Source organism: Crotalus tigris, unplaced genomic scaffold (genome assembly GCF_016545835.1).
Source record: "Crotalus tigris isolate CLP2741 ecotype Arizona unplaced genomic scaffold, ASM1654583v1 scf7180000024441.2113493, whole genome shotgun sequence".
Taxonomy (NCBI): Eukaryota; Metazoa; Chordata; class Lepidosauria; order Squamata; family Viperidae; genus Crotalus; species Crotalus tigris.
In genome coordinates, this window is record NW_024100610.1 from 1,089,056 (window position 1) to 1,233,234 (window position 144,179).

Sequence of the window (144,179 nt, forward strand, 5' to 3'; positions counted from 1 at the left end):
TAAATAAATAAATAAATAAATAAATAAATAAATAAATAAATAAATAAATAAATAAAGAAAGAAAGAAAGTAAGTATGTTTGCTTAATCCCATTTTTCCACAACTATTATATAGTGAGAAACTCTACTGACCTACTGAGATTCATTTCAGAGAAAATATAATCTTAACTTTAGAAACCTTTCCAATCTCTCTTTCTGCAACAGGAAAAAAAAATCCCCATAGCATTATTCCAGTCAGGTTGCTACTGCTACTTGCAACAAAACCGGGCAAAAATTGGCAGCTCTGTAACCTCATCTAGCTGGTGCCAGCTAGTGATAAATAACAACTGTGATGAAATCAGTGAAAATTGCAAGAGGAGCTGAAGGAAGGCTCTTGAGCTCTTTCCCCAATTCATTGCAATTTGAAATAACAAAATAAAGCATTTATTTATTCTCACCTTATCAATGAAGGAGGCAAACTTGTTGTTGAGTATCTTGATCTGTTCTCCTTCTTCTTTGCGGACTTTCTCTATGGTGGGGTCAATCTCCAGCTTGAGAGGCACCAACAGGTTAGGATTGACAGTTACTTTTTGGATTCCACCTGCTGGGCAAACTGGGAAGCAAGAGTCTCCTCTCCCACCACCAAAACCAGCTCCACCTAGCCCATAGCCTCCACCAATACCACCACCAACAGCATAGCCATTACAAACTCCACCACCGTACCCATAGCCTCCACCGATGCCACTGCCATAACTGCCTCCAACTGCAATCCTCTTGGATGCACCAAGATTGTAAAGGCTTTGGCTGCCAAAACCAGCCCCACCGGCCCGGCCCCAGCCAGCACGTCCAATGCCACAGTTTCCACCTCTGCCCACACTTTGTGAGCTCCAGTTGGTGCGACACAAGTTAGGTAGGATGGCAGATGAGTTACTGAAGCCTCTCCTCTGAATTCTGATGTTGGCTCGGTGAGACATTTTAGTTGGTGGAGAACAAAGATGCAGAAAGAGGTACAGAGAGAAAGATGCAGAGGCAGGTGTAGTTGTCAGCTCTAAGTTTTAAGGTTTCTTCTTTTATTTATATTGTCAAGGAAGTGGGATTGGTTGTGATTGCAGTTGATCATCTTTCTGATTAATGTTGCTGGGCATGCCCTAAGGCTTTTTTGAATGGTGACATCAGTCTGTCCTGCCATACACACCCCACATAAAAACTAAAGGGAAGTGCAACCAGCTAAGACATGCTTGCTTGTCATTTGAGAATAATAAATACTGTCCTCAAATTATGCACTAAATGATGGAAATGAGTCAGAGAAATGCATCCAAGGAACAACAAGAAAAAAACAAAACTGGTGGGAAATTTTGTTTCACATCAGTTACTCTAGCTTGTGAGGAAGATGGTCTGGGGTAGTTTTGGACTTTCAGCTCCTGCTTGCAGAGCATGTGGCCAGTAGGTCCATCTTCATCTGGTATACTAGATGCATCCATTCTTGGACTGGGAGGTCCTTGAGATAGTCACTCATGCCATAATCACCACACATGGGATTCCTACAATATACTCTGTATACCCTCGAAGATTTGGGAAGAAAAAATTGGTCCAAAATTCAGTGGTGCAGGTATTGTTGGACATGCTCATACAACTCCATTGTTCCACAAGTTGCATAAATTACTGAAGGGCTTCTGGTAAGCCAATTCATTTTTGTGCTCATTATTACCTGTAAAACCCTCCTTGGTAGAGAGTATCTGAGGACTGTCTATTTCAAGGGTGTCAAACTCTCAATGTCATGTGACGTGTCACGACATATTGCGACTTTTTTTCCATTGCTGGCAATGGGGTGGGCACGGTTTCGCCATGATGCTTCCAGCTCATGGGCCGGCAGTTTGACACCCCTGGTCTATTTCATACACTTTCCGCCTATCCAGTAAGATCAGACAGAGTTTTGCTTCAGGCCCCTTCTATCAATCAATGCCACCAACAGGAAAGCACACCTTCTCTTTCACAGTGTCTGAACGATATCATACCAGAAATTGTTATGGCTCCCACACAAGTGAGGTTCTGGAGATTTTTAATAACATGATTGTTCTCCAGGATTGGATGGGGTGTTTTGGGAGGCCTATTGGTGTTTTGTTGGCGGGATATTATTAACCAGTCACTCTAGTTCCTTTTTATTGTTTTTTTTTTAAATTTAAAATTGTAAGCTGCCCACAGTAATTCTGGAGTCCTCCACATAATCCACCAAATCAATCCATACCCAGAACAGAGATCAATAAAAAAATATTTTCAATAGAATTCTGTCAACTCTACATAAGGTTGCCACACATCCAGGCATTTATGAGATCATTTTTAAAAACCCACTCCACAGCAGAAATTGTGTGGCCTGATGCCATCACTCTATTGCAGCATGTGAAGCAATTCAACAACCACAAAATAAACACTGCAATCATCTCTGTGTTGACTGGGAGTTTCGGGAGTGGGGGCTTTAAGTCAATCCCAACACTTGGCATCTTTATGGAAAGCTCCATGTTGTTTCCTTGGCAACTCTACAGAAGTTGTTTGCTATTATTTTGGGGGATTTGTTTTTTTCTACTCCCCAGTCCAAAATTAAGAAACTGACTGGTGCAAAGCCCACTCCCCCACTGGCCTCTATGCCTAACTAGGCCTCCCTGCTCTCAGCCCATCATCTTAACCATTTATCACATTGGATCTCTTATTTGGGAATAGTTTTCATTTAGCACTTATTCCTGAGTAATTATGCAGTGGACTTCATGGTAAGGCTTCAAATAAATATGTTCCACTGAGTACATTCCACTGAATTCCATGGAGAACATGTTTATGTGTGTGAGTGTATGTGTTTGTGTGTGTGTCTGTCTTTCTGTTTGTGGACATGAAACTATCTGAAAAATATTTATATCTTGTATTTAGGGATGAAATTGTCTCCCCCTCCCCCATTTTCCTCAGTTAGTTTACATAGCCCAGGGGTCTTCAAACTCAGCCCTTTTATGACTCATGGACTTCAACTCCCAGAATTCCTCAGCCAGCATGCCTGGCTGAGGAATTCTGGGAGTAGAAGTCCATGAGTCATAAAAGGGCCAAGTTTGAAGACCCTTGACACAGGCTAACCCACCCACCTCCAGCTGTTTTAGGAAATTAATCAGTGGAGCAGCTTGCCTTCAGAAGTTGTAGGTGCTTCATTACTGGAGGTTTTTAAGAAAAGACTGGACAGCCACCTATCTGAAATGGTATATGGTCTCCTGCTTGAGCAGGGAGTTGGACCAGAAGACCTCCAAAGTCCCTTCCAAGTCTATTCTGATTGATTGTACAAAACACCCAATTCAGCTATATTCAATAAACCATAGTTCAATCATACCTTTGTATGACACATGAATCCAGCCAATATTTGATAGCACTAAGATTGGTCCTACAGTACTTAGTATTTGAATTAGAAGCTATTAGTAAATATCAGGGCTATGCGCTGATGTTGGATGTAGACATTTTTTTAAGCCTCTCAAAAGGCAAGGACAAGCTACTTCTTTACTGTTGCCAAGAATGTTACCTGGATGTGATCATGGGAACTGAACTTGGATCAAATACATTTTTTCTTCCTAACAGGTAGCAGCAGTCAGAATTTGACATTCTCAGTCACCTGACGTGTAAATCAAATCAGAGAAGTTTTATTTTTTCAGCCAAAAAGTACAATGCCTTGAGAGCTGTTTAAAAAAATAGCTTGCAGCAGGGGTGTTAAACTGCCGGCCCATGGGCTGGATGCATCATAGCAAAACCACACCCACCCCATTGCCAGCAATGGCAAAAAAGTCGCAATACGTCACGACACATCATGTGACGTTGCGAGTTTGACACCCATGGCTTACAGTAACTAATAACTTTGGTTCAATCTTGAACAAAGGTAAACTAGCTTGGACATCTGGTTAGTATATAGAGATATCAATGAAAACACCAAAAGTGAAAACTGAACTGGATGAAGGCTTTACTTTTATGCCAAAGCCTGTTCTGAAATTTATCTCGAATTTGATATAAATATCAAATTTGAACTTAAAAAAAAATGTTAAAGCTCTCAGAAATCTAAAGGTTGCAATTTCTTTCCATTTCAGTTCTGAACTGCATCGATCTGCAGAAACTATTCTGAGTGAAAAATTGAGTTTTGTCCCTTGTGTGTTGCTTCTTACTCAAGTAACACAGCTGGCTGGGATCACTCAAAGGATCAGCCATACTAAAAAGGAATCAATCTAGCCAGCACTCCAGAAGACAGGCTTAAGATACAGGAGGACCTGGACAGACTTGAACACTGGGCGCTATCTAACAAAATGAAATTCAATGGTGAAAAAAGTAAGGTTCTACATTTAGGCAAGAAAAACCAAATGTACAGGTATAGTATAGGGGGTACCTTGCTCAATAGTAGTAACTGTGAGAGGGATCTCGGAGTCCTAGTAGACAATCACTTAAATATGAGCCAGCAGTATGCTGCAGCTGCCAAAAAAGCCAACACAGTGCTGGGCTGCATTAACAGAGGGATAGAATCAAGATCACGTAAAGTATTAATACCACTTTACAATGCCTTGGTAAGGCCACACTTGGAATACTGCATCCAGTTTTGGTCACCACGATGTAAAAAAGATGCTGAGACTCTAAAAAGAGTACAGAGAAGAGCAACAAAGATGATTAGGGGACTGGAGGCTAAAACATATAAGGAACGGTTGTTGGAATTGGGTATGTCTAGTTTAATGAAGAGAAGGACGAGGGGGGACATGATAGCAGTGTTCCAATATCTCAGGGGCTGCCACAAAGAAGAGGGAGTCAGGCTATTTTCCAAGGCGCCTGAAGGCAGGACAAGAAGCAATGGATGGAAACTAATCAAGGAGAGAAGCAACCTAGAACTAAGGAGAAACTTCCTGACAGAACAATTAACTAATGGAACAACCTGCCTCCAGAAGTGGTGAATGCTCCAACACTGGAAGTTTTTAAGAAGAGACTGGTCAGCCATTTGTCTGAAATGGTGTAGGGTTCCTGCCTGAGCAGGGGGTTGGACTCGATGACCTCCAAGGTCCCTTCTAACATTATTATTATTATTATTATTATTATTATTATTATTATTATTATTATTATTATTACGATTTAATTAATTAAGCTGATGAAGAAACCTACATGGCAGCTCCAGTCCTTAGGCAGGGAATGAGCAGTTTTTTTTCAAGCAAATAGTGTAAAGTACAGACTTTTTGATGGGCACGTATGCCTTTATTCTTCTAAACATTAATCTGCTTAGAATTCTCTCCTTTACTTTCTCACCGCACAATTTGGAAATTGAAATTTGTAATAGGCAGATTTTCGAGAATATGTCTGGTATACGAGCAGAGTATGAGAGGAAAGAGGGAATCTTTATTTGTCTGAGCTGCAATATGCAGCTTTCCACATTATGCAAAGGTGACTGACTGATGATTGAACTGATTTATGCAAGCAGTCTCCCAGACACATACCACAAAGTGAACTCATAGTTCACTACTGGGTGTCTGCAGGTTGCAAGATTGGGATGGCACAACAGCTAAGATCTTGTTTTCTTCGTTTCCCATTCCTTGAAGATTTTGGCTAAACAGTCTAGAATCGATATACATTACAGCAATTATTCCTAACCATCCTGAGTTATCCTTTCCCTTTAATACTGAATCAGCTTGTAAACAATTCAAACCACAGATCAGATATATAGTGTCTAGTACAGTGATTCTGATGGTAAACCCCCTTAGACTTTCTAGGCAACTATATTAAATGAAAAAATAATCTACTAAATTGTCCAAAGACAGGCCCCTACATGGCTGCTGCCATGTGATTGCCATTTTGAATCCCTCCTTGTGCTGAAGAGCCAGGTGATTAGCCATTAAGGTCGTAGATTAACTAGTTTCACCCCACAGTTATAGGATCTTTGTCTAGCTATCATGATAATGGCAAAAGAGGTCTACTCCATCTTTACAACAAGCCTTAGCTCATGGATTACTGTTATTATATTGGGCTATGACCTTAACCCTAATAAATGGCATGAAGTTGCTGGTCACAGCAGAGGCTAATCATATCTCCTCTCCCCATCTTTTTATTTAGGAATGTAAAATGCATCCCCTGTTGGAGATCTGAATTCAGCAGGATCCCTTTTAAAATATGGATTTATGAAGATAAACAGAGTACTGTAAGAATACTAAGATGCTGAATGTCCCATTTAGAAATAGGGCTCATAAAATATTTGTCACAATGCAGAGTGAACGCTAATAGACATTCAATATACAGTATATGAAATAAACATTAGACTTATTAATATATCTGAATAGAAAATCTTCTATATCTTGATAAAAAGGAAACCTGGAGGAAATGGAAAGACAAAGAGTCAGACAGTTCCTTTTCTCTTTTAAAATTAGAAGAGTGTTTATTCAACCATAGGCCATTTGAGAAACAGATACAGGGAGAATGTCTGAAAACCTTTTCCTCAACTATCTCTGGATTTTGCCCTAGTGGTCAAAATAGGTTCATGGGTGCAAAGAAATTATGCAGTTTCCAACATCATTCTCCTGTGATACATCATCTCACTTTTGCTCTGTTTTAGTTGCTACATTCAAAACTCTTTTGAACATTCAATATTTCTGCAAAAATATAACCTAAAATACGATCGGTTCTCCATATAAGTCCTAAAACTAAATAAAAAGAAGCCATTTAAACAAACAAATCAAAGACATTTCTACTTGTTCACTTCTTTATTGAAGAAATGATCCAAAGCCAAATGTTGTGTGTGGTAAAAGTAACATAGGCTAGAAAAGAGATCACATTGGCAATCATGATTTACCTGTGAATAGGAGATGACTAAGGATCCCTATTTACAGAGAATTGTACTCCATCTGTGCACTACATCAACCATCCTCCATAGCCACTATAATTTTCCTTCAACTGAGTTCTTCTAATGTTTGGGCTCCCATAAGCCATTACTATTATTCATAGTGTCTGGAGCTGATGTGGGTCAAAACATGCAGTCATAACTCAAGGGCAGAACTCATGCATTGCATTTGCTCTCATAATTCTGTATTCCCATCTTGGATATATGCAAATAGGGGCAAACTACAAGCAAAGGAAAAAAAGAAGAAAAACATAATGGCTCCAGAAACATAATATCTACAAATGAACAAAGGAATTACCCTGATTGTACAGTTGTGCTCAGTGTGATATTTGATTAGCAGTTATCCATGGAGAACATTATATTTAAAACATTAGATCATTTTAATAACATAACCAAGAATTTAAGTGCCCAAATCTCCATTATTTGTTCTTTTAAAATAACTGAAACTCTTTAAATAATATGAGTTCAGCAATTTCTCACAGCAGGTGCTGTTAAAGTCCCTTTTTTCCAAAACACATACTTTGAGGTCTGCCATAGAGCATCCTGGGAGGTTGAAATGTTCTGGAATTACTTAGTCCTTGTTTTGGAGAAGGATAAAGGAATCGTCTGGATGCCAGAATTTGTGATCAAACTGGTTCACTGTACATTTTTCTTATTTCTTATCTTAGTGGTTCCGAACTACAAGCAGTTTTGTCCCTGAATATTATTTATTTCTTCATTTGTTTCCCATCAATTCTGTTTGCCCCATTATTTGTTGTTATCTTATTATTAGACTACCAATAGTCTTGAATTTTATTATAAGCTAGATTGAAAATTGAAATAAAATACTCAACCACAGACTGCCATTAAAGCATAATGTTCTTTGTTGAATTTTGGCTTTGCTTCTCATGGGCATCCATCCATTATAGTTTAACAATCATAGGCTATAGCATAATATATTGTCTGAACCTACCCTACTTCAGGGCGTTAGGAAAAACAAGTATAGATGAGATACCATATGTAATGCCAACAACTCTCTCCACCAAATGAAGTATGCAGATCATTAAGGATGGAGCAGACAGTTATTAATGAATGACAAGATTTCTGACATTGTGATGGATGCATTGTTGTGAAAATAAGGGTTGCATTTTCAAAGATACACTCTGTGTGCTTCTTCCATTCAGAGAATCATTACTAAACTAGTGGCTGCTCCTTTATATGTCAGTGACCTCTTTCTTGAAAGAGAAATGTACATAGCTTCCACAAGAAAAAGAAAAATTGTTGAAGACAGCTTTTAGGAACAAGGCTTTCGAAGGAAGGAAGGAAGGAAGGAAGGTTACTTTAATGTTTGACTTTTCCAAATTATTTAAAAAAGGAAAATGTCCTACTGAAGAGATAAGTCACTTTAGTAAGAGAAGTTCCTGTCCCAACAGGAAAGCCAGGCATGCCAAGGAAATGGCCCTTTTCTCCTCTAGTAATGAGGTCTGCAACTTCCCTTTTTGTACAAACTTTCTGCACTAGGGAAGAGAGCTGCAGGTTCAAGTCCTGCCCCTTTGACGTTTTACAGGCGTCAATCAATCTATAAGTCAAGATTGTCTTCCCCCTTTTGCTTTTTCTTTGATGTCAACTGAAATGGTCCTTCCTTCCTTCCTTCCTTCCTTCCTTCCTTCCTTCCTTCCTTCCTTCCTTCCTTCCTTCCTTCTCTTCCTCCCTCCCTCCCTCCCTCCCTTTCTTCTCAGGTACTAGTCTGATGACAAGGCTGGGGTAAGGAAGAATAATTAAAAAAAAACAAACCCTGACCATATAATGGCTTATTGACAGTGGCTAAACCCAATCCTTGCCTAAGCAGGAACCCTTTTCTAGCAATTATAAGGCTGTCCACTCCCAACTTATTTCTTTAGTGTATGGCAACTTCCAATGCAGAAGTGTGAGAAGAGGAATCTTATTTTCAGACGTTCAAAACATGAGGTGGGAAGGTGAGTAACCTAGATGAGGTAGGCTGTGTAGAAATGTGATGAATGAATGAATGAATGAATGAATGAATCAATGAAATCAAAGACAAACCTTTAAGGCCTAAATTTGCTGTTTGTTGCTATTTGTTGGAATTAGGAAATGGGAGGTGAAAGAAAGGTGAAATGGAGGAAATTGGCTGGATCATGCTAGGAGGCTGGACTCTTCATGCTGTAATATTTGGTAAAGTTGGGATTCAAAATATTTTGATAGAATTGAAAATAGCACAAATTAATTTTTAGAAAGTACTCATTGATCCACATTTAGGGAACTATTGCCATCTGGAAACTCTTGGAATATATTGATTGGTGAGTATATCAGAAAAAAATTGTAGGGTTTTGTGGCCTGTGAACAATACTTTCTGATATGATGTATCAGTCAGGATGTTTTGTTATAGGCATGCATGACTAGAAGTGCATTTTTCTTTGAGCTATTCTGTGCTAAGTTGTGACATGGGGGGATGGGTTGCTGGGTGCATAATAGTAACAAGGAGAATTTGAGAATTTGTTTGATTTATATTTAAAATGTAAAGCCAACTTTGTCCTTAACAGTTAATGGACAGATGGTCTGGTCTGATCTTATTAATCCAAAAGGAATAATGAAGAAAAAAACAAAAACAAAAAAAGGCAAAATAGGTACTAGTTGTATTTATAAGTCAAGGAGTGATTAATGATAAGAGCAGAATTACCACAGAGATTGTTTTAGAAACTATTTGTTTCCTAACACAGAACTGTTGGTTCCTTTCAACATGCTACACAGCTGAAGGAGAAAAGAAACCAAAGATCTACTGAGAAACTAACTGCCTCAGGGTGTCGCCTGGCGGCAGCCATTACACCATACTGTCTGTACTATTTTCATAAGAACTGCTATCTTAGTATGATTTCTTCCCCATCCCTTTTTCTTGTGTGCCAAGTCTTTGAGCTGATAAGCTTGAGATCATGAGCCGCCTCCCCACTGAAGTGGTTCATCCTAGGAAAGGTTTAATGGACCCAGATCTTTCCACTGTAAGCACCAAGGTATCTGTTGCATTGCTGAAACATGTCCATGGCTTTCCAAGACTTATTTAAAATAAAATAATTTAAAAATGCAGGCTTCTGGTTTTGTACAATAGTACAGCAGCCGAAGAATTGTGGTGCTCTGCACCCTATGGCTGATTTTTTTCTGATTAGGGAACCTAAATGGGCCTAAACTTGCCCCGGAGAGGTGACAAAGAAGGAGGAGTGCCCCGCCAACCGTGGAGAGATGGCAGTCAATCCTGTCATCCAGGGAAAGCCCTCCAGAAACCAGCAGAAGAAAGGCTAGCTTCACTTCAGAACAGTGGTGGGATTCAGCCAGTTTGCATCGGTTCAGCAGAACCGGTAACTAATTTTTTGTTGTCCAGGCCCAGAATGGACTTCTGGAAGTGACATCCACACAAAGAACTGGTTGTTCAGATATTTGAATCCCACCACTGCTTCAAAATCTAGCCCAAGCTATAAGCAGCTGAAGCCAAAAAGCACTAATTTAAGCTTGATAGTAAACAATGTGTTTGGAACTGGGTAAGAATACTGATTCTCTCTCTTCTATTTGATAACTGATTTCCTGGAAAAAAAACACAAAGCAAAAATCTTCCGAAAGTGAGAAGGAGGGGGACTTTTTCTCCACTCTCCAACAGACAGAAGCAGCAAATTAAACTTTTATGAGGGACAGAAGTACATTGAAATAAAATGAATATAAGACTTAAATCTGGATAAGTTTGAAATTGGTGGAATTAGTTAAGATTTTTTTTCAAAAGATTATTGATGAAAACAGAAGAAAGTAATTGCTTGTTTTGAAAACTCAAAAATGAACTGGTTCTGACTTCTAGTGGTGGATGAAAATATACAATTGTAGTTGCTCTGATATAGGAATTGGCAGAAAGCCCAGAAAAAGATAACCTGTTTTTGTGACCTTCAATGTTTTAACTAAACAGAGAACAGCTGCAACAAAGAAAAGAAAACATTTTGGGCTATCTACTAAGTGAACACTAGGGAAACACCTTAGGGGGAAAAAACCTGATCTTCCTGGATTATAAATACTTATTGAACTGTGACTCTAAAACTGTTTGCAGAGAAAGGAAAACTTGATTTTTGGCTATCATGGAACATCAGAGATCTACAGAAAGAACATATCAAGAAAAAACAAATACTTTCCAGGAGGAAATGTATGCTATGTTGCAACTAATACAAGTGACAATGACTTCCAACCATGAGGAAATTAAAAACAACTTTGAAACTATAAATGAATACATCTTCAATTTAACCTCACAACAAAAAAACTCAGAAAATAAAAAAGAGAGCGATCAAATAAAACAGACAACTGAACATAAACTAGAAAAAGGGATTTAAACACAGAACCCAACAATGGAAGGAATTATGAAATAACCCAGGCAGAGAAAAAATTGCAGGGAATAGCAGATATGGAAAAGATAACCTACACTTCAAGATTGCAAAATAAGTCTGAGGACAAGAAAAAAAGATTCGACAAAATGGATTATAGAGCTGTCAGGAGAACTTTGAGAACTTGAGAGACAAAAAATGATAAGAGAAATTAAGAGAAAAAGAAAGAAAAAGATTTTCAATGAATATGAAGGGGTGAAACATTCCTACAAAACATTTTATTTGACTTGTCTTTTGTACCTACAACAACATCTACAAGATTATGGGAAGACCTTCTGGTTCAGCGGAGCATATTGATTAGGAAAGATGTTTGGCAAAAAAAAAAAAAAAGAAGGCTAAAGTTAGGATTAAGAAATTAGATGATGGAATTTATCAGATGGAATATCTAAAGATTAAATACTTGTTTGAATATGGTTAAAGAAATTCTAGATATAAATGAATTTTAGTTTAAGAGGGATGGGCCCCTCAAGTAATATAGTATTTTTTATGATATGAGGAATATAAAAATGTTGGGTGGGTTATATGAGGGAAATGTTTTAGATGTTTAAGTGTATTTGATTTTGAGAAAATTTCAATTGATAAGAATGTTTTAAATTGATTTAATTGGTTAGATAATTGGATGTATTAGCTGGAATATTTAAAGATTAAACATTTGTTGGAATATGGTTAAAAAGAATAGAAAAATTTTGGATATAAATGTATTTTGGCTTCATAGGGACATGTTTCTCAAGTAGTATATTATTTCCTTCTTTTTTTCTTCTCTTTTTTGTTTTTGTTTTAAGATATTAGAAATGTAACATTGTTGGGATGGCTTATATGAGGAAAAAGATTTAAATACTTAAATGTAATTAACTCTCAGAAAATCTTAACTGGTAAGAATGTTTTGAACATTGCGGGGAATACAAACCTAAATAAGAACTTTGAAAACAAGTTTTATGGTAAGGTAATTAAGATGATCAATTAGAAAAGAAGCTTTATATTGATGTGGCTGTTATTTGTAGAAATAGTAGAAAAATGTTTATATTCAATTGTTATCTATCAAAATACTAAGAAATATACTAATTTAAAGTTGATAAAAGAATATTATTGGAAGAAGAGAAAATCAAGCAAAGCTATTATGAGGATTATGGAATTATAGAAATTAATTATTATTGACTGTTTTTAAATATAAACCCAGACAACATGCTGTTTACCAAAGATTAAGGTGATTATGTTAAAAAATTAATAAAATATATTTAAAAAAACAATTTAAAAACGCAAAAGGCAGAAATCACATGAGATGGTCAAATCTCAAGAAACTTCAGGAATTTTGCAGGAAAGTGGTGGAATATAGCAAGAGCAGTCATAAGATTTTATGGTTCTTGCATGAGATTGTGAGTTCTTGCAAAATGTGAATTTTTGAATGCAAAACCATATGATAACAGAACAGAATTTCAGAGAGTTCTGACTCCTGGACTAGAATTTGAAACATTGGAGAAATATGGTGGCTAAAGAGATATCTAAATGGACTAGTATACATAGGACAGCTTAATCCTGTAACCCTTCATTTACAGATTGCATTACATCCAGTTTCCTACTTCTGTAGTACTTGCTCCTTGTGTACTTTTTTCTTGTTTGTTTGTTTGTAATTTTGTATGGCTACCCATTTTAAAACACAACTCTAGGTGTTCTTACAGAAATAATAAAAGTGCAAACCATAAAATCATAAATACAAAACTAAAACCAAAATTAAGAAATAAAGCTGGCATCTTAGTCATCTCTTCCACATCATCCATAGACCTCCATCACTATACCACAGTGCCTGTGTGAACAGTCAAGTCTTAATGACCTTCTGAAAAGCTAAAAGTGTGGGAAGAAACCAATTTGGTGTAATGATTAAGGCATCAGGCTAGAAACCAGCAAACTGTGAGTTCTGGTTTCACCTCAGGCAGAAAACAATTGGGGACTTTGGGCCAGTCTCTCTCTCAGCCCTGGGAAGTCCAGGAAGCAGGCAAGGGCAAACCACTTCCAAAATCTTGCCAAGGAAACTGGAGGGACTTGTTCAGGCAGCCACCAGGAGTCAAGACTGACTTAAAGATACCTAAAAAGGGTGCATTTGTATGATGGAGGTCTTCTGGATCACTGGGGGAAGGGTGTTCCACAAGATAGAGACAGCTATGGAAAAGGTACCATTCCTAGGTCCCAATAGGTGGGAAATTTTCACCTACCCTATCCAATCTGCCTCAGAGAGAGGCAGTTCCACAAATAGCATCTGTTCTCCTCTACCAGCCAGCTTGATGCAAGAGATGGGAGTGGAGGAAAACTTCAAGGTAGAGGGTATTTTGATTTTCTGTATAGGAGACATAGATTTGATTTTAATTTAATTCATTGGGTGGGCTACTCAGACATCAAATGTTTTTGAGAGGTGACGGATGAACCACACACACTCTGTCTCTTTCGACAGTTATATTTGCACTACAGTGCCCCTAGAAACCAAAGTGGCTGAACAGGTTGAACAAAAAGGTATCTGCCCCTGCCAAATATTCTGACACTGAAGGGACGGGGGACTTGATTGTGGGAGGTAACAACTGCACGATTGCCAAGTAAACAAATTTTCATGATTGCCTCATGAAAATGAGGGCTGAAGTAGGGGTAGGGAGATTCTGAAATTCCCTCCCTTTCTGCTGCCCCAATTAAGAAGAGGAAGAGAGTTCTTTGATAGTGGGGGAGTTTTAGAGGAATAAGAAATGTGACAGAAGGAGAATCCTCTCTAACTGCACAAAAACAAGAGGAAGGATTGGGTGAAGCATCTAACACTTCTGGTGGCACAGTCGTTAAAGTGCAGTATTCCAGTATTCCAAACTCTGTCCAGGGCCTGGAGTTCGATCCTGGTGAGACTCAGGGTTAATTCAGCCTTCCATCCTTCCAAGGTCAGTAAAATGAGGACCCAGATTTTTGGGCATAATATACACATAATGCTTACATTGTAAATAGCTCAGAGAGTGCTGTAAAGCAGTAAAAGGTGGTATATAAGCCTAAATGCTATTGCTATTCTACAGTTAAAGGGGGAGTGAAGAGAGAGAATAAAGAGAGGGGTGTATGAACTGAGATACACAAGACAGAAACCAAAAGCTTTCAGGTCAGAGATGGCCATTAGGTAAACATGCAGCAATTCTCAGTTTTGAGGCCACCAAGATGTGCCACACATCTGTTAATTTTGAAGCATGGGAGGAAGAAGCTCTAAATGCATGAAAGTATAAATGCCACCTCCTATTGCACTGGCTGTGGGCAGTCACTTGTTTTGCATAGTTGTCTAAAATAAAGATTTTTGTCTAGCTAAGATTATCAGGCAGTTTTCCTCCTAGTCAAGTTGAGAAGCTGAGTTATGAAATGGTGGGAGAAGAATTTGTAACTTACTGCCAAGTAAGGTGGAGCAGCCTTATACTCCTAAAATTTTCAGCCAAAGATAAAGTTACCCCATTACCAGATACTCCTGAAGGTGTAATGCCATTGTCATGCTTGAGAGTTGCTAAAGGAAACACTAGTAACAAATTAAACGGCTAAGTATTTTGCATTGAAACAATGCATTGGCTCACCACTGCTCTGGATGAATTTAAATGGCTCCACTATAGAACAACAATCTACCATTCAGTCTTGCAGTCTTGCAGGTTAGATTCCTAAATATTTCTAAATATTCACAGGAGTATTTAGACTCTTTAGCCCAGCTCATATGCTCCCTTTTGATTTATCCATGTTGCAACTGTTGTTCATTTTTTGGAATGCTACTGTTCCAGACTGTTAGTGTATAACCTCTATGGTCAATGAGCTTTGCCAAAAAGAAGCTTTGTCTGAAAAGTAATCCTACCTAGCATAATTTTGAAAATCTGCTCTGAAATTTGAAAGAGATTCCTTATGGTAGTGGGTTAGAATCGAAAGTCCGGAGCCTTTATCCATCTCATCAATCTCCTGAAGCTAGTTTGTTTGATGTTGGACCTGCTAGACCAGGGGTGTCAAACTCAATTTCATTGAGGGCCGCATCAGCATTGTGGTTGCCCTCAGAGGGCTGGGTGGGCGTGTGGCCAGGAGAGGCGTGGCCTCCTGGGTGGTCGTGGCCAGCTCAACATCACTCGTGTCAGGGGTGCCTGGGCAGGACTGGGGAGGATCTGAGAGTCTCCGGCAGAGGAGGGTGGGACCAGGGTGAGCGCCAGTCCACTGGAGAAACCTCACCGTCCCTTTCAGGCTGTGTGGGGGGACCCCAGACAGTGGCATGGGCTGCCCAGAGCCTTGGGCATCCGGTCAAGTGCCCAGCCTTCAAGTTCAGGGACCCTGCAGCCCAGCCTAGCTTAGCCCCACTTCCCCAAGGGGCCCCAGGCTGTGCTTATCTCCTCCTCAAGGCTGCTGCTGCTGTGCTCGCTCTCCTTGGCCAAGTTGCTTATGGTGTGTGCGGGAGGGCAAAATGTGTGGGAGGCCCACTCCCTCTCCCTGTGAGGTGACCCAGTGATAGGATGGATGACCACCAGGAGAGGTCAGGAGGAGGGGACAAGGGATGGCAAAAGGGCAGCAGGGCTGGTTATGGCCAAGTGCTAAGGCAGGACTTCCCTCAGACCCTTCCTCCCTCTCATTATAATCTATCTACCTTCCTTCCTTCCTTTTTTCCCTCCCTCCCTTTCTCCCTCCCTCCCACATTCCCTTCTTTCCTTCCTCTGTTCCTTCCTTCCTCCCTCACATCCTCCCTTCCTCTGTTCCTTCCTTCCACTCTCCCTTTTTTTCTCCCTCCCATCCTCCGTTCCTCCCTCCCTCCATTCTTCCATTCCTTCCTCCCCCATCCCCCCTCCATTCCTTCATCCCTTCCCTCACCTTCTTATCTGTTTCCTTCCCCCACGGTCAGGAAGGGGTAATGGGAGGGAGAGAGATTGCGCCCGCCATTGCAGGGGCAGTCCCATTGAAAGGGATGCCTCGTGGCTGCAAGGCTGGAGGTGCTGGTGGGGGGGATGGCACTGATCTACAACCTGGTTGCATCCATCAAAGCCAGAACGCGCTCAGCCTTAGCCTTGGAACCAGCAAGGAGCTGCCTCACCACCTCTGACTTGCCCCCCAGATGTGAGCACAGGAGACAGCCAGCACTGGTGTCCTGGGTGAAGTCAGCCTGCAGGGCAAGACAGCTAGCAGGGATGCTGGACTCCGCTTGCGTGCACGCCCAGGAAACAAACAAAGGCTGCCCCATGGATCTAAAGCTGAGCGCATTCTGGCTTTGATGGATGCAACCAGGTTGTAGATCAGTGCCTGGTCAGCCTGGGCTGGGCCGAGGTGTGGCGGGCCGGTCCTTCACTGTTTCCAGAGCAGGTCCCCGGGCTGGATGGAACCACATATCGGGCCAGATCTGGCCTGTGGGCCTTGTGTTTGACATGTCTGGGCTAGACAAAAATAAGATAATGGACACTTGAGCATGTGAAGGCAAAAAAATAAAAAAGAATCTAAAAGATTGAACGGAGAAACAATAGCATCAGAAACTTAGAATAACCATCTGCTGATTTAGATTAGTTTTTTTCTAATGGAAAATGTACTCCTAGATAGTATTGAAATGTCTGCAAGCAAACATTCAAGTTCAAAGAGCATCAACAATAGATCATATAAAAAACATTTCCATGTCTTTATGCCTATAGCAGGTTTATAGCAACAATGTCCTTAAAAATCTTGAATCCTTTGATGTGGAGAGTATCAAGGAAGTTTTGTAATTAGGACTGCTCTGTGTGGGTGCTGAAGATCAGACATGAAATTTGGTAAAGGTGTGTCGCATACTCCATTTTTTTATATAATATTGTATTTCAAGGGAAATGGGGGTGGAGGCAAATACTTTCATTTCTTTTCAAAGAATCATTGTGTCTTAATAATAAGAGGCTCAGATGAATGTTCAAAGAATGTTTGTTGTTTTTTGTAATACAGAGGGTAGATTTTAATTTATTTGGCCATGAAAAGATTCCCGACTCCCTCAAAACAAAGAATGTCACAGAACGGTGTACCAAAACAATGTTTTTGAAAATATTTTAAATGATTGTGTTCTTCTTTCTTTCCTTCTTTCTTTCTTTCTTTCTTTCTTTCTTTCTTTCTTTCCTTCCTTCCTTCCTTCCTTCCTTCCTTCCTTCCTTCCTTCCTTCCTTCCTTCCTTCCTTTCTTTCTTTCTTTCTTTCTTTCTTTCTTTCTCTCCCTCTCTCTCTTTCTTCACTTTGCTTCTCTTTCCTTTTTGTTATTTAGCAGTGATACTTGCCTCAATATTTCTTCTAGCAATATTTTGAAGCCAAACCATATAATACTTAAACTCACTAAAAATTCAGAGCAAAGAGGGCCTCCCTGTGGAATTCCTTGGAAAGTGACATTTTTCAGCCATGCTTCTACAGTTTAGTAATCCTTGTTGCTGTTCTTTATACTTTTTTAAAGATCTCTGAGGACAGAATCAGACCTAAGTAAAGGCACAATATATACTCTATGTATGTCCAATGTACAACTATTTTTTACATTCTTTTTTATCACTGAGTTTGACAATAAAATATATTTTAAAATAGGCTTCCCTGTTAGCTCTTTGAGGTAGGCTAGGTGTCAAGTGCAAAAAATCAGGACCATACATTAATTGCAGTTAGGAAGATGTATTGCTCAAACATGTATACAAGAATCTTGTCAATTAACATTAAATACTAAATTGGCACCAGATAATGATCAACAGAATTTAAGAAGGGTTGGACATAGACCATTTGTGGAAACATAAGGACTCTACGCTAATAATTCGCTTAACTCTGCCACCCAGCTCTGCCTGCTCTTTTCTTACACCAGCTCAGGAAATAGATGCCACAAAAATACTAGATATTCTATTTTATTGATATAGGTCATTGATGGCAAACCTTTTGGACTTGGTACCAAAAATTAGAAAAATGCCTAATGAGATTGCTGGAGTATTACACACATGCTATCCCCCCAACAAAAGATTAACACTTTTCTAGATTTGTCTCCCTCCGCCTACACACACACAAACAATCTAGGCTATCCTGAACAGTGGCATTCAGCAGCAGTACTGAGGCTGAGACTAAAGTGGAGGTACAGGCCTCGACTTCAATCCTAACACCCCCACTGCCACTCAAAAAGGCCAGCTGACACCAGTCCCCAAGGCACCTGAGCCTTGGGGAATGGCATGATTACTTCCATGGCCCAGTGCTCCCCATGATCTGCCATGTGCCCTTACTTTCAGCCGCTATTCTCTTTTTGTTGATGGGCTCTATGGCCCACCTGAGCCTGCCGTGGGTTGTACAAGACCTTCCATGGTCTTCCACAGTTTCCAAAAATTGTGTGAGAACAGAGCATGATTTCGAGAACAGTTGTTGACAGGTGTTGATGAATGCTGGCGTGTCACCTAAAATGTCATGTGTGTCATAGGTTCGCCAATACTGATATATAATAACAGGATCTTGAAAGCCTGGTAGCGCTTATACTAAAGGGAATAGGTGAAAACTTTCAGTTTCTTTTTAACTCTTTCTTCCCTTCCCAGGCTTAATTCACGTTTTGCTAATGATCTATGCATAGTTTCTCCAAAGTCATCTTCTATCCTTCTCGTCCTAATTGGAAATGAGGTTGAGACTCCATTTTTTTTTTTACTTTCTTATGAGGAATTCACCATTTTTAACTTAGTACAATTTTATTTCTGTATTGGAAAAATTTCTAACAACAATTACTGAATTCATAACTCTAAATTTAATCATTACTAGCCTCTTTTCTTCTCCAAAATTTTATCCTACTAAGTGTTATTGTTATAGGCTATAATAGCCTTAATCAAACGTTCCTGATGAAGAGCCAAGATTTGAATGTAAAATATCTGTTTTATAGGACACTTTTACTACAGTGCTGGTTAGAGTATTACAGTATTATCTGCAAAGAACTTTAATTCATTTTATTGATATTTATTCCCACATGTCTCAGAATGAAAAGTAAGAGGCCATACAGAATCTCTTCCCTAAGGTAAACATTGTCTATTCAGTGGACTTCAATTCCCAGAAATCTTAGCGCTGGAAATGGAATTCTGAGAACCGAAGCACACACAGATGGAGATTTCTCAGCTAGTAAAGGCAGAATATTTTTGATTCAGTCTCTGGAATTTATGGGTAGGGCTGGAAAAGTTTCCGTTGAAAGCCTTGGGAGCAATACTGGATCTGCCAGAATTCCAGCCAAATGTAAAGAGGGCAGGGCTCCTGTGCCCACAAACTGTTCTTGCTAAAATTATCTCTTCTACAAATCTAATAAAAGACATAATAGTTTTGTTACTTTGCATCTCTTCACCTGATACCTCTACTGTAGCCACATCTCACCCTAGTAATTACTTTACAGGACTGAGTGTTGCAACTAGACAAACATTTCAGATCAAATATAAAAAGATATCCCATATTAATACCATATATGCATGTCTACAAAACACAAGGTTGATTATTGTCCAAAATAAAGGCAGGCCATGTACATTATACCATATAAATTAATCTTCACATTAATATTGTGTTTTTTCTAGGGTTTGACTTGCATGTTGGCAGGAGCTGCTGGTATTTAGATTGTACTCAGAACAAAAGGATGAAGGTATCAATGCATGATATGATGGCATATAGGTTGGTATATGTACATGCATGTGTATATACTGTATCTATTATCTGTCATCTTGTCACTAGGAGTGGCTGGCCAAAAATCACCCTGCTGGCTTCCATTCGTATGGAAGGAGTCTAAAACCTACATCTCCACTTCTAATATAGCACCTTAACTATTGTACCCCATTGCCTCTCATATCTTCATATCAGTGGAGATCTTAATACTGTTTCCTAGTTTTCACACAAGAAAAACCAAATCCTAATCCTATTCAATGGCCCTTCATACTGAAAATAGGACCTTAAGGAGGTATGCAGAAGGAGGCTAGAAAGGACTGTAAGTTAATCTATGTATACTGTAGCCCTGCATAACATCCTAGGTCTAGGATAATAAGAGTATGACAGTTAAACAAGGAAAAATGCAGCAAGTGTAATTTTGTAGAATAAACCTACAGTGACAGAATCTATATGTAATAATAGAAGCTATTAAAAGCACATCCCGTATTTTAAATAAAGAATTATTTAATTTTGCCATTGTCCTATTTAAGTACCCTTAAGTCATTCCCACAAATATAGTAACTCAAACACCTTCACAAGGACAGTAAAGATTGGGGCTGGGCATGTTTTGAAAACAATTTAGAAATTCTTCAGATCTCATAAAAGCACCGCAGCTCTCAATTAAATTAGCCTGACTTTTTTCAGCTTGACTTTGTTCCTAGTGGACAATCACTTAAATGTGAGCCAGCAGCGTATAGTACCCATCAAAATGCCAATGCAAGCCTAGGTTTCATTAACAGAGGGATAGATTTAAGATGATGTGAAGTATTAGTACCACTTTATAAAGCCTTAGTAAGACCACACTTAGTACGTGTGGCCTTAGTAAGACCACACTGATCACTGTATTATAAAGAAGATGTTGAGACTCTGGAAAGAGTGCAGAAAAGTGCATCAAAGATGATTAAGGGGGTTGGAGGCTAAAACATATGAAAAATGATTGCAGGAATTGCATGAGTCTAGCCTAGTGAAAAGAAGAACTAGGGGTGACATCATAGCATATTCCAATATTTGAGGGGCTGCCACAAAGAAGAGGGTGTCAACTTATTTTCCAGATAAGGCAAGATAAAAAAATAATGGATAGAAATTAATCAAGGAGAGAAGCAACCTAGAACTAAGGAGAAATTTCCTAACAGCGAAAACCAGGGCTTTTTTTCTCATAGAACACACAGAATGGAGTTCCAGCACCTTTTTTGGATGGAACCTTGTAGGGTAGGCAAGGCGGGTTATATGATGTGTGTGAGTTCCGGCACCTTTTTTTTTTTTTTTTTTTAGAATAAAAGCCCTGGCGAGAACAATTAATCAATGGAATGGTTTGCCTTCAGAAGTTGTGGGTGCTCCATCACTGGAGGCTTTTGAGACTGGACAGCCACTTGTCTGGAATGGAATAGGACCTCCTGCTTGAGCAGAAGGTTGGACTAGAATATCTCCAAGGTCCCTTTTAACTCTGTTATTCTTTTTTTTTTTTATTAAAAGTTTTTTAAGTTTTACAAAAAAAGGAAAAAACAAAACAATACAAAGACAAAAAACATATACAAAGAAAAAACTAAACATTACACAACAAACCCTCCCTCCCCCAACCTCCCCCAAACCCCCCCCTCTCCCCCCGAGCTTCCCAGAGCAGAATATAGGCTTAATTAAAAAACAATTAGAAAAATTATATTTTAAAATATATATGTATATATATAAGAATAAAAATTAAGAAAAAGCTATATAATATTTTTTAATATCCATTTTAAACTGTATAAATTTTATCCATTTATCCCAAACAGCAAGAAATTTCTCTTGTGTTTGTTGCTTTAAAAAAGCCGAAATCTTTGCCATTTACGCCAAATAGGACACTTTAAGAAACCATTCCTGCAGTGTAGGCAAAGATTCCTTCTTCCAATATTGTCCAACTAACAGCCTCGCGGCTGTAATCAAATTTAACATCAATATAACCTCCTTTGTATCACAATCAATAACTATATCCAACAAAAATAATTGCGGAGTAAATTTTACCCTCCTTTTAAAAATTCTCTGGATATTCCACCATATCTTAATCCAAAATGCTTTTATCTCTCTACACGACCACCAAATATGATAATAAGTAGCATCCATACACCCACATCTCCAACATTTAGGTTGTAGGTCAGGGTACATAAAAGACATTTTTTGTGGATCAAGGTGCCATCTGTAAAACATTTTATAGAAATTCTCCCTTAAATTCTGTGCTTGTGTAAATTTGACATTTCTCGTCCAGACAGTTTCCCAGGTGTCCAATGGAATTGGCTCACCAAAGTTCTGCGCCCATTTAATCATACAATCTTTAATTAGTTCCGTTTCTGAGTCCAATTCAACTAAAACCCCATAAATTCTCTTAATGTGGGTTTGTCTTTGATCCTTCACTTGCTTAATAAAATTTTCATCTTCTCTAAGAAAGCCCACCTTGCAATCCACCTTCCATCTATCAGCTAGTTGCCTGTATTGGAACCAAGAGTAAATAATATTTTCTTGTGCTAACTCTTCCCGTGATTTTAACTGCCAGTTTTGTCCATCCCACCTAAGTACCTGTCTATAAGACACCATGTCCATTTTAGCACCTCTTTTTATTCCTTCTATCGCATGCCAAGGTATAGCCCATAATGGTACTTTAAAATCACTTTTATAATATTTTCTCCAAGTCCTAAGTAAAGAAATTCTTAAAATATGAGATTTAAAAACCCAATCCATCTTTTTGTTGAGTATTAAATAGGCATGCCACCCGAAAAGTAAATCCCATCCCTCAAGATAAAGTATCTCCGGATTTGTCAAATTTACCCAGTCACTAATTAGTGTTAAAACCACCGCATCATAATATAGTTTCAAATTCGGTACCTTGAGTCCACCCCTCTCACGGAAGTCTTGCATAATTTTAAACTTAACCCTTGGCTTTTTCCCTGCCCAAATAAATTTATTAAGGCCTTTCTGCCATTCATTTAGATTAGTCTCATTCTTCAAAATCGGTAACATTTGAAACAAAAAGAGAAACTTGGGTAGAATATTCATTTTTATCACTGCAATTCTTCCCATGAGGGATAATTGCAACTTCTCCCAATTCTTCAAATCATTCTGTACCCTAACCCACAACCTTTCGTAGTTATTTTTAAATAGTTTTGCATTAGAAACAGATAGCATCACCCCCAAATATTTAACCTCTTAACTTATATTCTTTTTTGTTGACTTCTATTCCTTTAATTTCCTGCGACTCTCGAATTTTAATCAACAATATTTCCAATGTTAAAACAAACAACAGTGGTGATAATGGACACCCCTGCCTAGTACCTTTCTCTATTGTAAAAACCTCTGACAGACCTCCATTAACAATAAGTTGCGCCGTTTGTTTTTGATATATTACCGTAAGAGCTTGTAATATCTTTTCACCAAAATTCATCTCTTCCATTACTCTTAACATGAAATGCCAATTCAATTGATCGAATGCTTTCTTGGCATCCAAAAATATCAGCCCTGCAGAGACTTGGTTGTTCTTATCTAAATATTCTAATACATTAATGATTTGTCTAACATTATTTTTCATATACCTTCCAGTTATAAACCCAGATTGATCTTTATGCACAAGGTAAGGCACAACCCTCATAAACCTGTTTACCAAAATTTTAACAAATATCTTATAATCCACATTTAAAAGAGATATGGGCCTGTAATTCTTTGGTAAAGTAAGATCTTGATCCTCCTTTGGAATCAATGATATAAAGGCACTACGCCATGAAGGAGGGATCTCTGAACCCTGTAAAATACCATTAAAAAGATCACTTAATGGTTGAATCATCTCCTCCATTAAAGCTTTATAATAAACAGCTGTTAACCCATCCGTACCCGGTGCTTTCCCTAATTTCAATTGTTGGATTACTAACGCAATTTCCTCCTTAGTAATTATCCCATTAATTTCATGTTTCTGATCCTCTGTCAATCTAGGGAAATTAACCTCACTTAAATATTTATTTATATCTAAAATTTGCACATTAGTAGATTTATATAACTTTTGATAATAGTCCAAAAAGGATTTCTTGATCCATTCCTTCTGAGAAACTAATTTACCCTTATAGTTTATTTTCTCTATTATTCTCTGTCTCTGTTTCTTTCTTAATTGATAAGCCAACTATCTCCCTGGCTTATTAGCATTACAAAATGTATTTTGTTTCATAAACAACAAATTAGTTGCAGCTTGATCTGCTAACAACATATTAAATTGTGACCTTAGTAACTTTATAGATTCTTTAATACTTTCATCAGAAGGATTTAAAATCAAGGACTTTTCTTTTAATTTAATTTCATCTTCCAATTCTTTACGTTTCTGAGTCTGCTTTCGCTTATAACAATTATTCATTTTTATCAAAACACCGCGCATAAATGCTTTACCTGCATCCCATACCATTGAGATTAAAGTTCCCTTATACATATTCAAAACAAAATAATCCTTTAAACACTCCTTTAACTTTTGAACATTCTTCTCTTGTCTAAACAAATTTTCATTCACTCTCCAGGATCTTCTCTCCTCTTTTTCTTGAGTCAACTCCAGCCAAACTGGACTATGATCCATCAACGATCTAGGAAAAATCTTTACATTCTTTACTCTATTGTACAAGTCCATTGTAATAAAAAAAAAATCAATTCTTGAAAAGGATTGGTGTCTATCAGAAAAAAAAGTGAAATCTCTCTCCTCTTGGTTACATTCCCGCCAATAGTCCCTTAATTCCCAGTCCTCCTTCATATCAAAAAAGGCTTTAGGTAATTTTGCTTGTTTAAAAAAAGGAGAAGAACCTTTCTTGTCCCTTTGTATATCTAAGACACCATTCCAGTCACCCATTAATACCACAGATCTATAGTCCAGCAATGTTATTTTTTGATGTAACAACTTATAAAATTGTTCCTGTTGCTGATTTGGTGCATAAAGTCCCACTATAAGTACTTTCTTACCATATAAACCAAGTTCAATCATCACATATCTTCCCTGGGGATCTGATTCCACCAGACAAGCTGGTAGATTTTGTTTAACATAAATAACAACTCCCCCTTTTTTCCCAGGAGCAGAAGATACAAAATGAGATCCCAAACGAGCATTAACTAAATATTTCTGATCCTTAAGTAAAATATGAGTTTCCTGTAAGCAAATAACATCATTGTTATGTTGCTTCAAATAGTAAAAAAAAATTTTCCTTTTCTGAGGAGAATTCAATCCATTAACATTCCAGGTCAGAAACTTTGCCATCACTCTTGGTCCGCAGCCTGGAGAAGACACCTTCAAGATCTGCCATTGCTGCATGTGTTGCATAACTCTTGGGTCTTGCTCCTCCCACCGGCGATGATGCACTCTCAGAAGAAGTTTCTTTAGCCTCTTTCTTACGTTGCTCCTTCTCTTTACGTCTATAAGCTGCACGAGTCATTCTCTGCTCTTTAACCTCCGTTTGGCGTTGCCATTCAGCTTGCAGCATCCCAGCAGAAACCAAACCTAATGCCTCAGATTGCTGCTCCGCCTCTTTACCACTCAAAGATTTCTGAACAGGTAAAATTGAGCCTGCACCCAGGACCGTATTATAAAAATCTCTAGCTTTATCAACCGTATTCAATCTGTAACGTGTCCCCGCATGGCTCAAAACAATACCCATCGGGATTTCCCATCTAAATGGCATCAATCTAGCTTTAAGCTCATTAGCTAGGAAGGCAAAATCTTTCCTGCTTCTTAGAATTTTTGATGGGATTTCCTTTAAGATGATGACATCTTGGGCAGCAATCTGGAATCTTTTATTATAAAAAGCCTGTATAATCTCATTACGCAGAGACTTCTTTGTAAAATAAATCACCACATCTCTAGGCAAATTCTTCTGCTTAGCAATCCAAGAGTTAAGTCTATAGATTTTTTCCACTTCTCTGCGTAATTCTCCTTTATCCATATTCAAAACCACAACTAAATCAGTAAGGACCACCTCCATCAAATCTTGATTCGTATCTTCCTTGAGGCCTCTGATCCTCAAGGCATACTCCATCTGTCTGTACTGAAACATCAAAATATCTTCTTGTGAAGTCTCCACCTTCCTTTCCACATCTTGAATTTTATCATCAAAAGAATCAACTTTATCTTCAACTTCCTCGAGTCTTGCATCCAGCTTCACCACCACCGTAGCCAGGCCTTAGACTGCTGCAAGTATATCTTGTCGCAAAATGTTGTTATTATCTTCCATTTGATCCTTTATCCCACTTATCTCTTCTTTAAAGTCAGATTTAATGTCTGATTTAATCTGTATAGCAAATTGCTTCATTTCCTCTCTCATTTGAGCTACAGCATCTCCCATTATGCCTCTAGCCTCTTGTGCTGAAAATCCTGGCAAAGGAGGGGAGGGTGGTGGCTGAGCCGGTGGTGCATGTTTAGATTGCTGTTGTGGTTGTGCAGTAGAGGTTATAGGAGAAGAAACCACCTTGGATGTTGTAGAAGGCGGCTGTCTCTTTGAAGCCATTTTAAATAACCCAGTTCTCACTTCCCTTTCCCCCAAAAAGAAAAAAGGAGGGGGAGAGAGAGAAAAAAAAGTTTTTTTTTTCTTTTAAAAGAGACAGCAAAGGCACTATAATCCTTAGAAATCCAGAGAGAAAAACCAAAAAAGTCAAAAAAATCAAAAGAAGAAATTCAATACCAAAAGCAAAAGCAAAATAGTCCTTAAAGAAAAAAAAAATGAAACAAAAGACAAGGAAAAAAAACTCCGACACTTTCAAAGCGCCATCTTAATTCCTTTCTCCATACTAATAAAAAGAACAAAGGAGAAATAATCAAAACTAAATAAGAAGAAAATAAAAGCCTAAACTATATAAAAAAAATCCTTTAAACCACTCTGTCCGTTATAAAAACTACTCACCAATACACTATAAGCAAGGAGATAGAAGCGGCAGTTTCTTTTGCTTCCTAGAAAGCAAAAACAGCTGGGAGGCGGAGATCAGCAGGAGCTCCGAGGGAACACTCCATTCACCCCCTCTAGGAAAAAATCCAGAGGGAGTTCAGGGGTTCTACCTCTACTCCTGCGTTCTCTGTCCCTTCCCTTTGCCCGGGAAGGGAATTCCGAGCCGCGGGAACTCTGTTATTCTATTATTCAGACTTCCTTGGTATTTTGGAAAAAAAAAGGGTTGCACCTTTCATGAATCCATCACTTCAAGAATCATTATCTTTTGTGAGGTTTGTGCCCTGAGAAAAGGATGAGTTCCTAAAGGAATAATAGAGAGGTACTCTGATTGCCTGTTATCTGTAGCACTCCTTTCAAATCACATTTCACATGAGTGCATCCCCATTAAGGATTTTGAAAAAACAACAAAAATATTTTGAGTCAGAGATTTGGAAGGGGCAGAGATAATGAAGCTTACAGCACCATTCCAGAAGAAATTAAACTTTATTGCTTGCTATTTTTGGAATATAGGGTTGGCCCAAACCAGGTATCCTAAAAGGGGAATGCTTGAATATTTTTAAAGATAAATATGATATGGAAATACCTCTAGCAGATCAGGAACTATCGATTTTCACGGTAAAAGATGACAGAAAACAGCACATTCAAAAATTAAAATTGCTCTTTATTTGTCATGCAGACTTGCATAGGATCAAGCATTACAATTCATAAAATAGCTGCAGCAGAAACAATCACCTTTTCCAATATTGCTTTCACAATAAAGAAAGGAAGAAAAGAGGTCTTGTGACAAGGAGAGAAAGAATGAGAACGAGTACTATAATTGTGTGTGGAAACATAGCATTGCAAGGGAACAGATTATTTATGTCTCAAAGCTAATTTACTGTAGAAGAGTATATGGTTAAAATAGTTTGTAGCTTCATACTGATTCCATCTGAAAACCCAAAGAATATGCTCAAAAAGGAGAAGAGTTCAGAAATGTTGTTTGGAATGAGACAAGTCCATGAAGTTTGCCAGTCTAGAAACCCTCATTATATCTTTTTAATATCAATGCTAACACATTGTATCAAAGAAACTAAGAAGGTGTTTAAAATTATTGGTTTTCTCCATGTTTTCTTCTCTAAAATCAATTTATTTTGCACATGTCTGGGACTGCAATAACTGGCAACCTGGAATGCCTCTTGCACAAATTACAAATACTGACGTAGTTGAATATAGCTAGGTTGCAGAAACAGGTTTTGTTAGAGAAAGGTTTAGTGCAGAATTTGCCCCCATTAGATTTCTACTGTTCGTTGAATAGCTGATGCTCCAATTGTAGCAGTAATGTTCAAATGGTATACTATAGATGTTCACAACCCTCTCACTGATCTACCAAGAGACTCTCTTGATCTGAGCCCCTTCTTTAAATGATTGTACAAACGGCTCACTCAATGTGGTTGCATTTCCTTCTATAAGCCATGACAGATCAAGTCCCAATAGAGGAACAGATCAAGCGTGTTGGATTTGGATGCAAATATCCAGATTAATGTTAGAGCTAGACCTGTATGGAAAAGGTGAAAGTGTCAGAGAGGAAAAGCGCATTTTTCCCCCTTTGCATTATTTACACATCAGGCGTGATGAGCATGGTCATGCAAATTGTCATTCAGGAGGAGGCCCGACTTTAATAGGCACTTCTCCTGCTTGTACTGGTTTTTGATATGATTTTTACACTGGAACTTCCTCCTCCCCCTGAGGAATGGCGACCTCCTCCAATACTGTAACTGCTCCCACCTCTGCTGCTGAACCCTGAACCAAAGCCAGTTCCTCCATAGTTGCTGCCAGAGCTAATGGCATAGCCGCCGCCGCCGCCACCACCACCACCGATTCCAACTCCAAATCCTCCTCCGAGTCCGGCAGCACTTCCTCCGCCGAATCCTCCTCCCAACGCAAGGCCGCTTCCACTACCATATCCGGTGGTAGTAGTATTGCTGATTACAGCTGGAAAACAGGGAAGGTGGGAGGGAGAAAGTTAAGTTGCTTCTGTGATTTCTAAAGGGGAAACTCATGTCAGGGTCCTTTAAAAAAAAAAGCACACACAAAAGTATAAGTGGACGTATACTTACAATAGCTCACATTTCCAACGCCTTCTTGCAGCCTAAAAAGCAATATAATAATTGGAGTTAATGCTTCAACTTACAGTAAGATTACCACATTTTAATATAAAAAGGAGTATTGTGATGACAGAAATATGAACTCAACATGCGTCTACAGAGTTAGGAGCAAGTGATGAAGCATACATCATCATATCACAGCACAAATGTCACGATTGACAGACTGCTGTTACATATTGGGGCAGAAGCGTAGCAGGGTGGAATTTGCACTGTGAGGTTATCACATGTGTGGCTAGCCATGGATGCTATGAAACTTTTTATGCATTTCCCAAAGGTGCCTTTTCCAAAAGGCAACTGGACTTTCTTGGTGTTTCTCTTTGAAAATGTTTTGCTTCTCATCCGAGAGGCTTCTTCAGTTCTGAAGTGAACTGAATTGAACTGAAGAAGCTTCTTGGATGAGAAGCAAAATGTTTTCAAGGAGAAAAAACAAGAAAGTCCAGATGCCTTTTGGAAAAAGCACCGTGGAGACAACCATGACTATTTGGCTGTTTGGATATTGGATACCTAAAAAGGATGGGCTCAAAAATGTCACCAGATTTGTGCTTTGTGGGCCTTGCAAATCAAATGAAAAAAATGAACCACAGCAATGTGTCTTTCTTTTGAAGAGAAAAAAAAAAGATCTTAATCTTACAGAAACATGCAGTTCCATCATCTTCCAATCAGTGAGACAAATGTAGAAAAACAGCATTCAGGTCAGATCATTTAATCTTTCTATTTACAAACAAGATTTTTTTTTTAACAAAAAGAAAACTTTTTTTAACGTCACCAGGAACTTTTAAAAAGGGCTTTTCCGGTTTCATTTGAAGGTGTTCAGATGAAATAGCCATGGGAGTGATCTTTTTTATTTGAAGAAAGTGAAAAGGAAGGTTAATAAAAAGCAGTAGTTAAGCTATGGGTTTAGCAATTAGTTAACAGCATTATATTTAGTGCTGTGTTTCCCTCCCCCCACTGACCTGATTTCTTCTCCTTCTAGCAGCTTCCTGTAGGTGGCGATCTCAATGTCGAGGGCCAGCTTGACATTCATGAGGTCCTGATATTCCTTGAGCTGCCGGGCTAGTTCTTGTTTGGTTTTCTGTAAACATTCCTCCAATTCATTCAGCTTTTGCTTAGCATCTTTGAGGGCAAGTTCACCACGATCTTCAGCCTCCGCAATGGCTGCCTGAATGTTGGCACACTGGGAATGGGTATAACAATTATTATTGTTATTATTGGAGGCCATTCATGTGAAAACTGTTACAATGGATTCTCTTTGGATAATTCGGGAAGAATATCTCTTCCAGCCTGGAATCAGAGAAAACTTGAAAATCTCTTCTTAAAGACAAAACATATTTATGGGCAACAAAACAATTGTATACTACCAATATTAGTATATAAAATACATAGGTGCTGAGTACACATCTCCCTCTAAATCAAATGTTTTTGGTTCAATGAATCAAAACTGCAATAATATTTCCATAAATGGAGCTAAGTGACTCTATTAGCTCAGGTTTTCTCCAACAATGGAAACAAGCTATTTATAAGGTTTTGTGAGAGCCAGAGTTGGATTGTTCATTTTTGACTCAATGTATTTTGTAACCTAAAACCATTTTAGTTACAAATCTAAGTTTATGCCTTGCATAATGTGCACATTCAGACAATTATGGCTTAAAACCATAGTTAAACAATTATACCTAGAAGAATATACGAACCCAGCTGCTGTGACAGCAGATCTGTCCCATGCAATGGAACTGAGCAGAATTCTATAAAACTTCATTTGCAAATTAGTTAGCACTAATTCTCAACAACTGCATGATTATTTATATTTTTTTATAGACTAATGATAAGAGAACAAAAATATTTTAATAATAATAATATTTTAATAATCTGGAAAAGCTGGCTCACTATAGTTGCCTGGTTACCTTCCTTTAGAACATATTAGGGTGTGGAACAATTTACATAATAACCTGCCTGTCTGCCTGCTTGTCTATGCTGTAGTAAGACGAAGGTGATTCCTGGTTTAATTTGCAATGCCTAAGAGCTATTGCAAAGCAACTAACTGCAAATTGTTCAACTTGTGTGGATATCTTGCAACATTTGTACAATGAGAGATGTACTATCTGTGGATTTACTAGCAAGATCCCACAGAGTAAAAGAAACACTAAAATGTGATTATGATTAGAATAATGTAGTGTTTAAAAAGAAGAAATTTTGAGTGTGCTAGTCTTTGGTGTCTGAAAGATGCTCTTTCAAAAGGTAACTGGACTTGTTTTTTTTCCTTAAAAACACTTTGCTTCTCTTCCAAGAAGCTTCTTCTTGAACTGAAGAAACTTCCTGAATGAGAAGTGAAACATTTTCAAGGAATCTCCACAGACATAGTCTTTGGTGTGTATAATGGCACCTCACATGCTTTCTACTTATTTCTGATACTGCACAGTGTTTAACCACAGTCCATAATTTTTCTTTACCTATGTTATCTGAATGCTGAATAGCCATCATTTCTGGTTAGTGATAACTGGCATTCAAATCAATTAATTTCAGTTAATGGTAATGAGAAATGGTAACTGCTTGAATTTCAGATAATATATTTAACTGTTGCTAGTCTTAACAATTATCTCATTTTTCAATGTTTGCCTTCTCTCCCGTCTCCCTTACTTTGTACTTGCCCTCCCTCCCTTTTTTTTTTTTTTTGGAATATACTGCTTCAGGAGTGCTTCCTCATGAAAAACTCACTATGTATCTTGAAAAATAATTCAAAGTAGTTTTCTCCCTAGCGTATTTCTTTTCTGTATGCAAAGAATGTATTCAATTAGTTCTTGGAAGACTGTTGAGTCACCCCTTATAAACACATTTCAGTGGTACAAATCTGCTCTGGCAAAGCAAAGGACACCTATTCTTTAGTCCATTCTACAAGCTAAACAACAAGATCCATTAAAATATCACCTGTTTCTTGAAGGCATTGATTTCACTTCGCAGTCTCTGGATCACCCGATTAAGCTCAGCAATTTCTGTCTTTGTGTTGCGAAGGTCATCACTATGGCGCCCAGCAGACACTTGTAGTTCTTCATACTGACATTCAGAAATAAATAAAGGTATCATCAAAACAAAGGAGATGGAAAATGACACCCAGCACAGAAGCTGGGGAAGACATTTTATTATGTGGGGGCAAAAGTTCTATCAAGGAACTCTTTGTAGGTTGAGGAAATGAAGCTACTAGGGTCAGGATCACAGGCTGAGGCCTGAAGCTTGCAGTGCGGGGACACATGTCTTTGGCTAGCAGGGTCAAGAAGAGTCTTCTCTGTCATGGCCCCTGCCCTCTAGAACATCTTCCCACCAGAGGTGAGATCTGTCTTCATTCTTCTGGAAGGGCCTTAAAACCTGGCTCTGCCAGATGGCTTGAGGGCCCAATGGGGGCATACTATACTAGAGGTAGCTGACTGAATGAGAGACAAAAGAGCATGTCTGTACCATCCCTGCTCTTGGTTTTTAAACTTTTATTTAATTATTGCTAATTATTGCAGAAAAGGAGGCACACTAATGGTAGGATTTTGCTTTGCCATTCTTTATGTAGAGCAAGGGTATCAAGCAAAATTTCATTGAGGGCTGGATCAGCATTGTGGTTGCCCTTGTGGGGCCGGATGGGTGTGACCAGGGTGGGTGTCACCTAATGGGTGGGTGTGGATGGAGTGAGTGTGGCCTACTGGGTGGCATGGACAATTCTACATCACTCGCATCAAGGGTGCCTGTGGGGGCCTGGGTAGGAGTGGGACAGATCTGAGGGTCTCTGGCAGAAGGGGGTGGGACTGGGGGAAGCACCAAGGCATGGTCCATTTCTTTATTCCTCACAAAGGGTGACACTTCCCCAGCAAGCACCCAGGGGGTGAGGCCGACGCGGCAGGGACTGGTTCTTCGCTGTTTCTAGACGGCCTTGTGCAGCTAAGACTGAATGTGTTTCAGCATAGATGGCCACCACAAAATTGTACATTGGCTCCCGACCGGCCTTGGCCAGGGCCAAGGCAGCGGGGGCTGTTTCCTCACTCTTTCCAGATGGCTTTACAGGCCACATAAAACCACTTTGCGGGCCACATCCGGCCCCCGAGCCTTGTGTTTGACATGTCTGATGTAGTGTGTGTGTGTGTGTGTGTGTGTGTGTGTGTGTGTGTGTGTGTGTAAGAGAGAGAATATTAAACTTATGTCCAGTGTTAGCCTGATGGACAAGTCACAAAGATAGGATGAAGGAGGAGGGAGCACACTTCTCACTTTCCTGCTGCTTCATCATATATTTCTCCTTCATATCTGTGACAGGTAAGTTGTGCAACAGGTAGGGAAAAGCAGGGAGGCCAGGGGGAATGTCTCTCCCTGCTCTACTTTTGGGACCCATCCTCTGCATCCAGCTCATAAGTCCCAGGCCCAAAAGAGAGTTGGTGAAGAACATTGGAGCATTGGAGCAAACAGCTCTTTCCTATTTCATCCAGGTCTCTCCAAGCCTGCGACCTGTCAGTACAGTCATTTTTAGACAGAGTCTCCTCTCCTCTCCTTTCCCCTCCCCTTCCCCTCTCCTCCCCTCCCCTCTCCCCTCCCTTCCCTTCCCCTCTCCCCTTCCCTTCCCTCCCCCCTCCCCTTCCCTCCCCTCCCCTTTTCCTGCAGAAGGACTTGCAGAAAAAAGAAATGGCCTATCCCAACTCACATGTGTGTGCCTGTGACATGTTTCTGAAGCAATTTGAAAGGGAACTAAGCTCTTCATCTGAGGCACCTGCCTGTGCTCACCCAATCCTGAGCCACCACATGTTCTGGAGGGTGATTGATGGCTGCTTCTCCCACCAGTAGGAAACGCCCTGGGTGGGAAAATGCACCCAGAAGTGTGCATCAGTCTCTTTCCTTCTCATTCCCCATTAAACCTGGAAGGACAGCGCCACTTGTTGGCTCTGAGGCGGAACAAGGCTTGGCACAATTGATACTGGCATAATTTTGCCAAGCATGGGAAGACAACACATTTACAACCCACTGCCCCCTAGTGCAGGAAATTTTGGGAACTATAGTCCATCCAATCTGGAAGTGGCCTGATTATGAAAAGTTGCTCTGACCCTTTAATGATTTTTTTATTCTAGCTACTCACCTTGCTTTGATACCATGATTCGGCCTCAGTCCGGCTCCTGTTGGCAATATCTTCATACTGCGCCTTGACCTCAGCAATTATGCTGTTCAAATCCAGGCTTCTGTTGTTGTCCATGGACAATACGACAGAGGTATCTGATACCTGCTGCTGCATTTGAGATAATTCCTGCAAAAAAATTAAAACAAAAACTGGGTCACCTGGACACCGGGGCAAAGGTAGTTTGGCCATATTGAAGCAGTTATGGAAAAATGGATTAGTGCTAGAGAAATTTCAGAAATGCTAATTCAATTTTGTTTGAACCCTTTCAATTTATATTCCAATTGGTAGCAGCCCTTTAGTTTTCTTACTAATGCCTTTTATCAGAGTTAGAAATTTTAGTCAGAAAAGGTGTTATTCACAATATTCACAAGCTCAGCCAAAATATGTCCTATAACTCATAAATGTTTTCAAATCAAAGTGATTAATTTCACTTGGATTTATTTAAATATAGTTCTGTCTTGATCCAGTAATAGCTGGAGGAATTTGAGTCTATATTGCAAAAAAAATGTGATAATTGATGTCATTAAGTCTCTGCTTGCCTAAACATTTAGTCAGCTCTTCAAACACATAACCACCCAGGTGGAAACTGGTGAGGGAAGATCCCTTCAGAAATATATCCTCTCTGAAGGAAAAACTGATCTAATATTTTCTGCAGAGGAATGTTAGGAAACATACACAAGTTTCGACAAATCAGTCTGCTATAATCATCTTAGGGATTCCAATTCCTCATTCTTTTGGCACTGCTAAAAAATAGTACTATATGGTTTCCCCTCCTTATTTTTTTTCTTAATGACAAGATTTTGCTTTTTTACCCTGATTTTTCTGCTGCATTAGGTTGATGTGCTAATAAATATTTCACTGGGTACGTTGAGGTGGTCAGGGGAAGAAAATGTCGATAGTGAGAGATTTCAAATTGGAGAATTTAAAAAGTAAAATTTTTTAAACATCCAGTTTGGTCTAGTGGTTAAGGTATCAAGCTAGAAACCAAGCGTTCTAATCCCATTTTAGGCATAAAAAACGGCTGGATGACTTTGGGCCATTCACTGTCTCACAGCTGAACCCACTTCACAGGAATGTTGTTGTGAGGAAAATAGGAGAAGGAAGGGTTATTAGGTATGCGCGCCACCTTGAGTTTCTTATAAAAAGAATAAGGCAGGAATAAAAATATTTTAAAAAATATTATTTATGGGTACAGAAAGGGAGCAGGTATTTCTGTTAATAAAAGTAACGTGGGTTTGAATTTTGGAGAAAAATTTTTACAAGCTCTTGGTGCTATATATCAAAAACAAACGGCACAACTTATAGTTAATGGGGGTTTGTCAGAGGTTTTTACAATAGAAAAAGGGACAAGACAGGGATGTCCATTGTCACCACTACTGTTTGTTTTAACTTTGGAAATTTTGCTGATTAAAATTCGAGAATCGCAGGAAATAAAAGGAACAGAAGTTAATAAAAAAGAATATAAACTAAGAGCTTTTGCAGATGACTTGGTGGTTACCCTGTCTCAACCTACTTATTCTGTAGTAGAGTTATTACAATTGATTTACCAATATGGACAGGTTTCGGGTTTTAAAATTAATAACAATAAGACTAAAATATTACCCAAAAATATGACTAATTTGGATAAGCAGACTCTGGTTAACTTGACAGACTTTGAAGTTGTTGATAAGACAAAATACTTGGGGGTCACTTTATCTGTTTCCAATGTAAAATTGTATAAAAACAATTATGAAAGGTTGTGGGTCAGGGTACAAAGAGATTTGAAAAATTGGGAGAAGTTGCAATTATCTCTTATGGGAAGAATTGCGGTGATTAAAATGAATGTCCTGCCAAAGTTTCTCTTCTTATTTCAAATGATACCTATCTTAAAGAATGAGGTTAACTTGGCAGAATGGCAGAAAGGTATCAATAAATTTATCTGGGCAGGGAAAAAACCAAGAGTAAAGCTTAAAATTATGCAAGATATTCGTGAGAGAGGTGGACTCAAGGTACCGAATCTGAAATTGTATTATGATGCTGTGGCTTTAACATTAATTAGTGACTGGGTTAATTTAACAAATGTAGAAATACTCCACTTGGAGGGTTGGGATTTACTTTTTGGATGGCATGCCTATTTAATTTTTAATAAAAAAGTTGACCGGGTTTTTAAATCTCATATTATAAGGATTTCTTTACTTCGGGTTTGGAGGAAATATTATAAAAGTGATTTTAAAATACCATTATGGGCTATACCTTGGCATGCGATAGAGGGGATAAGGAGAGGAGTTAAGATGGATAGTGTTTCTTATGCACAATTACTCAGATGGGATGGTAAAAATTGGCAGTTAAAATCTTTGGAAGATTTAGCACATGAAAATATTACATATTCATGGTTTCAGTATAGATAGACAAATAGTGGATAGATGGAAGATAGATCGTAATATGGGCTTGCTTAGAGAAGATGAAAATCTTTTTAAACAAGTAAAAGACCAAAGGCGAATTCACATTAAGAGAATTTACGGGGTGCTAGTAGAACTGGATTCAGAACCAGAACTAATTAAAGAATGTATGATCAAATGGGCACAAAATTTTGGTGAACCAGTTCTACTAGATACCTGGGAAACCATCTGGGTGAGGAATGTTAAATTTACACAAGCCCAGAACTTAAGGGAGAATTTTTACAAAATGTTTTATAGATGGCACCTTGATCCACAAAAAATGTCTCGTATGTATCCTGACTTACAGCCTAAATGTTGGAGATGTGGTTGTTTGGATGCTACTTATTATCATATTTGGTGGTCGTGTAAAAATATAAAAGCTTTTTGGATTAAGATATGGTGGAATATTCAAAGAATTTTTAGAAGGAGGGTAAAATTTACCCCACAATTGTTTTTGTTAGGTATCGTTATTGATTGTGATGCTAAGGAGGTTATACTGATGTTAAATTTAATCACAGCCGCAAGGTTGTCAGTAGGGCAATATTGGAAGAAGGAATCTTTGCCTACCTTGCAAGAGTGGTTTTTAAAAGTTTCTTATTTGGCGGAAATGGCAAAGATTTCGGCTTTTTTAAAGGATCAATCGCAAGAGAAGTTTTTTGTGGTATGGGAAAAATGGATAGATTTTATACAACATAAATTGGATATAAAAAATATTACTTAGTCTTTCAATAACTTATATATAAATCTTAATATTTTATAGACTATCTTTTTTTTTCTTCTCTTTCCTTATATTTCTTATTTTTATTTTATTTTTATTTATATATATATATATCTTTTTTTCTTTCTTTTCTTTTTTATTCTTTTTCTTTTTAAGCATTTTTTTTAATATTTATGCTTTTTTATTATTATTTTTTAAACTTATAAGATAATTAACAATTATTTTATTATTGTTAATTATCTTATAAGTTTATGTAATGTATTTAGATATATTTATGGTTTATACCTTTTTAAACTTTTTTAAGAGTTTTAGAAATTTTAATTAAGCCTATATTCAGCTCTGGGAAGGATGGGGGGATGGAGTGGGAGGGTTGGGGTGGTTGGGTAGGGTTGTTTTTTGTTTTTTGTCTTTTTTTTCTCTATTTATAAAAAATTTAAAAATTTTCAATAAAAAAAAGGTAACGTGGGTTTTTTTGTTTTCAATAGCATTTCTAAATTCTTCTTTCAAAATATTTATAGCCTACTTAATGGCAATTAGAAATATAAGAGAATTAATTAAAGGGATGATAGATAATATAGCCCATGATCTCTGCCAGTACCAAAGTTCATGCCTTACACATATAAAATACCATATTCAAATGCTTCCAATTAATAGATCTTGGAAAGATTTTGTCTTGAGCTAGATTTAGATTTAATTTAGATTTAGATTTGGATTTACTTAGGCTTTTTCTTAGCTTTAAGCTTAGGTTTACATTAAGAACTAAATTCTCTAGGATTCTGACTGAATATAGATCTAGAGCTCATTTTAAGTTTAGATTTAGAATCTTTGATCATTAAGGAAACTTACCAGCTCAAATAGTGCTTTCAAGAACTCAATTTCATCATTCAGTGAGTCTAATTTGCTAATAATTTCAATCTTGTTCATGTAGGCACCATCCACATCCTGCACAAAACATAGGAAAAGTCCGCTATATTTTCAGCAGAAAACAAACTTGCTCAGTTTTATACATTCCAACATTCTTTCTCATTGAGAAACCAATACTGCAGACAAATCAATTACCTTCTTGAGCACCACAAATTCATTTTCTGCACTTGTTCGTTTGTTAATTTCATCTTCGTATCTATTAAACAAGATGAATGAATTATATTAGCAATATGCATAGGTTGCAATATGAGTACTGAGCATTACTTCAGACAGATTATGTGGGGGAATTTGCACGCGCAGCAAACTGCCATGCTTTCCCCCCCACAAACCTCATAACCTTTTGATACCCTTTGTCCCAAGGAAGCAGTCAAAAGATCACCCCCTCCTGATTTAATATCTTACCTACCTAAACAGATAATATGCTTAGTTCCTTCCCTTATCTCTTCCCATCTTTATCTCTTCCTGTCTTTCATCTACCTGTATTTGTCTTTACCTGATCTCTGACCATGTAATGTTACTAGAAAATAATTGCTTATATGAAGGAATTTTTCAATTACTTTATGTCAACAGCTAAAGGTTAAACTTCTAAATGTAAAATGTCAGCAGTTAATGGCAAAGCCTATGTATGTAAAAAGTATATAAGAAGGAATAAACTCAGAGTTTGTTAAGATGTATCCTGCAGCTTCAAACCTCTGCTTAAGACATGCCTGTGTCTTTTTCTTAGCATCCTACATCTGGCGCCCAACGTGGGGCAGCCCTCCCATGGAGCAACTGGGACAGCCCCCCCTTCCGAGGGAGCAACAGCCAACTTACTTACCAGCATCTGGAATAGACCCCTAAGTGCACTTTCGTCCTACGGGACCCCTCAGTGGTAAGTAAGGGTTGCAATCTATCTCAGCACCAGCAAAGGAACTCAGATTCCTGTTACACACATCAGGCATGAAAACGCCTGATGCAGACAAAAGGAAGCTGATGGGTGAGGTAGGGAAACATTCCCCTTGATATCCTAAGTGCTGGACGCTTAGGTTACAAGATTGGGAAAAAAATAGGGCATACTTTACATCTTGAATCTTGGGCTCTAGTACAGGTATTACATCAATGGCATCAATGCCATCAAGCAGTGGAAAAATTTGGCTCAGATGCTTCAGCAGGGTAACAATTAACTACAAGCCCCACACCTGATTAGGATCAAAGTAAAAACTGTGCCTCCGAAAGCATCTTTAATTGGATTGAAGAGGCTAATTCTTTTGCCTCCTTACAGCCACCATACACCCCCATAAGGAAAATATTAGAGGAAAAATCTTGAAGTAGAAAAAAATATATATGGGGAATAGTCAGAGGAATTTAAAGAAACAAATTAAATTAAAATGTACTCCTCTGCAATGTGTTTTGAACAATTGGGATGTTTTGAAACTTCAAGTAGCTGTTAAGTTTAACCCTGTCAGACAATGTCTGATGGTGCTTTGTGTTGATGTGTAGAAGTATAAATAATCTTTAACAAGACAACACTGAAAAATTTTGTAAACCTCCGGCTGGCTAGTTTATCTGATAACAACTAAAGCCACGGAAGAAAAAGAAAAGAAAATTCAAAGAACTGAAAGCAAGTTTTTTTTCTTTTTCCCCCTTTTAATCTGGCTCTATTCAATTCCCTTTTGTCAAGAGGTAAGGAGAGGAGGCTGCTACATTTCCCTCACCCTTCACACCTTCAATATTCCTCTTAGTTTTTCCCCAATGTCTTTTGAAATTGCTGGGATAAGTTGGAAGTAACCAAAAATGTTCTCCTCCTTTTTAATTAAAAGGGGAGGCCTGTTTTAGCCTCAAACCCCAAATTGATGTGTCTTTTGTTTATGTATATGTGTGTATATGTGTATATGTGTGTGTGGCCACCCAGAACATTATGCTTGGGCTTGGAATGGTGAGAAAAATAGGAGATGATTAAAAGGGCCCTATTTTTTTTAAAAAAAAACAAAAAACACATGTTTGGTTGGAATCATCTCATGATTTTTCTCGCTTTTTGCAGGACAAGCCATATGTCTAAATCAATGTTGTTTTATTGGTATTTGTATATATATGTTTGTCTGTGTTGTTCTGTGTTATTTCCAAGACTTTGAAGAGGGTCAAACCCTCTCTGATAACAACAATACAAAAAGGCCTTATTTAAAAATAAATAGTTTGCCTGGAGAAAGTATAAAATGAAATATTTGTATGTGGAATTGTTTATACAAGCGGTTAGAATGAAAATGAATTAATTAATTTGTTGATACCTGAGTGTGTGTGTTAGCCCTCAAACCCCACCCCCACCCACTCTCTCCCAGGCTGTAAAAGAAATAAAAAACTGCAGATTTTATTGTTGTAATTGAAAAGTAATAGTAAGTGTTTGCATGGAGAATGTGTGAGAGAATTTATGGAAAATGCATGTCAAGGAGAGAAAACTAATTTTTAGTGGTGAAAAGTTTGTAACAAAAAACTTTTCCTGTCTCTTTTGTTTTTCAACTGGCTGTGTTGCTTTAAGAGCAAGAGAGACAGAAAGAAGAGGGGGGGAAACTGTTCGTTTTAAACTTTTTTTCCTTCTCTGCTTAGAATTCCAGTATGCGAATGGAGATGAAATTTAATCCCCACTCTTGCAGTTTCAGCTAGCAAAACTTAAGTTTTGTAAATATTTAACCTACTTAATAGAAATTTGTTTCCATCTTTCATTAACTTGGAATTTAACTTATTGACCAAAGGAAAACAACCTGGAGATCTCAATTGTAGTTCCACTTGCAGCATTTACCACAGTTGAGCAAATTAAGTACTTGAGTACTCAATTTGTGGACAGAATTCCACATAGGAATTGTCACTTAACACTTTTGATATTTCTTACTAGTAAGATACTTACAGGAATATTAGCTGTGTTAGAAGCGCAAAAAGTATATTGTATTGAATGGCTTTACTTATCCCATCCCAAAATGTTTTATCTTTTATCCAGGCTGTTGCTGAAATAACCTCAGGACACAATCAAGCTTGTCCTTGAAATGGGACTGATTTAATTAATATTGTTATTCCTATCCCAAAATTTGATTTTCAATTTTATTTTCAGAATAACTTATCTCTTCTGCTGCTATTTTAGCTTTCAACACCTTTTCTCAACAGACTTTTAACTTAATCTCTTATTCTCATTATGTGTGCCAACTTATTTTTAATCTTACAGGTGCTTACATCATGCCCAGGATCGACCCCAATCTTATGGCTTTGTTTTTAACTTTACAGCAACTATCCTTTGTTTCTCACATATGTATCGATCCTTTAAGGACTGCCTTCATAAACAAATAAAAAAGGAGGGATCAAGGGTACCTAATTTGGCATGGATAAATAATCAAGTCGATAAACTCCTAATAACTTTAAATCAGCTAAATATTTCTTTTCAAAAAACTACTGCCTACCAGCGTCACTTTCAGCAGAAAGCTGTGCTTCCTAATCCATTGGTATGTTATCGGCAATTGTCTGATAAAACCTGGTTAGATCCAATTCCCTTACTAACTTGGGGGCGAGGCTATGCTCTGTGCTTGCTCCTACAGGCCCTCTCTGGATTCCAGCCCAGTGTGTGCAACCAGCCAAAGATGTCATGGCATCAAGTCCAGAACCCAATACTGAAAATGAAGCAGGTGACTCTTCAGACATCACAACATCCCTTTCGCTCTTGCCATTGCAGTTGACCAACAATCTGGGGCGATGTGAAAAAACCTAATCTCCAAAGCACAGATGGTTCTGTGGCAACAGGGAAAAGAACTTACACCAGATAATTTATGCACTGCCATATTTGTGGTTTTGACTGCAAATTCCTTAGTCATTCTTTGCCTCTCTTTCCTTCTTAATTGCTGTGTGGGGGCTCAAGCCCTCCCACCTCATCCTTTAGAATCACGGATGAAATATAATATTTGGGTGCAATTAGCTAATGTAACACAAGTGACAGACTTTTGTATTTCTGAATTATATGATATGGAAAATCTACTCTCTACCTGTCTTATACCTGTGTGTGTTCCAGCTTCAATTTAAAAAAAAAAATTATGCTGGTTTAAGCAATTTTTTATCAGACAATGAATTTCATTATGCAACTATGTCAAGCTAGGGTCATGCCTCTTACATGTTAACCCTTGATGCTATTGTTTTACATACACCAATTGTAGCTGTTCCTACAAATCTTACTTATGCAAAAATTGTCAATTGTACTACTTCATCTAAAAAACCTCATTGTATACACGTCAGTCAAAGAATTTTAAATTGTACCTCCTTTCAAGAGATATCTTTTAATTATGCACATATATGGTTATTCAATGTCTTTTTTTCCTCTACTTTCAATTTTTCACACTAAACTACCATTAACTTACCTCAGGAACAAGTTATGCTTTGCATAAACAAGTGCAAAGTTATATGTCCCCTGACTAAGACCCACTAACTACTCCAGCTTAGAATAATGTCCTCATTAATAAAATAGAGAAAAGTGAGATGTGGGGGAATTTGCACGCGCAGCAAACTGCCATGCTTTCCCCCCCACAAACCTCATAACCTTTTGATACCCTTTGTCCCAAGGAAGCAGTCAAAAGATCACCCCCTCCTGATTTAATATCTTACCTACCTAAACAGATAATATGCTTAGTTCCTTCCCTTATCTCTTCCCATCTTTATCTCTTCCTGTCTTTCATCTACCTGTATTTGTCTTTACCTGATCTCTGACCATGTAATATGTTACTAGAAAATAATTGCTTATATGAAGGAATTTTTCAATTACTTTATATCAACAGCTAAAGGTTAAACTTCTAAATGTAAAATGTCAGCAGTTAATGGCAAAGCCTATGTATGTAAAAAGTATATAAGAAGGAATAAACTCAGAGTTTGTTAAGATGTATCCTGCAGCTTCAAACCTCTGCTCAAGACATGCCTGTGTCTTTTTCTTAGCATCCTACAAGATTATATATGAGACAGCTAAATTCACATCTTATAAGTGGATTCTAGAAATCTTCATAGTCTATGGCAACTGGCAACTGAATTATTCCCTTGAAAGGGAACCCATTTTCTTCTGGGAAGATCAATCCTTGGAATTCATCCAGCTGCTTCATGTATGATATAGTTTCAGAAGCATAATTTTCATAGGCAATCACAAAGAATTTCAGATATATCTTTTTTCCCCCATTATAGTTAGTGAGAGAAGTGTGTACTTCAAAAAGCACATCACTGTGACCCATTAATTAGGCACAGTCTTTAATTTTGATGTGGTTTTAAAAAACACAAGTGTAATTTTAAAACACAGTCTTTGACTTGAAATTGAATACCACATTTTAAGGTCAGGTCTTCATTGCAGCTTTTAATTGTTTTAACATTCCTTCTTCCAATGGGAACCCTGAAATGTAATTTGGTGGACAGATTTGGCAAAATATCAATATGCAACCTACACCAGAGGTCCCCAATCTTTTGAGCACCAGAGACCGGTTCTATGGAAAGAAGTTTTTCCACGGATTGGAGGGTGCGTGGTTTTGTGTGCTGCCTGCATCCTGCAGATGGGGCTTTGCTTCTTTGTGTGGCCAGTTGCTGGCATGCCATGGCCTGGTACTGGTCCACGGACCGGGGGTTGGAGACCTTTGACCTACACTATCATTCCTAGCATTTTATAAATAGAATCATAATTACTATGGCTACTATACAATTGAGACACAGTGGTAGTGTAGTTTGCCCTTAAGCATTCAATTGCTTGCCCCAATTTTGATGCTTATATGGCTTGGCTCAGTAATTTCGGTGGTTAGAAGCAATATGTTGCAAATGCTTTTCTGACAGTATACTTCATGTAGGTTCATATACTTGGGGTATATATATCTAACATTGACTTAATTTCAAAAAAAATTAAGTTTGTAGAACGAAGGCCCCTAAAGGCCATAAAAGAGACTGTTATAAAGACATAACAGTTATGCAAAAGTGTAAATGAAGAATCTAATTCGTAGTGGTGCATACTTTAATTTGCAATTCTTTTGTGAGGGTTTGACAGGATAAGCGTGTTCATTGCAGGCATCCCTCTGTGAAGCCTAATAACATAAGGCCAAATCAAACTATGCAGGGGGAAAGGTGGGACTGGAATGAACAAAAGAAGGATGGGAGGGTTTTGCTATTAGCAGATTAATTCTGAATGGTTTGGTAACAGTCTATAGCCCTAATCTGTTTTGCCTCTGAGCATGTGAGCTTCCAAGGCTAAATTGATTTGAACTACACAGAAAAGAAGGCTGGGTGATTAAATGGGTGTATGGAGAAATTAAGGTTTGTTATAGGATTGCAAACTACTGAGCAGAATCTATTTTGTCATTTTTCTACTTCTGTTTGCTGTTTAGAAAGCTAATGCATTCTTGTGAAGTAGTTAGTGTTTTTTGATCTCATTCTGACATAATGTTCACTAATGTTCACACCCAAAATTTAGTCCCCCAGAGCTTTTCTAGATTTTTAAGAACATAAAAAATTTGGTTAGGGGTGAAGTTCATGGATAAGATTCACAGTTCCATGTAAGCATTTATCAATCTGAATAAATATGTTAATAATGTGGATTGGGAAAGCACCTGCCTTGGTACATGTATTTGGTTCAAATCAAGCAGGTGAAACAAAATTCTCAAATCTTTTAGAAAAGGAAAGGAGGAACGTTGTCTGCCATCTGGCTATCTGAGTCCATTTCAGTTCATTATTTCATTAAAAAAAGATTGTATTGCCGTACATCTTAAACCCAAACTCCAGGTTTTGTGAGAGGAATGCAGTGCAAATGCATGCACAGGATTCTTCCCACTAGAATAAGTTCATACTGCTCATTGGATGGTTTGAGGTGAACAAAGTATGCTTATTATTCTATGCAGTTAGATAATTAGTGTTGGAATATTCATGAGCAGGAAGAGTTATGTGGTAACTCAGTCAGCCAATGTGAAGAAAGTGCTACTGAGTCTGTGCAAAAAGGTATTGAGTTAGGAGCTGGATTTCCAGTTTCAGGATTGTCTCTGTATCTCTCTGTAAGAAGTCTTCAATTGAGCTATGTTGCTGTAAAGAAGAATGTATGGTATTGTAAATATTTTTATATGAACATAAAGAAGTTATTTTGAATCAGCTAAATGCAGTCAACTGTGAGAGCTTCTGATTTATTTTTTCACCAATAGAGAAATTAAAATTCTCTAACAGGTTATGGGCCCAGAGCTTACTAAGGACTGCATTGTAATTTAAAGCTGGAAGAAATTGCCTGTGTTTAGAAAGTATAAGAACAAGGCAGAATTAGCAGAACGGCTGCAATGGAATTTAAGGAAAGCTCTGTGCCTCGTTTGGGCCAGAATAATTACATTATATGGGCTGCAAAAATGGAATGTTTGCTGAAAGCTAAAGAGCTGTGGTATATTGTAGAAAATCCACCACAAGTATTTGTAGCTGCTGATCAGAAGAGTCATGATCAAGCAATGGCTTATCTCATCTTGAATTTAGATGATGAACAATTTCTAAATGTTGCAAATTTAAAGACTGCAAAGGAGATTTGGTTGAAGTTGAGAGCTGTGCATGTGAATATTTCTGCATGCAATATAGTGCAATTGTCAAGAAAACTTTACAGGGCCTGTTTGCACCCAGGTGAATCTGTGGAACAGCATTTAAATAAAATGCAAAGTTTATTTTTGGATTTAGAACAATGTGGGATTAAATTCCCTGAGTTCCAAAAGGTTTTATTGGTGTTGAACAGTTTAGATAAATCTTGGGACACAGTTTCTGCCATATTTGAGTGTAAAGAAGAGCAAGACTTAAATTTTGAGGCTTTAAAGGCATGTTTGCTTAATGAAGAAATAAAGTGCCATTTTAGAAGCAGCCACGAGGAGGTGAAATTCCTGAGGAGGGGGTCTAGACTGCAAAAGTCTCAGAAGAAGAAACATTGTGGAGGCAGAGAGCTAAGCAAGAAAAGAATTGCTACATTTGTGGAGCAAACAACCATCTGACAAGGAACTGTTTGCAAAGAAACAATTTGCAGCAAAGGACATTTGTGCAACCAAAAAGGACAGATTTGCAAAAGGAACATTTTGGTGTTGCAAAAGTTTGCAATAGCAACAACAGAGACAAGTGGCTAATAGATAGTGGGGCAAGTGAAACAATTGTTAATGACTCTGAATTATTTTGCAGGTTTGTTCCAGTAGCACAAGAAGCTGTGGCTTTGGCAAATGGCCAGAAAGCAAAAGTCATTGGAAGAGGTGATGTAAAAGTTCCATATTTGGAATCAAAGTTTATCAATGTGCTTTGTGTACCTGAGATGGAACATAATTTGTTAAGTGTGTCTAATTTAGACAAACAAGGTTTTGAGATCATTTTTGTAAATGGGAAGTGTCTCATCAAAAGGAATGGGAATATTTGTGCAGAAGGCATAAAGGAAGGTAATCTATATGTATTGCAGGGACAAAAGGTTCAATGTTCCCATATATTTAAGAATGTTGCAGAGCATGATTCATGTGTTCATCTTCTACATAGAAGACTTGGCTATGCAAGCTTTCAAGTTTTGCAGCAAATGCAAGATTTTGCAGAATGGCTAAATTTGAAGGGATGCAAAACATATTTGGACTGTGCAGTATGCAAAGCATCGTAGTCAAAGGCATTTCCAGTTAGTAAATATAGCACAAGACAAACAAAAAGAGTTCTAGGTCCATGCAGATTTGGTGGGACCTATGCAAGCCAGTTTGGGAGGAGCAAAATATGCACTGGTAATTGTTGATGATTATAGCAGGTATAATTTTTGCTACTTGCTTAGAGCAAAGACAGAGGTGCTACAACAATTCAAACAGTGGGTAAGTTTTGTAGAGAGAAGGTACAGACAACAAGTGTGTCAGTTGCAAACTGACAGAGGTACTGAATTTATGTCAACTAAATTCCAACAATGGTTGGGGCAGTTGGGGATAAGACACAGACGTACAAATCCTTACACAGCAGCAGAGAACGATGTAGCTGAAAGAAGGAATGGTGTTTTGCAAACAATGAAAGATTCATTATTGGAGGATTCTGGTATGAGCAGGTCATATTGGGGAGAAGCCATATTGACTGCCAATTATATAGTTAACAGGCTGTGGAGTTCCTCCATTAATAATACTCCATATGCCATTTTATATGGGAGAAAGCCATCACTGGCATATTTGAGAATTTTTGGAAGTACTGCATGGATACATATTCCAAAAGCAATCAGAAGAAAGGGACAGCAAAAGGCAAGAAAGCTCAAGTTTGTGGGCTATGAGCCAGGGTCAAAAGGATATCGCTTTAGCGATGGAAGTAAAAGAATTGTTAATTTCAAGGTCTGCTAATTTTGCAGAACAAAATTGGGACAGAATTAATGCAAATTCTGGGTATGTCCCACTTAATGACGGTGATCTATTTAATGACAATAACTCATCTAATGATAAAAAATGATTATTGAAGATGTCAATGTTCAGGGAGGAGAGGTTGAACAAGACATGAAACCAGAAAGAATTGAGACACAGGAGCAGTTAATGCCATGTAGGTCAGAGCGATGTAACAAAGGAATTCCACCTGACAGGTATTCTACCAGCAAGGTAAAGGTTTGCAATGTGTGGTATGAGCCAAGAAGTTATAAAGAAGTGTTGGCATTACCAAAAGCTGAACAAGAAAGATAGAAGGAGGCCATGGATAAAGAGATGAAATCCATGGGAGACCATGAAGTATTTAAATCAGTGACTTTGCCACAGGGAACCAAAGCTGTGGGTTGTAAGTGGGTATATAAGAAAAAGGTATTGCCAAATAATGATGTACAGTTGTTGCAAGATTTAAATATTAATATAAAAGAATCTGTAAAGGTATTTGAAGACAATGCTGCTTGTATAAAAATGGCAACTGGTGACAGGGTGAAGAACAGAAGTAAACATGTAGACATTAAGTATTGTAATGTCAGGGAAGCTGTAAAAGAAAAATTGATTAGTTTACATCATTGTTCTTCTGAGGATAATTTAGCAGACATGATGACTAAACCATTGGGTAGTGTTCACTATGAAGAATGTGTAAAGTCAATAGGTCTGATGTCTCTTCCTGTCATGAAGGAAGGAGTGTTGGAATATTCATGAGCAGGAAGAGTCATGTGGTAACTCAGTCAGCCAATGTGAAGAAAGTGCTACTGAGTCTGTGCAAAAAGGTATTGAGTTAGGAGCTGGATTTCCAGTCTCAGGATTGTCTCTGTATCTCTCTGTAAGAAGTCTTCAATTGAGCTATGTTGCTGTAAAGAAGAATGTATGGTATTGTAAATATTTTTATATGAATATAAAGAAGTTATTTTGAATCAGCTAAAGGCAGTCAACTGTGAGAGCTTCTGATTTATTTTTTCACCAATAGAGAAATTAAAATTCTCTAACAATTAGTATCAGATCTAAGCAATTTTCTTTGCATTTATTGTATCTGGCGGCAAGTTCTTTTGGAATGAATTGCATGGGATATTCAACAAGAAATATCAACCTTTTATGTACACGTAAGCTAAAACTTCACACCAGGTATTGCAATAAGTCTTGGACCTCCAGACAATCAGGAATTTTGCTTACAGTGGAAACTTTGCAAATATGCTACGTAAACTGCTTTACGTAGAAATCAGGCAGAACATAGAAATCAAAATCTGCTTTAGACCTGTTGTTTTTGTCCTGCTTTTTTGAGTCAATGGACTTTTGGTCATTGTTTCCCAGGCCTTGAGAAATGAAGATTCTGCTCAGTGATAACATAAGGATTCAGTCTAGTCTAAACAGCTCTGGTCCCCACCTTGCCAGTTTCAGCCCTTTCAATATGTTAGACTGAATGGAATAGAATGGGAAGCTACTTACTTGTTCTTAAAGTCCTCCACCATGTCTTGCATATTCCTCAGTTCCAAGTCCAGTCTTCCCCGTTCATTTACTAGATAGTCAAGCCGTTTCCGGAGGTTGGCAATATAGTTCTCAAAAAGAAGCTCAAGGTTGCGTTGCTGAACCTGAGTCCCCTGCCGCTGTAAGAGCTCCCATTTGGTCTCAAGGACTTTGTTTTGCTGCTCCAAGAATCGGACCTGCAAGACGGAACAGACAAGGGGATGAAAATGAGGCATGTAAGCAAAGTAATACTTCAGTGGGGAAAAATCCTCCAGAAAAGAAATGAATGAATACATCCTCCATTTGTTCCTGAAAGTCTTTTGGTTGACACTTTGGCCCTTGCTCCAGTTAAAACCAAACCCGAATGGCTTCTCCGTCCTCTTTATTCTCTCTTGTCCATTCTCACTGGATAGGTTGGAAGCACCTTGGAGCAGAAAACCATTACATCTCTTATATGGTGTCAAGCATGTACAGAACAAATCAAACAAGGGAACAAATCAAAGACAGCAACTCAGGAGAGACAAAGAATGGCTGAAAAAGAGAAAGAAAAAAATGGGGGTCAAAGAGGGGACTGTGAAAGCTAGCAAGGAACAGAGCCGCTGTTCCAAGAGACATGAAAAATATGTGTAAAAATATATACTTTTCAGAATGATCATTTAGCAATTATATTTTCATTCTCCATAACCTAATCTCCAGAGTCTACAGCTTCAGTGTGCAGAGAGGCCCCAAAATGTCAAAGAGATTGCAACATCCAAAGCAATAATAGAATGTTACATGTTGTCATGCTCCTCTTCTAAACAATGCCACTGGATTAATAATAGTATTATAATTGGGGTATGAATTACTTGTGTTATCTGCAGTGAATATATGAAGCATCCTTTCTTGCCCTCAGTGCTTACCATATCTGTGTCACCTATTTTTAAAAGAATTTTTTTATAAATTGGCCTTAGTCAGGGTTAGTATTTGTGGATTCCATAAAGGATACAAACTAAGTACACAAATCCAGAAAAACAGAGGAAATAACTGCTTTATTCTCACAACTGTAATATTTAAGAATGGCATTATTGACTTTGAAACTAAGATGTTTAAATTGTCTATAACTGGGGCCTTACTTTTTCAGCAGATCTTGGGCTAGAACCCATTCAGTTATTTTACATGACCATTCATCCTCAGAATAAAAAAGTTAACCGAACAATATAATGGTTGCAACGACTTTGGACAATATTAGAAATATTTGTCTATTGTTTGCTCATTTGCTTATATCAGATATGATCTTATAACAGAACACCTAAAGATAGCTGATAAACAGCCATTGGATTGGTGACTTGAGTTTAAGAAGGATTGCTTCAAATTTAGAGGTCCCAAAGGTGAAGTAAAATCACCCCCTCTTACCTTGTCAATAAAGGAGGCAAATTTGTTGTTGAGTGTCTTGATCTGTTCTCGTTCTTGAGAACGGACTCGCTGAATCTCTGGGTCAATCTCAAGGTTGAGAGGTTGCAAGAGGTGCTGGTTGATGGTCACTTCTTGGATGCCACCAGGGGGGCAAACTGGAAAACCTGGACCACCTCTTACAAAACCTGGTCCACCTACCAGAAAGCCCCCAGGACCTCCACCCATGCCATAGCCAGCTCCACCTGCACCCATACCATAACCAAAATCAGCTCCTCCACCACCAATGCCATATCCTCCACCATAACCACCAGATCTTAGACCTCCAGAAATGGTACTATAGGCAATTTGTTTGCTTCCACCCATGTTGTGCAGGCTTCGGCTGCCAAATCCACCAAGTCCATAGCTGCTACCCCCTCCACCTCTTGCTCCTCCAATTCGAGAGACAGAGTAGGAGCTGAAACCAGTTCTCCCACCGCCACCACCACCAACAATTGCAGAGCCAGAGGTAAAGCCTCTGTTAGCTCCTCCAGAAGATGATCGATAGGAAACACGACTCATGATGGTTTGCTTGGAGAGAGAAGATGAAGAAAGTTTTGGATGATAAGCAGCACTGCAGAGAAAGCAGAGAAAGAAGAAGGCAGAACCTCTCTGATATAAAGGAGCAGGAAACCTCCCCTTTTATCTGTTTGGGAAAGAACCTGGCACAGAATTTGAGACAATTGGATACTCAAATGTTTGATGTGCCTTGCAGCAGCTTGTCTTCTGTGACACGCCTACTCCAGTCAACACAACCCTTCAGTACTGGTGTAAAAGCTTGTGGGTGAGAGAGAAAGATCGTGAAGGGATTGACATTTTTCCCTTTTTTATTTTTAGGCAACTGTTTCATTAGCAAAAAAGCAAATAAAAGGAGAGCATAATAATCACAAGTCTGCATATTTACACTCTGGCTACTCAGTTGTCTGAGTCAGATGTAAGGAAAGCAGCTCTAATTCTGATCATTACAAAAATATGTCATATATGTATATTTCTTTTCAATCTGTCTGGAGCTGTCTAGAGTCTTCAGTGTGTTGGGCATTGTGGGCAAACCTGTGAGGTGGACCAGACAGCCTACAGTAAATTAACTTTACTTGCATCCATATGTGGGTCCTTTGTGAGCTGCACCAGGTCCCTGGAGCTAAAGTCTTTGTTGTGCACATTCAACGGATTGGACCACAGATAATCTGCGTATAGTGCGTATGTTTTGACACTGAGGGTGGTCAATAATAAGGAATTTCATAGTTAAGCAAGCCACAACTCAGTTCTTTATTCCTTGAAGCCCCATTTACTAGATTCCTTTTACAGGGATTTTTTTTTGGGGGGGTGGGGGGTGTCAGTCTTGTATTTAATGGTATTACTCCCTGTGTGCTTTTTCGGGACTACAGTCTTAAAGCCCATATCTGTTCCTCTAATAGCAGAGATACTTTAGGCATATCGCTAATGACTTTTGCACAATACTTCATGCATATCCTTTTTTGGTGGCCCTAGATGCCTGAGCTCCATGGTAAAGATCTTCTGAACCCAGTAGAACAAGCAAGTCCGGAAGTTTAGTTTTGTTTGGGAATGCCGCAGTTTAGGGTAAGAAGGGCCTTTAGATCAGCTTGTGGTCTGCATACGCTGCAGATTAAAATATTCCATAAAGGCTACAAATGGTACACATATCTGTTACGATTTAGCCAAAAGTTTTGAGATTTTCCAAAAGACAATTGCTATTGGACTATGGGTTTGGCTGCTTTGGGGAATTAAGAGCTCTCTTTAGTGGAAAGTACTTAAGCAGAAGCTGCGCAACTAACTCTCCGGGAAACTCTAATTGCAATGCTGAGCAACTCAGATGGACAAGATTATGTCTACCGGCTATGAAATTCTACTCTTTTATCTGTGATCTTCCACTCCTGTGAAAAGGAGGAGAAAAAGATTCTGCTGCGCCGTCCTCACATATTCAATTGGTTTAAATATGAAGGGTTCAAAAAAAAGAAAGGTAACTTAAAAAATTGATTTTTAAAAAAAGCTTTAGGCCACTCACGTCAGCATTTTCTCATTTTGGCTCATGCAGTTGGCTTTTTATTTAAATGAAGAAATATATTTTATTAGAAAAAAATTCTTATACTGATCACAATAATTTGAATGAAAAAAAAAACTGATATTGAATCAACCCCCTCCAACACCACTATCCACAAATCTTTAGGGGGCAATTATCTATTAAATAAATGTAGCATTTATTATTAATATATTTAGTTTTGGCAAGACAACGCCTGTTTTATTTTTATAATAATTAAAGGAATATTCCCAGAGCTGATTTCTAGTCTGTATATATCATCCTTTGTCTCTCTCTCTGTTCATTCATGCAGGTACATGCACCTTAAAATTTTTAAATCATTTATTCTGAAATAGTCTCAGTGGCATTACTCCAGAATCAAAGACTAGAAAATTAAAAGGAAGTCATGAAGAGCCAATTTTGACAGTGAGAGGTAATTTTTTGTTTTCCTTTCCCATAACGAATTGTGGCCTTAAGAGAACCATTTTTTTTAGGAAAAATTGTATGCACAAGAACTCTTCTTTTGAAGATTCTAGTAACTGGTCAGTTCAAAATCTGAAATCTGTTGAGGCTAGATACTTCTTTTTGACTGTGCAAATGGATCACACATCATGGCTTCTTGACTCTAAAGAAGTCTGAAGGCCGTGTGAGGCTCAATGAGTCTTATCTGGATCCAAAACCACCAGGAAGCCTTAAAGAAGCCACTTGGTACTACCCCAGTAGCTGACATATGCAATTTTGTTGTATTTACATACAGAGAAGACAGCGATGTGGTAAGACTAGTAGAATGGGCAGATCCATCCCAGAAGAATAAGAATTTGCATAATACCTGTGAGATGCAAGCCTATCCAAACCTGAATGGCTGCAGGGCATCTGCATTGTCCCATCATTTTGAAGTCTTTCCAAGATTTGGGTGATGATATGAATTGTTACTGGTTCTTTTCACCCTCCTCGGTCTATTGAGAAGCTTGACAGAACCTAAATCGAAGTGCCAATTGCTTTCCTCATAGCATTCTGAGTAGTGTTTTGCTTCATTTCCAAGCATTCCTGTCGTTATGCGTTGCCAGTATTTTGAGTCGTTCACACCGGAGGCACATCTAAGTATCTTTGATTGTACATGAGGATTATTTGGAAGGAAACCTCAACCGCAATGGAAACTTATGCTGTAGCAAGGGGTGCTGTCACCTTGGAAGTAAGTGAGGCCTTAATTCTTGTGTGATTTGTATAAACGTTTATCCCTCCCAGCTATTCCTTGGTCCCTTAGGCAGAAATCAATTCAAAAGTTGAAATGAAAAAGCATTTGGGGTGGAATTTAGGGCTGAAAAATCAATGCATGCGCACACTGTACATTTCAATGTGCTTTTTTTACATTAAGAACCTATATACTATAATGCATGCTCTGTATTGATCAAAGCCAATCACAAATGTGAATATTTCAACTAAACAAAAAGTTGAGGTGGAATAGCTATGGCACCAATCAAGAGACCAAAAGTTAGATTGCTGGTTGTATCGAATGATTTCCTTTAATCAAATGAACTTCTTATCACTGCTGTAAGTTCTGTGTTTCGTAAGCTTTGATTCAGATAAAGAGCCTTACAAAGATTGATCTGAATACCCAAGATCCAGAAGGTACCTGTGATTTTCCCAATTTGATTTGCAATGGAAAGTTGCAATGCTATACTGTTGCACTGGAAAAAAAAACGGTGGAAGAAGAAGCACTTGAGGTTACATGTAGATCATCTGTTCTCTGCAATCTTTGTAACAGATTACTGAAACTTGGAACACGAAAAAGAATGAGAAAAAATTGGGGTACTTTGAAGCCTCTGCTCATCAGACAACAGACTCCCCAACTTAATTGTTTTTCAGAAGAGACAAGTAGACGCATGAACTTGTCTATTCTCTAAACTACATTAAAAAAAAAAAACTGGAAAGGGATGAGGAAACCCTGAGTACTTATTCAGAGTTTCACACAGTACTTGCATCAGACACCAGCTAGATTGTTTTTCACAAAAGGTATGCAGATAGTCTCTATTGGCTCCCTTTATTAATCTGAGAAAAATTGGGCTTTTTTTCATCCTCTGTTCCTCTATTACTTTAGAGCAGAGGTGTAAAACTGGCAGCCCATGGGCCAGATGCGTCATGCGTAGGCCATGCCTACCCCGGCTCTGCAAAGGCAAAAAACGTTGCAATACATCACATGACGTGATCAAGTTTGACACCCATGCTCTAGGGCAGGGGTCTTCAAACTTGGCCCTTTTATGACTTGTGGACTTCAACTCCCAGAATTCCTCAAGCATTTTACTGTTTCAAAGTGTAATTTGTATTTCTTTTTAAAAAATGTATTATGGGGAGACCTCGACTTGCAATCATTCATTTAGTGACCATTTGAAGTAAATATGTGACTTACAATAGGTCCTTCATCTTACAACCATTGCAGCATCCCCTCAGCCAAGTGATCACAATTCAAATGCTTGGTAATCGTTATGTATTTATGACAGTTGCTGCATGCCAGCATCATGGGATTGCCATTTGCAACCTTTTCAGCTGGCTTACAATAAACAAAGTCAAGGGGGGGGGAAGCTGGATTCACTTAACAACCATGTGATTCACTTAACAACCATTGCAAAGATAGTTGTAAAATTTGACACAAGTCTCTCTCTATATTACTAAACTTTAAAATAATTTCTGATGAATAAAGAATCTGCAAGTTACTGTGATGTAAATAAAAAATATTTTCTATCGGGGTACTTATACCTTCTTCTAGAATCATCCAAGTATCATTGTGCCAAGATACAGTAATGCTGACAGGCTTTGCATCACCACAGTAAAGGTTGAATGGTCTAACTCATTGGTGAGGAAATGAACAAGGATCCTTATCTTCCATTCCCAAATTCCAATATTTGCATCAGGCTTAGTCCTTTTACAGTGTTTTAAAAATAATTTAGTGTAATTACATTCTTTCCCCCTATGGAAGAAAACACACCTGCTAAATAAGGTTTAAAAGGTTTTTTTTTAGTGCTGCATCATATTCCTAACAAAGAGCAATGAAAATCAGGGCAGTACGGTTACATTTTCAACAAAGCTGTGAAAATGGTATCTGTTGAGTCCTTGGCGAAAAGCAGACGCGAGAAGCAGTTGTAGTTCTCAGGTTTTCTTTTATTCTGTGTTCAGCTTACAGGTGAAGGCTTCAGCAACGCCCAAAACCTCCCAGCCTCTTATATAGGCAATTCCCAGGTCAATGTGTTACTTTTCCCGCGCCAGCACCCGCGCATGCGCACAGGCGCTGGCAACAGCCTGTCTGGTCCCGGGCAGCTTGCACCTGCCCGGGACTGCCTGCAAACGCCCCGAGCCCGTTTGCAAGGCTTGGGACATAACACCCCTTTCCCCTGGGCTAAGACTACTACCAACATACAATTATTTCTTGATGCAGTGTTCTACTCCCCAGTGCTCCTACTGTTTACTGGCTTTTGTTTAGCCAGCAATGTTATGTAATCCTCTAAGTACGTAGGAGATTTCCTTGCTCTCTGTGACCTTCTCAGCTCTGGGTTTCTGACAGGTGTATCCTGACTGAAGGGAGACATGAACCTGTTCTCCTTATCTTGCCTTGGTGCCTTCCAAGGACTATGCCCCAATGCCTGGCCTGCTTGCTCGCCCACCGGGCTCGTCAGGCCAAGGCTTCTGTCACTTTGTGACCTGGTTGACCTGCCTAGCTGTAGGCCCTCGGGCCCCTTGAAGTGATAGCCACTGCTGGGTGTCTCTGTAGAACCTCCTAGGTCCGTCCAAGACCTGTCAGGAGGCTGTCCAATCCCTAAACCCTGTTCTGTGTCCGGGCTCGTGTGGGTTTCTGTGCCTTCCCAAAACTCAGTTACTCCCTGATTTGGGCTAGAGGTGTTGCAGTCGGGACTTGGTTCCTCGACCACCTCCCTGTATGTTTGACCCCCTGTAGGACTTGGGGTAAGGTCAGGCCAACTCTGGGGATTATGTGCCAGCTCTCTTGTGGGGTATGATTTATTGGGATGCTCCTGGGTATCCTCCCTGACTGGAGTACTGTGCTGTGCAGGTGAATAGTGATTGTACCCCCGGGATGACTCCCTGGCTGGAGTAGGCGTGAATGCCTGGTAGTTGGATAGGCTCTTAGAATTCCTGTTTGGGGCACTCGCGGAATCCTGGAATGGGCCGTTTGTGGCTCCATCGTTGGAGGTGGGCAGCAGCTTGTGCCCCTCCCTTTGCTCTAAAGGGTCCCCCTCCCCCCCTGGAAAAGACTCAGGAGTCTCATCTGAAAGATCCCGCCTAGGGCGGAGTTGGTCGATGTGCCGACGCAGGACACGACCGTTGTCCAGGGCTACCTCGTAGGATAGAGGACCTGTGACCCTGGAAATAGAAGCGGGGACCCATGTATGACCAGGCCCGTAATTGCGAGTCCAAACCGGGGCACCCACAAGTAGTTGTCCAGGTGCCCTAGGATGTGAGGTAGATGAAGGCGGTCTGTCCGGGTGCAACCGGTCAAGCTTCGTAGTCAGTTTGCGCCCCCAGTGAAGTTCAGCTGGGCTTCTCCCTGTAGAAGTGGACGGTGTGGTGCGGTAAGAAAGGAGAAAGTCAGCCAACCTGTGATGCCAGTCCCCATAGGTGAGTCTTTTCAATGCGTCCTTTGTGATGCGGACCATGCGTTCAGCCATACCGTTGGTGGACGGGTGGAAGGGTGCAGACGTGGCATCACGAATCATGTTAGCCTGTAAGAAAGCTTGGAATTCGGAGGAAGTAAATTGAGGGCCGTTGTCAGACACGATGACATCTGGGAGCCCGTGTGCAGCAAACATCCCCCTCAGTACCTGAATAGTCTTTGCAGTGGTGGTGGATGAGACAGGTACAACCTCAAGCCATTTTGAATGACTGTCAATGAGGACCAAGAAGAACTGGCCCTGAAAGGGCCCAGCGTAGTCAATGTGCACCCTAGACCATGGGGACTGTGTATCCTCCCATCTATGCACAGGAGCTTGGGAATCTCTGGGCGAGAGCGCTGGCACAGGTGGCATGCATGCACCTTAGCCTCAATGTCCTTATCTAAGCCAGGCCACCACAAGTGGCTGCGCGCTAGGGCCTTCATGCGAACAATGCCAGGATGACCCTCGTGGAGGGACTCTAAGATCCTAGTCCTCATTGAGGTGGGAATGACAACTCTGTTTCCACAAAGCAGACAACCCTGAGAAGTGGACAACTCGTTCCTTTTGGACCAGAAACTCTGAAACTCAGGACTAGGGCAGTGCTCAGGCCATCCAGACAAAACCCAAGAAAGGACACGTGAAAGTGTGTGATCTGTGCCTGTTTCAGCGGCAACATCCCTGGCATTCAGAGCGGACTCGGGCAAGGCTTGGATGGATAGAATGTTGACAGCTGGCGCAGGGTCAGCTTCTACTACTGGCAGGGGCAATCTACTGAGGCCATCAGCATGGCCCATTTCTTTCCCAGGCTTGTGGAGTAAGGAAAAATCCTATGCAGACAGAAAAATAGACCACCTAAGCATTCTAGGGGAAATGATTTGGGGAGTTTGTTTACGTGTGGTAAACAGTCCCAGCAGAGGCTTATGGTCAGTGAAGACCGTGAAATGCCTGCCATACAAGAAATCATGGAATTTTTTAATTCCAGCAACAACAGCCAGAACCTCCCTGTCTATCTGAGCGTAGTTGCGCTCAGCAGAAGACAGTGTTCTGGAGTAATATGCAACAGGAACCTGAGTTCCATCAGACCTGAGGTGGCTCAGGACGGCTCCTACACCGTAAGGGGAAGCATCACAAGCGATGCACACAGGAAGGGACTCATTGAAGTGTGCAAGTACACTGTTAGAAGTGAGTAAAGCCTTGACCTCATTGAAACTAGCCTCATGTGTTTGTGACCATTGCCACACTGCTTGTTTGTCTAATAGCCTGTGAAGAGGCTCAGCTACACTAGCTTTATGTGGAAGAAAGGAATTGTAGAAATTCAGGAGGCCCAGAAAGGCCTGAAGTTCGGCCTTAGAATTTGGCCTAGGTGCTTCTAAAATGGCAGTTAGTTTGGATTCAGCAGGGTGAATCCCAGCAGCATCAATTTTGAATCCCAGAAATTCAGTAGAAGGCACCCCAATTGTGCATTTGTCTCTTTTGAGCTTGAGGCCTGTTTTCCTGAATCTTAACAGAACAGCCCTTAGCCTTTCAGCTAGAATGTGTGTGGAGTCTCCTGCAATTAAGACATCATCAAAGTAGGGGCAAACCCCCGATATGCCCCGTAGTGTGTTTTCCATTACGCGTTGGAAAATCCCAGGAGCGACATTCACTCCAAACTGTAGCCTTTTTACCTTAAAGGCTCCCCTGTGGGTCACAATGGTCTGAGCTATGGCAGCATCATCATCAACAGGCAGCTGTTGATATGCTTGAGCTAGGTCAAGCTTTGCAAAAACGCGCCCCCCCCTTGAGGGAGGCCAGAATATGACTGACCACAGGAACAGGATAGGCATGTTGCTGCAATGCCTTATTTAGAGTGCATTTGTAATCAGCACAGATGTGAATGTCCCCATTTGCCTTTAGAGGCGTGACAATGGGGGTCTCCCAAGGGCTGGAATCAACAGGTTCTAGGATTCCCTGTTGGATCAGCTTGTCTAACTCAGTGTCAATTTTACTCTTTAAAGCAAAAGGGACCCTTCTTGCTTTAATTCTAATGGGCGTGACAGTGGGGTCTAGTTTTAAGGACACAGGAGGTCCCTTGAATGTGCCCAGCTGGGGGCTGAAGACATCTGCAAATTCTTTGCAGACTTCCTGTAGGTCGAGTGTTTATAAGCTGTTGAGCCCCGTGACGTGTATCCCCAAGGCTTCAAACCAATCGAGTCCTATGAGACTCGTTCGTTCACCCCCTACGACTAATATGTCTAGTGGACCTTCAAAATTCTTATACTGTACGTTAAGGGTGGCCTCCCCCTTAACACACACTCTCGAATTTTGAAAGTCTGTTAACACCATGTCAGAAGGCCTTAATTTAGCCTGAGTTCCACTGCCGGAACAAATCTTCCTAAATGTATGTAAGGATATGATTGAAAGGGCAGACCCCGTGTCTAGTTCCATAGTTAAGGGAACCCCTTGTAGCTTCACCTTGAGTGACAGCTTTTTCTTGATGGGCTTGTGTGTGCCTGTCCTGAAGATGCTTCTTCGCGAAGCGCAAAACCCTACCCTATTCTGGCTGGGGACCCTGGTACCTTTCAGGCGCAGTTCTTCCTGAGGTTGTACCTTTCGTCGGCCCAGACACACAGCTGCAATATGTCCTTGTTTCCCGCACGCCCGGCAGATAGCGGAGCGGAACTTGCCGTCGGTTCTCCTGTGGCGACCTCCACAGCCGATGCACTTGAGGGGACCTGCAGAGCTTCCTTTCTGATTTCCTTCCTTCATGGGGTGGAGACGGTCGACTTCCTCGTCCGGATCCTCCTCGGAGTTCCCTTGGACGTCCTCTTGGTGCACGGATGCAACATCTGGACTGTTCCTGATCGGCCACATGTTCTTGACGGCGCCGCCTGCTGCTTCTTCTGCGGTGACCTCTCTTAAGGCATCTTGGAAGGACAAGACTTCTTTGGCGAAAAGCCTCTGTTGTAAATCTCGATGCCTTAAGCCGCACACGAATCGGTCCCTCAGTCGTTCTTCGAGGTCCTTGAACTCGCAGTGCTTGGCGGCCTTCCTCAATGCGGCGATGTATTCTTTGGCCGACTCTCCGGATCGTTGATCCCTCTGCTCGAAGGTGTGGCGCCATGCGATGACGGACATCTTGGGCTGGAAGTGCTCCTTCAATAGCTTCTTTAGATCTGCGTAGCTGACAGACTCTAATGGAAACAGGTGCTGCAAGGTTCTCTGCGATTTCGAAGGCGTCTTGACCGCAGACACAAAGCAGGGTGGCAGCCTTCAAGCTATCTTCCCTCACTTGGTTCACCTTGAGGTAATTTTCCACCCTGGCTACGTAGGACTCCCACCGCTCTGGATGTGAGACATCGAACTCCGAAAGCCTTCCAACCTTTGCCATTTTCAGGAGACGGGTCTATCAGCCAGCCTACCCCCGAATGCGCACTGGATTGGCGGGTAGCTGCCGAGTCAACGCCGTTCCGCCGCTCAGGACTCACTTGGGTAAGCTTACACCTCTTCCTTTCCAGGCGATGTAAGGCATCCCACCTTCGTCGCCAGTGTTGAGTCCTTGGCGAAAAGCAGACGCGAGAAGCAGTTGTAGTTCTCAGGTTTTCTTTTATTCTGTGTTCAGCTTACAGGTGAAGGCTTCAGCAACGCCCAAAAGCTCCCAGCCTCTTATATAGGCAATTCCCGGGTCAATGTGTTACTTTTCCCGCGCCAGCACCCGCGCATGCGCACAGGCGCTGGCGACAGCCTGTCTGGTCCCGGGCAGCTTGCACCTGCCCAGGACTGCCTGCAAACGCCCCGAGCCCGTTTGCAAGGCTCGGGACATAACAGTATCCATTGTAGATAATAATAATAATAATAATAATAATAATAATAATAATAATAATAATAATAATAATAATAATAAACCTTAACCAATAGACCCTTTGAATCAAAGTATTGCTCTGTTGCATATTAGGACACAGTATTGTGATAATTACACATTTTTTATATGAGGTTCATAGTTTTCCCAATTTCTATTTGTATCCTTTGCATCATCAGCTTAAGGTATTTGGTAATTGTCTTGCATTGCTTTCATGCAAATCCTCATCATGCTTACCTGCAATGGCTTGGAACTTTTCAAATTGCATAAACAGAGTGGAAAGGTCACAAATGCACAGGGCTGATCAGCAAATCGTATTTGTGAGCTGGCTTATGCATTATACCATACCTACCGATATAGTAGGACTGGAAATGGAGACATTAATTGCACACTATGTTATGCCTTTTTTAAAAATTTGCTTTTCCTCCTAGTATCTATTTCTTCAAGACCTAAAGGCATAGATTGAACAAAACAAAATATTGTTAAGTAAGACTGAAGCAAGGTTGGCAATTATGGTGACAGTCATTTCTAATGCGTAAGGCGACAGTCTTCTCTAATCTGCAATCACAAAGTATTTTTAATAATGAGTGAGAACTAATTGGTGATCAGCTGAATATTTTGAAGGCCACATACCACAACTGGTTCAAAACGCAGCACTCCTGCTGTGAAAAGGGATTGTATATTTGGAGGCTATGAGTATTGTGATAGAACAGAGGAGGTAAACACTATTTGTTATCCCGTCACTTAAACTCATACATATAATCTGCCCTCGTGGTGTCCTAGAGACTGGGAAAGAGTGGGGAGGAAACTACATAAGATTTTGCATATGCACAGAGTTTCTCATGGGGATGAAAGTTGAAGTAGCAGGAAGTTAATAGAGATGGAGTTGGGCTCTGAGCAAAGTGAGCAAATGAATGGAATTGGGTTGTCAAGGTCTGCTGAAGAAATGCGAGTTCTAGACTGATTCTCAATCAGTGGGGAGGCAGAATAAGAGAATGTTTTAGTATGGGTTGGATGAACTCTGCAGATATCCAGAGGGAAAAAGATTCCAAAGACACAAGAAAGATGATCTTGATTTTGTTAACCAGCAATAGCACTTATATACCACTTCATAATGTCTTACAGCCCTCTCAAAGTGGTTTACAGAGTCAGCATATTGCCCCCAACAATCTGGGTCCCCATTTTACCGACCTCAGAAGGATGGAAGGCTGAGTCAACCTTGAGTCGGTCAGGATCAAACTTCTAGTAGTGGGCAGAGTTAGCCTACAATACTGCATTTTAACCTTTTAACTGTTGTGCCATCACAGAGGTTGCCAGATACATTGTACTGAGATCTGATATTAATGTTTGAAGAATATAGTAGCAGCTAGTTTTTGGATAGGCATAACAGCATTTTAGTAGAAAGAATACACTGCTGGTAGAAAGACAGCTAATGTCTGAAGCATAAAGCAGTTAGAACCTAAGGAATGTAGTCTTCTTAGGCCAGCGGTGTCAAACTCAATTTCATTGAGGGCTGCATCAGCATTGTGGTTGCCCTCAGGGGGCTGGGTGGGTGTAGCCTACTGGGTGGGTGTGAATGGAGTGGGTGTGGCCTACTGGGTGGGCATGGCCAGCTCTATATTGTTCGCATCAAGGGGGCCTGTGGAGGCCTGGGCAGGAGTGGGACAAATCTGAGGGTCTCTGGCAGAAGGAGGTGGACCAGGGCAAGTGCCAAGGCATGGTCCACTGGAGGAGCCTCACTGTTCCTCTCAGGCTATGCCGAAGGGGGGGGGGCTCGATGGTGGTGCGGGCTGCCCGGAACTCCGGGCAGCAGAGGTCAAATGCTCAGCCTGGCCCTCGAGCACCTGTAGCACCAAGCCCAGCCCCACTTCCCCAAGGGGTTGCCCAGCTGCACTTACCTCCTCCTCAAGGCTGCTGCTGCTGTGCTTGCTCTCCTTAGCCAGGTTGCTCATGATGGATACAAGGGCAAAGTCAGAGGGAGGCCCACTCCCTCTCCATGGGAAGAGATCCCACTTTGTATCCAAAGCTTCCTTAGCAATAGGATGGTAGACCCCAGGATAGGCCAGGAGGAGGGGGCAAAGGGATGGTGAAAAGGCAGCAGGGCAGGACTAAGGCAGGTCTTCCCTCAGACCCTCCCTCTCCTTCCTTCCTTCCTTCCTTCCTTCCTTCCTTCCTTCCTTCCTTCCTTCCTTCCTTCCTTCCTTACTTAGTACAGAGTGATGGGAAAATATTTGAGATGAGGGAGGCAAGAAATGCAGCTGGGAAGGTGTCACCCTTCGTGAGGAATGAAGAAATGGATCATTGCCAGCTTTGCAACTTGCTGCCTGCTGAAAGGGGGCAGGCTGGGGGCTAGGCAGCATTGCACTTCTCATCAGATTCGTGCTATCTGGCTCAGCTCTTGGCGCTGTGAGGAGAGCGCCCCGCTGCCTACCGAAACCGGGCAGGCTGGGGGCTAGGTGCCATCGCACTTCTTTTTGGATTCATGCTGCCTGGCTCAGCCCCTTGGCACTGTGAGGAGAGCAGCCCACTGCCTGCTGAAACCCCTCCCCCGGAGCCCACCAAGCCGGATATGTGAAATAGGTGAGGGCCATTTGATGGCCACTTCCAAGCGATGGTGCATGTCTTCATTCCTCACAAAGGGTGAAACCTCCCCAGCATGCACCCAGGGGGTGGGCCTCATGTGGCAAGGGCTGGTTCCTTGCTGTTTCCAGATAGCCTTGTGGAGCTAAGACTGAATGCGTTCCAGCATAGGTGGCCACCACAAAATTGTACATTGGCTCCCGGCCAGCCTGGGCCAGGGCCAAGGCAGCAGGGGCCGTTCCCTCACTGTTTCCAGAATGGCTTTGGAGGTCACATGAACCCACTCTGCAGGCCGCATCTGGCCCCGGGCCTTGTGTTTGACATGTCTGTCTTAGGCTAAAAAAAAAAAAATCAGTAGGGATCACAAAAAAGACCTTGTATGGTGCACTTTGTTTGATTGACCTAGAATTCACAACAAGCACACTTGGAGAAACAAGAGAAAAATCACCCTTGACTATGCTAGTAGGACCTGTTGTGAGTTTAGATCACAATATCCGGAAGACTACGCTCTCTTTTAGGATTTTGGGGAGTTGCTACTTTGCAAAATTAATGCTATAATATTTCAAATGAAACCATAGGAGATGACCAAACAGCCTGAGAAAGGGATCAAATATCTCACCACTATATCTCACCCTTCATGCCCACAATAAACCTATATATTCATTTGAACTGCCTAGACTCTTGATTTTCTGCACTTGACAGAAATGTCTCTATGGGCACATCACTGTTTTTTTTTCCGTGTTCCTCCAAAGTCATATGAAATCACCCTGCAATCATCTTGCCAAATTGAACATATTGAGGAGATAAAGAAATCGCTTTGAGTTGATCAGGGCCTTCCTCCAATTACTATCAGAAAAAACAAAGACTATTGTTCAATCTATTCTTTGTCTCCTCAGCTACCATAGATCTGGAGTAATAGAAAATCCTCTCAAATGTTTATGATAGAAAGTCAGTCATTGTGTGCGTAGCCAGAAAAATAGTATTATTTTCTATCATCTTTTTTATTTTGTCTCAGCTCAGCTCAGCCAGCAGCAACAGCAGCGGCAGAGCAGCCCAGCAGCAGCCTTCAGTAAATTTCCTCTAAATAAGCCATTGTTTGTCTGGCTGAAGACAGTTTTCTGCTTGGATGGCTTAACAGGGCAGCCAAACATTGATTTATGATGTGTAAAAGAGGCTCTGTTCACATCTGAGAGGGCCAGAGAATACTTTTTACTGTCTCTTGGAAAGCCAGAATTAGAGAAAGGACAAATCCTAAATCTTGGCTGTTTGGCTTGGCCCAGCCCTCACGCAGCTGAGCTGGCCCGGGACGGCGTTGGGTGCACGTGCGATGATGCTGTAGGAGCAGGCACTGTTGGAGGAGAAGGGTGCCCTGGAGGCGGAGCCGGCGGAGGAGGAGGGCAGTGGCAATGGCCGGATAGAGGAGCGGTGTCTCGGTTCCTAAGACCATTGGAAATATGTGTTTTCTGATGGTCTTAGGTGACCCCTCTGAAAGCATCGTTCGACCCCCAAAAGGGTCATGACCCACAGGTTGAGAACCGCTGTCTTAGGAGGTAAAAACCTGATCTTCCTGGATTATAAATACTTATTGAACTGTGACTCTAAAATTGTTTGCAGAGAAAGGAAAACTTGATTTTTGGCTATCATGGAACATCAGAAATCTACAGAAAGAACATATCAAGAAAAAACAAATACTTTCCAAGAGGAAATGTATGCTATGTTGCAACTAATACAAGTGACAATGACTTCAAAACATGAGGAAATTAAAAACAACTTTGAAACTATAAATGAATACATCTTCAATTTAACCTCACAACAAAAAAACTCTCAGAAAATAAAAAAAGAGAGTGATAACAGAACAGAATTTCAGAGAGTTCTGACTCCTGGACTAGAATTTGAAACATTGGGGAAATATGGTGGCTAAAGAGATATCTAAATGGACTAGTATACATAGGACAGGTTAATCCTGTAACCCTTCATTTACAGATTGCATTACATCCAGTTTCCTACTTCTGTAGTACCTGCTCCTTGTGCACTTTTTTCTTGTTTGTTTGTTTGTAATTTTGTATGGCTACCCATTTTAAAACACAACTCTAGGTGTTCTTACAGAAATAATAAAAGTGCAAACCATAAAATCATAAATACAAAACTAAAACCAAAATTAAGAAATAAAGCTGGCATCTTAGTCATCTCTTCCACATCATCCATAGACCTCCATCACTATACCACAGTGCCTGTGTGAACAGTCAAGTCTTAATGACCTTCTGAAAAGCTAAAAGTGTGGGAAGAAACCAATTTGGTGTAATGATTAAGGCATCAGGCTAGAAACCAGCAAACTGTGAGTTCTGGTTTCACCTCAGGCAGAAAACAATTGGCGACTTTGGGCCAGTCTCTCTCTCAGCCCTGGGAAGTCCAGGAAGCAGGCAAGGGCAAACCACTTCCAAAATCTTGCCAAGGAAACTGGAGGGACTTGTTCAGGCAGCCACCAAGAGTCAAGACTGACTTAAAGATACCTAAAAAGGGTGCATTTGTATGATGGAGGTCTTCTGGATCACTGGGGGAAGGGTGTTCCACAAGAAAGAGAAAGCTATGGAAAGCTAGGTTCCTGGGTCCCAATAGGTGGGAAATTTTCACCTACCCTATCCAATCTGCCTCAGAGAGAGGCAGTTCCACAAATAGCATCTGTTCTCCTCTACCAACCAGCTTGGTGCAAGAGATGGGAGTGGAGGAAGACTTCAAGGTAGAGGGTATTTTGATTTTCTGTATAGGAGATGCAGATTTGATTTTAATTTAATTCATTGGGTGGGCTACTCAGACATCAAATGTTTTTGAGAGGTGACGGTTGAACCACAACACACTGCCTCTTTCGACAGTTATATTTGCACTACAGTGCCCCTAGAAACCAAAGTGGCTGAACAGGTTGAACAAAAAGGTATCTGCCCCTGCAAGATATTCTGACACTGAAGGGACGGGGGACTTGATTGTGGGAGGTAACAACTGCACGATTGCCAAGTAAATAAATTTTCATGATTGCCTCATGAAAATGAGGGCTGAAGTAGGGGTAGGGAGATTCTGAAATTCCCTCCCTTTCTGCTGCCCCAATTAAGAAGAGGAAGAGAGTTCTTTGAGGGTGGGGGAGTTTTAGAGGAATAAGAAATAGCGACAGAAGGAGAAAGAGAATCCTCTCTTATTGTACAAAAACAAGAGGAAGGATTGGGTGAAGCATCTAATACTTCTGGTGTGGGGAAAAAAGCACGTGCAGCAAACTGCCATGCTTCCCCCCCCCCACAAACCTCATAACCTTTTGATACCCTTTGTCCCAAGGAAGCACCCAAAAGATCACTTCCTTTTGACTTAATACCTTACCTACCTAAATAAATAATATGCTTTAAGTTCCCCCTTATCTCTTCCTGTCTTTATCTCTTCCTGTCTTTGTCAGTTCTTTCTCCTACCTATATTTGTTTTTACCTGCTCTCTGAACAGGTAATATGTTACTAGAAAATAATTGCTTATATGAAGGAATTTTTCAATTACTTTATGTCAACAGCTAAAGGTTAAACTTATGAATGTAAAATGTCAACAGTTAATGGTAAAGCCTATGTATGTAAAAAGTATATAAGAAGCAATAAACTCAGAGTTTGTCAAGCTGTGTCCTGCAGCTTCAAACCTCTTCTCATGAAATGCCTGAGTCTTTTTCTTAGCATCATTACAACTGGCGCCCATGGACAGGGACATCCCCTCCCAAGTGAAAGCAGCAACCAACATATTTACAGTCGTCTGGAACAGACCCCTTGGTGCACTTTCTCGTCTTCTCGTCCTGCGAGATTTCTCAAACTGTAAGTATGGGCTGCGATATATCTCACCATCAGCAAAAGCATGTAAGAGAGTTAAAGTTTCTCTTACAAAAATCAGGAATGACAATGCCTGAAAGAGAGCTTAGGAAGCTAGTGAGTGAGGAAGGAAAAAATGTCCTTGGTATCCTGAAAGGGGGACACTCCAACTTAAGGTAACACCCTTCATCAGGAACCCCGAGCCTCAGTGGATGTTTTGCATTGTTGGCATCAATGTCGCCATGCAGTGGCGGCTGATGCAGTACAATTAAGTTCTACTCCCTCTCCAGGTTTTAATCATGAAAAGGTTTCAGTTCCATCAGCTCCTATATCTTCCATGATGGATGTGACACTTCAGAGCAAAAGAATTCTAGATCTTATGTTTCCATTCGCCATGTATTAGAAAATCAAATGGCAAAAGGAGAGGGAGATATGCAGGAAATAGCAGATATGCTCTCAGTTTGTCCTGTACATTTGACTGGGCAGGTAGATGTAAATGGAGCCCCTGTAGTTGAATATCGACCACTTTCTTATGCAATCTTAACAGAATTGCATAAGGGTATAAGAGATATTGGGTTAGGTAGTTCATATGTGCAAGGTATGTTAGAAGCAACAATGAGGAATCATGTTTTGGTACCAGAAGATTGGAAAACAACAATTCATATGTTATTAACACCAGCTCAGTATGTGGTATGGGATAATGAGTTTAGACATCAATGTTCATTAAGAGCTGCAACTTCTGGAGGTGCTTACCTCCCAGAGCAGTTATATGGCTCTGGTGATTACACTCCAGTGGATGCACAGATTGTTTTGCCTATAGCTACTCTTCAAATATCCTCTGAATGTGCTTACAAAGCTTTTGGAAAGGTTCCTATAACTGGGAAACCATCTCAAGCATTTTCAAATATTCGTCAAAAGGCAAATGAACCATATGCAGATTTTATTAACCGTCTGCAAGATGCCTTGAGACAACAAATTGATAATCCTGATGCCCAAGCTGAATTGCTTATGAAATTGGCTAAAGAAAATGCCACCACTGAATGTAAACGGGCCATTATTAATTGGGAGCAAAACCAGATTTAGCAGAAATGATAAAAGCATGTCAGGATATAGGGACTGTTTCTTTTCAAACTAATCTCTTAGCTGCAGCTCTTACAAAACCTCAGGGGAAATGTTATAATTGTGGTAAAATTGGACACTTTAAACAGGATTGCAGAAATCCTGGGGGAGGAAAGTATGCCTCCCGACCATTTAAAAATAATGCTGGGAGACGTCCAAAAACGAAATGCCCTAAGTGTAATAAGGGATTTCATTGGGCTGATAAATGTCGGTCGGGAAACTTCAAAGCGGGCCGGTCTCTGGCCCGGTCCAAACAGAGACCCTTCAGTAATTCCATCAACAATTAATAATACCCCTGCAGCCACTAGAGGGAGTGCTGGGATAGATTTAACTATCCAACAAGAAGTGTGTTTCAAATTTCCAGGAGAAGTACAAGTAGTTCCTTCACAACTTTCTGGACCTCTCCCTTCGGGATATGTTGGATTAATTTTGCCTCGATCTAGCATGGGAAAAAAGGGAATTTTTGTAATACCTGGAGTAATTGATTCTGACTATACAGGTGTCATCTTTATTCAATTATGGACTAACATGCCACAGACTTTGCCAAGCAATACTAGTCCTGCACAATTACTCCATTTGCCCTATTTTGCCCCTGCAGGGGGTCTTGATAGGGATCAAGGGGACAGTGGGTTTGGTTCCACAGATCCTGTTGTAATTGCATTAACCACCCCAATCACCACCCAGCGACCCCGTCAGACAGTCTTTTTTCAGGGTAAGCCTTTTGAGGGCATAATTGATACAGGTGCTGATGTTTCAGTAATTTCAGCTAAAGACTGGTCTGCATCTTGGCCCACTGAACCCTAGTGTCTGGGTTGTAGGAGGGTGACAAGGTGCACGACAAACTACACAATTTTCCTTCTGCCAGTCTTCCTAATTCTACTGTAACTGTTCAAATTCGTCCTTTCATTTTTGACATTCATGTCAACGTTTGGGGACGAGACTTGCTTAGTAAATGGGGGGCTACTGTCACTTTCGATGAATAAAATGTTTGCCTTACCCTTAACTTGGTTAACTACTACCCCTGTTTGGGTGGAACAATGGCCTCTTCCTCTGTACAAATTACAGGCCTTAAAAATTCTTGTTCAAGAACAATTACAAGCCAAACACATTGCCCCTTCCACTAATCCATGGAACACTCCAGTTTTTGTTATCAAAAAGAAGTAGTGAGAAGTTGGAACAAAAAATTTTCCTGTCTCTTTTGTTTTTCAACTGGCTGTGTTGCTTTAAGAGCAAGAGAGACCAAAAGAAAGAAGGGGGGGAACTGTTCATTTTTTAAAAAAAATTCCTCTTTGCTTAGAATTCCAGTTTGAGAATGGAGATGAAATTTAATCCCCGCTCTTGCAGTTTCAGGTGGCAAAATCTTTATCTATCAACCAAAAGAAATGACTCTGAATTGTTTTACTTAAGTTTTGTAAATATTTAACCTATTTAATAGAAATTTGTTTCCATCTTTGATTAACTTGGAATTTAACTTATTGACCAAAGGAAAACAACCTGGAGATCTCATTTGTAGTTCCAGCATTTACCACAGTTGAGCAAATTAAGTACTTGAGTACTCAATTTGTGGACAGAATTCCATATAAAAATTGTCACTTAATACTTGATATTTCTTACTAGTAAGCTACTTACAGGAGTATTAGCTGTGTTAGAAGTGCAAAAAGTATATTGTATTGAATGGCTTTACTTATCCCATCCCAAAATGTTTTATCTTTTATCCAGGCTGTTGCTGAAATAACCTTAGGACACAATCGAGCTTGTCCTTGAAATGGGACTAATTTAATTAATATTGTTCTTATCCCAAAATTTGTTTTTCAATTTTATTTTCAGAATAACTTATCTCTTCTGCTGTTATTTTAGCTTTCCACACCTTTTCTCAACAGACTTTTAACTTAATCTCTGATTATCATTTGTGCCAACTTATTTTTAATCTTACAGGTGCTTACATCACACCCAGGCTTTGTTTTTAACTTTACAGCAGCTATTCTTTGTTTCTCACATATGTATCAGTCCTTTAAGGACTGCCTTCATAAACAATTTAAAAAGGAGGGATCAAGGGTACCTAATTTGGCATGGATAATTTGCGTCAAATCAATAAAGTCTTAATAACTTTAAACCAGCTAAATATTTCTTTTCAAAACACTACTGCCTACCAGGGTCACTTTCAGCAGAAAGCTGTGCTTCCTAATCCATTGGTATATTATCGGCAATTGCCTGATAAAACCTGGTTAGATCCAATTCCCTTACTAACTTGGGGGCGAGGCTATGCTCTGTGTTTGCTCCTACAGGCCCTCTCTGGATTCCAGCCCAGTGTGTGCAACCAGCCAAAGATGTCATGGCATCAAGTCCAGAACCCACTACTGGAAATGAAGCAGGTGACTCTTCAGACAGCACAACGTCCCTTTTGCTCTTGCCATCGCAGTCGGCCAACAACCTGGGGCGATGTGAAAAACCTAACCTCCAAAGCATAGATGCAACAGGGAAAAGAACTTACACCAGAGAATTTATGCGCTGCCATATTTGCAGTTTTGACTGCAAATTCCTTAGTCATTCTTTGCCTCTCTTTCCTTCTTAATTGCTGTGTGGGGGCTCAAGCCCTCCCACCTCATCCTTTAGAATCACGGATGAAATATAATATTTGGGTGCAATTAGCTAATGTAACACAAGTGACAGACTTTTGTATTTCTGAATTATATGATATGGAAAATCTACTCTCTACCTGTCTTATACCTGTGTGTGTCCCAGCTTCAATTTTATGTGTTGTTTCAATCTTTCTGATCAATCTGGCGTTATTCAAAAGCAAATTAATGTTTTACATAACTTGACTTTTGATTTAAAAATTGACACCTTAGGAAATTGGTGGAGTGCTCTATGGTCATGGTTTCCCATTGGCCTTCTTGGAAAGATAGTTCAATATCTCATTATAATAGTTGCTATCCTTATCAGCTGTTGTTCTTTATTTCAATGTCTTTTTTCTTTACTTAATAAGATGTCTTGCAATCTTCCATACTAAACTAAGACCCACTAACTACTCCCGCTTAGGATGTCTTCACTAATAAAATAAAGAATAATGAGATGTGGGGAAAAAAACATGCGCAGCAAACGGCCATGCTTCCCCCCCCCACAAACCTCATAAACTTTTGATATCCTTTGTCCCAAGGAAGCAGCCAAAAGATCACCCCCTTTTGACTTAATACCTACCTAAATAAATAATATGCTTTAAGTTCCCCCTTATCTCTTCCTGTCTTTGTCAGTTCTTTCTCCTACCTGTATTTGTTTTTACCTGCTCTCTGAACAGGTAATATGTTACTAGAAAAAAATTGCTTATATGAAGGAATTTTTCAATTACTTTATGTCAACAGCTAAAGGTTAAACTTATGAATGTAAAATGTCAGCAGTTAATGGTAAAGCCTATGTATGTAAAAAGTATATAAGAAGCAATAAACTCAGAGTTTGTCAAGCTGTGTCCTGCAGCTTCAAACCTCTGCTCAAGAAATGCCTGAATCTTTTTCTTAGCATTGTTACATCTGGTGGCACAGTTGTTAAAGTGCAGTATTCCAGTATTCCAAACTCTGTCCAGGGCCTGGAGTTCGATCCTGGTGAGACTCAAGGTTAATTCAGCCTTCCGTCCTTCCAAGGTCAGTAAAATGAAGACCCAGATTTTTGGGGACAATATACACAAAATGCTTACATTGTAAATAGCTCAGAGAGTGCTGTAAAGCAGTAAAGGGTGGTATATAAGCCTAAATGGTATTGCTATTCTACAGTTAAAGGGGGAATGAAGAGGGAGAATAAAGAGAGGGGTGTATGAATTGAGATAGACAAGGCAGAAACCAAAAGCTCTCGGGTCAGATATGGCCATTAGGTAAACATGCAGCAATTGCTCAGTTTTGAGGCCACCAAGATGTGTCACACATCTGTTAATTTTGAAGAATGGGAGGAAGAAGCTCTAAATGCATGAAGGTATAAATGCCACCTCCTATTGGCACTGGCTGTGGACAGTCACTTGTTTTGCATGGCTTTATACTTGTCTAAAATAAAGATTTTTGTCTAGCTAAGATTATCAGGCAGTTTTCCTCCTAGTCAAGCTGAGAAACTGAGTTATGAAATGATGGGAGAAGATATTTGTAACTTACTGCCAAGTAAGGTGGAACAGCCTTATACTCCTAAAATTTTCAGCCAGAGATAAAGTTACCTCATTACCAGATACTCCTGAAGGTGTAATGCCATTGTCATGCTTGAGAGTTGTTAAAGGCAACACTAGTAACAAATTAAATGGCTAAGTATTTTGCATTGAAACAATGCATTGGCTCACCACTGCTCTGGATGAATTTAAATGGCTCCACTATAGAAGTGTATCATCAACAATCTACCATTCAGTCTTTCAGGTTAGATTCCTAAATATTTCTAAATATTCACAGGAATATTTAGACTTTTTAGCCTAGCTCATATGCTCCCTTTTGATTTATCCATGTTGCAACTGTTGTTGATTTTTTGGAATGCTACTGTTCTGGACTGTTAGTATATAACCTCTATGGTCAATGAGCTTTGCCAAAAAGAAGCTTTGTCTGAAAAGTAATCCTACCTAGCATAATTTTGAAAATCTGCTCTAAAATTTGAAATAGATTCCTTATGGTAGTGGGTTAGAATCTAAAGTCTGGAGCCTTTATCCATCTCATCAATCTCCTGAAGCTAGTTTGCTTGATGTTGGACCTGCTAGACCAGGGGTGTCAAACTCAATTTCATTGAGGGCTGCATTAGCATTGTGGTTGCCCTTAGAGGGCTGGGGGTGTGTGTGCCCAGGAGGGGTGTGGCCTCCTGGGTGGGTGTGGCCAGCTCAACATCACTCACATCAGGGGTGCCTGGGTAGGACTGGGGCGGATCTGAGGGTCTCCGGCAGAGGAGGGTGGGACCAGGGTGAGCGCTGGTCCACTGGAGGAGCCTCACCATCCCTTTCAGGCTGTGCGGGGGGACCCCAGAGGGTGGCATGGGCTGCCCAGAGCCGTGGGCAACAGAGGTCAAGTGCCCAGCCTTCAAGTTCAGGGACCCTGCAGCCCAGTCTAGCCTAGCCCCACTTCCCCAAGGGGCCCCAGGCTGCGCTTACCTCCTCCTCAAGGCTGCTGCTGCTGTGCTCGCTCTCCTTGGCCAAGTTGCTTATAGTGTGTGCGGGAGGGCAAAATGTGTGGGAGGCCCACTCCTTCTCCCTGTGAGGAGACCCAGTGATAGGATGGATGACCACCAGGAGAGGTCAGAAGGAGGGGACAAGGGATGGCAAAAGGACAGCAGGGCTGGTTATGGCCAAGTGCTAAGGCAGGACTTCCCTCAGACCCTTCCTCCCTCTCATTATAATCTATCTACCTTCCTTCCTTCCTTTTTTCCCTCCCTCCCTTTCTCCCTCCCTCCCACATTCCCTTCTTTCCTTCCTCTGTTCCTTCCTTCCTCCCTCACATCCTCCCTTCCTCTGTTCCTTCCTTCCACTCTCCCTTTTTTTCTCCCTCCCATCCTCCGTTCCTCCCTCCCTCCATTCTTCCATTCCTTCCTCCCCCCTCCATTCCTTCATCCCTCCCTCCGTTCCTTCTCTCACCTTCTTATCTGTTTCCTTCCCCCGCGGTCAGGAAGGGGTGATGGGAGGGAGAGAGATTGCGCCCGCCATTGCAGGGGCAGTCCCATTGAAAGGGATGCCTCGTGGCTGCAAGGCTGGAGGTGCTGGTGGGGGGGGGGTGGCACTGATCTACAACCTGGTTTCATCCATCAAAGCCAGAATGCAATCAGCCTTAGCCCTGGAACCAGGAAGGAGCTGCCTCACCACCTCTGACTTGCCCCCCAGGTGTGTGCACAGGAGACGGTCAGCACCGGCATCCTGGATGAAATCAGCCTGCAGGGCAAGACAGCCAGCCAGACTCCACTTGTGCGCACACTCAGGGGACAGGGTGGGGCTGCCCCATGGATTTAAGGATGAGTGCATTCTGGCTTTGATGGACGCAACCAGGTTGTAGATCAGTGCCACCCCTCTCCTACTGTTGTGATTCCGTGCAAGCCTGTGCTCCCACCAGCTGAGTCGGAGGAATCTGAGGAGGAGGTGGAGGAGGCATTTGAAGGGCCATCAGAGCCAGAGGGAGGCTCTGAAGTACAGGACTCACAGTTGGGTGCAGTGTTTCTGATGAAGCTCAGCTGTGTGAGGAGCATGAGTCAGACCTGGAAGAATCACAACAGATGGACTTGCTAATTGACGCAGGAGACGCCATCAATTAGCAAGAGTAAGTCAACAGAGGTCAATGAGGCACCTCCAAAGTAAGAAGAAATGACAAAGAGAGGCACCGCCTTAGGACTGCTAAATAAAGGGAGGAGGTGTGGGTGGTGCTGGTTGCTGAAGGCAACTGTTTGAAAACTGCGTCTTGGAATCTTAATCTGTGACTTCTCTTGTGATTTCTTGTTTGTTTTTCATCGTGGTCTTTTGGACTTGAGTTTGCTGTATTTGACAGGTTTGTCTACAATATTAAAAGGGGTTTTTGTTTTTGTTTGCAAGTCTCCAGCCTATTGCAGCGGCAGGGGTTTTGTCCTTGTGAAGTTAACAAGGACAGCAATAGGCTGGAACAGAACACCTACTGGTATCTCCAGCCTTGCAGCCACGAGGCTTTCCTTTCACCAGGACAGCCTCTGCCCATGCGGGATAGCAAGACTGGCGGCAACATGGCAGCACTGGCAATCTCTCCCCCTCCCATCACCCCTTCTTGAGTGTGGAGGAAGGAAAGTGATGAGAAGGAGAGAAGGAAGGAAGAAAGTATAGCTGAGAGGGGAGTTGGGGGGATAGGCACTGGCTGGGATCGGTGCTGGCTGGGAGCTTTGCTGGAGCTCTGTGGATTTGGCAGAGAGATGTGAGCTCCAGCGTCCTCCGCAGGGGCTGGTGGCAGGACGGGGCTCTTGGGGAGGGATTTTTAAAGGGGAAGAGGAGATTGACTTGGGGAAGAAGATTTTATTTTCTCTTTTCTGGAGAGGCAAGCCAAGAGGAGGGAGAGCGAGGTAGGAAGTTGGTGAAAAGGCTTTATTATCAGCCAGTGCCGATCCCAGTTGGTGCTGATCCCCCTCCAATTCCTCTCTCTGCTACAAAAGGAATGAAGGAAGGAAGGTTCCATGGGACAGCCCTGGAATCAGCAAGGAGCTGCTCCGCTGCCTCTGCCCCGCCCCCTGGGATGTGCACAGGAGACAGCCAGCACTGGCATCCTGAGTGAAGTCAGCCTGCAGGGCAAGACAGCCAGCAGGGATGCTGGACTCCGCTTGCATGCACGCCCAGGAAACAAACAAAGGCTGCCCTGTGGATCTAAAGCTGAGTGCATTCTGGCTTTGATGGACGCAATCAGGTTGTAGATCAGTGCCTGGTCGGCCTGGGCTGGGCCAAGGTGCGGCAGGCCGGTCCTTCACTGTTTCCAGAGCAGGTCCCCAGGCTGGACGGAACCACATATTGGGCCAGATATGGCCTGTGGGCTTGTGTTTGACATGAATGTACTAGACAAAAATAAGATATTGGACACTTGAGCATGTGAAGGCAAAAAAATAAAAAAAGAATCTAAAAGATTGAACGGAGAAACAATAGCATCAGAAACTTAGAATAACCATCTGCTGATTTAGTACCCATTTTTCTAATGGAAAATGTAGTCCTAGATAGCATTGATATTCTGGAACGTATAGCTCCATGGACCATATAGCCTTATGTAACCCTAACTAGAGAGCATGCATCAGCGTGTAGGAGTGTCTGGCAGTTATTGGGTTAAATCCTAGGTATGTTGATGGGTCAGAGGGAGGAGTCTAAAAGGTCATTGGGAGACTTCCTGGATACAAGCCACATGGGAATCTCTTTGTCTGTAAGAAGCATGGGCGATGGAAGACACAATAAGCTTGAGCCATTATAAAGATGGTATGGAAGAGCATCATACTTTTACCTAAAGAGATAGTCTAAAGAAATGGACAAAGGATGTATTTTCCAGGAGTATCAACCACAGCACGAATGCAAGTAATCTTTCTCATTAAAATATATTTTTTGTTTATTATGAGATTGTTTCTTTTGAGTTGTCTATCTGACTTGATTTAAAAGAAGGTGTTTTTACATCACAGCCAGAATAGTAAAAGTATGCTCATAATTCATGCCAGCTTTGTAAGGGCAGAATAGTAAATTGATAGAGATTAATTCTCCTCTCAGAGCTGCAACAGTAATCTCTGGGATCAGTCTCCCAATAAAGCCTACAAGCAAAGCCAGTGTGTTTGTGCAAAGGACAGCCTTCAAGGTGTGATTCGGATGCATTGTTTTGCTAATTTGCTGTTAACGCTACAAAGTTTACCTGCATACTGAGAAGCCTCTGCTGGCAAAGATTCATTACCAGTTGCTGTCCCACTGAACCACACCCTTGATGACAACAGAATGGGACTACCAGCAACGGCAACAACTACACAGCGGGGAGCGCCACAAGATCTTTCCACCATTATTACCCCACAGAATCCGCCGAACCATACCACTAATGGCAATCGGACAGATATACCTGTAGCGCCAACGGCCCTACAGTAGAACCAGCTGTCGCTCAGGGAAGAGATTGAAAGAGTTTGAGCCACACTAGAGTCACTAGAGTCCCTGCTGTGCCAGCAGGAGGCAGTGTCCCAAGGAACTGCCACCAGTCCTGACTACAGAGGACAGCCTCAAGCATCAGCTGTGCCAGCCTACCAGGGAGCTAGCTACACTCTGCCAGAAACACAGATCCTCCAACACGTAAGCAAGCAGGAGCCTGGGCTCCCTCAGCTCAATGCCAGAGCAGAGGAGTTCAGACCAAGCCAACAAGGTCCCTTGCACGTGACATGGCAAAATACCCTCAGTCGACAATACGCCAAAGGAAGTTACCAGCCAGCCATGGTGCACGCCCCCCACTCCCGGAAGAGATGCAAAACCTCCACCAAACTACAGTCCACACATGGGATCGATGCATTCCCCAATGTACATTGAAAGAAGGTTAGACTTGGCAGCCATAGGGGTACAGAAATTCTCCAACAAACCTGGAAGAGACTACTTGTTGTGGAAACACATCTTCAAGTGCGCCATTAACGAAGAAAGGGCTGGGCCAGACAAAGAACTTGTCCAGCTGACAGCATGGCTAGGCCCAGAATCTGTAAACACTGTGAACAACATCTTCGCATCCCATTTGGGTGACCCCAACATCGGCCTTGCAGAAGCTTGGGCCGCACTTGACGAGGACTACGGTGATCCCTCAGTGAGGGAGTCCTCGCTTCTGGACCACGTTCTCAATTTTCCCGACATAAGAATCAACGACCACCAACAGCTGAAGACTTTCTCGTCACTCATCACTCAACTACCGGGTGAAGCAGTCACAGCCCTGATGTAACCAAGGGATCTGTCCAAGCTATGGACAGAACCACCCCTTCAGTGTATAAAACAGACATCACGCCTCCCCCAAAGAAGGCTCCAGATGAACGAATACCGAGAAGCATTCTTTCGAATCCGCATCCAACTACAAAAGGCCTGACTTGCCAATGCACAAGTCTTCTCACTCTCTAAATGATTGCAGAGAATTTAGGAAAATATCCCTAGATGACCGAAAGACCCTACTCAAAGAGAATAGGATATGTTTCAAATGCTGTGACTCTATGGATCACACGGCCAAAGACTGCACAGCTAAGGTGAAATGCCACCTGTGTGACAGTGACAAGCATCCAGCAGCCTTACACTTAGAACCTAAGATGCTGTCTAAGGAGTCATGACAAGCAACTAGCTCTACACCAGACTAATCACCGACCTAGCCCTGTTGCTAAAGAAGACCGACTTGGAAAATTGAACTTCTTCAGTTCCAGCTGTTCCTGAGTTTCCAGATGTTCTGATCCTGATCCTTCAGCCCCAGCTGTTCCTATGTTTCCAGATCCAGCTGTTCATGTTTTTCCAGGTTCTTCAGTTCCTGAGTATCCTGTGAATCCAGTTCCCTTTGTTCCTGAGAAATTTTCAGTTACAGGTTTTCTGTTCCAGATTTGGTTCCAGTTTCCTTCACAGGAAGAAGACCTTGTCTCACTGGGCGACAAGACTGCATACCAGAACTATTGGCCCATGGGACTTACGTACCGGGCCCACCCACTTGATGAACTAGTTTACCCAGCTGAGGTCCAGATTGTGAAGCCATGTGAGTCAGGTCGTGACTCAAAGACACTTGTACAAGGCTGATTATCGATTTGTTCCCATTGCTGATGAAGACTGAACCAGAAGATTAAACCTCAAATTATGTATTGTCTTATACATTGTTTGATGTAACACTTGCCTTTTTTGCATAATTGTGCATGTTTTATATTTACCAATAGTTATGCATGTTTCACACCTAGTTTTTACCTATTTAGTCACGTTAGTTAACAATGAATATTGCATGCCTTGATGCTATGTTTTTGCTATTTCAGTTAGTTAGTAGTGAAAATATAAATTTCCAAGTGGGGAGTATTCTGGAACATATAGCTCCATGGACTGTATAGCCTTATGTAACCCTAACTAGACAGCATGTATCAGCGTGTAGGAGTGTCTGGCAGTTATTGGGTTAAATGCTAGATATGTTGATGGGTCAGTGGGAGGAGTCTAAACGGTCATTGGGAGACTTCCTGGACACAAGCCACATGGGAATCTTTTTGTCTGTAAGAAGCATGAGTGATGGAAGACACAATAAGCCTGAGCCGTTATAAAGATGGTATGGAAGAGCATCATACTTTTACCTAAAGAGATAGTCTAAAGAAATGGACAAAGGATGTATTTTCCAGGAGTATCAACCACAGCGTGAATGCAAGTAATCTTTCTCATTAAAATATATTTTTTGTTTATTATGAGATTGTTTCTTTTGAGTTGTCTATCTGACTTGATTTAAAAGAAGGTGTTTTTACATCACAGTCAGAATAATTGAAATGTCTGCAAGCAAACATTCAAGCTCAAAGAGCATCAACAATAGATCATATAAAAAACATTTCCATGTCTTTATGCCTATAGCAGGTTTATAGCAACAATGTCCTTAAAAATCTTGAATCCTTTGATGTGGAGAGTATCAAGGAAGTTTTGTAATTAGGACTGCTCTGTGTGGGTGCTGAAGATCGACATGAAACTTGGTAAAGGTGTGTCCCATACTCCATTTTTTTTTTGATAATATTGTATTTCAAGGGAAATGGGGGTGGAGGCAAATACTTTCGTTTCTTTTCAAAGAATCATTGTGTCTTGATAATAAGAGGCTCGGATGAATGTTCAAAGAATGTTTGTTGTTTTTTGTAATACAGAGGGTAGGTTTTAATTTATTTGGCCATGAAAAGATTCCCGACTCCCTCAAAACAAAGAATGTCACAGAACTGTGTACCAAAACAATGTTTTTGAAAATATTTTAAATGATTGTGTTTTCTTTCTTTCTTTCTTTCTTTCTTTCTTTCTTTCTTTCTTTCTTTCTTTCTTTCTTTCTTTCTTTCTTTCTTTCTTTCTTTCTTTCTTTCTTTCTCTCCCCCTCTCTCTTTCTTCACTTTGCTTCTCTTTCCTTTTTGTTATTTAGCAGTGATACTTGCCTCAATATTTCTTCTAGCAATATTTTGAAGTCAAACCAAATAATACTTAAACTCACTAAAAATTCAGAGCAAAGAGGGCCTCCCTGTAGAATTCCTTGGAAAGTGACATTTTTCAGCCATGCTTCTACAGTTTAGTAATCCTTGTTGCTGTTCTTTATACTTTTTAAAAGATCTCTGAGGACAGAATCAGACCTAAGTAAAGGCACAACATATACTTTATGTATATGCAATGTACAAGTGTTTTATACATTCTTTTTTTATCACTGAGTTTGACAATAAAATATATTTTAAAATAGGCTTCCCTGTTAGCTCTTTGAGGTAAGCTAGGTGTCAAGTGCAAAAAATCAGGACCATACATTAATTGCAGTTAGAAAGATTTATTGCTCAAACATGTATACAAGAATCTTGTCAATTAACATTAAATACTAAATTGGCACCAGATAATGATCAACAGAATTTAAGGGTTGGACTTAGACCATTTGTGGAAACATAATAATTCGCTAATAATTCGCTTAACTCTGCCACCCAGCTCTTCCTGCTCTTTTCTTACACAAGCTCAGGAAATAGATGCCACAAAAATACTAGATATTCTATTTTATTGATATAGGTCACTGATGGCAAACCTTTTGGACTTGGTACCAAAAATTAGAAAAATGCCTAATGAGATTGCTGGAGTATCACTAAGGTGACCAACTTTTTTACAACAAAAAGGAGGACACGAATAAATTGAAGAAAAAAATATTGTAAATAAAAGAAACATTGTATTTATTGCAACAATAATACAGAATACACTATAATATGATCAATGCATAATAAAAACATTTGTAACAATAACATTTTATATTGTAATTATGCTTACATGCCTATTAATTATTTAAATGAGTACTTTTCCATTGAATGAATATTTTTTGTCAATGTATCATCTTCTAACAATATATTGGAAATATCTGAACAAGAAATATCCTTCATATTGAATTTTACGGCAAGTGCTGCAGCTAGAGTATCAACATTCAATCTTGATTTCTCACTTGTCTAAAAATCTACATGGCTGTTCTGCGCGGGGGTGGGCGGCAGAGGCAGGTGTTGTGAGCCAGGCACTCTAGGATGGCCACGTAGATGCGCAGGGTGAGGTGGTGGCAGTGCAGGTCAGCACTGCATAGACCACCAGCTGGCATGGCCCATGGAAGGTCAACTGCCCGCCGCATCCCCGCCCACAGCTGCCCCACCAGCACTGCTGCCCTGCCATGGAGAGCCAGCCCCTTGGCTCGCAAAGCACCAGCCGAGCCAGCTCTGGCCCTGAGCTGCCCCCCAGCACCACCGCCCACCCTGCGCATCCATGTAGAGCTGGCCCCATGGCTCGCAAAGGCAAAGCACCAGCTGTGCCAGCTCTGGCCCTGCAGCCGCTCCCCCAGATGCCCCTCAGCACCACTGCCCACCCTGCGCATCCCCGTAGAGCCGGCCCCGCGGCTCGCAAAGCACAAGCCATGCTGGCTCCGGCCCTGCAGCCACCCCCCAACACTACCACCTACCCTGTGCATCCCCATGTAGAACCGAATAGGGAAGATCAAGAGAAACTTATTGCTCCAGTCTCCTCCAGCTAGCTGCGGAACTAAGTAAGAGATAGTGTAGTTGGGTAGCAGTAAAGGGTGCAAAGTTCTTGCAACTTGCATGTGCAAAGTTTGCTGCCTGGGTGTTTTGGCACTCTCAGCAGCAATTCCTATTGGCTTTCGAAAGCCAACAGGGGGAGTAGCACAGCTCAGGCAAAAGTTGAAAAAAACCATCAAAAAAAGGTCCCGGAACGCCTTCTGGGCATTCTAGGAGAAAAAAAAAGCCCTGCAGATAAGTCTTCAAATATAGAAAAAGAGGACATTTAGGAGGACATTTTCGAGGGAGGACAGAACTCACAAAAGGAGGACTGTCCTCCCAAAAGGAGGATGGTATATGGAAAAGGAGGACATTTAGGAGGACACTTTTTGAGGGAGGACAGAACTCAAAAAAGGAGGACTGTCCTCCCAAAAGGAGGACGGTTGGTCACCTTAGTATCACACACACGCTATCCCCCCAACAAAAGATTAACACTTTTCTAGATTTGTCTCCCTCCGCCCACACACACACAAACAATCTAGGCTATCCTGAACAGTGGCATTCAGCAGCAGTACTGAGGCTGAGACTAAAGTGGAGGTACAGGCCTCGACTTCAATCCTAACACCCCCCACTGCCACTCAAAAAGGCCAGCTCACACCAGTCCCCAAGGCACCTGAGCCTTGGGGAATGGCATGATTACTTCCATGGCCCAGTGCTCCCCATGATCTGCCATGTGCCCTTACCTTCAGCCACTATTCTCTTTTTGTTGATGGGCCCTACGGCCTACCTGAGCCTGCCGTGGGTTGCACAAGACCTTCATTCTTGAACCAGCTCTTCCATGGTCTTCCACAGTTTCCAAAAATTGTGGGAGAACAGAGCATGATTTCAAGAACAGTTGTTGACAGGTGTTGATGAATGGTGGCATGTCACCTAAAATGTCATGTGTGTCTTAGGTTCGCCAATACTGATATATAATAACAGGATCTTGAAAGCCTGGCAGCGCTTATACTAAAGGGAATAGGTGAAAACTTTCAGTTTCTTTTTAACTCCTTCTTCCCTTCCCAGGCTTAATTCACGTTTTGCTAATGATCTATGCATAGTTTCTCCAAAGTCATCTTCTATCCTTCTCCTCCTAATTAGAAGTGAGGTTGAGACTCCATTTTATTATTTTCTTATGAGGAATTCACCATTTTTAACTTAGTACAATTTTATTTCTGTATTGGAAACATTTCTAACAACAATTACTGAATTCATAACTCTAAATTTAATCATTACTAGCCTCTTTTCTTTTTTTATTATTAAAAGTTTTTTATTTTTTTTCCATATAAACATTAAAAAAAATACAATACAATTTTGAAATAAGATAAATTCATAACCATTGGTACGACCTGCCCACTCCCCCCCAGGCCGCGTCCACCCTCTCTTAAAACATTCCCTACTTCCCTCCTCTTTCTCACCTCCCATCCTACTCTCTTCCCCTCCCCCTCTCCTCTCACTGCCCTACTTCCTCTCTACACTTTCTCACCTCTCATCCCTATCGCACCCATGAACGCAGCATAAGGAGAGTGCCCAGGCCGCACCCCTATAAGCAACCATTATCTATATTACACTTACCCCCCCACATTCCTCCCTCCCACCCCCAACCCCCCTCCCTTCACTTCCCAGAGCAGAATACAGGGTTAATAATAAGAAAATTTATAATAATAAGAAAAAAGAAAAGAAAAAGAAAAAAAGAAAAAAGAAAAGAAAAAAAATATCATACTTAACCTTTAACTCCAATAACCTATAAGAAAATTCTCTATAATATTTACTATAATATTCATTCATAAAATAAATGAAACTTTTTAGTTCCATACTTTTTCTGAATATAATCTATCCATCTTCTCCATACAGTAATATATCTTTCTTGTGTATGATCCTTTAAATAAGCAGAAATTTTTGCCATTTCTGCAAAACTAGATACTTTAAATACTCATTCTTCTAAAGTAGGCAAAGAATCTTTCTTCCAGTGTTGTTGTTGTTAATTGCGAAGTCGTGTCCGACCCGTCGCGACCCCATGGACAATATTCCTCCAGGTCTTCCTGTCCTCTACCATCTTCTGGAGTCCATTTAAATTCACACCTACTGCTTCAGTGACTCCATCCAGCCATCTCATTCTCTGTCGTCCCCTTCTTCTATTGCCCTCAATCTTTCCCAGCATTAGGCTCTTCTCCAGTGAATCCTTCCTTCTCATTAGGTGGCCAAAGTACTTGAGTTTCAACTTCAGGATCTGGCCTTCTAAAGAGCAGTCGGGGTTGATCTCTTCTAGGACTGACCGGTTTGAACGCCTTGCAGTCCAAGGGACTCGCAGGAGTCTTCTCCAGCACCATAGTTCAAAGGCCTCAATTCTTTGGCGCTCAGCCTTTCTTATGGTCCAACTTTCACAGCCATACATTGCAACTGGGAAAACCATGGCCTGGACTATACGCACTTTTGTTGGCAGGGTGATGTCTCTGCTTTTTAGAATGCTGTCTAGATTTGCCATAGCTTTCCTCCCCAGGAGCAAGCGTCTTTTAATTTCTTGGCTGCAGTCCCCATCTGAGGTGATCTTGGAGCCCAGAAAAATAAAATCTGTCACTACCTCCATTTCTTCCCCATCTATTTGCCAGGAATTGAGAGGGCCGGATGCCATGATTTTGGTTTTCTTAATGTTGAGTTTCAAGCCAACTTTTGCACTCTCCTTCTTCACCCGCATCAAGAGGCTCTTTAGTTCCTCTTCACTTTCTGCCATTAGAGTGGTATCATCTGCATATCTTAGGTTGTTGATATTTCTCCCGGCAATCTTAATTCCAACTTTTGATTCATCTAGCCCTGCCTTTCTCATGATGTGCTCTGCATATAAGTTAAATAGGCAGGGCGACAGTATACAGCCTTGCCGGACTCCTTTTCCAATTTTGAACCAATCAGTGGTTCCGTGTTCGGTTCTCACTGTTGCTTCTTGACCCGCATATAGGTTTCTCAGGAGACAAATGAGATGGTCTGGTACTCCCATCTCTTTAAGAACTTGCCACAATTTGTTGTGATCCACACAATCAAAGGCTTTTGCATAGTCAATGAAGCAGAAGTAGATGTTTTTCTGGAACTCCCTAGCTTTCTCCATGATCCAGCGTATGTTGGCAATTTGATCTCTAGTTCCTCTGCCTCTTCGAAATCCTGCCTGTACTTCTGGTAGTTCTCGATCCACATACTGCTGGAGTCTAGCTTGTAGGATTTTAAGCATAACTTTACTAGCATGTGAAATGAGTGCAATGGTGCGATAGTTTGAACATTCTTTGGCATTGCCTTTCTTTGGAATTGGAATGTAAACTGACCTTTTCCAATCCTGTGGCCACTGTTGAGTTTTCCAAATTTGCTGGCAAATTGAGTGTAGCACTTTTACTGCATCGTCTTTTAAGATTTTGAATAGCTCAGCTGGAATACTGTCACCTCCACTAGCTTTGTTGTTGCTCAGATTTTCTAAGGCCCATTTCACTTCACATTCTAGGATGTCTGGTTCGAGGTCAGTGACCATCTCATTGTGGTTATCTGGGATGTTAAGCTCATTCTTGTATAGTTCTTCTGTGTAGTTTTGCCATCTCTTCTTAATCTCTTCTGCCTCTGTTAGGTCTCTGCCATTTTGGTCCTTTATCATGCCCATCTTTGCATGAAACGTTCCCTTCATATCTCCAATTTTCTTGAAGAGATCTCTGGTCCTCCCTATTCTGTTGTTTTCTTCTATTTCTTTGCACTGTTCATTTAAGAAGGCTATTCTCTGGAATTCTGCATTCAATTGGGTGTATCTTTCTCTTTCTCCTTTGCCTTTCGCTTCCCTTCTTTCCTCAGCTATTTGCAAAGCTTCCTCAGACAGCCAGCTGCAAAGTCATCTTGCATTTCTTTTTCTTTGGGATGGTTTTAGTTGCTACCTCTTGTACAATGTTGCGAACTTCCATCCATAGTTCTTCAGGCACTCTGTCTATCAGATCCAGTTCCTTAAATCTATTTGTCACCTCTACTGTATATTCATCAGGAATATGATTTAGTTCATACCTGAGTGGCCTAGTGCTTTTCCCTACTTTTTTCAATTTAAGCCTAAATTTTGCAACGAGAAGCTCATGATCTGAGCCACAGTCAGCTCCTGGTCTTGTTTTTACTGACTGTATAGAGCTTCTCCATCTTTGGCTGCAGAGCACATAGTCAATCTGATTTCTATGTTGACCGTCTGGTGATGTCCATGTGTAGAGCCGTCTCTTGGGTTGTTGGAAAAGAGTGTTTGTTATGACCATCGTATTCTCTTGACAAAATTCTATTAGCCTGTGCCCTGCTTCATTTTGTACTCCAAGGCCAAACTTGCCTGTTATTCCGGTTATCTTTTGGCTTCCTACCTTAGCATTCCAATCCCCCATGATGATAAGGACATCATTTTTTGGTGTTAATTCTATAAGGTGCTGTAGGGCTTCATAGAACCGGTCAATTTCATCCTCTTCAGCACCAGTGGTTGGGGCATAGATTTGGACTACTGTGATATTGAATGGTTTGCCTTGGATTCGAATTGAGATCATTCTGTCATTTTGGGGATTGTATCCCAGTATTGCTTTTCCTATTCTTTTATTGACTATGAAGGCTACTCCATTTCTTCTGAGGGATTCTTGCCCACAGTAGTATACCTGATGGTCATCTGAGTTAAATTCACCCATTCCTGTCCATTTTAGTTCGCTGATTCCTAAGATGTCGATGTTCAGTCTTGTCATCTCTTTTTTGACTACGTCTAGCTTGCCTTGATTCATGGATCTTACATTCCAGGTTCCTATGGAGAAAAAATCTTTACAGCATCGGACTTTCCTTTCACCACCAGATATATCCACAGCTGAGCGTCCTTTCGGCTTTGGCCCAGTCGCTTCATTCTTTCTGGCGCTACTAGTACTAGCCCTCTGCTCTTCCCCAGTAGCATATTGGACACCTTCCGACCTGAGGGGCTCATCTTCCAGCGTCATATCTTTTTTCCTTTTAGTACTGTCCATGGGGTTTTCATGGCAAAGATACTGGAGTGGTTTGCCATTTCCTTCTCCAGTGGATCACATTTTGTCAGAACTCTCTGCTATAACCTGTCCGTCTTGGGTGGCCCTGCACGGCATAGCTTATAGCTTCATTGAGTTACACAAGCCCCTTCGCCATGACAAGGCAGTAATCCATAAAGGGGCTTTCTTCCAGTATAAACCTATTAATAACCTTGCAGCAGTTAATAAATTCAACATCAAAATAGTTTCTTTATCATTTAAGTCCACAAAAATACTCAATAAAAATAGTTGAGGAGTGAACTTTATCTTCCTTCTAAAAATCTTTTGAATGTTCCACCAAATCATAATCCAAAAAGCCTTTACCTTTTTACAATTCCACCAAATATGAAAATATGTCGCATCTTTATTGTCACATCTCCAACATTTGTGCTGTATATTAGGATACATACAAGACAATTTTTTAGGATCTAAATGCCATCTATAAAACATTTTATAAAAATTTTCTCTCAAATTTTGAGCTTGTGTAAATTTAACGTTTCTAGTCCAAATTGTCTCCCATAAATCCAATGAAATCGGTTCTTGTATATTTTGAGCCCATTTAATCATACAGTCTTTAACCAATTCTGTTTCCGAGTCTAACTCTAGTAAAACATTATAAATTCTTTTTATATGAGCCTGACTCTGATTTTTAATCTGAATAACCAATTGTTTGTCTTCTAATGTTATTCCCTCTTTTTTGTCTACAGTCCATCTATCCACTATTTGTAAATATTGAAACCATGACTGTAGGATATTTTCCTGCCTTAATACATCTAGGGATTTCAAATGCCAATTCGAACCAGACCAAATTAACAATTCTTTATACGGGATTTTATCAACATTTGTCCCCTTAGAAGTTCCTTTACTAGCCTCTTTTCTTCTCCAAAATTTTATCCTACTAAATGTTATTGTTATAGGTTATAATAGCCTTAATCAAACATTCCTGATGAAGAGCCAAGATTTGAATGTAAAATATCTGTTTTATAGGACACTTTTACTACAATGCTGGTTACAGTATTACAGTATTATCTGCAAAGAACTTTAATTCATTTTATTGATATTTATTCCCACATGTTTCAGAATGGAAAGTAAGGGGCCATACAGAATCTCTTCCCTAAGGTAAACATTGTCTGTTCAGTGGACTTCAATTCCCAGAAATCTTAGCGATGGTAATGGAATTCTGAGAACTGAAGTCCACACAGATGGAGATTTCTCAGCTAGTAAAGGCAGAATATTTTTGATTCAGTCTCTGGAATTTATGGGTAGGGCTTGAAAAGTTTCCGTTGAAAGCCTTGGGAGCAATACTGGATCTGCCAGAATTCCAGCCAAATGTAAAGAGGGCAGGGCTCCTGTGCCCACAAACTGTTCTTGCTAAAATTATCTCTTCTACAAATCTAATAAAAGACATAATAGTTTTGTCTACTTTGCATCTCTTCACCTGATACCTCTACTGTAGCCACATCTCACCCTAGTAATTACTTTACAGGACTGAGTGTTGCAACTAGACAAAGTGTTGAGTCCTCAGCTAATGGCAATAAGTCACAAAGCATTTCGTAGTTTCAGGAGCCTCTTTATTGTTGTTCTGTAGCCCCGTTACAACTCTGAGGCACGCAAACCTCGCAGCCTCTCTAAATAACAATCCCCGGGCCAAAAGGCAACATTTAGGCGCGCTGTATATCTCGTGCATGCGCGCGAGCACCGGCGCCAGCCAGTCTGGTCCCGGGCAGCTTGCAACTGCTCGGGACTGTTGCAACGTCCCGAGCCTGCCTTTGCAGGCTCAGGACACAACACCCCTTCCCCCCCGGCTAAGACTACAACTACATGAATAATTACACGCGACTTCAACACGAGCATGGTGTGCCAACCCCTGCTCCAATGATACCGGGCTATTGTTCTGGAGATTAATTCCCCAGTGCCCATATTCCCAATTTTTCCACAAAAACACCCTCTCACTGGTTCTGCTTGGCCAGCAGAGTTACAAAATCTTCAAGGTACTTAGGAGATCTCTTAGCTCTCTGTGATCTCTTTAGGCCCTGATAATCTCCAATTACATTTTGTCCAGGGGATGATATAGGTTCGCCCTCTTTCTCGGACCCTGGTGGTCACCATGGACCGTGCCCCGTTGCCTGATCTGCTTGTTTGCCCACCGGGCTCGTCAGACCAGGACTTTGTTCTCTCCATAACCTGGTTGACCTGCCTAGTTGCAGGCTCTCTGGCCCCTCTAGAAGACTGCCACTGTTGGGCAACTCTGTAGAGCCTCCCAGGCCTGTACTGGACCTATCGTGAGACTGCCTTCCTCCACTTCCCAGTTCCATAGTAGGATTGTCTGGGTTTTCAGTACTACCCCAAAACTCAGTTGCCCCCTCAACTATGCCAGAGATGTCAGAATTGGGATTTGCCCCTCCGACCACCTCCCTGTGTGAATGCCCCCTTCTGGGAACAGTAGCAGTGTTGGGCCAACTAGACTGATTGTGTGCCAGCTCTCTTGCAATATTTGAGTTATTAAGATGCTCCCGGTTATTCTCCCTGACTGGAGTGCTGAATGGTGTTAGTGGATGGTGATTATGCCCCCTGGGTGACTCCCTGGCTGGAGTAGGCACTGGTGCCTGTGTGCTAGCTAGTTCCCACGAATTCCTGTTCGGAACACTCGCGGAATCTTGTGATAGGCCGTCTGTGGCCTTTCTGTTGATGCCTGGCTGCTGCCAACATCCATTCCTTTGCTCATAGAGGTCCCCCTCCCCCCTGGAAAAGAACCAGGAGTCTCTGAAGATAAGTCCAGTCTCGTAAGCAGCTGGTCGATATGCCGTCGCAGGATATGACCGTCATCCAACGAGACCTCGTATGACAAGGGACCTGTAACCTTGCATACTACAGCAGGAACCCACAAGTGACCTGGCTTGTAGTTACAGGTCCATACCGGGGCACCCACTTGCAATTGCCTTGGTGCCCTGGGTTGTGTAACCTTAGGAGGCAGTCTGTCCAGGTGCAACCAGTCAAGTTTAGTAATCAGTTTGCACCCCCAGCGAAGTTCAGCTGGGCTTCTCCCCGTAGAAGTTGAAGGTGTGGTGTGGTACGCAAGAAGAAAATCAGCCAACCTGTGGTGCCAGTCCCCATAGGTCAGTTTCTTTAAAGCATCCTTGGTGATGCGGACCATCCGTTCAGCCTTACCATTGGTGGAAGGGTGGAAAGGCACAGAGGTGGCATGACGAATCATGTTGGCCTGTAAGAAAGCTTGGAATTCAGAAGAAGTGAATTGAGGGCCATTGTCAGACACCAAAACATCCGGAAGCCCATGTGCAGCAAAAATCCCCCTCAGTACTTCAATGGTCTTTGCAGTGGTGGTGGAAGAGACAGGTACAACCTCAAGCCATTTTGAATAGCTATCAACCAGGACCAAGAAGAATTGACCCTGAAAGGGCCCAGCGTAATCGACGAGCACCCTAGACCATGGTGACTGTGTTTCCTCCCATCTATGCACAGGAGCCTGGGGCATTTCTGGGCATGAGCGCTGACAAAGGTGGCATGCATGCACCTTAGCCTCAATTTCCTTGTCTAGCCCAGGCCACCACAAATGGCTGCGCGCAAGCGCCTTCATTCATACAATGCCAGGATGACCCTCGTGAAGGGAACCTAAGACTCTAGACCTCAGTGAGGTAGGAATGACAACTCTGCTGCCCCACAGCAGACAACCTTGAAAAGTGGATAACTCATGTCTCTTAAGCCAGAAATTCTGAAACTCAGTGCCTGGACAACTCTCTGGCCACCTAGACAAAATCCAGGATAAAACACGGGAGAGTGTGAGATCTCTGGCTGATTCAGCAGCCACATCCCTGGCATTTAAAGGTGACTCGGGCAGCGCCTGAATGGAAAGGATGTTGATGGCAGGGGCAGGATCAGCCTCCACTACTTGTAAGGGTAATCTACTGAGGCCATCAGCATGGCTCATTTCTTTGCCAGGTTTGTGAATTAAAGAAAAACCATAGGCTGACAGAAAGATTGACCATCTCAGCATCCTGGGGGAGATGATATGGGGAGTTTGTTTGTTTGTAGTAAACAACCCCAACAGAGGCTTATGGTCAGTGTAGACCGTGAAATGTCTGCCATATAAAAAAATCATGGGATTTTTTAATTCCAGCAACAACAGCTAAGGCCTCCCTGTCTATCTGGGCGTAGTTTCGCTCAGCAGAAGACAAGGTTCTGGAGTAATATGCAACAGGAACCTGAGTTCCATCCGGCCTAAGGTGGCTAAGTACTGCTCCCACCCCATAAGGGGAGGCATCACAAGCGATGCACACAGGGAGAGTTTCATTGAAATGAACAAGCACATTATTGGAAGTGAGTAAGGCCTTAACCTCATTGAAGCTTGCTTCATGTGTTTGTGACCACTGCCACACTGCCTGTTTGTCCAGAAGCCTATGAAATGGTTCAGCTACATTAGCCTTGTTAGGAATGAATGAATTATAGAAATTCAAGAGGCCCAGGAAAGCGTGTAGTTCAGCTTTGGACCTAGGCCTGGGAGCTTGCATGATAGTTTTTAATTTGGACTCAGCAGGATGAATCCCACTGACATCAATTTTGAATCCCAGAAAATCTGTAGAAGGCACCCCAATTTTACATTTGTCCTTTTTAAGCTTGAGGCCTGTTTTCCGGAACCGCAGCAGGACAGCCCTCAATCTCTCAGCTAAATTTTGAGTGGAATCTCCAGCAATTAAGACATCATCAAAATAGGGGCAAACCCCTGGTATACCCCTCAATGTATTTCCCATTACGCTTTGTAAAATTCCAGGAGCCACATTTACTCCAAGTTGTAGCCTTTTGACTTTGAATGCCCCCCTGTGTGTTACAATGGTTTGTGCTACAGCAGCAGCTTCATCAACAGGTAATTGTTGATAAGTCTGTGCTAAGTCAAGCTTTGCAAAAACAGGCCCCCCCTTGGGGGAAGCCAGAATATGGCTGACTACAGGTACAGGATAGACATGTTGTTGCAATGCCTTATTTACAGTGCATTTGTAATCTGCACAGATGCGAATGTCCCCATTAGCCTTAAGAGGCGTGACTATGGGAGTTTCCCAAGGACTGGAGTCAACAGGTTCTAAGACTCCTTGCTGAATCAATTTGTCCAATTCAGCATCAATTTTCCCTTTTAAAACAAAAGGTACTCTCCTTGCTTTTATTCTGATAGGAGTGACAGTGGGGTCCAATTTTAAGGAAACTAGGGGCCCTTTGTATGTACCCAGCTGTGGGCTGAAGACATCTGCAAATTCTTTGCAGACTTCTTGTAGACCTACTGTTTGCAAGCTATTGAGCCCTGTAACTTATATTCCCAAGGCCTCAAACCAATCGAGTCCTATGAGACTCGTTCGCTCACCCCCCACTATCAATATATCTAATGGACCTTCAAAATCCTTATGTTGTACGTTAAGGGTGGCCTCCCCCTTAACACACACTTTGGAGTTTTGAAAGTCTGTTAGAACTATATTAGAAGGCCTAAGCTTGGCCTGGAAACCACTACCAGAACAAATCTTTCTGAATGTGTGAATGGAAATAATTGAAAGTGCAGATCCAGTGTCTAGTTCCATGACCAATGGAACTCCTTGCAACTTCACTTTAAGTGACAGTTTCTTTTTGAGTGGCTTATGTGTGCCTGTCCTATAAATGCACAGAAACCCACCCTGTTTTGGCTGGTGACCTGGTACCTTTCAGGCGCAATTCTTCTTGGGGTTGTACCTTCTGACAGCCCATTCACACAGCTGCTATGTGGCCTTGCTTTCCACATGCTCTACAGATTACAGAACGGAACCTGCAGTCGGTCCTCTTGTGGCGACCTCCACACCCGAAGCACTTGGGTACAGCTGAAGACCTTTCTTTGCCTTCCTTCTGTTTCCTTTCTTTGGTTGGGTAGAGATGGTCCACCTCTTCATCAGGGTCCTCTCCCGAGCTCTCCTGGACTCCCTCATGGTGCACGGAAACAGCTTCTGGAGTATTTCTGATAGGCCTCATATTCTTGATTGCCCCACCTGCTGCCTCTTCTGCAGTAACCTTTCTCAAGGCATCTTGGAACGATATGTCTTATTTAGCAAAAAGTCTCTGCTGCAAGTCTCTGTTTCTCAGTCCACATACAAATCTGTCTCTCAGCCTTTCTTCTAAGTCTTTAAACTCACAAGGCTTAGCTGCTCTTCTCAACGCAGCAATGTACTCTTTAGCTGATTCACTAGCCCGTTGATCCTTCTGTTCAAAAGTATGTCTCCACGCAATAACAGACAACTTGGGCTGAAAATGTTCTTTTAGTAATTTCTTTAAATCTATGTAGGTAACAGATTCAAGAGGTGCAGGGGCTGCTAAATTTTCAGCAATTTCAAATACATCTTGACCACAAACACACAGCAGGGGGGCGGCCTTTAAGCCATCTTCTCTCACTTGATTTACTCTGAAATAAGTTTCTACTCTTATAAGACTCCCATCTTTCTGGATGCGTAACATCAAACTCAGAAAGTCTTCCTATCTTTGCCATCTTTGCAGTAGTACGGAAAAGGTCGATCAGCCAGCTTACCTCCAACGACGCTGTATTGGCAGGCAGTTGCTGAGTTTAACACCATCTTCCTAGCTGCTTCAGGACTCCAGGGTAAGCTTACAATTTCTTCAGTTAATTGTAAGGCATCCCATCCTCGTCGCCAGGGTTGAGTCCTCAGATAATGGCAATAAGTCACAAAGCATTTCGTAGTTGCAGGAGCCTCTTTATTGTTATTCTGTAGCCCCGTTACAACTCTGAGGCACGCAAACCTCACAGCCTTTTTTAATAACAATCCCCGGGCCAAAAGGCAACATTTAGGTGTGCTGCACGGCTCATGCATGTGCGCGAGCGCCGGCGCCAGCCAGTCTGGTCCCAGGCAGCTTGCAACTGCCCGGGACCGTTGCAACGTCCCGAGCCTGCCTTTGCAGGCTCAGGACACAACACAAAGCATTTCAAATCAAATATAAAAAGATATCCCATATTAATACTATATATGCATGTCTACAAAACAGAAGGTTGATTATTGTCCAAACTAAAGGCAGGCCATCTACATTATACCATATAAATTAATCTTCACATTTTTTTTATTTTTTTATTTTTTTTTGCTCACAGTAGGAAAATTGGGGTAGGACCCCAAACTGGTGACTGCGGCTGAGACGGGCCGGGGATCCTCTCCCGTGCCACCTGCTATGCGGGAGAATCCTTGGCTGCGGTCTGCCCGGAAGACCTCCCCTAGCCGGCCGGCCTGTGGCTTGGGGGGCGGGGGAGAAAGCTCCATGTGGTTCTGGGAGGGACCTGATCACAGCACAGGACAGGCATAACTTCCTTTGGGTTGCTGTGAAATAAAATAGGTCGACTGTGTGACCACCTGGGCAGGTCAGGCTACAGCCATCTGGAGAAGCCCACCATCGGGGCCAATAATGCCTGAGGATGGAGATGGAGGTCATCCAGCATCAACCTCTGGGGAGAGTCCCCGTCTGCCCAACCTTCAGGTGCAGGAGCTTGGCCAAGAATTCTGCCACATAGCAAAGCATGTAGCACGGGAGAGGACCCCCAACCCGCCTCAGCCACAGCCACCCACAGCCTGCCACCTCATTTTTTTTTATTAAAAAGTTTTTATTTTCCATTTATTCATACAAAATGCAATTAAATTCCTAACCATTGGTACCGCCTGCCCATTCCTCCCAGGCTGCGTCCACCCTCTCTAATCCTTCCCCACTTCCCTCCTCTTTCTCTCCTCCCCTCCTACTCTCTTCCCCTCCCCTTCTCCTCTAACTATCCTACTTCCTCCCTACTCCTTCCTCCCCTCTCATCCCTCTCACACACATGAACGCAGCATAGGGGAAATGCCCAAGCATTTACCATGACTATATTATCATTACCCACCCACTCACCCACCCACCCACCCTCAACCTTCCCCCCCCTCGCTTCCCAGAGCAGAATACAGGGTTATTATTAAGAAAGTTAACAATAATTAAAAAAAAAGAGAGAAAAAAAACATCATACTTAACCTTTAACTCCCCTTAAATTAAGTCATATAAACAAATCTCTACAACAGTTACTATAAAATTTACTCATAAAATAAATGAAACTTTATAGTTTCATATTTTTTCTGAATATAATCTATCCATCTTCTCCATACAATAATATATCTTTCTTGTGTATGATCCTTCAAATAAGCAGAAATTTTTGCCATTTCTGCAAAGTTAGAAACTTTAAATATCCATTCTTCTAAAGAAGGCAACGAGTCCTTCTTCCAATACGAGTCTACTAATAACCTTGCTGCAGTTAATAAATTCAACATTAAAGTAGTTTCTTTGTCATTTAAATCCACAAAGATACCCAATAAGAATAATTGAGGGGTGAACTTTATCTTCCCTTTAAAAATCTTTTGAATGTTCCACCAAATCATAATCCAAAAAGCCTTTACCTTTTTACAATTCCACCAAACATGAAAATATGTCACATCCATATTACTACATCTCCAACATTTGGGTTGTAAATTTGGATACATACAAGATAATTTTTTAGGATCTAAATGCCATCTGTAAAACATTTTATAAAAATTTTCCCTCAAATTTTGAGCTTGTGTAAATCTAACATTTCTAATCCAAATTGTCTCCATAAGTCCAATGGGATTGGATCCTGGATATTCTGAGCCCATTTAATCATACAGTCTTTAATCAATTCTGTTTCAGAGTCTAATTCTATTAAAGCATTGTAAATTCTTTTTATATGGGCCTGACTCCAATCTTTAATCTGAATAACCAGATTTCCATCTTCTAGTGTTATTCCTTGTTTTTTATCTACAGTCCACCTGTCCACTATTTGTAAATATTGAAACCATGACTGTAGAATATTTTCTTGCCTTAATACATCTAGAGATTTTAAATGCCAATCCGAACCTGACCAAGTTAATAATTCTTTATACGAAATTTTATCAAAATTCATCCCCTTAGAAATCCCCTCAGTTGCATGTCTAGGAATCCCCCAGATAGGTATTTTATAGTTTAACCTATAATAATACTTTTTCCAAACTCGAAGTAAGGCACTCCTCAAAATATGTGATTTGAAAGCCCGGTCCACTTTCTTATTAAAAATTAAATATGCATGCCAACCATACATTAAATCCCACCCTTCAAGAACAAGAATATCCTTATTTGTTAAGTTAAGCCAATCACTTATCCAAGTTAAGGCAGCTGCATCATAGTATAATTTCAAGTTAGATGCTTTAAGTCCTCCTCTTTCTCAGGCATCTTGCAAAATCTTAAACTTAACCCTTGGTTTTTTCCCAGCCCAAATGAATTTATTGATACCCTTCTGCCATTCCTCCAAATTTACATCTTTTTTTAAAATAGGTATCATCTGAAACAAGAAAAGAAACTTTGGTAGAACATTCATTTTTACAGCTGAAATTCTCCCCAACAATGACAATTGCAGTTTTTTCCAGTCATTTAAATCCTTTTGCACTTTTGCCCATAGTAATTCATAATTATTTTTATACAATTTTCCATTTGAGGCAGTTAAATATACTCCCAGATATTTAACCTTTTTCACCATCTGAAAACCTGTGGCTTTAACCAAACTTTCCTTGTCATTGGCTAACATATTCTTAGATAATATCTTAGTCTTATGGTTATTGACTTTAAAACCAGAAACTTTTCCATACTGTGTTATAAGTTCTAATAAACAATCAACTGCTTTAATCGGTTGTTCCAAAATCAAAACCAAATCATCCGCAAAAACCCGTAATTTATACTCATTTTTTCTTATCTTTATACCCTTGATTACCATTGATTCTCGAATCTGGATCAACAAAATCTCCAATGTCAAAACAAATAACAATAACATTTCAGATCAAATATAAAAAGATATCCCATATTAATACTATATATGCATGTCTACAAAGCAGAAGGTTGATTATTGTCAAAATAAAGGCAGGCCATCTACATTATACCATATAAATTAATCTTCACATTAATATTGTGTTTTTTCTAGGGTTTGACTTGCATGTTGGCAGGAGCTGCTGGTATTTAGATTGTACTCAGAACAAAAGAATGAAGGTATCAATGCATGATATGATGGTATATAGGTTGGTATATGTATATGCATGTGTATATACCGTATCTATTAGTCATCTTGTCACTAGGAGTGGCTGGCCAAAAATCACCCTGCTGGCTTCCATTCGTATGGAAGAGTCTAGAACCTACATCTCCACTTCTAATATAGCACCTTAACTATTGTACCCCATTGCCTCTCATATCTTCATATCAGTGGAGATCTTAATACTGTTTCCTAGTTTTCACACAAGAAAAACCAAATCCTAATCCTATTCAATGGCCCTTCATACTGAAAATAGGACCTTAAGGAGGTATGCAGAAGGAGGCTAGAAAGGACTGTAAGTTAATCTATGTATACTGTAGCCCTGCATAACATCCTAGGTCTAGGATAATAAGAGTATGACAGTTAAACAAGGAAAAATGCAGCAAGTGTAATTTTGTAGAATAAACCTACAGTGACAGAATCTATATGTAATAATAGAAGCTATTAAAAGCACATCCCGTATTTTAAATAAAGAATTACTTAATTTTGCCATTGTCCTATTTAAGTACCCTTAAGTCATTCCCACAAATATAGTAACTCAAACACCTTCACAAGGACAGTAAAGATTGGGGCTGGGCATGTTTTGAAAACAATTTAGAAATTCTTCAGATCTCATATAAGCACCGCAGCTTTCAATTAAATTAGCCTGACTTTTTTCAGCTTGACTTTGTTCCTAGTGGACAATCACTTAAATATGAGCCAGCAGCGTATAGTACCCATCAAAATGCCAATGCAAGCCTAGGTTTCATTAATAGAGGGATAGATTTAAGATGATGTGAAGTATTAGTACCACTTTATAAAGCCTTAGTAAGACCACACTTAGTACGTGTGGCCTTAGTAAGACCACACTGATCACTGTATTATAAAGAAGATGTTGAGACTCTGGAAAGATTGCAGAAAAGTGCATCAAAGATGATTAAGGGGGTTGGAGGCTAAAACATATGAAAAATGATTGCAGGAATTGCATGAGTCTAGCCTAGTGAAAAGAAGAACTAGGGGTGACATCATAGCATATTCCAATATTTGAGGGGCTGCCACAAAGAAGAGGGTGTCAACCTATTTTCCAGATAAGGCAAGATAAAAAATAATGGATAGAAATTAATCAAGGAGAGAAGCAACCTAGAACTAAGGAGAAATTTCCTAACAGCAAGAACCAGGGCTTTTTTTCTCATAGAACGCCCAGAACGGAGTTACAGCACCTTTTTTGGATGGAGCCTTGTAGGGTAGGCAAGGCGGGTTATATGACATGTGTGAGTTCCGACACCTTTTTTTTTTTTTAGAATAAAAGCACTGGCGAGAACAATTAATCAATGGAACGGTTTGCCTTCAGAAGTTGTGGGTGCTCCATCACTGGAGGCTTTTGAGACTGGACAGCCACTTGTCTGGAATGGAATAGGCCCTCCTGCTTGAGCAGAAGGTTGGACTAGAATATCTCCAAGGTCCCTTTTAACTCTATTATTCTATTATTCAGACTTCCTTGGTATTTTGGAAAAAAAAGGGTTGCACCTTTCATGAATCCATCACTTCAAGAATCATTATCTTTTGTGAGGTTTGTGCCCTGAGAAAAGGATGAGTTCCTAAAGGAATAATAGAGAGGTACTCTGATTGCCTGATATTTGTAGTACTCCTTTCAAATCACATTTCACATGAGTGCATCCCCATTAAGGATTTTGAAAAAACAACAAAAATATTTTGAGTCAGAGATTTGGAAGGGGCAGAGATAATGAAGCTTACAGCACCATTCCAGAAGAAATTAAACTTTATTGCTTGCTATTTTTGGAATATAGGGTTGGCCCAAACCAGGTATCCTAAAAGGGGAATGCTTGAATATTTTTAAAGATAAATATGATATGGAAATACCTCTAGCAGATCAGGAACTATCGATTTTCACGGTAAAAGATGACAGAAAACAGCACATTCAAAAATTAAAATTGCTCTTTATTTGTCATGCAGACTTGCATAGGATCAAGCATTACAATTCATAAAATAGCTGCAGCAGAAACAATCACCTTTTCCAATATTGCTTTCACAATAAAGAAAGGAAGAAAAGAGGTCTTGTGACAAAGAGAGAAAGAATGAGAACGAGTACTATAATTGTGTGTGGAAACATAACATTGCAAGGGAACAGATTATTTATGTCTCAAAGCTAATTTACTGTAGAAGAGTATATGGTTAAAATAGTTTGTAGCTTCATACTGACTCCATCTGAAAACCCAAAGAATATGCTCAAAAAGGAGAAGGATTCAGAAATGTTGTTTGGAATGAGACAAGTCCATGAAGTTTGCCAGTCTAGAAACCCTCATTATATCTTTTTAATATCAGTGCTAACACATTGTATCAAAGAAACTAAGAAGGTGTTTAAAATTATTGGTTTTCTCCATGTTTTCTTCTCTAAAATCAATTTATTTTGCACATGTCTGGGACTGCAATAATTGGCAACCTGGAATGCCTCTTGCACAAATTACAAATACTGACGCAGTTGAATATAGCTAGGTTGCAGAAACAGGTTTTGTTAGAGAAAGGTTTAGTGCAGGATTTGCCCCCATTAGATTTCTACTGTTCGTTGAATAGCTGATGCTCCAATTGTAGCAGTAATGTTCAAATGGTATACTATAGATGTTCACAACCCTCTCACTGATCTACCAAGAGACTCTCTTGATCTGAGCCCCTTCTTTAAATGATTGTACAAACGGCTCACTCAATGTGGTTGCATTTCCTTCTATAAGCCATGACAGATCAAGTCCCAATAGAGGAACAGATCAAGCGTGTTGGATTTGGATGCAAATATCCAGATTAATGTTAGAGCTAGACCTGTATGGAAAAGGTGAAAGTGTCAGAGAGGAAAAGCGCATTTTTTCCCCTTTGCATTATTTACACATCAGGCGTGATGAGCATGGTCATGCAAATTGTCATTCAGGAGGAGGCCCGACTTTAATAGGCACTTCTCCTGCTTGTACTGGTTTTTGATATGATTTTTACACTGGAACTTCCTCCTCCCCCTGAGGAATGGCGACCTCCTCCAGTACTGTAACTGCTCCCACCTCCGCTGCTGAACCCTGAACCAAAGCCAGTTCCTCCATAGTTGCTGCCAGAGCTAATGGCATAGCCGCCGCCGCCGCCACCACCACCGATTCCAACTCCAAATCCTCCTCCGAGTCCGGCAGCACTTCCTCCGCCGAATCCTCCTCCCAACGCAAGGCCGCTTCCACTACCATATCCGGTGGTAGTAGTATTGCTGATTACAGCTGGAAAACAGGGAGGGTGGGAGGGAGAAAGTTAAGTTGCTTCTGTGATTTCTAAAGGGGAAACTCATGTCAGGGTCCTTTAAAGAAAAAAGCACACACAAATGTATAAGTGGACGTATACTTACAATAGCTCACATTTCCAACGCCTTCTTGCAGCCTAAAAAGCAATATAATAATTGGAGTTAATGCTTCAACTTACAGTAAGATTACCACATTTTAATATAAAAAGGAGTATTGTGATGACAGAAATATGAACTCAACATGCGTCTACAGAGTTAGGAGCAAGTGATGAAGCATACATCATCATATCACAGCACAAATGTCACGATTGACAGACTGCTGTTACATATTGGGGCAGAAGCGTAGCAGGGTGGAATTTGCACTGTGAGGTTATCACATGTGTGGCTAGCCATGGATGCTATGAAACTTTTTATGCATTTCCCAAAGGTGCCTTTTCCAAAAGGCAACTGGACTTTCTTGGTGTTTCTCTTTGAAAATGTTTTGCTTCTCATCCGAGAGGCTTCTTCAGTTCTGAAGTGAACTGAATTGAACTGAAGAAGCTTCTTGGATGAGAAGCAAAATGTTTTCAAGGAGAAAAAACAAGAAAGTCCAGTTGCCTTTTGGAAAAAGCACCTTTGAGACAACCATGACTATTTGGCTGTTTGGATATTGGATACCTAAAAAGGATGGGCTCAAAAATGTCACCAGATTTGTGCTTTGTGGGCCTTGCAAATCAAATGAAAAAAATGAACCACAGCAATGTGTCTTTCTTTTGAAGAGAAAAAAAAAAGATCTTAATCTTACAGAAACATGCAGTTCCATCATCTTCCAATCAGTGAGACAAATGTAGAAAAACAGCATTCAGGTCAGATCATTTAATCTTTCTATTTACAAACAAGATTTTTTTTTTAACAAAAAGAAAACTTTTTTTAACGTCACCAGGAACTTTTAAAAAGGGCTTTTCCGGTTTCATTTGAAGGTGTTCAGATGAAATAGCCATGGGAGTGATCTTTTTTATTTGAAGAAAGTGAAAAGGAAGGTTAATAAAAAGCAGTAGTTAAGCTATGGGTTTAGCAATTAGTTAACAGCATTATATTTAGTGCTGTGTTTCCCTCCCCCCACTGACCTGATTTCTTCTCCTTCTAGCAGCTTCCTGTAGGTGGCGATCTCAATGTCGAGGGCCAGCTTGACATTCATGAGGTCCTGATATTCCTTGAGCTGCCGGGCTAGTTCTTGTTTGGTTTTCTGTAAACATTCCTCCAATTCATTCAGCTTTTGCTTAGCATCTTTGAGGGCAAGTTCACCACGATCTTCAGCCTCCGCAATGGCTGCCTGAATGTTGGCACACTGGGAATGGGTATAACAATTATTATTGTTATTATTGGAGGCCATTCATGTGAAAACTGTTACAATGGATTCTCTTTGGATAATTCGGGAAGAATATCTCTTCCAGCTTGGAATCAGAGAAAACTTGAAAATCTCTTCTTAAAGACAAAACATATTTATGGGCAACAAAACAATTGTATACCACCAATATTAGTATAAAAAATACATAGGTGCTGAGTACACATCTCCCTCTAAATCAAATGTTTTTGGTTCAATGAATCAAAACTGCAATAATATTTCCATAAATGGAGCTAAGTGACTCCATTAGCTCAAGTTTTCTCCAACAATGGAAACAAGCTATTTATAAGGTTTTGTGAGAGCCAGAGTTGGATTGTTCATTTTTGACTCAATGTATTTTGTAACCTAAAACCATTTTAGTTACAAATCTAAGTTTATGCCTTGCATAATGTGCACATTCAGACAATTATGGCTTAAAACCATAGTTAAACAATTATACCTAGAAGAATATACGAACCCAGCTGCTGTGACAGCAGATCTGTCCCATGCAATGGAACTGAGCAGAATTCTATAAAACTACACTTGCAAATTAGTTAGCACTAATTCTCAACAACTGCAGGATTATTTACATATTTATTTACAAAACTTCTGCAATTTATCAGGCTCTGAGCAAAGATATTTAACTCCTCCAGATAGACATAAATGGAATAATACCAAAAGAAACTGCTGATCTGTCATTGATTTTTTTTATAGACTAATGATAAGAGAACAAAAATATTTTAATAATCTGGAAAAGCTGGCTCACTATAGTTGCCTGGTTACCTTCCTTTAGAACATATTAGGGTGTGGAACAATTTACATAATAACCTGCCTGTCTGCCTGCTTGTCTATGCTGTAGTAAGACGAAGGAGGTGATTCCTGGTTTAATTTGCAATGCCTAAGAACTATTGCAAAGCAACTGACTGCAAATTGTTCAACTTGTGTGGATATCTTGCAACATTTGTACAATGAGAGATGTACTATCTGTGGATTTACTAGCAAGATCCCACAGAGTAGAATCAACACTAAAATATGGTTATGATTAGAATAATGTAGTGTTTAAAAAGAAGAAATTTTGAGTGTGCTAGTCTTTGGTGTCCCAAAGGTGCTCTTTCAAAAGGTAACTGGACTTGTTTTTTTTCCTTAAAAACATTTTGCTTCTCTTCCAAGAAGCTTCTTCTTGAACTGAAGAAGCTTTTTGGATGAAAAGTGAAACGTTTTCAAGGAATCTCCACAGACATAGTCTTTGGTGTGTATAATGGCACCTCACATGCTTTCTACTTATTTCTGATACTGCACAGTGTTTATCCACAGTCCATAATTTTTCTTTACCTATGTTATCTGAATGCTGAATAGCCATCATTTCTGGTTAGTGATAACTGGCATTCAAATCAATTAATTTCAGTTAATGGTAATGAGAAATGGTAACTGCTTGAATTTCAGATAATATATTTAACTGTTGCTAGTCTTAACAATTATCTCATTTTTCAATGTTTGCCTTCTCTCCCATCTCCCATACTTTGTACTTGCCCTCCCTCCCTTTTATTTTTTTTTTTGGGGGGGAATATACTGCTTCAGGAGTGCTTCCTCATGAAAAACTCACTATGTATCTTGAAAAATAATTCAAAGTAGTTTTCTCCCTAGTGTATTTCTTTTCTGTATGCAAAGAATGTATTCAATTAGTTCTTGGAAGACTGTTGAGTCACCCCTTATAAACACATTTCAGTGGTACAAATCTGTTCTGGCAAAGCAAAGGACACCTATTCTTTAGTCCATTCTACAAGCTAAACAACAAGATCCATTAAAATATCACCTGTTTCTTGAAGGCATCAATTTCACTTCGCAGTCTCTGGATCACCCGATTAAGCTCAGCAATTTCTGTCTTTGTGTTGCGAAGGTCATCACCATGGCGCCCAGCAGACACTTGTAGTTCTTCATACTGACATTCAGAAATAAATAAAGGTATCATCAAAACAAAGGAGATGGAAAATGACACCCAGCACAGAAGCTGGGGAAGACATTTTATTATGTGGGGGCAAAAATTCTATCAAGGAACTCTTTGTAGGTTGAGGAAATGAAGCTACTAGGGTCAGAATCACAGGCTGAGGCCTGAAGCTTGCAGTGCGGGGACACATGTCTTGGCTTTCCTCAGACCCCCTCAGCCACGTTTGGCTAGCAGGGTCAAGGAGAAGAATCTTCTCTGTCATGGCCCCTGCCCTCTAGAAAATCTTCCCACCAGAGGTGAGATCTGTCTTCATTCTTCTGGAAGGGCCTTAAAACCTGGCTCTGCCAGATGGCTTGAGGGCCCAATGGGGGCATACTATGCTGGAGGTAGCTGACTGAGAGACAAAAGAGCATGTCTGTACCATTCCTGCTCTTGGTTTTTAACCTTTTATTTAATTATTGCTAATTATTGCATAAAAGGAGGCACACTAATGGTAGGATTTTGCTTTGCCATTCTTTATGTAGAGCAGGGGTATCAAGCTCAATTTCATTGAAGGCTGCATCAGCATTGTGGTTGCCCTTGTGGGGCCGGGTGGGTGTGACCAGGGTGGGTATGGCCTAATGGGTGGGTGTGGATGGAGTGAGTGTGGCCTACTGGGTGGCATGGACAATTCTACATCACTTGCATCAAGGGTGCCTGTGGGGGCCTGGGCAGGAGTGGGACAGATCTGAGGGTCTCTGGCAGAAGGGGGTGGGACCGGGGGAAGCACCAAGGCATGGTCCATTTCTTTATTCCTCACAAAGGGTGACACTTCCCCAGCAGGCACCCAGGGGGTGGAGCCGACGTGGCAGGGGCTGGTTCTTCGCTATTTCTAGACGGCCTTGTGCAGCTAAGACTGAATGCATTTCAGCATAGATGGCCACCACAAAATTGTACATTGGCTCCTGACCGGCCTGGGCCAGGGCCAAGGCAGTGGGGGCCGTTTCCTCACTCTTTCCAGATGGCTTTACAGGCCACATAAAACCACTTTGCGGGCCGCATCCGGCCCCCGAGCCTTGTGTTTGACATGTCTGATGTAGTGTGTGTGTGTGTAAGAGAGAGAATATTAAACTTATGTCCAGTGTTAGCCTGATGGACAAGTCACAAAGATAGGATGAAGGAGGAGGGAGCACACTTCTCACTTTCCTGCTGCTTCATCATATATTTCTCCTTCATATCTATGACAGGTAAGTTGTGCAACAGGTGGGGAAAAGCAGGGAGGCCAGGGGGAGTGTCTCTCCCTGTTCTACTTTTGGGACCCATCCTCTGCATCCAGCTCATAAGTCCCAGGCCCAAAAGAGAGTTGGTGAAGAACATTGGAGCATTGGAGCAAACAGCTCTTTCCTATTTCACCCAGGTCTCTCCAAGCCTGCGACCTGTCAGTACAGTCATTTTTAGACAGAGTCTCCTCTCCTCTCCTCTCCTCTCCTCTCCCTTCCCCTCCCCTCTCCCCTCTCCCCTCTCCTCTCTCCCCTCTCCTTTCCCCTCCCCCTCCCCTCCCCTCTCCTCTCCTCCCCTCTCCCCTCCCTTCCCTTCCCCTCCCCTCTCCCCTCCCCTTCCCTCTTCCCTCCCCTCCCCTCCCCTTTTCCTGCAGAAGGACATGCGGGGGGGGGGAAAGAAATGGCCTATCCCAACTCACGTGTGTGCCTGTGACATGTTTCTGAAGCAATTTGAAAGGGAACTAAGCTCTTCAACTGAGGCACCTGCCTGTGCTCACCCAATCCTGAGCCACCGCATGTTCTGGAGGGTGATTGATTGCTACTTCTCCCACCAGTAGGAAACGTCCTGGGTGGGGAAATGCACCCAGGAGAGTGTATCAGTCTCTTTCCTTCTCATTCCCCATTAAACCTGGAAGGACAGCGCCACTTGTTGGCTCTGAGGCGGAACAGGGCTTGGCACAATTGATACTGGCATAATTTTGTCAAGCATGGGAAGACAACACATTTACAACCCACTGCCCCCTAGTGCAGGAAATTTTGGGAACTATAGTCCATCCAATCTGGAAGTTGCCTGATTATGAAAAGTTGCTCTGAGCCTTTAATGACTTTTTTATTCTAGCTACTCACCTTGCTTTGATACCATGATTCGGCCTCAGTCCGGCTCCTGTTGGCAATATCTTCATACTGCGCCTTGACCTCAGCAATTATGCTGTTCAAATCCAGGCTTCTGTTGTTGTCCATGGACAATACGACAGAGGTATCTGATACCTGCTGCTGCATTTGAGATAATTCCTGCAAAAAAATTAAAACAAAAACTGGGTCACCTGGACACCGGGGCAAAGGTAGTTTGGCCATATTGAAGCAGTTATTCAAAAATGGATTAGTGCTAGAGAAATTTCAGAAATTCTAATTCAATTTTGTTTAAACCCTTTCAATTTATATTCCAATTGGTAGCAGCCCTTTAGTTTTCTTACTAATGCCTTTTGTCAGAGTTAGAAATTTTAGTGAAAGAAGGTGTTATTCACAATATTCACAAGCTCAGCCAAAATATGTTCCATAACTCATAAATGTTTCCAAATCAAAGTGATTAATTTCACTTGGAAAAGCTGCCAAGGAAGAGGGTGGATTTTTTTTTTCCCATTGCTTGCTAGCATCAAGTCCAGACTAGAGAGCCCTGCAGTGTGGAGGTGATTTATTTAAATATAGTTCTATCTTGATCCAGTAATAGCTGGAGGAAATTGAGTCTATATTGCAAAAAAATGTGATAATTGATGTCATTAAGTCTCTGCTTGCCTAAACATTTAGTCAGCTCTTCAAACACATAACCAACCAGGTGGAAACTGGTGAGGGAAGATCCCTTCGGAAATATATCCTCTCTAAAGGAAAAACTGATCTAATATTTTCTGCAGAGGAACGTTAGGAAACATACACAACAAGTTTCGACAAATCAGTCTGCTATAATCATCTTAGGGATTCCAATTCCTCATTTTTTTAGCACTGCTAAAAAATAGTACTATATGGTTTCCCCCTCTTTATTTTTTTTCTTAATGACAAGATTTTGCTTTTTTATCCTGTTATTTTTCTGCTGCATTAGGTTGTTGTGCTAATAAATATTTCACTGGGTACGTTGAGGTGGTCAGGGGAAGAAAATGTCCATAGTGAGAGATTTCAAATTGGAGAATTTAAAAAGTAAAATTTTTTATACATCCAGTTTGGTTTAGTGGTTAAGGTATCAAGCTAGAAACTAAGTGTTCTAATCCCATTTTAGGCATAAAAAACGGCTGGATGACTTTGGGCCATTCACTGTTTCACAGCTGAACCCACTTCACAGGAATGTTGTTGTGAGGAAAATAGGAGAAGGAAGGGTTGTTAGGTATGCGCGCCACCTTGAGTTTCTTATAAAAAGAATAAGGCAGGAATAAAAATATTTAAAAAAATATTGTTTATCAGTACAGAAAGGGAGCAGGTATTTCTGTTAATAAAAGTAATGTGGGATTTTTTTTGCTTTAAATAGCATTTTTTAAATTCTTCTTTTAAAATATTTATAGCCTACTTAATGGCAAATAGAAATATAAGAGAATTAATTAAAGGGATGATAGATAATATAGCCCATGATCTCTGCCAGTACCAAAGTTCATGCCTTTTGCATATAAAATGCCATATTCAATTCCAAATGCTTCCAATTAATAGATCCTGGAAAGATTCTGTCTTTAGCTAGATTTAGATTTAGATTTACCTAGACTTTTTCTTAGCTTTAAGCTTGGGTTTACATTAAGAACTAAATTCTCCAGGGTTCTGACTGAATATAGACCTAGAGCTCATTTTACTTTTAGATTTAGAATCTTTGATCATTAAGGAAACTTACCGCCTCAAACAGTGCTTTCAAGAACTCAATTTCATCATTCAGTGAGTCTGATTTGCTAGCAAGTTCAATCTTGTTCATGTAGGCACCATCCACATCCTGCACAAAACATAGGAAAAGTCTGCTACATTTTCAGCAGAAAACAAACTTGCTCAGTTTTATACATTCAAACGTTCTTTCTCATTGAGAAACCAGTACTGCAGACAAATCAATTACCTTCTTGAGCACCACAAATTCATTTTCTGCACCTGTTCGTTTGTTAATTTCATCTTCGTATCTATTAGACAAGATGAATGAATTATATTAGCAATATGCATAGGTTGCAATATGAGTACTGAGCATTACTTCAGACAGATTATATATGAGACAGCTAAATTCACATCTTATAAGTAGATTCTAGAAATCTTCATAGTCTATGGCAACTGGCAACTGAATTATTCTCTTGAAAGGGAACCCATTTTCTTCTGGGAAAATCAATCCTTGGAATTCATCCAGCTGCTTCATGTATGATATAGTTTCAGAAGCATAATTTTCATAGGCAAGCACAAAGAATTTCAGATATATCTTTTTCTCCCCATTATAGTTAGTGAGAGAAGTGTGTAGTTCAAAAAGCACATCACTGTGACCCATTAATTTGGCACAGTCTTTATTTTAATGTGGTTGTAAAAAACACAAGGGTAATTTTAAAACACCATCTTTGACTTGAAATTGAATACTACATTTTAAGGTCAGGTCTTCATTGCAGCTTTTAATTGTTTTAACATTCCTTCTTCCAATGGGAACCCTGAAATGTAGTTTGGTGGACAGATTTGGCAAAATATCAATATGCATCCTATACCAGAGGTCCCCAATCTTTTGAGCACCAGAGATCAGTTCTGTGGAGAGAAGTTTTTCCACGGACTGGAGGGTGCGTGGTTTTGTGTGCTGCCTGCATCCTGAGGATGGGGCTTTGCTTGTTTGTGTGGACCAGTTGCGGACCAATTGAGGCACAGTGGTAGTGTAGTTTGCCCTTAAGCATTCAATTGCTTGCCCCAATTTTGATGCTTATATGGCTTGGCTCAGTAATTTTGGTGGTTAGAAGCAATATGTTGCAAATGCTTTTCTGACAGTGTACTTCATGTAGGTTCACATACTTGGGGTATATATATCTAACATAGACTTAATTTCAAAAAAGGACAGCTGACATGAATTTAAAACCCACAAGTTTGGAGGGGAAATACATCATATTCAACATTCTTATCAGATAAGCTGAATCTCCTTGCTGAATGTTCACCCCAGTTAGCTAGTTGGCACATAGTTTGTAGAACGAAGGCCCCTAAAGGGCATAAAAGAGACTGTTATAAAGACATAACAGTTATGCAAAAGTGTAAATGAAGAATCTAATTCATAGCGGTGCATACTTTAATTTGCAATTCTTTTGTGAGGGTTTGACAGGATAAGTGTGTACATTGCAGGCATCCTTTTGTGAAGCCTAATAACATAAGGCCAAATCAAACTATGCAGGGGGAAAGGTGGGGCTGGAATGAACAAAAGAAGGATGGGAGGGTTTTGCTATTAGCAGATTAATTCTGAATGGTTTGGTAACAGTCTATAGCCCTAATCTGTTTTGCCTTTGAGCATGTGGTTTTCCAAGGCTAAATTGTTTTGAACTACATCGAAAAGAAGGCTGGGTGATTAAATGGGTGTATGGAGAAATTAAGGTTTGTTATAGGATTGCAAACTACTGAGCAGAATCTATTTTGTCATTTTTCTACTTCTGTTTGCTGTTTAGAAAGCTAATGCATTCTTGTGAAGTAGTTAGTGTTTTTTGATCTCATTCTGACATAATGTTCACTAACATTCACACCCAAAATTTAGTCCCCCAAAGCTTTTCTAGATTTTTAAGAACATAAAAAATTTGGTTAGGGGTGAAGTTCATGGATAAGATTCACAGTTCCATGTAAGCATTTATCAATCTGAATAAATATGTTAATAATGTGGATTGGGAAAGCACCTGCCTTGGTACATGTATTTGGTTCAAATCAAGCAGGTGAAACAAAATTCTCAAATCTTTTAGAAAAGGAAAGGAGGAACGTTGTCTGCTATCTCGCTATCTGATTCCATTTCAGTTCATTATTTCATTAAAAAAACATTGTACTGCCATACATCTTAAACCCAAACTCCAGGTTTTATGATAGGAATGCAGTGCAAATGCATGCACAGGATTCTTCCCACTAGAATAAGTTCATACTGCTTATTGGATGGTTTGAGGTGAACAAAGAATGCTTATTATTCTATGCAATCAGATAATTAGTATCAGATCTAAGCAATTTTCTTTGCATTTACTGTATCTGGCGGTAAGGTCTTTTGGAATGAATTGCATGGGATATTCAGCAAGAAATATCAACCTTTTATGTACACATAAGCTAAAACTTCACACTAGGTATTGCAATAAGTCTTGGACCCCCAGACAATCAGGAATTTTGCTTACAGTGGAAACTTTGCAAATATGCTACGTAAACTGCTTTACGTAGAAATCAGGCAGAACATAGAAATCAAAGTCTGCTTTAGACCTGTTGTTTTTCTCCTGCTTTTTTAAGTCAATGGACTTTTGGCCATTGTTTCGCAGGCCTTGAGAAATGGAGATTCTGCTCAGTGATTACATAACGGTTCACTCTAGTCTAAGCACCTCTGGTCCCCACCTTGCCAGTTTCAGCCCTTTCAATATGTTAGACTGAATGGAATAGAATGGGAAGCTACTTACTTGTTCTTAAAGTCCTCCACCATGTCTTGCATATTCCTCAGTTCCAAGTCCAGTCTTCCCCGTTCATTTACTAGATAGTCAAGCTGTTTCCGGAGGTTGGCAATATAGTTCTCAAAAACAAGCTCAAGGTTGCGTTGCTGAACCTGAGTCCCCTGCCGCTGTAAGAGCTCCCATTTGGTCTCAAGGACTTTGTTTTGCTGCTCCAAGAATCGGACCTGCAAGACGGAACAGACAAGGGGATGAAAATGAGGCATGTAAGCAAAGTAATACTTCAGTGGGGAAAAATCCTCCAGAAAAGAAATGAATGAATACATCCTCCATTTGTTCCTGAAAGTCTTTTGGTTGACACTTTGGCCCTTGCTCCAGTTAAAACCAAACCCGAATGGCTTCTCCGTCCTCTTTATTCTCTCTTGTCCATTCTCACTGGGTAGGTTGGAAGCACCTTGGAGCAGAAAACCATTACATCTCTTATGTAGCCCTGCAAAGTTCTGCATCTCTATATGGTGTCAACCATGTACAGAACAAATCAAACAAGGGAACAAATCAAAGACAGCAACTCAGGAGAGACAAAGAATGGCTGAAAAAGAGAAAGAAAAAAATGGGGGTCAAAGAGGGGACTGTGAAAGCTAGCAGGGAACAGAGCCGCTGTTCCAAGAGACATGAAAAATATGTGTAAAAATATATACTTTTCAGAATGATCATTTACCAATTATATTTTCATTCTCCATAACCTAATCTCCAGAGTTTACAGCTTCAGTGTGCAGAGAGGCCCCAACATGTCAAAGAGATTGCAACATCCAAAGCAATGATAGAATGTTACATGTTGTCATGCTCGTCTTCTAAACAATGCCAAACTGGATTAATAACGGTATTATAATTGGGGTATGAATTACTTGTGTTATCTGCAGTGAATATATGAAGCATCCTTTCTTGCCCTCAGTGCTTACCATATCTGTGTCACCTATTTTTAAAATATTTTTTTTATAAATTAGTCAGGGTTAGTATTTGTGGATTCCATAAAGGATACAAACTAAGTACACAAATCCAGAAAAATAGAGGAAATAACTGCTTTATTCTCACAATTGTAATATTTAAAAATGGCATTATTGACTTTGAAACTAAGATGTTTAAATTGTCTATAACTGGGGCCTTACTTTTTCAGCAGATCTTGGGCTAGAACCCATTCAGTTATTTTACATGACCATTCATCCTCAGAATAAAAAAGTTAACTGAACAATGTAATGGTTGCAATGACTTTGGACAATATTAGAAATATTTGTGTTGTTTGCTCATTTGCTTATATCAGATATGATCTTATAAGAGAACACCTAAAGATAGCTGATAAACAGCCATTGGATTGGTGACTTGAGTTTAAGAAGGATTGCTTCAAATTTAGAGGTCCCAAAGGTGAAGTAAAATCACCCCCTCTTACCTTGTCAATAAAGGAGGCAAATTTGTTGTTGAGTGTCTTGATCTGTTCTCGTTCTTGAGAACGGACTCGTTGAATCTCTGGGTCAATCTCAAGGTTGAGAGGTTGCAAGAGGTGCTGGTTGATGGTCACTTCTTGGATGCCACCAGGGGGGCAAACTGGAAAACCTGGACCACCTCTTACAAAACCTGGTCCACCTACCAGAAAGCCCCCAGGACCTCCACCCATGCCATAGCCAGCTCCACCTGCACCCATACCATAACCAAAACCAGCTCCTCCACCACCAATGCCATATCCTCCACCATAACCACCAGATCTTAGACCTCCAGAAATGGTACTATAGGCAATTCGTTTGCTTCCACCCATGTTGTGCAGGCTTCGGCTGCCAAATCCACCAAGTCCATAGCTGCTACCCCCTCCACCTCTTGCTCCTCCAATTCGAGAGACAGAGTAGGAGCTGAAACCAGTTCTCCCACCGCCACCACCACCAACAATTGCAGAGCCAGAGGTAAAGCCTCTGTTAGCTCCTCCAGAAGATGATCGATAGGAAACACGACTCATGATGGTTTGCTTGGAGAGAGAAGATGAAGAAAGTTTGGATGATAAGCAGCACTGCAGAGAAAGCAGAGAAAGAAGAAGGCAGAACCTCTCTGATATAAAGGAGCAGGAAACCTCCCCTTTTATCTGTTTGGGAAAGAACCCGGCACAGAATTTGAGACAATTGGATACTCAAATGTTTGATGTGCCTTGCAGCAACTTGTCTTCTGTGACACGCCTACTCCAGTCAACACAACCCTTCAGTACTGGTGTAAAAGCTTGTGGGTGAGAGAGAAAGATCGTGAAGGGATCGACATTTTTCCCTTTTTTATTTTTAGGCAACTGTTTCATTAGCAAAAAAGCAAATAAAAGGAGAGCATAATAATCACAAGTCTGCATATTTACACTCTGGCTACTCAGTTGTCTGAGTCAGATGTAAGGAAAGCAGCTCTAATTCTGATCATTACAAAAATATGTCATATATGTATATTTCTTTTCAATCTGTCTGGAGCTGTCTAGAGTCTTCAGTGTGTTGGGCATTGTGGGCAAACCTGTGAGGTGGACCAGACAGCCTACAGTAAATTAACTTTACTTGCATCCATATGTGGGTCCTTTGTGAGCTGCACCAGGTCCCTGGAGCTAAAGTCTTTGTTGTGCACATTCAACGGATTGGACCACAGATAATCTACATATAGTGCGTATGTTCTGACACTGAGGGTGGTCAATAATAAGGAATTTCATAGTCAAGCAAGCCGCAACTTGGTTCTTTATTCCTTGAAGCCCCATTTACTAGATTCCTTTTACAGGGATTTTTTTTTGGGGGGTGGGGGGTGTCAGTCTTGTATTTAATGGCATTACTCCCTGTGTGCTTTTTCGGGACTACAGTCTTAAAGCCCGTATCTGCTCCTCTAATAGCAGAGATACTTTAGGCACATCGCTAATGACTTTTGCACAATACTTCATGCGTATCCTTTGTTGGTGGCCCTAGGTGCCTGAGCTCCATGGTAAAGATCTTAAAGTAGAACAAGCAAGTCCGGAAGTTACTTTTGTTTGGGAATGCCACAGTTTAGGGTAAGAAGGGCCTTTAGATCAGCTTGTGGTCTGCATACGCTGCAGATTAAAATATTCCATAAAGGCTGCAAATGGTACACATATCTGTTATGATTTAGCCGAAAGTTTTGAGATTTTCCAAAAGACGATTGCTATTGGACTATGGGTTTGGCTGCTTTGGGGAATTAAGAGCTCTCTTTAGTGGAAAGTACTTAACCAGAAGCTGCGCAACTAACTCTCCGGGAAACTCTAATTGCAATGCTGAGCAACTCAGATGGACAAGATTATGTCTACCGGCTATGAAATTCTACTCTTTTATCTGTGATCTTCCACTCCTGTGAAAAGGAGGAGAAAAAGATTCTGCTGCGCCGTCCTCACATATTCATTTGGTTTAAATATGAAGGGTTCAAAAAAAAAAAGAAATGTAACTTAAAAATTAATTTTTTTAAAAAAAAAAGCTTTAGGCCACTAACGTCAACATTTTCCCATTTTGGCTCATGCAGTTGGCTTTTTATTTAAATGAAGAAATATATTTTATTAGAAAAAAGTTCTTATATTGATCACAATAATTTGAATGAAAAAAAAACTGATATTGAATCAACTCCCTCCAACACCACTATCCACAAATCTTTAGGGGGCAATTATCTATTAAATAAATGTAGCATTTATTATTAATATATTTAGTTTTGGCAAGACAACGCCTGTTTTATTTTTATAATAATTAAAGGAATATTCCCAGAGCTGATTTCTAGTCTGTATATATCATCCTTTGTCTCTCTCTCTGTTCATTCATGCAGGTACATGAACCTTAAAATTTTTAAATCATTTATTCTGAAATAGTCTCAGTGGCATTACTCCAGAATCAAAGACTAGAAAATTAAAAGGAAGTCATGAAGAGCCAATTTTGACAGTGAGAGGTAATTTTTTGTTTTCCTTTCCCATAACGAATTGTGGCCTTAAGAGAACCATTTTTTTTTTAGGAAAAATTGTATGCACAAGAACTGTTCTTTTGAAGATTCTAGTAACTGGTCAGTTCAAAATCTGAAATCTGTTGAGGCTAGATACTTCTTTTTGACTGTGCAAATGGATCACACATCATGGCTTCTTGACTCTAAAGAAGTCTGAAGGACGTGTGAGGCTCAATGAGTCTTATCTGGATCCAAAACCACCAGGAAGCCTTAAAGAAGCCACTTGGTACTATCCCAGTAGCTGACATATGCAATTTTGTTGCATTTACATACAGAGAAGACAGCGATGTGGTAAGACTAGTAGAATGGGCAGATCCATCCCAGAAGAATAAGAATTTGCATAATACCTGTGAGATGCAAGCCTATCCAAACCTGAATGGCTGCAGGGCATCTGCATTGTCCCATCATTTTGAAATCTTTCCAAGATTTGGGTGATGATATGAATTGTTACTGGTTCTTTTCGCCCTCCTCGGTCTATTGAGAAGCTTGACAGGACCTGAATCGAAGTGCCAATTGCTTTCCTCATAGCATTCTGAGTAGTGTTTTGCTTCATTTCCAAGCATTCCTGTCGTTATGCGTTGCCAGTATTTTGAGTCATTCACACCGGAGGCACATCTAATTATCTTTGATTGTACATGAGGATTATTTGGAAGGAAACCTCAACCGCAATGGAAACTTATGTTGTAGCAAGGGGGTGCTGTCACCTTGGAAGTGAAGGAGTTGAGTGCGGCCTTAATTCTTGTGTGATTTGTATAAACGTTTATCCCTCCCAGCTATTCCTTGGTCCCTTAGGCAGAAATCAATTCAAAAGTTGAAAAGAAAAAGCATTTGGGGTGGAATTTAGGGCTGAACAATCAATGCACGCACACACTGTACATTTCAATAAGTGCTTTTTATACATTAAGAACCTATATACTATAATGCATGCTCTGTATTGATCAAAGCCAATCACAAATGTGAATATTTCAACTAAAGAAAAAGTTGAGGTGGAATAGCTATGGCACCAATCCAGAGACCAAAAGTTAGATTACTGGTTGTATCGAATGATTTCCTTTAATCAAATGAACTTCTTATCACTGCTGTAAGTTCTGTGTTTCGTGAGCGTTGATTCAGATAAAGATCCTTACAAAGATTGATCTGAATACCCAAGATCCAGAAAATACCTGTGATTTTCCCAGTTTGATTTGCAATGGAAATTTGCAATGCTATACTGTTGCACTGGGGGAAAAAAACAGTGGAAGAAAGCACTTGAGATTACATGTAGATCTCCTATTCTCTGCAATCTTTGTAAGAGATTACTGAAACTTGGAACACGAAAAAGAATGAGAAAAAATTGGGGTACTTTGAAGTCAGACAACAGAAGAGACAAGTAGACGCATGAACTTGTCTATTCTCTAAACTACATTAAAAAAAACTGGAAAGGGATGAAGAAACCCTGAGTACTTATTATTTTTTTTTAGTGCTGCATCATATTCCTAACAATGAGCAATGAAAACCAGGGCAGTATGGTTAAATTTTCAACAAAGCTGTGAAAATGGTATCCGTTGTAGATAATAATAATAATAATAATAAAAAAAACATAATAATAATAATAAACCTTAACCAATAGACCCTTTGAATCAAAGTATTGCTCTGTTGCATATTAGGAGACAGTGTTGTGATAATTACACATTTTTTATATGAGGTTCATAGTTTTCCCAATTTCTATTTGTATCCTTTGAATCATCAGCTTAAGGTATTTGGTAATTGTCTTGCATTGCTTTCATGCAAATCCTCATCATGCTTGCCTGCAATGGCTTGGAACTTTTCAAATTGCATAAACAGAGTGGTAAGGTCACAAATGCACAGGGCTGATCAGCAAATCATATTTGTGAGTTGGCTTATGCATTATACCATACCTACTGATATAGTAGGACTGGAAATGGAGACATAAATTGCACAATATGCTATGCCTTTTTTAAAAATTTGCTTTTCCTCCTAGTATATATTTCTTCAAGACCTAAAGGCATAGATTGAACAAAACAAAATATTGTTAAGTGAGACTGAAGCAAGGTTGGCAATTATGGTGACAGTCATTTCTAATCCGTAAGGTGACAGTCTTCTCTAATTTGCAATCACAAAGTATTTTTAATAAGAAGTGAGAACTAATTGGTGATCAGCTGTGTTGCGTCCTTCGTGAAATGGCAATGACACGAGAGGCAGTTGTAGTTCTCAGGAACCGCTTTATTCAGTTCAGCATACTGGTTACAAGACGCCGACAACGCCCCAAACTCCCGCCCTCTTATATAGGCCATTCCCAGGTCAATCTGCAACTTTTGGCGTGCCAGCACTTGCGCAATGGCACAAGTACTAGCGACAGCCTGTCTGGTCCCGGGCAGCTTGCACCTGCCCGGGACCGCTTGCAATGCCCCGAGCCTGCTTCCACAGGCTCAGGACATAACACCCCTTCCCCCCCGGCTAAGACTTTGGTCATGCAATAATAACATACAACCTTGTGCGAGCATAGTGCCCACACTACTTAATGCCAGGTATTTTTCCTGCTTCTATCAGTCTCAATGTTCTCTCTCCTGTATGTACAGGAATGTTCTTTGTTAACTCTGTTTTGCCAGTAGAGTTACAAAATCTTCTAAATACTTAGGAGATCTTTTGGCTCTCTGTGACCTCCTTACTTCTGGGTACCTGCCAAGTGCCCCTTGACTGAGGGGTGATGCATACCTGTCCCCCCCTGTTATATCCTGGTGATTCCCAAGGACTGTGCTCCAATGCCTGGCCTGCTTGCTTGCCCACCGGGCTCGTCAGGCCAGGGCTTCTTTCTCTGTTTGACCTGGTTGTCCTGCCTAGCTGCAGGCTCTCTGGCCCTTTTAAGTGACTGTCACTGTTGGGCGATTCTGTAGAACCTCCCAGGTCCGTCCAAGACCTGTCGGGAGGTTGTCTGTCCCCTTGTTCCCGTTCTGTCCCCGGGCTTGTGGGGTTTTCAGTACTGTCCCAAAACTCAGTTGTCCCCTGAGTGAAGTCAGGGGTGTGGTAGTCAGGATTTGGTTCCTCAACCACCTCCCTGTGTGCTTGCCCCCTTCTAGGGACAGGGTTAGTGTCAGGCCAACTAGAGGGAATGTGTGCCAGCTCTTTGCAGGGTGTGGTTTGTTTGGACGCTTCTGGATATCCTCCCTGACTGGAGTACTGAGTGATGCGGGTGAGTAGTGATTATGCCCCCGGGGTGACTCCCTGGCTGGATAGGCACTGATGCCTGAGTTCTAGTTGGGCTCCGTGAATTCCTGTTTGGAGCACTCGCGGAATTTTGGGATGAGCTGTCTGTAGCTTCCTCATTAATGATGGGCAGCAGCCTGTACTCTTCCCTTTGCCCAAAGGGGTCCCCCTCCCCCCCCTGGAAAAGACCCAGGAGTCCCAGTGGGAAGGTCCCGTCTAGGGCGGAGCTGGTCAATGTGTCGACGCAGGACACGACCATTGTCCAGGGACACCTCATAAGACAGAGGACCTGTGACCCTGGATACAGCAGCGGGGACCCATGAATGACCAGGCCCGTAATTACGAGTCCAAACCGGGGCACCCACAAGCAGTTGTCTAGGTGCCCTGGGGTGTGTGATAGAAGAAGGCAGTCTGTCCGGATGCAACCGGTCAAGCTTGGTAGTCAGTTTGCGCCCCCAACGAAGTTCAGCTGGGCTCCTCCCCGTAGAAGTGGACGGTGTAGTGCGATAAGAAAGGAGGAAGTCAGCCAACCTGTGATGCCAGTCTCCGTAGGTAATTTTCTTCAAGGCGTCTTTGGTGATGCGAACCATGCGTTCAGCCATACCGTTGGTGGACGGGTGGAAAGGTGCAGAGGTGGCATGACGAATCATGTTGGCCTGTAAGAAAGCTTGGAATTCGGAAGAAGTGAATTGAAGGCCGTTGTCAGACACGAGGACGTCTGGAAGCCCGTGTGCAGCAAAAATCCCCCTCAGTACTTGAATAGTCTTTGCAGTGGTGGTGGAAGAGACAGGTAGAACCTCAAGCCATTTTGAATGGCTGTCAACTAGGACCAAGAAGAATTGGCCCTGAAAGGGCCCAGCGTAGTCAATGTGCACCCTAGACCATGGAGACTGTGTTTCTTCCCATCTATGTACAGGAGCTTCGGGCATTTCGGGGCGTGAGCATTGACACAGGTGGCATGCATGCACCTTAGCTTCAATGTCTCTATCTAACCCAGGCCACCACAAATGGCTGCGCGCAAGCGCCTTCATGCGTACAATGCCAGGATGACCCTCGTGGAGGGAACCTAAGACCCTAGTCCTCATTGAGGTAGGAATGACAACTCTGCTTCCCCAAAGCAGGCAACCCTGGAAGGTGGACAACTCGTTCCTTTTGGACCAGAAACTCTGAAACTCAGTACCAGGACAGCTCTCTGGCCATCCAGATAAAACCCACGAAAGGACACGTGAAAATGTGTGATCTGTGGCTGATTCAGCAGCCACATCCCTGGCATTCAAAGGGGACTCCGGCAAAGCCTGAATGGAGAGAAAATTGATAGTTGGTGCAGGGTCAACTTCTATTACCGGCAGGGGTAACCTACTGAGGCCATCAGCATGGCCCATTTCCTTCCCAGGTTTGTGAAGTAAGGAGAAATCATAAGCAGACAGGAAGATAGACCATCTTAGCATTCTGGGGGAGATGATTTGGGGAGTTTGCTTACGTGTGGTAAACAGTCCCAACAAAGGCTTATGGTCAGTGAAGACCGTGAAATGCCTGCCGTATAAAAAATCATGGAATTTTTTAATTCCAGCAACAACAGCTAAAGCCTCACTGTCTATTTGAGCATAATTACGCTCAGCAGGAGACAAGGTTCTGGAGTAATATGCAACAGGAACCTGAGTTCCATCTGATCTGAGGTGGCTTAGTACAGCTCCTACCCCATAAGGAGAAGCATCACAAGCGATGCACACAGTAAGGGATTCATTGAAATGTGCGAGTACACTGTTAGAAGTGAGTAAGGCCTTGACCTCATTGAAACTTGCTTCGTGTTTTTGTGACCACTGCCACACTGCCTGTTTGTCCAATAACCTGTGAAGAGGCTCAGCTACACTAGCCTTATGTGGGAGAAAGGAATTATAGAAATTCAGAAGGCCCAGAAAAGCACACACTCTGGAGTTTTGAAAGTCTGTTAACACAATGTCAGAAGGCCTCAACTTGGCCTGAATTCCGCTGCCAGAACAAATCTTCCTAAACGTCTGCATGGAAATGATTGAAAGTGCAGACCCCATATCCAGTTCCATAGCCAATGGAGCCCCTTGTAGCTTCACCTTAAGTAACAGCTTTTTCTTAATGGGCTTGTGTGTGCCTGTCCTATAGATGCTTCTACGCGAAGCACAAAACCCCACCCTATTTTGGCTGGGAACCCTGGTACCTCTCAGGCGCAATTCTTCTTGAGGTTGTACCTTCTGCTGGCCCAGACACACAGCTGCAATGTGACCTTGTTTCCCGCATGCCCTGCAGATAGCGGAGCAGAACTTGCAGTCAGTTCTCTTGTGGCGACCTCCACAACCGAGGCACTTGGGAAGAGCTGAAGGGCTTCCTTTCTGTTTTCTTTCCTTCGTGGGGTAGAGACGGTCTACTTCATCGTCAGGATCCTCCTCTGAGTTCCTTTGGACTCCTTCCTGGTGCACGGCGCAGCATCTGGAGTGCTTCTGATCGGCCGCATGTTCTTGATGGCGCCGCCCGCTGCCTCTTCTGCAGTAACCTCTCTCAAAGCATCTTGGAATCATAAGTCTTCTTTGGCAAAAAGTCTTTGCTGCAATTCTCTATGCCTTAGTCCGCATACAAATCTATCTCTCAGCCGTTCTTTTAGGTCCTTGAACTCGCAGTGTTTAGCGGCTTTTCTCAGCGCGGCAATGTATTCCTTGGCTGATTCTCCGGGTCGTTGATCCCTCTGTTCAAAGGTGTGGCGCCACACAATGACGGACATCTTGGGCTGGAAGTGCTCCTTTAGTAGCTTTTTGAGATCTGCGTAGCTGACAGATTCTAGGGGTGCAGGTGCTGCTATGTTCTCAGCGATTTTGAATGCGTCTTGACCGCAAACGCACAGCAGGGTGGCAGCCTTTAAACTATCTTCCCTCACTAGATTTACTTTGAGATAGTTTTCCACCCTGGCTACGTAGGACTCCCATCTCTCCGGATGTGAGACGTCGAATTCCGAAAGCCTTCCAATTTTTGCCATTTTGTAGAAAGGAAGGGTCTATCAGCCAGCCTACCCCCGATGCTCGCTGGATTGGCACTGCCGAGTCAATGCCGTTCCTGCCGCTCAGGACTCACTCAGGTAAGCTTACACCTTTCTTCTGTCGATGTAAGGCATCCCATCCTCGTCGCCAGTGTTGCGTCCTTCGCGAAATGGCAATGACACGAGAGGCAGTTGTAGTTCTCAGGAACTGCTTTATTCAGTTCAGCATACTGGTTACAAGACACTGACAACGCCCAAAACTCCCGGCCTCTTATATAGGCCATTCCTGGGTCAATCTGCAACTTTTGGCGCGCCAGCACTTGCGCATGCGCACAAGTACTGGTGACAGCCTGTCTGGTCCCGGGCAGCTTGCACCTGCCCGGGACCGCTTGCAATGCCCCGAGCCTGCTTCCACAGGCTCAGGACATAACAAGCTGAATATTTTGAAGGCCACATACCACAACTGGTTCAAAACGCAGCACTCCTGCCGTGAAAAGGGATTGTATATTTGGAGGCTATGAGTATTGTGATAGAACAGAGGAGGTAAACACTATTTGTTATCCCGTCACTTGAACTGATACATATAATCTGTCCTCGTGGTGTCCTAGAGACTGGGAAAGAATGGGGAGAAAACTACATAAGATTTCGCATATGCACAGAGTTTCTCACGGGGATGAAAGTTGAAGTAGCAAGAAGTTAATAGTGATGGAGTTGAGCTCTGAGCAAAGTGAGCAAATGAATGGAATCGGGTAGTCACAGTCTGCTGAAGAAATGCGAGTTCTAGACTGATTCTCAATCAGTGGGGAGGCAGAATAAGAGAATGTTATAGTATGGGTTGGGTGAACTCTGCAGATATCCAGAGGGAAAAAAGATTCCAAAGACACAAGAAAGATGATCTTGATTTTGTTAACCAGCAATAGCACTTATATACCACTTCATAATGTCTTACAGCCCTCTCAAAGTGGTTTACAGAGTCAGTATATTGCCCCCAACTATCTGGGTCCTCATTTTACCGACCTCAGAAGGATGGAAGGCTGAGTCAACCTTGAGTCGGTCAGGATCAAACTTCTGCTAGTGGGCAGAATTAGCCTGCAATACTGCATTTTAACCTTTTAACCATTTGTGCCATCACAGAGATTGCCAGATACATTTTACTGAGACCCGTTGATATTAATGTTTGAAGAATATAGTAGAAGTTAGTTTTTGGATAGGCATAACAGCATTTTAGTAGAAAGAATACACTGCTGATAGAAAGACAGCTAATGTCTGAAGCATAAAGCAATTAGGTGGCCCAATAATTTACTACATTCAACATCTTCAAAAGCATACACAAAAGAGAAGGGATAGCTCTAAGTCTGTTTGAATGTGTTAACCAAATTTCACTTCCTTAGGTTAAGACAGAAACCATCTTTGTAGTCTTCTTAGGCCAGCGGTGTCAAACTCAATTTCATTGAGGGCTGCATCAGCATTGTGGTTGCCCTCAGGGGGCTGGGTGGGTGTGGCCAGGGTGGGTGGGGCCTACTGGATGGGTGTGAATGGAGTGGGTGTGGTCTACTGGGTGGGGATGGCCAGCTCTACATCATTCGTGTCAAGGGGGCCTGTGGGGGCCTGGCAGGAGTGGGACAGATCTGAAGGTCTCTGGCAGAAGGGGGTGGGACCAGGGCAAGTGCCAAGGCATGGTCCACTGGAGGAGCCTCACTGTTCCTATCAGGCCATGAGGGGGGGGCCTCGATGTTGGTGCGGGCTTCCTGGAACTCTGGGCAGCAGAGGTCAAACTGCCCAGCCTGGCCCTCGAGCACCCGTAGCACCAAGGCCAGCCCCACTTCCCCAAGGGGGTGCCCAGCTGCACTTACCTCCTCCTCAAGGCTGCTGCTGCTGTGCTTGCTGTCCTTAGCCAGGTTGCTCATGATGGGTACAAGGGCAAAGTCAGAGGGAGGCCCACTCCCTCTCCATGGGAGGAGACCTGGCTTTGTATCCAAAGCTTCCTTAGCAATAGGATGGGAGACCCCAGGATAGGCCAGGAGGAGGGGGCAAGGGGATGGTGAAAGGGCAGCAGGGCAGGACTAAGGCAGGACTTCCCTCAGACCCTCCCTCTCCTTCCTTCCTTCCTTCCTTCCTTCCTTCCTTCCTTCCTTCCTTCCTTCCTTCCTTCCTTCCATCCTTCCTTCTTTCCTTCCTTCCTAAGTACAGGAATAAAGAAATGAGGAATAAAGAAATGCATCATTGACAGCTTTGCAAATTGCTGCCTGCTGAAAGGGGGCAGGTTGGGGGCTAGGCAGCATTGCACTTCTCATCAGATTCGTGCTACCTGACTCAGCTCTTGGCGCTGTGAGGAGAGCGCCCCGCTGCCTGCCAAAACTGGGCAGGCTGGGGGCTAGGTGCCGTCGCACTTCTTTTTGGATTCGCGCTGCCTGGCTCAGCCCCTTGGCACTGTGAGGAGAGCAACCCGCTGCCTGCTGAAACCCCTCCCCCACAGCCCACCAAGCCGGATATGTGAAATAGGCGAGGGCCATTTGATGGTCACTTCCAAGCGATGGTACATGTCTTCATTCCTCACAAAGGGTGACACCTCCCCAGCATGCACCCAGGGGGTGGGGCTGATGTGGCAGGGGCTGGTTCCTCGCTGTTTCCAGATAGCCTTGTGGAGCTAAGACTGAATGTGTTTCAGCATAGATGGCCACCACAAAATTGTACATTGGCTCCCGGCCAGCCTGGGCCAGGGCCAAGGCATCAGGGGCCGTTCCCTCACTGTTTCCAGGATGGCTTTGCAGACCACACAAACCCGCTCTGCGGGCCGCATCTGGTCCCTGGGCCTTGTGTTTGACATGTCTGTCTTAGGCTAAAAAAAAAATCAGTAGGGATCACAAAAAAGACCTTGTATGGTGCATTTTGTTTGATTGACCTAGAACTCACAACAAGCACACTTGGAGAAACAAGAGAAAAATCACCCTTGACTATGCTAGTAAGATCTGTTGTGAGTTTAGATCACAATATCTGGAAGACTACGCTTTCTTTTAGGATTTTGGGGAGTTGCTACTTTGCAAAATTAATGCTATAATATTTCAAATGAAACCATAGGAGATGACCAAACAGCCTGAGAAAGGGATCAAATATCTCACCACTATATCTCACCCTTCATGCCCACAATAAACCTATATATTCATTTGAACTTCCTGGACTCCTGATTTTCTGCACTTGACATAAATGTCTCTATGGGCACATCACTGTTTCTTTTTCTGTGTTCCTCCATAGTCATATGAAATCATCCTGCAATCATCTTGCCAAATTGAACATATTGAGGAGATACAGAAATCGCTTTGAGCTGATCAGGGCCTTCCTCTAATTACTATCAGAAAAAACAAAGACTATTGTTCAATCTATTCTTTGTCTCCTCAGCTACCATAGATCTGGAGTAATAGAAAATCCTCTCAAATGTTTATGATAGAAAGTCAGTAATTGTGTGCGTAGCCAGAAAAATAGTATTATTTTCTATCATCTTTTTTATTTTGTCTCCAATAATTTCTTCAGGATCAAATTCTCATCAGCCACCTTCACTTATATCCAAATTAAGTAGGTGAAACAATTGTGGCCTTTTCAAAAGCGTATGGCATTGGGTAAGATGACTGTTGCAGCAAATTCCAGAAGACATTTTGAGGCAGTGTCAACATTATAATCTACCACACCTTAAATTTTGAAAAACTTTCCAGACTGCCCTGTGTACACTTGCTGTAGCCTTTTGAAACTAGTCCAGCATTCCAGAAATTGCTGAAACAGTCTATTTTGCTTTGATTACACGACAACTAAAATTAAGGGTTGCATGATTTAATCTTGAGTCAGTAGCCAATTCCTACTGTTCCCTTCTCTTACTAATACTTCGTTCTATAAAATGTGTACATTAATACTAGTCATTGTGGCATTAATTTTTATTTTCATCCAGATTGATGTGGTTCAGCATGATTGCTTATTTTCACGGCACGAAGGTTTTTAAGAAATGTGTTGATATTTCAGTCTACCTGGAGCATAACAACTTTATGGAAAGAAGTAAGTAGAGATCTCTTCAGTTGCCCAACTTATTTTTCAGAATTTCAGATATCATTCTAGCTACCATTTTGTTTAATTAAAAGTTTTACTAATTACAATATAAACCCACCCATCACCACCCCCCCTCCCCCACTTCCCAGAGCTGATTACAGGGTAACAAATAAACAAACATACTCTAGCTAACATAAACCAACTAAACTATCAATCAAAACCATAATACAATTTAACTCTTTCTCAAGACAAATATTAACAAATTAAGACAAAAATAATAATACCATTAATACTATTAATAATTATCTAAAATCTATTCAAAAGCAAGATAATACTTTTCAGTTTCATACTTCTTCTGAATATAATCAATCCAAACCATAATATATCTTTCTTGTGAATGATCCTTCAAACAGGCGGAGATTTTCACCATTTCTGCTAAATTAGACACTTTAAGTATCCATTCTTCCAAAGTAGGCAATAAGTTTTTCTTCCAATATTGCCCCACCAATAATCTTGCAGCAGTTATGAAGTTCAACATCAAATTAGTTTCTTTAACATCCAAATCTACAATAATACCCAACAAAAATAATTGCGGAGTAAACTTTATCTTTTTCCTAAAAATCTTTTGAATATTGCACCAAATCTTAATCCAAAAAGCTTTAATATCTTTACAAGTCCACCAAATATGAAAATAAGTTGCATCTAAATTTCCACATCTCCAACATTTGGGCTGTAATTTCAGATACATGCGGGACAACATTCTAGCTACCATTAAAGAAAGATTTTATATCTTAAAGTCCAAGAAAATCATTATTTCCTCAAGATCTGTTAATGTTACTGTTGAGTCCTTCGCGAAAGGCAAGACACGAGAAGCAGTTGTAGTTCTCAGGTTTTCTTTTATTCTGTGTTCAGCTTACAGATGAAGAGTTCAGCAACGCCCAAAAGCTCCCAGCCTCTTATATAGGCATTTCCCGGGTCAATGTGTTACTTTTCCCGCGCCAGCACCTGCGCATGCGCACAGGCGCTGGCGACAGCCTGTCTGGTCTCGGGCAGCTTGCACCTGCCCGGGACTGCCTGCAAATGCCCCGAGCCCATTTGCAAGGCTCGGGACATAACAGTTACTGTGCAGCGTAAGAAGACACACCAAGATGGGGAATTCATCAAATTTGCGGATGACACTAAGCTGGCAGAAATAGCCAACACTCTGAAAATAGGCTTAAGATACAGGAGGACAGACTTGAACACTGGGCGCTATCTAACAAAATGAAATTCAATGGTGAAAAAAGTAAGGTTCTATATTTAGGCAAGAAAAACCAAATGTAACTGTGAGAGGGATTTCAGAGTCCTAGTGGACAATCACTTAAATATGAGTCAGCAGTGTGCTGCAGCTGCCAAAAAAGCCAACATAGTGCCAATATCTCAGGGGCTGCCACAACGAAGAGGGAGTCAAGCTATTCTCCAAAGTGCCTGAAGGCAGGACAAGAAGCAACGAATGGAAACTAATCAAGGAGAGAAGCAACCTAGAACTAAGGAGAAACTTCCTAACAATTAGAACAATAAATCAGTAGAACAACCTGCCTCCAGAAATGGTGAATGCTCCAACACTGGAAGTTTTTAAGAAGAGACTAGACAGCCATTTGTCCGAAATGGCGTAGGGTTTCCTGCCTGAGAAGAGGATTGGACTCGATGACCTCCAAAGTCCCTTCCAACTTTATTATTATTATTATTATTATCGATCATCGCACAGTCAGCCAGATGTTCAGACTGGATTTGGCATTTTGTCTACCTATCGAGTCCTTACCCAGGACCTGGGATAGGCAGATGTGGATGTTTGATGGTATTACAGATATCGTCGCAGGATGGAAGCAGTTCCTAATAAGGCTGCCTTTTGCAATTGACTAATAGCGAATTTGTCAATGCCAATGGTGTTCAAGTGGTGCTCCAGTTGTTTTGGGATTGCACCCAAGGAGCCTATGACTATTGGTACTACCCTTGCTTGCTTTTGCCACAGTCTTTCTATTTCTATTTGTAGGTCTTTGTATTTTGTTATCTTCTCCAGTTCTTTCTCTTCTATTCTGCTATCTCCAGGCACTGCCACGTCCACTATCCAGACTTTTTTGTCTTTCTTATCGACAATTGTTAAGTCTGGGGTGTTATGTTGCAGGTGCTTGTCTGTTTGAATTCTGAAGTCCCAGAGCAGTTTAATTTTATCATTTTCTATGACTTTCTCTATTTTATGATCCCACCAGTTTTTGCTTACAGGCAAATGATATTTTTTGCAGATCTTCCAATGCACCATTGTTGCTACTTTGTCATGCCGCTGCTTGTAATCAGTCTGTGCAATCTTCTTGCAACAGCTTACCAAGTGGTCCACTGTTTCTTCAGCTTCTTTGCATAGGCGGCACTTACTGTCTGTTGCTGTCTTCTCAATTTTGACTTTGTATGCATTTGTCCTTAAGGCTTGGTCTTGTGCAGCCAGAATTAGTCCCTCGGTCTCTTTCTTCAATTTTCCTGCTCTTAGCCATTGCCAGGTTTTATTATTATCTGCTTTCCCAGCTATTTTTTTCATGTATCGGCCATGTAGTGCTTTGTCTTCCCATGCCTCTATTCTGTTCTTCATTTGGTCTTTCTTGTAGGCCAGTTTGGTCTCTCCAGTAGTTAGTAAGCCTTCCTGATATACTAATTTCAGTGCATCTTCATCATTGTTCTTCAGATATTCTTCCAAAGCCATTTTTTCTTCTTCAACCATCTGATGTACTTGTAGCATTCCACGCCCACCTATTTGCCTTGGTAGATAAAGTCTATCAATGTCACTGCGTGGATGAAGGGCATGATTCATTGTCATTATTTTTCTGGTCTGCCTATCCATTGCTTTTAGTTCTGCTTGAGTCCAGTCCACTATTCCAGCTGTGTACCTAATGACTGGGATTGCCCAGGTGTTGATTGCCTTTATGGTATTTCCTCCATTGAGTTTGGATTTTAAGATCTTCTTCACTCTCTTGATGTATTCACCTCTAATCTTTTTCTTGACTTCAGTGTGCTTGATGTTGTCAGCTTGAAGGATACCCAAGTATTTGTAGTACTCTTCCTCATCCAGACTCTTAATGTTATTTTCGTGGGGCATCTTGATTCCTTCAGTTTTCACTATTTTTCCTTGTTTGATAGTAAGTGTGGCACATTTGTCCAAGCCAAACTCCATTACAATATCTTGGCTATATATACGGACAGTGTTGAGCAGCGATTCTATTTCAGATGATGTTTTTCCATACAGCTTCAGATCATCCATATAAAGGAGGTGGGATAGTCTGGCAGATGTTTTTGATGTTTGATAGCCATGTCCTGAGTTATTCAGTATTGTTGACAGAGGAAACAGTGCAATAACAAATAGTAATGGTGATAATGAATCTCCTTGAAATATTCCTCTCTTGATATTAACCTCTCCCAGCCTCTCACCATTGATCTGCAACTGTGTCTTCCATTGTGCCATCGATCTTTGCACAAATTTTCTGATGTTTCTACTGACTCCTGTTATTTCTAGGCACTTTATTATCCAATCATGTGGCAGAGAGTCAAATGCCTTTTTGTAGTCAATCCATGCCACATTCAGGTTGGTCTTCCTTCTCTTGCAGTTTTCCAAGATCATTTTGTCTATTAGGAGTTGATCTTTTGTTCCTCTGCTGTTGGGGCGGTTTCCTTTCTGCTCAGGTGGAAAGAGATTGTTTTCAACTAGATGCTGTTGCACTGCATCAGCTACTACACCAGTTAGTAATTTGAAAGTTGTTGGTAAGCAGGTAATTGGCCTGTAGTTACCTGGTGTTGCCCCTTTTGCTGGATTTTTCATTATTAGGTAGGTTTTCCCAGTTGTTAGCCACTTTTCAATTTCTCCTCCTTGTAGTATATTGTTGAACTGCTTGGCAATGAGTGGGTGTATAACAGTTAGATGTTTCAACCAAAACCCATGCAGTTCATCTTCACCTGGTGCTGACCAATTTTTGATTTTCTTTGCTCTTTTTTCTACCATTTTTGTTGTTATTACTAGTTCTTTCATTTCAACTTCTGTTTTATTTGCATCCACCTCTTTTAACCAAGCCGCATCCTTGTTGTATTTCTTTGGGTTATCCCATATCTGCTTCCAGAACTGCACTGTTTCTTCCTTGTCAGGTACTGACTGATTCCTTGCAGTTTCTCCATTGATGGATTGGTAGAAACGTTTCTGATTGGATTGAAATTGGAGGTTCTGCCTATAGTTTGCAATTCGAGCTTCATATCTACTGATTTTCCTGGCTATAGCTGTTATTTGTTGCTTTATTATTTCCAGTGCTTCCTTGATCTTCCTTGTTTCTAAGTGGTATTTCTTGATTAGGTATTCTTTGGTCTTCTTGTTCTTCAGCTTCTTTTCTTTCATCTGTTCTAGCTTGCTTGCATGTGATCTTAACTTGCTGATCTTATTTTCTAGTCTAACCTTCCATTTTTCTGGTGCACTGTTTGTTTGTTTTTCTTCTTTGTTGATTTTGCATCCCAGGTATTCTGTTATAACTGCAGCTGTGCTGTACATTAGTTGGTTTGTTTCTTGCAATGAATTGGTGCTTATACTTGATATTGCAATATTTGCATCTTTTAATGCTTGTGCTAGCTGTTTCTTTGGAACAAGCTTCAATGCAGGTAGCCTTATTCTGTTGTTTTTGTGCTGTTCTAGATGCTCAGTTATTCTTTGTTTCAATTCTTTTATTTCTTTAGTTAGAGGGTTTTGTTCTTCCTGAGGTAGAGGTGCCTGGTTTCCAAATGAGAACAGTTGTATATCTCTGCTAGATTCCTTCACTGCCAACTCCCCCTGGTTTGCCTCTACATTCTGAATTACTTCTGGTAAGGCTTTGATTTCTTTGCCCTGGGTAAACCTTTGCAGTTCGTCCAATTCTGTTTCTGTGAATATTTTATTTCGTGTTATAAATCGGCGTTGATCTGCTAGTCTCTGTTCTGTTATTTCTGATTCTGGATGTTGTTCTTTCCAGAACTGGTGCATTCGTTTTAGATATCCTCTTCTTGTTGGACTTGATCTGTAGTAACAGATCATTATTTCTTTGTTTTCCATCACTGTGTATCTGCGACGGGTAAACACCTTTTCTTCCAGTAGTTCTGCAGCTGCTGGCCCTGGTTGCTCAGCCAACAGTCCTGAGTCCTGTAACCCATTTTTCACCAGATATCCAGGAACTCCAATATCTAGTGCGGACCTTATTATTATTATTATTATTATTATTATTATTATTATTATTATATGGATCATCGCACAGTCAGCCAGATGTTCAGACTGGATTTGGCATTTTGTCTACCTATCGAGTCCTTACCCAGGACCTGGGATAGGCAGATGTGGATGTTTGATGGTATTACAGGTATCGTCGTAGGATGGAAGCAGTTCCTAATAAGGCCGCCTTTTGCAATTGACTAATAGCGAATTTGTCAATGCCAATGGTGTTCAAGTGGTGCTCCAGTTGTTTTGGGATTGCACCCAAGATGCCTATGACTATTGGTACTACCTTTGCTTGCTTTTGCCAAAGTCTTTCTATTTCTATTTGTAGGTCTTTGTATTTTGTTATTTTCTCCTGTTCTTTCTCGTCTATTCTGCTGTCTCCAGGCATTGCCACATCCACTATCCAGACTTTTTTGTCTTTCTTATCGACAATTGTTAACTCTGGGGTGTTATGTTGCAGGTGCTTGGTCTGTTTGAATTCTGAAGTCCCAGAGCAGTTTAATTTTATCATTTTCTATGACTTTCTCTATTTTATGATCCCACCAGTTTTTGCTTACAGACAAATGATATTTTTTGCAGATCTTCCAATGCACCATTGTTGCTACTTTGTCATGCCGCTGCTTGTAGTCAGTCTGTGTAATCTTCTTGCAACAGCTTACCAAGTGGTCCACTGTTTCTTCAGCTTCTTTGCATAGGCGGCACTTACTGTCTGTCTGTCTGTTGTTGTTGTTGTTGTTGTTATTATTATTATTATTTTGCTGCAAATTAGTATGAAGTTAATTTTCCAATCTTATTCCACATATGGGATGTATGTTTTTTTTAAACTCCAATCATTTCCTCTAGAACATGCTTTATGTAACACTGCATGAATGACCTGTGGAACCTAAATTTAATTATAATTAAATTTAACTAGACTAAATATTAACTAAATTTAATTACAGCTGTTGCATTTCCACTTTTCTCCCTGTACAGCCCTAGATGTTCCCCATGGAATGGAAAAAGAGAAAAAAAATTCACAGCTCTTAGATGTTCACTCACCTGGTTTTAGAGCCTTGCATAAGGTTCTATATATTTTTCAGATTCCTATCCAGTTGCCATCTCTTCTTGATTAGGTTGCTCAACTGATTCCAGCTGTGACTAATGTTATCTTCAAAAGGTAAATAAAACCTGAGCTGATTATTGCTGTAAACCTTGGTCCTGAAACACTCTCCATTTGGATTCTAAAACCTTATTCTGTTGTTCCATAAAACAAATCCGGAATACATAAACCCAGGTAGCTGATTGGTTCTTCATCAGCCCCATCAATTGTCTCTCCATCCAGTCCTTTTTAACTGAAAATGATTCTTCTTAAGCAGAGATCTCTCCTAATTATTATTTATGCTCTAATTCCTAACTAGGAATGAATAATTCTATCCATTTTGTTTTCAGTAATTCATTTCACTTATTCATTGAAATTTCTGTTTAGTATGAATCTGGCAGGAGGTTCATTTGCCTGGGATTTTAATATATACTTTTGTATACAAGTGGTGATGTACATGTTTGTATAACACTTTCCTAGATCATGCACAACATCATAGCCAGCATAATCTAATGTATATGTTATGGTGTGTGTTTATTTTGCCTAGCCAGGCAAATTACAGAATTCTGAAAAATAGAATTCACTGGGATATAAGAAGGAAGGAAAGAGTATTTATTTATTTATTTATTCATTCATTCATTCATTCATTCATTCATCAATCATATGGCAAAAACATTAAAAAAGCACATCACAATTACATTCTCATGAGCAAATATGAAACCATTTACTCTATTTTCAAATTCAAAGGTAAACTATATTACATGATGAAGTTACCTGCAGAAAGTCTCTGGGGTTTCCCTGATATGCGCTCAGAGGGCATTATTCCACAATATGTTGCACTGACTACTTTGGTAAGGTGACCAACTTTTTTACAGTGAAAAGGAGGACACAAATAAATTGAAGAAAACAATATTGTAAATAAAAGAAACATTTTATTCATTGCAACAATAATACAGAATACACTATAATATGATAAATGCATAATAAAAAACATTTGTAACAATAACATTTTATATTTTAATTATGCTTACATGCCGTGCCCCCGCCCGCAGCTGCCCCACCAGCACTGCGGCCCTGCCGTGTAGAGCAGGCCCGATGGCTCCCAGAGCACCAGCTATGCCAGCTCCGGCCCCAGGGGGCAGTCCGCCATCAACACACCCCGCCTGCAGTCACCTCGCCCACCCTGCACAGCCCTGTGTAGAGCAGGCCCCACAGCTCCCACAGCACGGGGGGGGGGGGCAGCCAGCCACCGCCGCTCCTCACACCCCCACCTGCAGCAGCCCCGCTGCCTCTGCCTCTTGCGCCCGCAGCCATTATTGCCCTAGCAGGGCCGAAGATCAAGAGAAAGTTACCATGGCATCGCTGCTCCAATCTCCTCCAGGTCTCTTTGGGACTAACTAGGAGATAGTGTAGTTGGAAAGCAGGGAGGGGTGCAAGTTCCTGCCAATTTGCCTTTGCTGCAGACAACTTACATGTGCAAAGTTTGCTGGCCGGGTGTTTTGGCGTGCTCAGCAGCAATTCCTATTGGCTTTCGAAAGCCAATAGGGGGAGTAGCACAGCTCATGCAAAAGTTGAAAAAAAAACCATCAAAAAAAGGTGCCGGAACGCCGTTCTGAGTGTTCTATGAGAAAAAAAAGCCGTGCAGATTAGTCTTCAAATATCAAAAAGAGGACATGTAGGAGGACACTTTTTGAGGGAGGACAGAACTTAAAAAAGGAGGACTGTCCTCCCTAAAAGAGGACGGTTGGTCACCTTATACACCACAGTTACATTCCAAAGATGAGAGCTTTTCTCATTTATGGAGGAGACTAGCATTAGTGGACAAGGACATATGGACAAAGAAGAAGCCTCCCCGAAGAGTCCTATACTTGGGCGTCAGTTAATTCTTCCACAATGGCAACCAGAGAATCCTTGTCATCTCCAGACTTAAAACACATCACTATGGGAAGATAAATCACAAACACACTTGCAAGATTCTGTAATTATCATCTATCTCACTAAAGTATATTTCTAGTCTTCCAATGAAGCCTTTTTTCTGGTCTGGTCTACCCTGAATAGCTGACAGTCTGCTCTTGAATCAAAAGTATATTCAGTAGTGAGATTCAAATATGTGAACAACTGGTTCTCTGTGTGGATGCCACTTCCGGAAGTCCATTCTGGGCCTGGGCAACAAAAAATTAGCTACTGGTTCTGCTGAACTTGTGCAAACCAGCTGAATCCCACCACTGAATATATTTCAGTGCATTCATTATCTTAACACATCTGGAAAGCACCTATCTGATGGGCACTAGATCTAATACTCAGGTTATATCATTGCCTAGGGCATTTAACCTCCCCCCCCCAATGTGACACAATCCAGTTTATCCAAATCAGTTTATCTTAATTTTGGGAGGAAAATACTATCATTAATTGGCATTAATGAATTAATATAAATAATTATATGTTTAAATCCAAAGCAGTCAAAAATTTTCCATGATACCAGTGAAATGCATATTGCATCCACATACCAACTGCCTAGATTGGAGCTTACTTCTTAGATCAGACACTTGGGCATTTCAAGGCAAAAGACCTTCGTCTAAGGCAGAGGTGTCAAACTGCCGGCCTGTGGGCCAGTTTCATCATACGGAAGCCGCGCCCACCCCATTGCCAGCAATGGAAAAAAGTCATGACACGTCGTGTGACATAGTGAATTTGACACCCCTGGTCTAAGGGGCAGGAAAAGTAAAAGAGAGGAGATATTTCAGCTGTAGCAAAATGCTTCTTTCTAGAGAAGAGGTGGGGAACGATGGCCCTTTTATGACCTGTGGACTCCAATTCCCAGAATTCCTGATCCAGCATGACATGGCTGGCTGAGGAATTCCAGGAGTTGAAGTTCACAAGTCATAAAGGGGCCATAGTTCCACATCTCTGTTCTAGAGGTTCTGGATAGGAACTCGTGCTGAAGTCATGCTAGAAAGGCTTTGACAAGTACCTCAAATTCTCATGACCCCTCCTCTAGCCTACCTTTGTTGAGGGGAATGCAATTCAGGATGGGAAAAGCCAATTCCAGATTAACAAAGAGTAAGACAGATTGCAAGGATCATTTTCAGTGAGGAAAAAATGCATGATGGTGGTTTTTTATTGAATACCATGCTTCTGGCCAATTCAACTCCATGCAAGAAAGGGCAAGTTCATTGTATATTAGGAAAGGGCTGAAGTGGGGTGGAGTGGGCAATCATTTGGAAGTCGGGGACTACTATGTCTTTCCCCACCCCTAGTTATTTTCAAGAATTTGCAGGATTCTTTTTTTTTTTCGCCATGTAAATGTATACATTTGAACTAGACTGTGATGTTTCTCTGTGTCGTTTGTATGTGTGGGGTGGGTATATGCATAATGATATTTTTTGAGAGCTGAATGCAATGAAATTTCATTTTAATGTATGCTGATTAGTATACATTTAAAGTGACTATTCTATTCTACTCTACTCTACTCTACTCTACTCTACTCTACTCTACTCTACTCTACTCTACTCTATTCCATTCCATTTCAGTCCAATACAATGTCATACAGAATGACTGATTTCTCTCAACTTGAAGTATGAGCAAGTCAGCCTTTGTTCAATTTCAGCTCAAAAGATTCAGTGTGCCTGCACCTTATTTTTTTTTTAGCTTTTGAGATTAAAAGGTTTGGCTTGCAAAATTCCCATTTCGGTATCTTACTAGCACTACTGTGGTTTTTGATATTGAGTTCTTAAAAGAAATGCTGAATAAAAAATATGTGATCTATTTTCTGTCCCTATGTCTGTGCAATTCTTTTCCCTTTAAATAGTCAGGGAGCAACAGAACCTCGGCAGTGAATGCAATGGAGAATTTGTTTTTTTCTCACTATAGCAGGACAGAAGCTTTTTCACCAAATTAAAAAAGGTCATGAGTAAACTAGCAGAGGGCATGGCCAAACTGGAAGTCAGTGCAATGGCCTTCACCCTGGAATGAACCGATTTTAAAATTTCCATGATGATATCAGTACGCAGGTGATGAGAACCCCTGGGTTGAGTATTCTTCAACATACAAATATGAACAACCTCTCCCTATTAGTCATGGCACCTTCCCCCCCCCATTCAAAGTACAGAACAGATATTTTTCATGATGTTTGCAAATTAAGATACAGTTCCTATTTCCCTAGTACTTTTAACTTGCTTACATGTTATCTAACAGTTTATTAAATAAGCTTATTATCCATTTGTTTGTTTTAATATCAACTGTTGTTTAAAAAAGTAAAGCCGTTTCAAAACTTTGGGGAGATGCAGATGCAATAAGAAAAGAACACAATGTACTTTGTGTGCATTTAGTTTATTACCTATGAGACCGAAAAGTACAGCAAAGAGCAAAACAAGTAGATGTAGTGTCATGAACAGATAATTGTCAAAATGCCCCCAAATTTTACTTTTGATCCTTAACAGCCGACCTTTTGGGTCTCACCCTAAAAGAAGGCAACTCCTTATAGTCAGATTGTTCCAGAAACAGCCCTGCTGAACAAACTATATTCTTACTGATCAGCTGTATGGTGGAGAAAGGATGTGGAGTCTGTATTCAGATCCTTTGCTCTCCTTTTCAGATAAATGGTTGGCTTGTATCTGCTTATCAAGTTAATTAGAATACATAGCCTCATTTTCTGAATCCAGATGTGATTTCTTTTTTCTTTTCTATTCAACTACAACTGTATAGAAGTCTCTGTGCTGCATATTATAGCTCAATGCTCTGATAAGTCAGTGTTAGTTATCTTGGTATAAGGCTGGTCTTGCTAAAATCGGCACCACTCTGTAGCTTGTTTTGAAGTGAGTTTTTAAAGCAAGCACCTTTCTTTGAATTGTATCTATTTTGTTACTGTGATTATTACCCTACACCTTATAAGCTCCCCCTTTATTTGTTTGTTCTGGAGAAAAATACATTTATATCTGAAAGCAGAAATAGACAGACAGCTCTGCACTGAAAGAAAATACTTCAGGCACATGGGGGTTTTCCAATGGAATATTCTGCTTGGGATTCTGGAAGACTCAATTTCATTGTGTTTTCATGTTTCACCTTTTGTGTTATTGGCCATTGCACTGGACATCATGTGGCCAAAGGCATGTGTGTTTCACAAGCAGTATTGTCATCCCTCATTGGGTAAGATTTAGAAAGGTAGGTTCTGCGCATACAGAGTAAAATATAGGTAGTCCTGAACTTACAACAGTTCATTTAGTGACCATTTGAAGTTACAATAACACTGAAAAAGTGACAACCATTGCAGCATTCCCATGGTCATGTGATCTAAATGCAGATGCTCAGCTACTGATTCATATTGATGATGGTTGCAGTGTCCCAGGGTCATGTGATCAGCTTTTGTGACTTTCTGACAAGCAAAGTCAATGGGGAAGCCAGATTCACTTAACAACTGTGTTACTAACTTAACAACTGCAGTGATTCATTTAACAACTGTGGCACAAAAGGTTGTAAAATGGGGCAAAACTCACTTAGCAAAAGTCTCACTTAATTCCAAGATTGGAGTAATGCAGAATTGCAAGCTATGGTTACAGTTATTAAAAGCATGAAGAGAAATTTCTAAACTCTTCTTCCCAGATGTTCAACAGAAGAGAATGTGAAAAATGGAAACTTGCAAATCTGGGGAGAGTTCATTTTCATGTCATTGAGAATCATTGTTTGCCAAGCTAGCAAAGAGTGACATGACTTTGACTCCTTTAGCTAGCTTTACCCATATCTGTAGGAATCTACCTAACACCAAAATTAACATCAGACCAACAATCAAGAAGCAAGCAATACTCCAATCAAAAGACCACTCCCATAGTCACTAGAATATAAACTGAGAGCAGACCCCACCCCCTACTAGCACTGAAGATGCTACCTAATTTGGGTAATGAAACATCTTCAAGAAAACAACCAATATTGGAGAGCACCAATAACCCCTCATTTCAACCCTGAGCTACAAATATTCTCCTCTAACAAATCTAGATAAATTGTTGCTTTCCGTTGTTTGTGAAAGTTCTGTCTACTTCCCTTCCTACAATTTTACTTTGTATTAGTGGACCATTTGCAGACCTTAGAGGACTTTTCACTTTGACATTTGGTTTTACTGTCAGAGGAAATGGATATTTTAGTTCCTGCAGGTTTGCATTGACAGGATCCTCCGGCCTTCTCACTGCATTCCTTTCCTTGTTTTGCTGCCCTCTGAGAACTGCATGGGGAGTTGGTCACAGCTTGAAAGAAAACACATGGAATGGTTATTCATGAAACACCTTTTTGGGAAAAATAACAAACAGGCAACTTAGTACTTACAGATACTGATGGAACTTGAAGAATCTCTGGATATCCTGTGGAGAGAAGAAAACACTCCCTTTTTTTTCCGTGTTGATCTTCCGGGCTTGCCTTAACACTGTTTATCATCTTCATTCTTTCCTCAATAATAAATCCACAGCATTTATACCCATTTATGCAGAATACAAAAAGCATTACTCAATGTTTCATCATCTCTTTTGAAAATACCTTTGTTTGAAAGGCTATTTGAAGGATTTCTAAATACGTCTGTATTGTACTGTTACATATATTTGGAAGTAACTGGAATTCAGGCAGTGGTGGGATTCAAATACCTGAACATCTGGTTCTCTGCGTGGATGCAGGCCTGGGTCTCCGAGGCCTAGAATGGACTTCCGGAAGTGACATCCATGCACTTCCTGTGGGCTGTTTTAGGACTGGGAGGCCTCCTCCACACCTCTGACTTCTGGAAGTGACATCCATGCACTTCCGGTGGGCCATTCTAGGCCTGGAAGACCTCCTCTAGACCTCTGAGGCTTAGAATGGACTTCCAGAAGCAGCATGGGTTCAGCTGGTTCTCTGAACTCAACAAAATTTAACTATCGGTTCTACTGAACCGGTGTGAACTGGCTGAATCCCACCACTGAGTTTGGCCATATAATGCTTGGTGACAGGGATCCTATAAAGCTTGATCTAGAATAAATAAAATAAATTGACATAGGAGACTTACCTTTCTTCTTCTCCCTCCAACAAACTTTTGTAAGCTGCAATCTCAATATCAAGAACTATCTTCACATTCAGAAGTTCCTGGTAGTCACGTACTAGGCTGGCCAGTTCATCCTTGCCATTTTGAAGGGCCTTCACTAGTTCAGCATATTTCTGTTGACCTTCTTTGAAGGCTTGTTCACCTCCTTTGGCTGCCTCACAAACTGTCTTCTTGAGCTCTTCGTTCTGTAAAAGGGATATGATTGGACATGTTGTCACCTGCCTCTTAGTGCCACACACCCAGATTGCAGCCTTTCAACAAAAGTATCTGGAAAATTAGGGCTCATATCCTTCAAAAACATGGGTTAGAGTCTTTACTTTATTCATTCAATGAAAGAATAATGAAATCCATTATTCTAGTTGCCATTACACCTAATAATTCAGGCTTTGTCCTTCTACGTGTTATCTTCTTTTTTCCCCAGGAAACCCAATGGACAAAATATAACTTTTGGGGCAACCTGGGCAACCTGGCCAATCTTGTCCTAGACCTGGAAGTTAGTCAGCATTGAGTATTTCAGAAGGGAGACGATTAGGGAAACTCATAAGTGAAGATTGTAGACCATAGACTCAACTGGGAGATTGAAAACCATCCAGCGAAAAAAATCATGGCAAACACGTCATGTTATCTTGCCAAGCAAGCCATAGGACTGAGCTCAGGACTGAGAGCATCTTTATCAGAAAAAAAAAACAGATGTTGGTAGTTTGGACTAATGCATGTCTTGCATATGTTACTGTACAATTTCCTCCAACACCCAGAAACAACATACAAACAAACCTCACCATACTTTTAGCATATAGATACCAGTATCTTTATACCAACTGCATACTGAAAAGAGGAATGCAGGTATGTTGTAATCAGGGTATCGGGGATTATTATACCTGTGGACCATAAATATCCTATGGCTTGTAAAAAAATGCATATTCAAACAAAAACAAAAAAGTTCTATTTTTCACTTTAAAAGTCCATTTTTAAAAATGATTTAAATTTGTTACCATTTTCTGATCATGAGAAAAACTGTCAGTTTTAGGTCTGTTTGCAAAAAGTAGAGATTCAAGCTCTTCTAACCTGGCTTCATGTCTTCTTAATAGTTCACAACTAATGTTTGTAAAGCCCTTGCCTCTTTACTAATTACACATAACTAGTGAAACAAATCCAGATTTTGGAACTAAGAATAGTAAACACAAATAAGCTTCTTTACACAACGAGGCACCTTACATATACTCTATAGCAGGGCTTTTCAACCTTTTTACCCATTGTACCCCACTTTTAGGATATGGCAACATCTGAGTACCACCAGTCGCCTAGCAAGGTGTCAAAAACTTAATGACCTCCCAAAAGGAAAAAAGTGATAAAGTACAGGTAGTCCTCGACTTACAACAGTTCGCTTAGTGATTGTTCGAAGTTACAATGGCACTGAAAAAAGTGCCCCTCATGCCACAGCTGAGCAAGACAGTTCCCGGCGGCACTCTTCCTCCTGTCCAAGGTTTTCATTGTTGTGAGCATTTCTGTTGAGGATTGGCAGTGTGGGTGGGGTGGGGGGTGTTTGGTTTTTATTCCCCTCATCTGCTGGGTGATTGCAGCAGGTTTTGGTCAAATCACATGACCCCGGGACACTGTAACCATCATAAATATAAATCAGTTGCCAAGCATCTAAATGTCAATCACAAGACCCTGGAGATGCTGCAACATTCCAGCTGATCAGCGCTTCTTCTGGGCTCAGCAGAAGTACCAGGATCAGCGCTGAGCTCCAGCTGGATCCTGGCACTGATCCTAGTGCTTCCTCTGAGCCCTGACAGCCCCGAAGAAGCACCGATCAGCTGGAAAGCAGCACTGATCCTGGTGCTTCCACTGAGCCCTGACAGCCCTGCAGCTCCAGCCATGTCTCGCTCAGGCTTGTGCGGTGCTTCCATCAGTTCAGCTCATTCCCCTCTCCTGCTACTTTTCTAGAATGGTCGCGTACCACCTGCCAGGTGCCAATGTACCACAGGTGGTACCCGTACCACTGGTTGAAAAGCCCTGCTCTATAGTACTCATGTATGAATTGTACTATTGCTAATTTGAAATTTGAATTATTCTACCACCCCCAACCCCCCAGTTGTCTAATTTGCATTGCACCAGTCTTACCTCCTTCTGCAGACTCTGAAGTTCACACTGGACTTTTTCAACTTGTTGGATAAGTTCTGAAATCTGCTGCTCTCGATTCTTCAGATCCCATTTGTAACTAGAACTCTTACTTTGAGCCTCTTCATACTAAGGGTGTCAATATAAGACCTTTCTTTAAAATTATCACAATCATATGTTTACATTACAGCTTTTCCATGCTAATCATATTCAAAGTGGCTCATGACACAGAAAATAGTATAAGGCAATTTGCTAACAAAGTAATTTTTGGAGGGGAAACCTTTATAAATGCAAAGTAAGATTATGCAACCTGCTGAAATTTATATTTTTAAAGAGATTTTTTTTAAAAAAAAATAGTCCAAATCACTGCCAAAATAACTTATCTAACATTAATAATTGTAAGATGAATTCTGACGATCTCAGGTTGCCCTCATTAGCAGTCATTTTCAGCCAGTTAAAGATGAGACAGAGAGAAGAACTGGTGTCAGCTCTTGCAGGATTCAGTGTCTGATAGCTACTGTACATGGCTACAAGCAATGGAGTCCTACCATTTAGCGATAGATTGTTAGCCACACTTCTGCTGAGTATCTCTTATTGTTTGCCTGGGATGTCTATCAGTCTTACCTAATCCCTTTCTTCCGATAAATTAGTGAGAAAGTATACAAGTAGACAGAATGGAAAGCCATTCAATGGAAGCCATAACTCAAGAATTCCTGGTACACATACATTCTTTGTGGTGGTTACAGGATATTTACTGACATTAGGATCGTTCTGCTGCAACATTTGTTTGATTGAGGAACAAGAAAGAGCCAGACAGAGCAGCAAGAAGATGTTGAAAATTGAGGAGGATATGCCACTGCTGTCCTTTACAACAGAGGATGCTCTCCTGTCACTTATATCTGAGTAAAATTCTTCTGGTAGTTCAGGAGGCCTTTGTATGTGACATGAAAAGCAGCCCTATTGCTTATGAGCAGTGTCTCATACATTAAGAAGGTAGATTGGTAATCAGTCAGTAAGGAAGTCACAAACATATGCAAAGCTATGTTAAAAGGTTAGCAAAAGCGACAAGAGAAATAAGCAGGGAACGTCTGTGGCATTTCACTTACCAAGTATTGCATTTTTTTTTATCAATAGGTCTTTTTTTCTTTTTTCTTTTTAAAAAAGAACAAATAAAAATTACCAAGTTTTGCACTGATGTGAAATACCTTGTTTTGATAAAATTTATCTGCCTCCGCTTTACTTCTCTGCATAATTTCCTCATACTCTTTTCGGACTGTGGCTATGATGTTGTCCATGTCAAGGTTTCTACTGTTGTCCATTTTCACAACCACATCCACATCTTGATCTTGTTTGTCAAGCTGTTCTTTCTCCTAGGTGTTGATTCAAATACATTGTCAGTTCTGTAGCCTAGGTCAAGCAGTGATCACCTGAAGGAAAGAGGATCTCTTGAGTGGATCCCTCCCTACTTACCTTCTTATATACACATTTCAAGAACTTGATCTCTCGGTCCAGGAGACTGATTTTCCGCTCCAGCTCTGCATTATTTGAAAAAATGAAGTCTACAACCTAAACAGATGACGTTCTCGTATTACATTTTTTTTATGGGAGGATTTCCAAAGAAGGGGGGGGGGGAATCAGACTTCACTTAAACTATTAGAAGGATTGAAAGTTATTTTAAAAATTGCAATAAATAACAACAACAAATATCATGCCATGATTTTTAAACCCATTATTTGCAGGTTTCATGTCCCCGTCTGATGGCCCTTAAACTGAAGCTGAATATCTCCCTTTGTATACCAAGGAATTTATTCTATTATTTGCAAAAGCATCAAGTAGAAAATATGTTTTGTTTTTTGTTCTTGAGTAAAAATACTGTGCTGTAGAGGGCCCCCTTTCTTCTTTTCAGCTATTTATTATAATTAAACATATCATACAAATATTTGGAAAAGGTGGGGCAAATGAAATATTTTTAAATACACACCTAAAGTAAGATCTTGGGTACATGAAAGGGTGAGTCCATTTTTAAAAATTATTGCTATTTTCTTTTATATTTAATTTATTTCTATATTTATTTCTGCAGGGTTTTTTTTAAAAAAAACATTTGGATATGTGCTTTTAATTATTGAGTTTTATACTACATTTTCATAACATTTCCTATCAAAATATAAAATATAACAACATTTGTAATTGTATTTCATAGCTTCTGTGTTCACATCACATGCTAAATTTGTTTTATGCTTGATGTATAGAATTAAACCAATTACTTTGAACCACGATCTAAGGCAGGGGTGTCAAACTGCCGGCCTGCGGGCCGGATGCATCATAGCGAAACTGTGCCCACCCCATTGCTGGCAATGGCAAAAATGTCACGATACGTTGCGACACATCACATGATGTTGCGAGTTTGACACCCCTGATCTAAGGTATATGTTGCTGGTAGAAATTGGATGGTTTATACAGCATGTTGTGGCTCATAAAAGTCTGACCAGGATAAATTAACCAAGCTTAATGAGTTGCATAAATGAAGCTATTTGTAATAAGAAATCATTTTTTATTTTGGGAGGCAATGTTTTTCAGAACCCAAGAAAATAAAATAAAATGATAGGATCATATGGAATAATGGGAAGAATGTGAAATAAATGTACCATTAAATTGGATAGAAATAGTACTGTGTGAATAACAAACAAACAAAAAAAAAATCCATACACTTTACATTTGCAAAATGATCCTACTTAGTATTTGAATACTGATTCAATGTATAATTTAGAAGGTTTTATTAATCAGCATAGCTATTTATCTGTCACCTATTTTAAACATACTACTCCAAATTCACCATTGCAAGGATATTGCAATGCTATTATAGGATATATTATATTATCCAAAATATCTGGCTGATTATTGACACTGAACATATTCTTTTTTTCATTCTTGTTAAAAATTGACAGATTAGATTAACAGAACTGTATTGAAAAATAATGATGTTAGTAACAATAACATCTGAGAACCATTAGGGTTTTTTTTTTCAAATGTAAAATTTATCCCTTTGCTCATTATCTTGATTTTAATTTTTTAAAAAACTAGCTTCACTGTTGCTCTGCTTACCTTCCTAAGTTCTATAATCTCTTTCTCTGCTGCAGCATGCTGCTTGACTTTCTCTTCATATCTGGAAGGGGGGACCATCAAGAGTATAATAAGAGAGGGAGAACAGGACCATCAAGAGTATAATAAGAGAGGGAGAACAGTAAACACAGATGACATGAAATTATAGTCTTCCCAATGTTATTATGGTGGTTCCAAATGTTCCTATATGTATCACTCCTAAAATATCTCTGGGAAAGAAGACTGGGAAAATAAGCTTTGTCTGACATATTGGCAAATTATGGGCAGAGTAAAATAGAAGTCTTAGAATAGAATAGAGCTGGAAGGGACCTTGGATGTCTTCTAGTCCATCCCCCTGCTCAAGCAGGAGAACCTATACCATCTCAGACAAGTGACTATCCAGTGTCTTCTTAAAAACCTCCAGTGATAGAGCACCCACAATTTTTGAAAGCAAGCCATTCCACTGGTTAATTGTCCTCACTGTTAGGAACTTTCTCCTTAGTTCCAGGTTGCTTCTCTCCTTGATCAGTTTTCAGCCATTGTTTCTTGTCCTGCCCTCTGGTGCTTTGGAGAATAATTTGACCCCCCACTTCTTTGTGGCAGCCTCTCAAATACTGGATTACTGCTATCATGTCATCCCTATTTCTTTTTTTTTCTTTAGACTAGCCAAACCCAAGTCCTGCAGCCGTTCTTCATATGTTTTACTCTCCAGGCCTTTGATCATCCCATGCATGGAAACCTCAATCTTACTTATTCCTAATTAAAGGGAATATATAACAGGTGATGGAAGATTGTTTTTCCTAAATATATGGTTATTTGTTTGTTCTTTTAACAATAGTGGAATAAACAATTTAGTGCAATAAAACCCTGTTCCAAAGTTCCCATACAATTTCCCCAGCTCTATATGCTATCCATCTTCACATTCATCCCAAGGCATGCTTGATTCTTGAAATACAACCAGATGCCATTAATTTTCCTCCATTGCTTAGTGTCAGGACTTTTGCTAAAAAATTCTTGAGCTACCTTGGGACCAAAGGAAAAGGGAGCACTACAATATGAGAAATCTGTTTGACAAATTCAAGTAGATTAAACAATGATCTCCTTCTCAGAAAGTATCTTCATACATTTACTGCACGTGCTACATAGCCTGAATACATATAAAATGGGAATCAGACAGAGCAATCTTATACAGGCCTACTCAGTTGTAAGTCTCATTATTTTTGGTGAAGCTTGCTTCCAGGTCAACCCCTTCAGCATCATAAGAGACCTGGTGCAGTTTTGTTAAGGAGCACAAAGTCTATGTCAGTGATGGCAAACCTTTTAGAGACTGAGTGCCCAAACTGCAACCCAAAACCCACTTATGCATCGTT

General features: G+C 40.8%; 4 protein-coding genes and 1 long non-coding RNA gene across 7 annotated transcripts in view; 1 reads left to right on the top strand and 4 right to left on the bottom strand.

Moving 5' to 3' along the window:
• The window catches only part of LOC120302956 (keratin, type II cytoskeletal 5-like), a 16,110-nt gene extending 15,076 nt beyond the window's left edge, over positions 1 to 1,034 (bottom strand). The window contains exon 1 of the mRNA XM_039331985.1: positions 436 to 1,034. Within this exon, the coding sequence (XP_039187919.1) occupies positions 436 to 951 (516 nt within the window). The 5' untranslated portion in view covers positions 952 to 1,034. The remainder of the gene's footprint in view (positions 1 to 435) is intronic.
• A 26,434-nt stretch (positions 1,035 to 27,468) lies between these two features.
• Positions 27,469 to 50,962, bottom strand: LOC120302937 (keratin, type II cytoskeletal 5-like). The gene is made up of 9 exons (XM_039331965.1): positions 50,405 to 50,962; positions 48,995 to 49,209; positions 38,298 to 38,358; positions 38,085 to 38,180; positions 34,065 to 34,229; positions 31,892 to 32,017; positions 29,926 to 30,146; positions 28,925 to 28,956; positions 27,469 to 28,799 (listed from the first exon to the last, which is right to left on the bottom strand). The coding sequence occupies exons 1-9, from the start codon at positions 50,960 to 50,962 to the stop codon at positions 28,483 to 28,485; spliced, it is 1,791 nt and encodes a 596-aa protein (XP_039187899.1). The 3' UTR covers positions 27,469 to 28,482.
• On the top strand, positions 38,793 to 66,923 carry LOC120302938. 3 transcript variants are annotated; one of them, XR_005555287.1, is made up of 5 exons: positions 38,793 to 39,033; positions 46,317 to 46,384; positions 52,789 to 52,908; positions 53,518 to 53,667; positions 65,169 to 66,923. It is a non-coding gene; the product is annotated as an uncharacterized LOC120302938 (long non-coding RNA). The 3 variants fall into 3 exon arrangements; XR_005555288.1 differs by lacking the exon at positions 65,169 to 66,923 and adding an exon at positions 64,570 to 65,056; XR_005555286.1 differs by lacking the exon at positions 65,169 to 66,923 and having other exon boundaries at positions 53,518 to 55,666.
• Positions 66,924 to 98,752: 31,829 nt separating this feature from the next.
• On the bottom strand, positions 98,753 to 111,981 carry LOC120302936 (keratin, type II cytoskeletal 5-like). Its single transcript, XM_039331963.1, has 9 exons — positions 111,424 to 111,981; positions 109,992 to 110,206; positions 107,465 to 107,525; positions 107,252 to 107,347; positions 105,514 to 105,678; positions 103,277 to 103,402; positions 101,207 to 101,427; positions 100,206 to 100,237; positions 98,753 to 100,080 (listed from the first exon to the last, which is right to left on the bottom strand). The coding sequence occupies exons 1-9, from the start codon at positions 111,979 to 111,981 to the stop codon at positions 99,767 to 99,769; spliced, it is 1,788 nt and encodes a 595-aa protein (XP_039187897.1). The 3' UTR covers positions 98,753 to 99,766.
• Positions 111,982 to 134,848: 22,867 nt separating this feature from the next.
• Positions 134,849 to 144,179, bottom strand: part of LOC120302972 (keratin, type II cytoskeletal 7-like) — an 11,431-nt gene continuing 2,100 nt past the window's right edge. The window contains exons 3-9 of the mRNA XM_039332015.1: positions 142,813 to 142,873; positions 141,181 to 141,276; positions 140,916 to 141,080; positions 139,714 to 139,839; positions 137,554 to 137,774; positions 136,848 to 136,882; positions 134,849 to 136,768 (exon numbers count right to left, since the gene is read on the bottom strand). Of these exons, the coding sequence (XP_039187949.1) occupies positions 136,581 to 136,768; positions 136,848 to 136,882; positions 137,554 to 137,774; positions 139,714 to 139,839; positions 140,916 to 141,080; positions 141,181 to 141,276; positions 142,813 to 142,873 (892 nt within the window). The 3' untranslated portion in view covers positions 134,849 to 136,580. The remainder of the gene's footprint in view (positions 136,769 to 136,847; positions 136,883 to 137,553; positions 137,775 to 139,713; positions 139,840 to 140,915; positions 141,081 to 141,180; positions 141,277 to 142,812; positions 142,874 to 144,179) is intronic.

What these genes read in the sequence shown, in the direction of transcription:
- LOC120302937 (XM_039331965.1), bottom strand. Translation starts at nt 50,962, where the DNA reads ATGAGTCGTGTTTCCTATCGATCATCTTCTGGAGGAGCTAACAGAGGC. An exon ending in TGAAAGCACTATTTGAGCTG is followed by an intron (nt 34,230 to 38,084) that starts GTAAGTTTCCTT and finishes ATTTTTTTGCAG; the next exon opens with GAATTATCTCAAATGCAGCA. An exon ending in CGTTGGAAATGTGAGCTATT is followed by an intron (nt 28,800 to 28,924) that starts GTAAGTATACGT and finishes CCTGTTTTCCAG; the next exon opens with CTGTAATCAGCAATACTACT.
- LOC120302936 (XM_039331963.1), bottom strand. Translation starts at nt 111,981, where the DNA reads ATGAGTCGTGTTTCCTATCGATCATCTTCTGGAGGAGCTAACAGAGGC. An exon ending in GTGGAGGACTTTAAGAACAA is followed by an intron (nt 107,526 to 109,991) that starts GTAAGTAGCTTC and finishes CTTGTCTAATAG; the next exon opens with ATACGAAGATGAAATTAACA. An exon ending in TTGATGCCTTCAAGAAACAG is followed by an intron (nt 101,428 to 103,276) that starts GTGATATTTTAA and finishes ACCCATTCCCAG; the next exon opens with TGTGCCAACATTCAGGCAGC.